The 143,434-nt window shown below is 44.8% G+C and overlaps 2 protein-coding genes and 1 pseudogene across 18 annotated transcripts; 1 reads left to right on the forward strand and 2 right to left on the reverse strand.

Moving 5' to 3' along the window:
* Window positions 1-12,231: 12,231 nt before the first annotated feature.
* Window positions 12,232-19,672, reverse strand: LOC147363550 (endogenous retrovirus group K member 113 Env polyprotein-like; annotated as a pseudogene).
* Window positions 19,673-48,637: 28,965 nt separating this feature from the next.
* On the forward strand, window positions 48,638-109,662 carry XDH (xanthine dehydrogenase). Of its 17 annotated transcripts, none has more exons than XM_086327587.1 (36): window positions 48,638-48,763; window positions 55,002-55,059; window positions 57,903-57,999; window positions 59,596-59,704; window positions 62,746-62,872; window positions 63,818-63,879; window positions 67,579-67,647; window positions 67,981-68,070; window positions 69,160-69,301; window positions 71,829-71,921; window positions 72,489-72,640; window positions 73,881-73,974; window positions 75,347-75,456; window positions 77,410-77,594; window positions 79,164-79,335; window positions 80,704-81,050; window positions 83,019-83,188; window positions 84,851-84,974; window positions 86,699-86,818; window positions 87,306-87,402; window positions 88,527-88,651; window positions 89,380-89,513; window positions 89,885-89,972; window positions 90,908-90,994; window positions 94,360-94,551; window positions 94,729-94,874; window positions 95,954-96,035; window positions 96,749-96,844; window positions 97,480-97,608; window positions 98,233-98,307; window positions 101,215-101,267; window positions 103,204-103,318; window positions 103,958-104,023; window positions 105,592-105,780; window positions 107,272-107,448; window positions 109,061-109,662. In XM_086327587.1, the coding sequence occupies exons 17-36, from the start codon at window positions 83,085-83,087 to the stop codon at window positions 109,109-109,111; spliced, it is 2,250 nt and encodes a 749-aa protein (XP_086183713.1). In that variant the 5' UTR covers window positions 48,638-48,763; window positions 55,002-55,059; window positions 57,903-57,999; window positions 59,596-59,704; window positions 62,746-62,872; window positions 63,818-63,879; window positions 67,579-67,647; window positions 67,981-68,070; window positions 69,160-69,301; window positions 71,829-71,921; window positions 72,489-72,640; window positions 73,881-73,974; window positions 75,347-75,456; window positions 77,410-77,594; window positions 79,164-79,335; window positions 80,704-81,050; window positions 83,019-83,084; the 3' UTR covers window positions 109,112-109,662. The 17 variants fall into 17 exon arrangements, with proteins under 17 accessions (XP_086183713.1, XP_086183696.1, XP_086183698.1 ...); XM_086327570.1 differs by having other exon boundaries at window positions 80,704-80,787; XM_086327572.1 differs by having other exon boundaries at window positions 80,707-80,787.
* A 9,732-nt stretch (window positions 109,663-119,394) lies between these two features.
* Window positions 119,395-123,848, reverse strand: TIMCC (TIM double twin CX3C motif chaperone). The gene is made up of 3 exons (XM_086327588.1): window positions 123,703-123,848; window positions 122,683-122,823; window positions 119,395-120,879 (listed from the first exon to the last, which is right to left on the reverse strand). Exons 1-3 carry the CDS (start codon window positions 123,826-123,828, stop codon window positions 120,691-120,693), a joined length of 456 nt encoding a protein of 151 aa, XP_086183714.1. The 5' UTR covers window positions 123,829-123,848; the 3' UTR covers window positions 119,395-120,690.
* Window positions 123,849-143,434: the final 19,586 nt, after the last annotated feature.

The raw sequence follows: 143,434 nt of genomic DNA on the forward strand, positions 1-143,434 counted from the left end.
ACCTTGCAAACTTCTTGAGATGATCACTGACATTATCACCTTCCATCATCAGGCAAGAGTAATAAAACTAAAGGAAAAATTGGGTTTAAGCAAAACAAGAATTAGTTCTATGGGTTGAATGAACTGATAAATAGAATAATAATTTTAGTGACTTTGTGATCTGAAATATTACTGGCTTTTTATCTTTCTTTTTCAGATATAAGGAAACATTTCCCCTAAGCTAATTATGAAAGTGAAAGTCGCTCAGTCGTGTCCAGCTCTTTGCGACCCCATAGACTATACAATCCATGGAATTCTCCAGGCCAGAATACTGGAGTGGGTAGCCTTTCCCTTCTCCAGGGGATCATCCCAACCCAGGGATCAAACCCAGGTCTCCCGCGTTGCAAGTAGATTCTATATGAGCTGAGCCACAAGGGAAGCCCAAGAGTAATGGAGTGGGTAGCCTCTCCCTTCTCCAGCATATCTTCCTGACTCAGGAATCAACCCCAGGTCTCCTGAATTGCAGGCAGATTCTTTACCAACTGAACTATCAGAGAAGCCCAAGCTAATTATGACTTACCAATTTGGTAAATTAAACCTTTGTAGTCAGAATGAAAACTTTTGTCTTTCCTCTCTACCTGTTTCCACCAGAATGTGGAGTATTCTTAAGTTCATGATAATAGTTACTCACACGAGTTTAACAAGAATTTTTTCTCCTTGTATTGATTGTTGTTGTTTAGTCGCCAGGTCTGACTCTCTGTGAACCCATGGATGGCACCACGTCAGCCTTCCCTGTCCTTCACTCTCTCCCGGAGTTTGCTCTAACTCATGTCCACTAGTCAGTGATGCCACCCAACTATCTCCTCCTCTGTCACCCTCTTCTCTTGCCCTCAATCTTTCCCAGCATCAGGCTCTTTACCAATGAATCGGTCTTTGCATCAGTGGCCAAAGTATTGGAGCTTCAGCTTCAGCGCCAGTCCTTCCAATGAATATTCAGGGTTGATTTCCTTTAGGATTGACTGGTTGGATCTCCTAGCAGTCCAAGGGACTCTCAAGAGTCTTCTCCAGCACCATAGTTCTAAAGCGTTAGTTTTTCGGCACTCAGCCTTCTTTATGGTCCAATTCTCACATCTGGACATGTCTACTGGAAAAACCATAGCTTTGACCTTTGTTTGTAAAGTGATGTCTCTGCTTTTAGATTTGTCTAGATTTGTCATAGCTTTCTTTCCAAGGAGAAAGCATCTTTTAATTTCATGGCTGCAGTCACCATCTGCAGTGATTTTGGAGTCCAAGAAAATAATACTTGTCATTGTTTACACTTTTTCCCCACCTATTTTCTATGAAGTGATGTGACTGGAGGCCGTGATCTTCATTTTTTGAATGTTAAGTTTTAAGCCAGTTTTTTCACTCTCTTCTTTCACCTTCATCAAGAGGCTCTTTAGCTCCTCTTTGCTTTCTGCCATTAAAGTGGTATTATCTGCATATCTGAAGTTGTTGATATTATATTAATAGCAAGACACAACTGGAAACATTGGCAATATTACTATGGCTTTGATGGAAATGTCATATTTGGGAATATACGTGAAATAAAGTATGCCTTAATTAACAAACGTCTCAAAGAGAATAACGTGTGTATATTATGCCAGCTACTCTCAAATATTAAATGTCATACAGATAACTTTTGGAAAACCTGCAAAAAAAATAAAAAATAAATCCATGCTTTAATACTGTGTTAAGAAAGCTTCCAGTTAACAAAGCTGTGAGTGAGATTGCTTGTGCTCCCTGGAGTTTTATCTTTCCATGTGGCATTAGAACTGACCCACCTTCTCAGAGATGGGCACATAATGTCTTTATGGTAAATAAAATAATTATGGTAAATAAAATAATTAGCCCATCATCTCTGTAGAAGGCAATAGATGAACCTTCTTTCTCTTTTCATTATGGAGTCAAGAGATCCATTTTAGCAGAATACCAAGATAGCTGGTGGCAAAGTCTTTGGGGAATCTTGATTCTTAGTGCAGGAGTATATGTCCACAGAGAGATGATTAGGAATCTATCAGTCACTTTTGGTCAAAGGACAAAAGGACAAAACTTGGCAGAGGACAGTGCAAACAACATTAGAGCACAACAGACATTCCTCAACCGCTTAGTCCAGGTAGTACTGGATAACAGGGCTGCCTTAGATTTTTTGCTGGATAAACGAGATGTTTGTGCCATTGCTCACATTTCTTGTTGCATTCATATCAACACCTGAGGAAAAGTAGGTTATACATTTAGAAAAAAAATTGCAAAAAAGCTAAAAGATGTATGGGAAACAGATCCTTTAAATAATCTGGTTAGAGTCCATCAGTAAAAGGCAATTTGTTTCAGCTTGCTTTACAGAGGATTATCATCGTCATAGTATGCCTTATTATTCTTTTCCTAGCTGTCAAGGTACACGTGATATGTACTGCTCTTTGCTCTAAGCTGACTGCTAAAAGCACATGTACAATGTTGGAGCAACAATTTGATATAATTGATAATATATCTTATAAAATGTTTACCCATCATCATATACCTCTGTGTTTACTTTGTTCCATTAATCAATTTAGCCTTCCCTGGTAGCTGGAGGTTAAAGCGTCTGCCTGCAATGCGGGGGACCTGGCTTTGATCCCTGGGTTGGGAAGATCCCTTGAAGAAGGGAATGACTACCCACTGCAGTATTCTGACCTGGAGAATTCCATGGACAGAGGAGCCTGGAAGGCTACAGTCCATGGAGTTGCAGATATGAATGAGAGACTTTCACTTTCAAAGAGAATAATTGGGCAACTCTTTTCCTATAAAAAATAAAAAGAGAGGAAGTCCTAGCCTTGAGAGACCTGTGGGTAGGGAGCAACCATTCTGGCATCAAGGGACAAAGATTCTGGTCATCACTGCTTTCTTTTCAAAGGTTTTGTTTGATCAGAAGAGGGAAATGATGGTGGAAATATTCACATATGGAGGCATGAGGAAGTCATTCTGGCTTATCCATGAATTAAACTTAATCCTAACTAGGACAGCCTGTTTTGTGACCTATTAAATATATGTTGTACATCTGCTTTAACAATAAAGAAAAAACGGTCTGCATTGACCAGAGTGAAACTGTCCATTTAAAAAATAAATGCCTCCCTTCCTAGGACACCAGTTCTGGTGCTCCTTGGGTGATAAGCCTCCTTTCCTGGTACCAGCGCTTTCCTGACTCCCTGTGTGTGTGCTGACCTGTCTTTTTTTGAAACTATGAAGAAATGTACTCTTATCATGGTAGATGTTTTAATTTTTTTCTGACAAGACATAAAACTTCCCCAAACTATGCTTTTCTGGAACGGTTTTTCAAAACTATCGGAGAGAATGCCTCCTGAACTGTAGGCCTCAGTTTGGCTCAGATAAAACTCTCTTTTATTATTGTTATTGTTGGAATTATTATTATAGATTGATTACTGATGATTGCTGTCACCAAGACATATCCCCAGGCATTGCCAAAAGGCTCCTGGGATGGGCATCATCTCTTCCTGGGTAAGAACTACTGTTTTATGTTGACCAGTCATCCTCGTTTGCCCTGGACTGAGATACGTCAAGGCTTTAGTGCTAAAATCAAGACATCTGGAGGCAAACTGGGAGGATCAGCCGCCCAACAAGTGGAATTTCATCTCCTGCTTAAGTGGAGGCTGTTGTGAGAGGGGCGTTGGTTGATATCGTGGTGGTTGTCCTGCCAGTCTTTGGTTTCTCTAAGTTACTTCTGTACAAGCACGTCTGCTTTTCTCCCTCCTTGTATCCTTCAAGGGGTATAGGGAAAGTGACCCACCTCAGAGAGGCTAGCGGAGTAGGAGACCAGAGAGAATGCTGGTGTGTATGTGCGTGTGTCAGAGACAGAGACAGAGAGCTGTGAGGGGCATTGGGGGGCTGGACTTTAGAGCCCATTGGTGGTGTCAGGTAGGTGATATGCATGTGTGTTTATACCAGGAGTTGATGGAAACTGGATGGGGAAGGTTTTCAGCTCTGTATTAATTTGGCCTATACTATAAGATAGGCATATTTTATTTGGTGCAGTACTTTAAAATATGTTTATGAGTTATTCTGACAGTTTAATCTATGGTGTTTCACAGAGAGAAACAAAAAGGAAACCTCAAAAATGGTTTATTATAAGGATTATTTTTATTGTGCTGTTGAGAATACATTTGCAACAGAAAAAAAAAGTTCGGTTGTTTGCCAATTTACAAAGCACTTCCCAAATACATCATCTATCCCTCAGCCTTTTGCTCTTGATGTCATTCATTTGCCCATTTACAGATGAAAATCAATGAGTTCTGAAAGTGAGAAGAGACCTGCTGGAGTCAAATGCCAGAGTTTGCATCTGAAGCACTGGACTCTGCCTCTGGTGACTCCAGACTCCTCCAGCTCTGGGAGAGTGAGCCCTCTGTTACGTGCTGAGTCTGGGCCTCTATAACTAAATGGCGAGATGGCAAGTGTGGACTTGCAGGATGTGACTCATCTCTACTGCCGACTGTGACCATGACCATGGCCCCTCTCCCTTCTCTGTCTTCAAGTAGGGGGATGAAGCAGTTGCCATGTGGGTGAGGCCTAAGACACACGGTCGTCTAGCACCAAGGCTGTATCCACTGTGTCTTCCTCTGTGCTCTTGGACACACGTGTTGGGGGTGTGATGAGCTGTGTATGGCTGTTTGGATTTTCATTGATTATGTAAACTGCTGGCTTGTGCCAAGAACTCTCTGTGTCCCAAAGCTCTGAGCTTGGTCCCTCCCCTGGGCTGACTTCATTTCCTTTTTGGGGGAGGTGTATTTGTCAAGTTGCCGGGCAGTGAGGCAACTGGCAGTGCCTCTCGGGCGTGAGGTACCTGGAGTTCAGGGACCCCCAACCTGTTGACAATGACAGCAGATGAATTGGTTTTCTTTGTGAATGGCAAAAAGGTAAGCAGAAGCTGACTTTTCCTCTGGTTTCCCTGATCCCTGGGAGGAATGTTTGTCCTCTCTATTTTGGGTTCTCACTCACTTGTTCGCCTTCTCTCTTTCTCTTCCTTCAAAGCTATTCCTGAATTTGGGGTATCACTGGGGAGAGAAGACTTTCTCGGGTCTAGAACCCAGTCAAGATCTTCATGGGGCAGAGGAGCGATGGGGAGGGAAGAGAGAAGAGGGGTATATGTGAGCACTTCCCTCCTCCAGGCTGCCAGCCTGTAGAGATGCTGGCACCAAGCTCAGAAATGTGGACAGGGTTCTCAGTGAGATTGGAGGTCACCCACCCCACCTCTATTTTGGTGTTTAATCAAATGTATCCTAAGGCTTTTGTTGCTTTCTTTACTGAGAAAAGCAACAGGAATGTGTTTTCTTGTTAATCTCAGGGTATAACGTGTACACAGCTTTGATTCTGAAATTTCATCCATATCATTGTAACAGCTAACTTGCGTGAGGACATATACTGACATCTTGTGGCAAGTCACAATTCTTGTTTCCTGAAGGGCATGGGTTCCCCCACCCCACGCTTGGTTATATGTATAAATATTGCAAACCTCTTACTTTGATAAAAATTGCCCACTTGGATCAACTTCACTGTGTGCATAGGGACCTAGGAAAAGTGGGGATGGAATGGGGCAGAGGAGGGTCTTATGACATGGGTACCAGTCCTTGCAGCACCCGAAGGGTAAGATCTTTGCAAATTTTAAGGCAGTTGGAGAGAGCTGCAAACACATCGCATTGTCTCCCTTGTCGTCCACTTGCCCTCCCTCCTCCTGTGCTGAGGTGCTTGCTTCAGCTCCCTGATTGGGAATGAAGTGGACAGTAAAAGGGTAGCTGTGGTTGCAGATTGAGAATGGCCATGTGGATTTTATGAGCGAGGACCACACCCAGGAGTCAGAGCAGTTTTGTTTCGCAATATTGGCAATTTTAAGTTGAGAAACTAGGCGACTTTGGAGGAAGTTTTCAAGAATTAAAATGCAACTAGTGCTGAAATTGTCGGGTGTGTTTGGGTGACTAGCAGGGGAATGCTGTGAGCTGCTGCAGTGTAAGGGGCTTCCAAGGTGGTCGCATTCACTTTCAGTGGTGTCAGCGGGTGGCCCTGGGGAAGGAGGTCCCCCGCGCTCTTTCGCTCTTTCGGGTGCAGAGTGGTTTCCCTGTGTTGACTTGCTTTCAGGGTTGGCCTCTGACAGCAAACCAAGAGGTAAGGCAAAGCTTCCACGTTGCTGGTTGTAAGATTTCTGCAGCCAAGAATTCCAACAATGCTGTCACACACAGCAGGTACATTGGAGAGATTAAGAAACAGTTGCTGAATAGGTCTTCTTCACGTATTACTTACACAGAGGCATCTTCCGTGGCATTTTTCTAAGTGATTTTTGTAATGGGTGAGCAGCTGGATTCAGTGACTTAACTCAAAGGTTCGATGATTTATGAAGCCATCAATTCATGTGTGACAGTGCAAGGTTCTTGCTTTAGGGATGGTTGCTGCGATGCACCAAATCTAGAAAGCAGCATTTCAAGGTCAGTCTGGTTTGTTGAAAATTGTTTCCCTGTGTATTTTGTTTTCACCTTAGGAAAGCAATTTAAAAAATTTTAGATGGTCTTATGGCATCAAACCCTATCATCTCTTGAAACTTCGACTACCTCCAGTTTCTGTGATGAATATTGGCACATTTAATTTTGTAAACACGGACTTTTGAGAACCTACTGGAAAGGTGGTGAGGCAAGGCGAGGAGAGAGGAGGTGGAAACAGTGCTGTAAACCTGGACCAACCAAGGAATTCCCAGTCAATAGAGGCGGCTGTTTCTTCGCGATTCTATTCTCAAGGTGGTCTAGATCTCTCTTTACCAGACACTGTGCAAGGAGGTTACCAAAGAAGCTGATGGAACCTGCTGACTCACTCTTAAATGTGCACTTCCTCCTCTTCCTGTTTCAGACCACTGTCTAGGACTCTTGTCTTCACTCGCTGTGATCCTGGAGAGGGTGTAAGATACAAATGATCAAATATCTCCAGAGCCTTTCTGTGGTGGTGACAGGCCTTGGTGACTATGGCTTCCACTTCCTCTGATTTGAAGTCAGAGTCAAAGGGAAAGAGTTGCCCAGTATTTTGGTATCACTGTAGTGACCATGCTTTTGGCTGGAATCCTTTTTTTTTTTTTTTATGTATTTTTAATAGGAGGATAATTGCTTTACAATGTTGTGTTGGTTTCTGCTGTATGACAACGTGAATCAGCTATAAGTATGCATATATCCCCTCCTTCTTGAGCCTCTCTCCCAACCGCCATCCCACCCCTCTAGGTCGTTACAGAGCACTGAGCTGAGCTCCCTGTGCTATACATCTGCTTCCCACCAGCTATCTACCCACACATGGTAGTGCAGACATGTCAGTGTTGCTGTCTCAATTTGTCCTGCCCACTGCTTCCTCCACTGTGTCCACACGTCTATTCTCTATGTCTGCCTCTCTGCAGTCCATTCTCTGTGTCTGCCCCTCCGCAGTGCGTTCTCTGTGTCTGCCTCTCTGCAGTCAGTTCTTTATGTCTGCCTCTCTGCAGTCCATTCTCTATGTCTTCCTCTCTGCAGTCCATTCTCTGTGTCTGCATCTCTGCTCCTGGCGGTGGGTCGGTCGGGGTGAGGTGAGGGCACTGGATTCTTGTTATTCAAACAGTCCCTCTCTGGTTAGTGAAGATGTTGACCCCTGGAGAAGTCTAGAAAATTCTGCATGGAGGGCACAGCTGAAAGTGTCCAGGAGTGACGCCCACGAGAAGCAGCAGTCAGTGATAAGTCAACATTCAGTCACCTACCCACCTACTCCCCTTGTTATCAACATTTACAAGCTCCTCCCAGGCCTGAGCCTATGGGACACACAGGCATGAGAGGAATACAGTCTCCAAGACCGGGCATTTACCATTTGGGAGCTAATGAACGGGTTGGCAGAGTAGATTGTGATCAGGTAAATTACCATATTCCAAAATGTATTTCAAAGACAAGAATCCCCACAAAATGCTCTTCTTAGATATTCTTAGACCATTTTGTTGGGACATAGTAGGTGCCCAATTAATGTGGAAAGGATGAATGGATGGATATCAAAACCCTGAGAAATCCTCTACTAAAGAAATTTATTTTTCAAACTTTGAACTTTAAAAGTTAAACTTTAAAAAAAAGTTAAACTTAGAAGGAAGTTGCAAGAAGAATACAAAGAAATCTTGCTAAATGAATGCCAACAAAATGATATATAGGTACCTAGATATATAGATCTATAAGTACATAATTTTATATATTTAAATATGTAGTTAATTGGGATGAACAGATAAAGTATAAAATTTTCTTTATGAACCATTAAGGATAAATTTCAGATATCATACTTCTTTCTCCCTTAAACTAAGAATAAGGGTATTCTTACATAACCACAATCTATTTATAAAAATCAGAAATCTAGTGTTACTATATCATTATTATCCAATCTATAGACTTTATGCAGCATGACTCCAATTTTCCTAAAAATGTAATTTATAGCTTTCTCTCCACAACCCGGGACCCAGGATCATGCCTTGTACTTAGTTCTCAAGTCCGTTTTTGTTGTTGTTATTGTTCAGTCACTAACTCATCTCTGACTCTTTGTGACCTTATGGACTGCAGCATGCCAGGCTCCTCTGTTCACCACTATGTCCCAGAGTTTGCTCAAGTTCATGTCCATTGAGTTGATGATGCCATCCAACCTCTGTCTCATCTTATGTTGCCTCCTTCTCCTCATGCCCTCAATCTTTCCCAGCATCAGGGTCTTTTCCAATGGATTGGCACTTTGTATCAGGTGGCCAAAGTATTGGGGCTTCAGCTTCAGCATCAGTCCTGCCAATGACTATTCAGGGTTGGTTTCCTTTAGACTTGACTGGTTTGATCTCCTTGCAGTCCAAGGGACTCTTAAGAGTCTTCTCCAACACCACAGTTCAAAAGCATCAATTCTTTGGCACTCAGCCTCCTTTATGATCCCACTCTCACATTTATACATGACTACTGGAAAAACCATAGCTTTGACTGTACAAACCTTTGTTGGCAAAGTGACGTCTCTGCTTTTTAATAAGCTGTCTAGGTTTATCATAGCTTTTCTTCCAAGGAGCAAACGTCATTTAATTTCATGGCTGCAGTCACCATCTGCAGTGATTTTGGAACCCAAAAATATAAAGTCTGCCACTGTTTCCACTGTTTCTCCCTCTATTTGCCATGAAGTGATGAGACTGGATGCCATGATCTTAGTTTTCTGAATGCTAAGTTTTAAGCCAACTTTTTCACTCTCCTCTTTCATTTTCATCAAGAGGCTCTTTAGTTCTTCTTCACTTTCTGCCATAAGGGTGGTGTCATTTGCATATCTCTGGTTATTGATATTTTTCTCAGCAATCCTGATTCCAGCCTGTGCTACATCTAGCCTGGCATTTCTTATGATGTACTCTGCATATAAGTTAAATAAGCAGGGTGACAATATACAGCCTTGACGTACTCCTTTTCCAATTTGGAACCAGTCTGTTGTTCCATGTCTAGTTCTAACTGTTGCTTCCTGACCTGCATAGAGATTTCTCAAGAGGCAGGTCAGGTGGTCTGGTATTCCCATCTTTTGAAGAATTTTCCACAGTTTATTGTGATCCACACAGTCAAAGGCTTTGGCATAGTCAATAAAGCAGAAATAGATGTTTTTCTGGAATTCTCTTGCTTTTTTGATGATCCAGAAGATGTTGGTAATTTGATCTCTGGTTCCTCTGCCTTAACCCTAACCCTAACACCTTGTGCCAATGCGATCTCAAAATGCATGCTGTGGGTGAGGGGCCTGATGCAACTCTCTCAGTTTTGAGGAGTTTCCTTTCTTGCCAGAGTCCAGCTCCAGCAGCCAGGGATTCAACCTGAAGGGGTGAGCGGTGTCGGTGAGAAACTGAGGCAGCCTCTCATTTTTCTTGGACTGCCTGTTTATTTCAAGCTTATGATTCTCTTTTATACTTTTACAAAAGCATTAGGTCAGAGGTTTGATATTTTTAGTTCCCATTGACCCAGATTTATTTTTCTCCAAAAATCATTGTTGCCCCTCAACAGGAGTTCCTTCCTCAGCGATCCTCTTATCTACTTTTTCACATGTGTCCTTGTGAATACACTGTAACTCATGCTAATGTCTGGGCTGCAGACCACATTCCTCAGTTTATTTCTTGTCTTTCTAAGTCCTGTTTGCCCCTAGTATCCTAAGCTCACCATTTCTTAGAAGGGGCTTCTAGCTAATAATATCTCTAAAGTCCCTAATTTCTATAAGCTATAGTAGAATATGCTAACATTACAGCAATCCTTAACTCTTTAGCTTCTAACTATTTTAATTATTCCTAAGCCCTAAATTCAGCAAACTCCTTTGCCATAAACACTTTTCTCACAAATGGGCTTCAGATAGCAATCCCTCCCATGGCCTCAAGCTGCAGCCTGCATGCTCATCCTGGAACAGTCTTTTGTAAAAGTCCTTGAACAAATGTCAATGATTAACTTTATGAATTATTCTTTGAGCACAGCTGCAGAAGGTTTATGCCTTCTCATGCTTCTCTCAAAAACAGTAAGCACCTTAATATTCTCTTCAGTCAACTCAGCTGAGGAAAGGAAAAAACAAGTCAGAATTACAAAGCCTAACTCCTTCATTCCGGGTCCATGCCTGCGGAACAAAGGGAGGGGGTATAGGGCCGTGCCTCCATTTTGTCAGTAATGCCTAACGTGGCTCCTGACATCTCCCACTTTTTTATTTTTTAGAACATAGGTATGAAACTCAGTAGATAGAGCAGAAACATTTCGGCTGAGTATTCTGAAAAGGCACGGGGCTATTACACAAATCAGAACTAACAGGCATAAGCACATGGCCTCATTAATCATTATTGTAGAAAAGGATCCATGGGAAAGATACCCCTCCAGATTTTCAAAGAGGGAATTAGAAAGCCATTGTGAGGAAAAGTCAGACTCCGCCTGCTTCATATCCTGAATATCCTGATGTAATTTAGAGATATCAGTACTAAAATCTGAATGATTCCAGATGCCTAAAATATGATTCTTAATGCATTCCCAAGAATGCATGGACTCATTCACTTGTAGAGGGGTAAGGCACATCCATTTTAAATTCAGCATGGCACCTTAAAGATAATTTAATTTTTAAGTTTGTAATTTCTTGCCCCATAAGCAGAACTGCTACTTCTAAAGCATTGACCCTATTTTCCATTTTCTTATCTATAATTTCCTGCGTAGTAAGAGCTATGGAGACATTTTTGGACAGCTGATCGACAAATGAGGCCGTATGCACTTCTTTTGACAGGGCAACAGTAGAAACTGTGACTGATGCAATTATGGCAATCAAGGCAGTTATTCCAACAACCAGAGCTGCAATGAATCCCTAAGGTCGAGAAATTAAGCCATTAAGTTCATATAAAACTTTCAATGCATAATCATCCAACCATTGTCCCTCTAATTTTACAGGAACCATCGAATATGGTGATTGCTTTATGATCATCTCAGCCTTATAATTATTATAATCATTCCCATCAACACAATTTGATATAAAACAATTCACACATATAACATTGTAAACAGTTTCTCCTTCAGAAACTTCCAAATCACTCTGATTTCTGGCCAACAAAAAGGCATAGGGAGAATGTATGCAGGCCCGTACAATGTATCTTTGTTCTTTTAAAGGTCTGTGTAAAATCACAGGTGCCATAGCAACCAATGTTTTCCGTAACTCAGGCCGCGTGGGACCCGTTCCATCGAAGCTCACTAAAGGAGGAACCCATCCATTAGCATGTCACCTGCTGCTGCTGCTGCTGCTGTGTCGCTTCAGTCATGTCCGACTCTGTGCGACCCCAGAGACGGCAGCCCAGCGGGCTTCCCTGTCCCTGTGCTTCTCCAGGCAAGAACACTGGAGTGGGTTGCCATTTCCTTCTCCAATGCATGAAAGTGAAAAGTGAAAGTGAAGGCGTTCAGTCATGTCCAACTCTAGCGACCCCATGGACTGTAGCCCACCAGGCTCCTCCGTCCATGGGGTTTTCCAGGCAAAAGTACTGGAGTGGGATGCCATTGACTAAAGGCATAGGGAGAAATGAATTATTCCATGTGGACCTATAAGGTTCTACATAAATCAAGCCCCATCATTGATTTGAAAGATAGGGGCACCCCTATTTGATCAGAAAATATCTGGTGGCAACAATGGGAATAGGTGACCTTAGGGCATACAAGCAATTTTTCCAATGAGGAAAGCCTCAAGTCCTGCCTATGCTTTCCCAGACTTGCAGTCCTTGTTCATCAGAGTCTGGAGTGGGGAGTGCACAGCTCGGATAGTCCTTTAAATGAGGGGCTGCCTTTTTTAAGGCATCAAATAGTCTTTCTTGTGCCCCCAGCATCAGCAGCTGTAAAGACCAAAAGTCTCTCTTGCCATCGCTTCTTGGAGAATCAGTAAGCATGCCTTTCAAGGAAGTGTTAACACATCCATTCAAAACTGGAGAGCTGCTCCTTGTAAAGAGGAAGGTATGGCAAACAAATAGATGGATAAATGGACACGCCTGAAAAATTGAAGGGAGTGCTGACCACTGTTTTAACATTATCAGGATAGATAGAAGCCCCACCCAAAAGAAGAGTATCATTAACAAAAATACGAATGGGCTCATTCATCCAATCAACAGACTGGAAAGAAGGTGGACTAGGCAAATAGGCCCAATGAACCTTTTCTGCGCTAGAAGGCCTCGGCTGACAAGCCAACACAGCAAGCATAGCCACAAACATTACTATAGGATGGCCTCATGTCTCCCCCTTTTTATTAATTCTTTAGCCTGCTGAGTGAGACGTTTCAGCTGGCCCCAAGTTGGTACCGTGTTGGAGGTGGTTGCTTGAGTATGATAACGGCGACAAGGTGGAGCAGAATACGTTTGAAGTCGATCAGCATGTCTCTCCTGAAGTGCCAGGTGCCTGAAGCGATGTACTAGTGGTGAAGCCTCAGGTGAAGGGTCACTTGCCCTTTGGCTTTTCCCTGGCTCCTTCAGGCCTGGACTCAACGAGCTTTTGGTCTTCCCATGTTTTTTAAGTCCCGGACTCCAGGGCCCCAGAGATCTCAGTGACCTCAGGGGTCTTTGTGATCCTGGAGGTCTCATGGGGCTGGACAGTGTGTCAGGAATCCGGACAGGAGAAGTGGAATCCTGTAGAAACACACAAGCACACCCTCTCCCACAAGTTAGCAACACATCTGGCCCTTTTCACTCTCTGGTAAGGAGGTCTTTTCACTTGACCAGGGCCGAGTCGTAGCCCCTTCAGGAATCCAGTGTCTCATCATTGTAGTCTGCCCCTGTGTGTCTATGTTTAAATGATTAATTACAAAGCATGGTGTAAAACGTGATGTGCAGAGGAATACTTAAATTCTCCCTGCTTTAGTTTAGCTATCTGATTTTTTAAAGTTTGGTGCGCCCTTTCCACTATGGCTTGACCTTGGGGATTATAAGGTATTCCTGTTGAATGTACTCTGGAAAATTGTTGACAAAATCTCTTAAAAGCAGCAGAAGTATAAGGCGGGGCGTTATCTGTTTTCATTTGTTTGGGGAGTCCTATTTGGGAAAAACATTGAAACAAGTGCTGAATTACATCTCTTGCTGCTTCACCTGATCTAGCAGAGGCTATAATAACATGAGAAAAGGTATCCACAGTAACATGCACAAAGGACAGTTTTCCAAAGGCCAGGATATGAGTTACGTCCATTTGCCAGAGAGCATTAGGCCTAAGGCCTTGAGGATTTACTCCTAATGGTGGAGATGGATTAAATGTTGGGCAGTTTGAACATAACTATTTGTCTAGCTGTTTCCCTAGGGATATGAAATTCATACCTTAAACCAGCTGCATTTTGATGGTGAATTTTGTGAGAATTTTTGGCCTTGTCAATCTTTTTATGTAAGTTTAAAGCAATTACTTTAGTTAATGCATCTGCCAAAGCATTTCCTTCATGCAAAGGGCCGGGCAAGCTGGAATGGGCTCTAATATGTCCCACAAAATATTTCTTATCTCTATGCTTAATCTCTTTCTGTAAATCAGATAACAAGGAGAAGATAGTAGTTTTATTTTCTGGAATATTAGCGGTCTCTATATGAGGAAACAACCCTACAATATATTGGGAGTCAGTCAAAAGATTGAAGGTGTGGTCTCTTAAATGTTGAAAAGCCCAAATAACTGCTGTAACTCAGCCCTCTGGGCAGATGTCTCTTCAGTTACCTGAACATGGGATTTTCTATCAGTAATTGTGACTGCTTTACTGTTAGAGGAACCATCTGTGAAAACTAATTGCCCCTTCCAAAGGTTGAATAGAAAATTTCTTCGGAAAAATCACTGGATGAGTTTTCAAAAAATGCAAAAGGGGGCTTGAGGGCAAATGAAACAAAATTTGACCCCAGGAATCTATCAGGGCAACTTGCCAATCATCACTATTTTGTAAAAGAAATTGCAATTGATCCTTATTGAATGGAATCACTATATTTGCTACTTCTTTTCCAAAAAGTTCCACACTTCTTTTTCTATGTTTTATAATTAATTGTGCCACCAAGCTGGGATAAGATAAAACTATTTTTCTTGGGGTCACTGGTAGATGGAGCCATTCCAATGGAGTTTCTTGCCACAAGCATCCTGTAGGCGTATGCTCCGTGGTGAGAATAATTAAATCCCATCCTCTGGTAATATTAACCCTAATTAACTGATCATTTAAAGCCTCATCCACTTTAACAAGAGCCAACTCTGCCTCACTAGTCAATTCTCTCTTAGAACTGGGATTAGGATCACCTTTTAAGCAATTAAACAAAGGCTTCAAATCTGCACTAGTCAGTTTTAAATGTGGGCGTATCCAATTAATATCTCCTAATAATTTTTGGAAATCATTTAAAGTTAGTAAACGATCTCTCTGCAGCTGCAAAGGGGCTGCAGTATGGGTATTTAACACCTTCCCTAAATAAGAAAAAGGAGGATTTACTTGTATCTTATCTGGAGCTATCTTTAAACCCCAGTTTTCCAAAGCCTCAATCAATTCAGATAAAATTTGTTGCAACAAGGCTCTGTCCTTTTGAGCTGCCAAAATATCATCCATACAATGTATCAAATATAAATCCTTATACTTTCTTCTAACATTTTGCACAGCTTGGTCTACAAATTTCTGACACAAGGTGGGGCTATTTTTCATTCCCTGAGGCAAAACCTTCCATTGAAACCTTCTATGCTGCTGCTGCTAAGTCACTTCAGTCCTGTCCGACTCTGTGCGACCCCATAGACGGCAGCCCACCAGGCTTCCCCGTCCCTGGGATTCTCCTGGCAAGAACACTGGAGTGGGTTGCCTTTTCCTTCTCCAATGCATCAAAGTGAAAAGTGAAAGTCAAGTCGCTCAGTCGTGTCCGACCCTCAGCGACCCCATGGACTGCAGCCTACCAGGCTCCTCCGTCCGTGGCATTTTCAAGGCAAGAGTACTGGAGTGGGGTGCCATTGCCTTCTCCAAGAAACCTTCTAGGGCTGTTTAAAATTAGCTGAAGGGAGACTGAAGGCAAACTGCTTACAATCTTGATCAGCCAGGGGAATGGTAAAGAAACAATTCTGTAGATCTATAACTATCACATTATACTGAAAAGGCACAACCACTGGGGAAGGGAGGCCTGGCTGGAGGGCCCCCATGTCTTCCATAGTTGCGTTTATAGCTCTGAAATCTTGTAACAATTCTCCATTTTCTTGATTTCTTCTTAATAACAAAAATAGGAGTATTCCAGGGGCTATTAGAAGGCTCTGTATGGCCGGCTGCCAGTTGTTCCACAACTAAATCCTCAGCTGCCTGTAGCTTTTTAGCTGTTAAGGGCCATTGTTCCACCCATACCAGATAGTCAGATTTCCAGGTAATAGGGTCGGCAGCAAGAGCAACAGCCTCTAGGATAAATCTGAACATCCTAGACCTTCTGTATTTTTGTTAGGAACCGCCTCTAACGGAGACACAATTTTCTGCTGATCTTCACCAAGCCCCTTATCAGGATTATACCTCATTTGCAGCATTTGATTAGTAACCTTTTTATCTGGGCTATATAAAAGCATTCCCATCTGAGATAATATATCTCTCGCCCATAAAGAAAAAGGTAGTGAAGGAATCACATATGGACAAAAGGTGCCTTGTGCCCCCTTCTCATCTGACCAGGTTAAAATTTGTGAGCTCTTAGCAACCGAGGGCACTGACCCTATTCCTACCAGGCCGGCATGGGTCAAGCGTGTTGGCCAAGACAAGGGCCAATCTTTTCCAGCAATGCAAGAGACATCTGCTCCAGGATCTAACAGCCCTGACATTTTATTCCCTTGAATTAAAAGATCTTTCAAAGGCCTTGAAGCTGTAATTTCCTGCACCCAAAAGGCTAGATCATTAGATCCAAATGCTCCGTGGCCCCTAGCTTGAGAAGTCAAGTTTTTTTTCTGTCTGATAATAAGGTAAAAGCAAAAGCTGTGTTACTCTTTGACCGTTATTAATTTGCACAGTTTGGATAGGTGGCGAGATCAAAACTTTAATTTCCCCAATATAATCAGAATCTACTACACCAGGCACCACCGAAATTCCTTGAAAAGAAAGCGAGCTATGCCCCAGCACAAGTCCTTCAATGCCCTCAGTTAGGGGGCCAACCGCTCCCGTTGGAATCGGAGTAACCGGCACGTCAGGGGTTAATATCGTTGCCAAGTCCCCAGATCATTCCCTTCTCTCCTAACCTGGGTGAGGCCCCCCTAAGGGGGTTTTCTCCTAGGAGCATGCTCTGCATATTGTGCAAGCGTCTGCTTTAAAAGCTCCTGTGTTCAAAAAAACTTTTAATCTTCCTCAGCCTTAGGCAACGCTTTGGGAGGCTTCGGGGGCAAAGTGGGGAACTCCTGGGCCCTGGGAGGCGCAAACGGAGGCCACGGCGACGGGCGATCGACTTAAATCAGAAAGTAGTGGATAAGTTTTTAAAGGTTTGCGTAGAGGGGGAGGGGGCTCGCCAGGGCGCCCTGCCGCAGCGTCCTGTAAGCCCTCTCCTTCCTCAGGAGGTAGAGCACAGTCTCCCTCCTTTTCTTCGTCAATGGCAGAAAATATGATCTGCAGAGAAGGTGGAGACCCACCACCCACTGCTATAGCCTCCCCCGTAGGCTGTCTAACAGCCTCGTGACGGGGGTCCAGGACATTCCTAATCATATTCCACAGAGCAAAAGCATCTATAGGAACCTTTTCTGGCCCATGCAAAGTATAAGACAAACGTAGAAATTTAGACAGTCTTCCTGTGCTTTCTTTAATGCCTCTATGGGATAACATGTGAAGTAATATTTCAATAAACATTTGTCTATTATTAGATGCAGAGAAACCCATTCTTCTAGAGAATATTCTTATTCATTCTGTACCATCCTCACCCTGCCTAAACTGCAGAAGGGTGCCGGCCACTCACAGGCACAATCCTAACCGCCCGGCGTTACAATCTCAAATTACCTACCCTTCAATGTCCCCTGTTCAGGCGCCACTTGCCGGAGCCCAGCTTCAGCAGCCAGGGATTCAACCTGAAGGGGTGAGCGGTGTCGGTGAGAAACTGAGGCAGCCTCTCATTTTTCTTGGACTGCCTGTTTATTTCAAGCTTATGATTCTCTTTTATACTTTTACAAAAGCATTAGGTCAGAGGTTTGATATTTTTAGTTCCCATTGACCCAGATTTATTTTTCTCCAAAAATCATTGTTGCCCCTCAACAGGAGTTCCTTCCTCAGCGATTCTCTTATCTACTTTTTCACATGTGTCCTTGTGAATACACTGTAACTCATGCTAATGCCTGGGCTGCATACCACATCCCTCAGTTTATTTCTTGTCTTTCTAAGTCCTGTTTGCCCCTAGTATCCTAAGCTCACCATTTCTTAGAAAGGGCTTCTAGCTAATAATATCTCTAAAGTCCCTAATTTCTATAAGCTATAGTAGAATATGCTAACATTACAGCAATCCTTAACTCTTTAGCTTCTAACTATTTTAATTATTCCTAAACCCTAAATTCAGCAAACTCCTTTGCCATAAACACTTTTCTCACAAATGGGCTTCAGATAGCAATCCCTCCCATGGCCTCAAGCTGCAGCCTGCATGCTCATCCTGGAACAGTCTTTTGTAAAAGTCCTTGAACAAATGTCAATGATTAACTTTATGAATTATTCTTTGAGCACAGCTGCAGAAGCCTTCGGAGAAGGCGATGGCACCCCACTCCAGTACTTTTGCCTGGAAAATCCCATGGACGGAGGAGCCTGGTGGGCTGCAGTCCATGGGGTCGCTAGAGTTGGACATGACTGAGCGACTTCACTTCCACTTTTCACTTTCATGCATTGGAGAAGGAAATGGCAACCCACTCCAGTGTTCTTGCCTGGAGAATCCCAGGGACGGGGGAGCCTGGTGGGCTGCCATCCATGGGGTTGCACAGAGTCGGACACGACTGAAGCGACTTAGCAGCAGCAGCAGCAGAAGGCTTTATGCCTTCTCATGCTCCTCTCAAAAACAATAAGCACCTTAATATTCTCTTCAGTCAACTCAGCCGAGGAAAGGAAAAAACAAGTCAGAATCATAAAGCCTAACTCCTTCATTCCGGGTCCATGCCTACGGAACAAAGGGAGCGGGTAAACAGGTATATCACTTCTCGCTAAAAACTAGCAAGGGGGCACTCTTTCTATCCCCTTCTGATGTCTATGTCAGAAGCTTTCACTATCTCTTTTCTACTTTAAAAAAGCTTTATTACACAAAATCTTCAAATGATCAAGACTTGTCTTGTCTCTGGACCTGGATAGAATCTCTCCTCCAGAGGCCACAAATCCTGGTGTGGCACAGGGCTCATAGCTGCAACCTTTCGCTTCTTCATATCTTTAGTTGTAGAAGGTATTTGTATTAGCCTTCTGGTTATTTGCATTCACAGCTGCTTTGTAATTAGTTGTGATTTTGGAGTGACTTTGGGAGGAGGTGAGCTCAGAGTCTTCCTACTCTGCCGGCTTAGCCAAGCTCCCCCATGTATGAACTTTTTAAGAACCCCAAAGCAGTGTATGACACAGAAGCTCTATCTGTTTCTCCCCACTGCTAAATCAAAACCCCTGGTGACATTACCGCCCAGCTTTCTTCCTCTTCTGTGCCTGAGAAGAAGTGTGACTTCCCCTCCTCTGCAAAGTGAGGTTCCCTATTACTGGTCCGGATCCCACGCTGCCCTATTTGCCTCATAAGGCTGTTGGTTCCTTTATTAGGGATTCTGCCTCTACTCTCTTCAACTCTTCACTCTCCACTGGATCCACCGAATAAATATTCAACATTTGTATACCACCCGTGGGCTTCCCTGGTAGCTCAGTCAGTAAAGAAGTTGCCTGCAGTGGATGAGACCCAGGTTCAATCCCTGGGTCAGAAAGATCCCTTGGAGGAGGAAATGGCAACCCACTTCCATATTCTTGCCTGGAAAATCCTATGGACAGAGGAGCCTGGCGGGCTACAGTCCACGGGGTGGCAAGAGTCAGACATGACTTAGCAACTAAACCACCACCATGTTACTCTAACCTCCTCCAAGTATTGGCCCAGTTTTCTGTTTCCCTGCTTAACTGCACTTCTTTCGAGAGCTGTGTGTGCCATGCCCTCACCTCTTACTAATTCTTCAGTGTTTTCAATGGCAGTTTCTGCACCCTCCACTGCATAGAAACCCATTTTGCTAGGTCACTTTATGCTGCCCGAGCCAACGCTGATTTCTTTGTCCATGTTTTGCTGGACTTTCTGTGGCGTTCTAGGCTGTTGACCACTTCTCTTTTCTTGTAATAAATGCTTCCTCTCTTGGCATGACACTACATTACCCTGGCTTTCTCCTAACTCCTTAGTCTTCTCAAACTTCTTTACCAACACCATTGTTCTTCCTCCCATCATCTGAACTCTAATGCTATATGCTCTTCAAGGAGCCATTCATAGACTCTTCTCTTCTCCCATTAAATCCACATCCCATCCATTTCCATGACTTTTGACATTGCTTCATATATGATGATCCTTAAATAAATACTGATCGTCCAGATGTTTCTTCTGGGCCTCAGATTCCTGTATGTAATGACTAGTTTGATATTTCTAACTTGGATGGTTCATAGGAATCTCAAAATTAATATATACCGAAGAAATTTTTCATTCCAATTTCATCATTCTTTTTCATCTGGGTAAATTTCATTCAGGTGGAAATAACTGTCTTTGGCCACACTGTACAGCATGAGGGATCTTAGTTCCCCAATCATGCACCAAACCCATGTGGCCTGCAGTGGAAGGGCAGAGTCCTAACTGGACCACCAGGAAATTCTCAGGCAGAAGAAGCTCTATCTTTCTTGCTACCTTTTCTTCATTCACTGCTTCCTGTCTCCCAACACATTCTAATTCATCACAAAATCCTGTTGATTCTATCTCTAAATCAGTAGTCTTGGAATATCATGGATATGTCCATATCCATTTCGAGAAGCTTACCCCAAGCCACCATCATCTTTTTGTTTGACTCCTGCCTAACCTCCAAACTGGTTTTCCTTTGTCAACTCTTTCCTCCCATCAATCTTCTCTCCAGGTAGCAGTAAAAATGATTTATAAATGAGTATAGGATAATATCTCACACTTGGACACAAATTGCACCTCTCCTCATGATGGAAAACTGTCAATGGCTTATTTCACTTAAAAATACAATAAAACCTTCACTGTGATTTCAAGACCTTGCATGATCTATCTCCTCACTAACTTACCCTTGAACTGCTTTTACACTCACTCACTACATTGATATCCCTCCTTCTGTCAGTACTTAGAGCACCCAATCTCTTTTTTTCCCTCTCAGGAAGTTTGTGCAACCGGTAAGCTCTGCCTAGAATGTTCTTTCTGACATCCTTTGCCTGGCTAACTCTGTCAGTGCTAGGTTCTCGAATCATGTCCTCAGCATGGACGTCTCTCTGCCTTCCTGTACCTGACAGCCCAGTGTGTTCCATTGTAACAGCCCAATTTGTAAATATATATTTATTTGGGTGTTTATTGGCTTAATGTCAGTTTTTTTCCCTGAATATATTTAATTTCTGTGATGGTAGAGAGCAGGCTGATTTTGTTTGTCACTGTATATTAGTTCCTGGCCCATAGTCGATACTCAGTAAGTGTTGAATGAATTTCCTGTTGAATATAACATACATAATGATAAGTTCTCCAACCTAAGGCCAGGATCAATTGTCTGTTTTTCTGTAACTGTCCCTACTCCCTTAATCCCTAATATAGGCAGAATGTACCATTTCTTCCTACAAGCTTTTAATGTCACATGAACAATAAATAAATCACTGTTCTTGTAAATTATTGAGATTTGGGGGGTTGCTCATTGCCATCGTTTAACCCAATGTAGAAATGAGATAGACGCATTTCCTTGAAGTAACTAGTTCTGCGGAGAAAATGTGAGCAAAAGTCACTTGGTCATATCTTTCCAGGCTTCAGAAATCATACTTCTGTGTCCAAATGTGGTGTGGTAGTAAGGAATCAGGAACGAAGTGTAGGGAAGATTAGATATTTATGGAATGTGAAGTCCAGTGGGTCTTAGAAAGCATCACTACGAACAAAGCTAGTGGAGGTGATGGAATTCCAGTTGAGCTACTTCAAATCCTTAAAGATGATGCTGTGAAAGTGCTGCACTCAATATGCCAGCAAATTTGGAAAACTCAGCAGTGGCCACAGGACTGGAAAAGGGCAGTTTTCATTCCAATCCCAAAGGCAATGCCGAAGAATACTCAAACTACCACACAATTGCATTCATCTCACACGCTAATAAAGTAATGTTCAAAATTCTCCAAGCCAGGCTTCAGCAATATGTGAACCATGAACTTCCAGATGTTCAAGCTGGTTTTAGAAAAGGCAGAGGAATCAGAGATCAAATTGCCAACATCCTCTGGATCATGGAAAAAGCAAGAGAGTTCCAAAAAAACATCTATTTCTGCTTTATTGACTATGCCTAAGCCTTTAACTGTGTGGATCACAATAAACTGTGGAAAATTCTGAAAGAGATGGGAATACCAGACCACTTGACCTGCGTCTTGAGAAACCTGTATGCAGGTCAGGAAGCAACAGTTAGAACTGGACATGAAACAACAGACTGGTTCCAAATAGGAAAAGGAGTAAGTCAAGGCTGTATATTGTCACCCTGCTTATTTAACTTACATGCAGAGTACATCATGAGAAATGCTGGGCTGGAGGAAGCACAAGCTGGAATCATGATTGCCAGCAGAAATATTGATAACCTCAGATATGCAGATGACACCACCCTTATGGCAGAAAGTGAAGAGGAACTCAAAAGCCTCTTGATGAAAGTGAAAGAGGAGAGTGAAAAAGTTGGCTTAAAGCTCAACATTCAGAAAACAAAGATCATGGCATCTGGTCCCATCACTTCATGGGAAATAGATGGGGAAACAGTGGAAACAGTGTCAGACTTTATGTTTTTGGACTCCAAAATCACTGCAGATGGTGACTGCAGCCATGAAATTAAAAGACTCTTACTCCTTGGAAGGAAAGTTATGACCAACCTAGATAGCATATTCCAAAGCAGAGACATTACTTTGCCAACAAAAGTTCGTCTAGTCAAGGCTATGGTTTTTCCAGTGGTCATGTATGGATGTGAGAGTTGGACTGTGAAGAAGGCTGAGCGCCGAAGAATTGATGCTTTTGAGCTGTGGTGTTGGAGAAGACTCTTGAGAGTCCCTTGGACTGCAAGGAGATCCAACCAGTCCATTCTAAAGGAGATCAGTCCTGGGTGTTCTTTGGAAGGAATGATGCTAAAGTTGAAACTCCAATACTTTGGCCACCTCATGCGAAGAGTTGACTCATTGGAAAAGACTCGGATGCTGGGAGGGATTGGAGGCAGGGGGAGAAGGGGACGATAGAGGATGAGATGGCTGGATGGCATCACTGACTCGATGGACGTGAGTCTGAGTGAACTCCGGGAGTTGGTGGTGGACAGGGAGGCCTGGTGTGCTGCGATTCATGGGGTCGCAAAGAGTTGGACACGACTGAGCAACTGAACTGAACTGAACTGAACTGAAAGAGAATAAAATTGCACAGAAGACCTTTTGCATTTAATGTAAATACGCCTTAACTCTCCCATCCAAATCCTTACACTGCTTTTGGGTCACTAAGTGTTTTCTTGGATAGGATCAGACCTAAGGATTCTGAAGTCCTGGATGTCAGAGACTCAGTCCTGTCTCTGCTTGGCTCCCCACATGTGCAGAACATTGTGCACTTACTGTAGCAGCGTGGCCTAAGGCAGGCTCTTGGGAGGGGTTCATGCTCCTCTGCCCATCTGCTTGTTGCTGATGTATCCCACTATGGGACTCAGGACCTCTCCCCTAGGAAGTGCCTATGTGACATTACCAGTGTACTGACAGATGCATTTGACTTGGGAGAGTGGCTAAATGACAGAATAAAATACTGCCAAGCTCCAACTACTGCTTCAGGAAACATTGTCTGAGTACCTTCTCTATTTCTGGCAATTAACGAACACCTTAAAACCATCAGGTAAGGAAAGTATCATCTGCATTAGACAGATGGGGACGCTGGTTTAGAGATCATAGGGATCTTATGCATGGGTGCAGAGCTAGTGAGTGGAGAACAAGAGATTTGAACACAAATATTTGAATCTCTCTTCCTCTCTGTCTAAGTATATATTAATGATGTTGCGCATACAACTAAATGTACAACTCATTGCATAGCATTCTCTTCTTTAGATCTCGTACCTGGGATCTTTCTCTTGAAATCTCTTCCTACTGGCCTGGTGTTGAAGGATATTTTTCAATGTCTTGGAAATTGTTGTTTTCTGACAAAAATCAGTTCACAGAAGTTTGATGGAAGAGCCTGGAGGGGCAAGTCTTGGGAATCAAAACAGTGAAAACTTCTTTCCCGTTGGTTACTCCAGTACAAGCTGTGCTGGGCTGATGGAAGGAGACAGAGACTCATAGAGCTCCCAGTTGAAGCCACTGGCCAAGACAGTCCTCTCAGGGTTGCTTCACACACCCGAGCCAGCACCTAGTGTCCGCTTGAATACAGTGGGATAATCCAGAGGCAGAGACCAGCTGCTAGGTCTGTCTCCCCAGGACACTGCTCAGAACTAATTGTGGGCTTCCTAAATTGGAAAGCACAGTAAATTAAGGGGACCTGCTGGGGCGGTACCAGGCACCCACAGCTCAGACAATGCCACCCACCACTTCACCTGCTGCTGTCATACCTGTCCTTAAGGTGCTCTCCTGACTCTTGAAGGTGCCTAATTATCAGGTGGTGGTTCTGTGGGGGCGTTTCAGGGCCAGTGGCCACTTGGGCCTTCAGGGAATTCCTGGTGGGAATTAGAATGGCATGTCTGTGTTATGTTAAGCTTTAAACAGAATGGTGTCTTCCTACCCTCTTTCACACATTTCCTTTCCTTTCAGTGGACTCTGGTAGGAAAGGGCTGGATCCTCCAGGTCCTTACTGAAGGAGAAGAACAGGTGTTAGGTGTGTGAAAGTGGATGCAAAGTTGGGCTGTTTAATTTAGGTCATGTCAATTACCGCTTCTTGGGGTTTGTATCTGCTTACATGCTGTATTCTTTTTTAATTTGAAACAAAATTTAGTTTTATGCTTTAAATTTATTTTTTATCGAAATATAGCTGAATTACAATGTTGTGTTAATTACTGCTGTACAGCAAAGTGACTCAGCAAAGTGACTGTATACACACACACACACACACACACACACACACACCTTCTTTTCCATATTGTTCTCCATTATGGTTTATCACAGGAATATAGTTCCCTATATTGAATATAGTTCCCTGTGCTGTACATAGGACCTTGCTGTTTATCCAGTCTCTATACACCAGTTTGCACCTGCTGATCCCAACTCACAGTCCAACCCTCTCCCACCACCTCCCTCTTCCTTGGCAACCACCAATCAATTCTCTATGTCCCTGGTTCTGTTTCTGTTTCATGGATGGGTTAATTTGTGTCATATTTTAGATTCTACATGTAAGTGATATCACATACCCTATTCCTACATGCAGGAAAACTGACCTTTACCCACAGGAACTGGTGTTCAACTTCTTCCTTACCCCGTTCTACAAAGTCTGGTATAGCACCATGCTGCTTGCTACACAACAGAAAACCAAATAAAAGCTGCCCTACCCTATGTCCAAATAGAAAGGGACTGAATGTGAAGTCTTTTGCTTTTTGAGAGGGCACAGAGGGAACCTGGCAAGACCTTCTGGAGGATAAGGGAGGCTCTGATATCACAGCTGTTCCTTTCCAGAAGGGAGGTAAGAAAAGATTGTCTGAGCTTTCTGGGGACGTTTGTTGGGTAGGGGCAGTTAGGCATGTAGTCTGCCCCTTTCAGTCAGAGCTGACTTACTTGGTTGGATGCAATTACATTTTCATCACACCCCTGGAGCCCATGAGGCCATGGGAGTTGGCAGCTTTGACTGGCTCATCTTCCCTCTGCTGGGGCTGGCTTTCTTTGAGCCACTTCCTTGTCTCCTTCCTCATCCTCTGCCCAAACCAGTTTCTCCACCTGTTCCTTTCTCACTTTCCTTATAATCTTTACGCATCCATTTCTGGTCTGCTTCCATACCTTTAGCCAACATTCTTTCCAAACCCCTTCTGAAATGTTCCTCACAAGAGAGCACTCAGTATTGCCCATGACAGATTTCCAAACCTTGAGTAACTCCCATCTGACCCGCTCTTTTCTGGGAAGTGCTATTTTACTTAAGCTAACATTTCTGCTGACTGGGATTTAAGCCAATCTCACTTCCTGATCTCTAGATTTTCAGTATTGGTTGTTGCAACTTTGTTTATAAATGTTAAGTGTGTCCTCCCTAACTTTTCGTGATATGTCCAGATTCAGAGTTGATGAGATCTCTGCCCTGGCCAGTTACCAAGGTCAACATGAGCTTCTCAGTCACGAAAACAGTGGGGGTGTTCAAGTCATAATCTCAAAGATCAAGTCTACAGGAAGGAGCATTGAATCTGGGATTAAAACCTGGGGTTCAAGTTCACTCTGCTGCTCACTCACTCTCAGACCTATTTCTATAGATGAAAATGGGGATTATAACACCATGTATTACTTGTGAGGATACCATGAGTTGATGTATATAAAAGAACTGTTGTTGTTGTTCAGTGGCTAACTAATATCTGAATCTTTTGCAGTCTCATGGATTGTAGCCTGCCAGGCTCCTTTGTCCATGGAATTTTCCAGACAAGAGTACTGGAGTGGATTGCCATTTCCTTCTCCAGGGGACCTTCGTGACCCAGGCAGGGATCAAACCTGAGTTTCCTGCATTGCAGGCAGATTCTTTACCACTGAGCCACCAGGGAAGCCCATAAAAGAGCTGTAGTGTTATACAAACCAAAGTGCATGGTGACAATTAAGGGGAAGCATCATGGTAAAAATAAACATGAGATTAAGATGACTTTCTCTTTGGGCAGGAGGGAAGCAGACTTAGGTAAGCTGCGTAAGAAGAATCAGTGCCTTTTCCTCAGCTGTCTATAGCTGAGCAGAGGTCACTAAGCACATATTTATTGAGCTGGACCATAAGGAAGACAGAGCGTCAAAGAATTGATGTCTTCAAACTGTGGCACCGGTGGAGACTCCTGAGAGTCCCTTGGACAGCAAGAAGATCAAACCAGTCAGTTTTAAGGAAAATCAACCCTTGGAAGAACTGGTGCTGACCAGATCTGGTCTCTGTGTTCTGTAATAGAGGTAGATGTAAAGTGCAATGGAAACAGATGAGAGATCAATGAATTTTCCTTTGTGTGGTTGTGTGCAGAAGTCTGAGGCTATGGGCTGATTGCATTTAAGCTGAGCTTTTAAGGTTTCATTAGGGAGAGAAATGGGGAAGAGGAGTTCTAAGCTGAGGGAGGTCCTGAGGATAGGACTTGAGACTTGGTGGTAAGTTCAGGGACTGGGAAATAGGCTTATTCCCCATATAGCTGAAAGATGGGTTGTGCGGGTGAGCAAGCTGAAAATGAGACTAGAAAGTGGGTGGGGTCTGGATGGGTCCTGATAGCACAGCCCTGTATGCAGAGGTAAAGTGATCTGTGCTGGACATAGTACCCTAGAATGTCAGGGCTGGAAGAATATGTGGAGTTTCCCAGAGAGGAAAGGGTCTTGCCATAAGTGTCAAGGAGGAACATATCCTTAGCTATCACCTGAGTCTCTTGTCCTCTAGACTGGGACTTTTTCCATGGCTTCATCTCAACTCAGTATTTGGTTGCCAAAATTCTCTAGATCAGTTGAATGAGGGCTCTGTTTCATAACAAAGAAATGGGAGGCTGGAAAAATTTGCCTTGGGAACAAGATATATGTATATATATATATATATATATAAATGTACATATATATATAAATGTACATATATATATAAATGTACATATACATATATTTGAAACAAGTTCACCAACTCTACTCATAGACCACCATTGAAGCACTCTGATTTAGCCTCCAGGCAAGGTGCCTCATGGAGTTCCTGGGAGCTGCTACTTTCCTGGCACCCAGACATGGCTACTGGGCTGTGAGATTCATTCACAAGATCCTTGTCACCCTAGTTCCTACTTCCAGATGATATTCTCAGAATAATAGTGATAATTAGATAGAGGTGATGAATAGGGGGCATTTAATGTAGAAAAAACACTGATAGTGATCAAGACTGAAAAATTATAGTTGCTGGGTCACTGAGGACTATTAATTATTCTGGTCTGGCTACTCACCTGATTCTGGAAGACACCCAAAAATCACAGGGGTAGAAAATTTGACTAAGAGGCCATGGAGTGGTCCCAGAGGTAACTTCAGTTGCCATTCATTGCTCATCATCCTTGGGAACCACTCTTTTATTGCTTCTTTTGGGTATTCCGTCTTCCTTCTTGCATGCTTATGTCCTAAATCTATCAGTACTCTGCTCAGGCCCAAAGGTGTCCTCTGTGGAGGTTAAAGCTTTTCCCATCCAGGTTCATGTTCCCTTCATGTGCCAAGAAGCTACTAATCCACCCACAGACACTGCTTTCCAGAAGATTCTTAGTTCTCCTAGGAAAACAAAAAGGACTGAGTCCAAATGTTCGGTAGACTCTGTACGAATACTCCCTCCTTTGTCCTCTGCACATCCTGGACTGGAATTCTAGAGGAGTGATGGTAATCATCACGCATTCTGCTTCATTTATTTCTCCTGGTAGAGTGAGCCTGGGACCTTGCACCTTTATGCTTGGCCCCTGGGAGTCAGTTGTTAGATGGGTGACCGCTAAGATGGCACTGACTTCCCACTGTCCGCTTTTTCTCTCTTCCTGGAACTTTTGGACACTTTACATTTCTTTTGGGAATATGGAATTCCTTAAGATTCTTGGAGTCTGACACCCAGTTTCTGTTCTCTGAGTGATCCCTATTTATGAAGTATTTTATGGGACTAAACTATTTCTGTGTGTTTTTTTCAGAAGACAGGTCTGCAGGACTTCAACCTGCTTCTGTTACACTGCACAACATTCTCCCTGCTGTTTCAGTCTGCTCTACTCCTCTGGTTCTCTCAAGATCAAAGTTTTTCACTACTGACACCTCTTCAATGTTAAGTGAGACCTTTATCAATGAAGCAGTTTCTTCTCTGTCTCTAGCCCCTATAATTGGTGGTGTTACACTAGGAAAGCCTAGTCTTTGCTCCCTATTGCTTTCAGAAGATTCTAGAATCAGAGAAACTTGGATTCAAATCCTATTTCTCCCTTACCAGCCTTGTATATTACTAAACCTCTCTGAGGGCAGACAGTTTTTTCATATAGAAAATAAGAAATAGTATCTATCTTATAGGGATATTGTAGAAAGTAAATGAGATCCACATAAAATGCCTAACTTAGGGCTTGGCACATAAGAGCAGCTTCATAAATCTGTGTCCTCTTCAAATAGTCTCCCAATCAGATCAGATCAGTTGCTTAGTCGTGTCCGACTCTTTGCAACCCCATGAATCACAGCACGCCAGGCCTCCCTGTCCATCACCAATTCCTGGAGTTCACTCAGACTCACGTCCATCGAGTCAGTGATGCCATCCAGCCATCTCATCCTCTGTCGTCCCCTTCTCCTCTTGCCCCCAATCCCTCCCAGCATCAGAGTCTTTTCCAACAAGTCAACTCTTCGCATGAGGTGGCCAAAGTACTGCAGTTTCAGCTTTAGCATCATTCCCTCCAAAGAAATCCCAGGGCTGATCTCCTTCAGAATGGACTGGTTGGATCTCCTTGCAGTCCAAGGGACTCTCAAGAGTCTTCTCCAACACCACAGTTCAAAGGCATCAATTCTTCAGCGCTCAGCCTTCTTCACAGTCCAACGCTCACATCCATACATGACCACTGGAAAAACCATAGCCTTGACTAGACGAACCTTTGTTGGCAAAGTAATGTCTCTGCTTTTGAATATGCTGTCTAGGTTGGTCATAACTTTCCTTCCAAGGAGTAAGCATCTTTTAATTTCATGGCTGCAGTCACCATCTGCAGTGATTTTGGAGTCCAAAAACATAAAGTCTGACACTGTTTCCACTGTTTCTCCATCTATTTCCGATGAAGTGATGGGACCGGAAGCCATGATCTTCATTTTGGTTATTTAACTTTGACCAGTAGACTAACCTTGGGACTAGAGGCCTGCCATTGGGGCATTTATAGCAAGAACTATAAGATGCTCCTAAACGAGCTTAAGGTTACTTTGTAGATCAGTGGGGAGATATAGATGTCTTAATTTCTCCAGTCATCACAAAATGCACTGAAACAAAGCTGACAGTATAAGAAATCTCCTTAAATCCCTCAGTGAGAATAGCCCACCATTCTGTGATGTGGATGCAGCATTATAGCTCATGAGTTTAAAATTCATGTTTCAGAAAAATGGCAAATATGTCATGAAACTCTGGGATTACTCACAAATGGCTAAAATCTCAAATGTGCATGTGTGTGCACTCCTCCATGGACTATAGTTTGCCAGAACCCTCTGTCCATTGGCTTTTCCAGGCAAGAATACTGAAATGGGCTGTCATGCCCTCCTCCAGGGGATCTTCCCTATCCAAAGATCAAACCCTCATCTCCTTCATTGGCAGGTGGATTCTTTACCACTGAACCAACCAGGAAGCTCCCAAATCTCCAATGTTATCCCACACATTCCAAGGACCAACTATCCTTCAAGACACTGGAGAGAAGGGTAGATTGTTTCCAAAAGTACAACAGAGGACAGAAGGAAAGATACACTCTGTAGATAGCATCAGCCAGGCATGAATAAGACCACCAGGAGGGACTCATGCAGAAAGGTAGACTCTGTGTAGAAAGTCCTTTCAGCTTCCTTTTCTCTCTCCTTGAGCATCAGGAAAACTGAACTTGGTCTACAGAGAGGTCTGAAATGGCCAGCTTGCTCTCTGTCTCTGATTGTTTTGGGGACTCTGTTCCCTTTTTGGGCTGTATGCTCTGGGATATAAACAGTAGTTTAATGGATTTTTTTTTAAGCAGGGGAGATGGTGTTCCTTCCTTTTTAGAAGAAAGACAGCAAATAACATCATTAACAACACTATGTTCCTGTGGACAGTTCTGGTTCAAGGACACATTTAGAATGGGAACAGCAGGTGATCTTCCTATACACTCTTGCACCCTGAATTGACTTCACAGAGGTCACTGTAATAAAACTAGGGAGGCAGCCCTGGGAGGTTTGAAGGAAACTCTTAAGTTCTCTGATGATAACATATATAAGCCTGAAATCTGCAGCTTTGCTTTGGGGAGTGGTGATAATTAGGAGGGACGGTAGTGTTATATGTTCAATTTCTGCAATGCTGGCCCAGAAATCAGAGATTGTCTATAAAATACAATGTTCTTCGAGCCTCTTTGACCCTACCAGTGCCCATCATCATGTCTGAGACAGGGCTGAGTCCTAGTAAACTTGATCAATGAATGGGTGTGTGAATGTTGCCTTATGTAGAAGTTGCTCTGAAGCCCATCCTTAAAACAGTGCGAGGGTGGGACCACTAAAGGCCGAGGATGTTGGAAGGAAACAAAATTGTCTTTGGCTCAGAAGCCCACAGTCCTTAGTGGCCATGATTTACACACGGGTCAAGCCAGCCCTCTGAGCCATGCTCCTTGCCTTTAACTAAACCTCGCACTGTGTCATTCACTCATTCAGTCATTCATTCATTCAGTATTCTAAGAAGTTTCTTTCTTTCCAATTGATTATTCCATGTATGTGAGAGAGGCAGATTTGAGCTTATTTATAGAGAATTTGATCATTCTTAAGATTAATGAAAGACTCCGTAGAGAAAAATTTAAAGTATTTCTTGAATAAATATTGCTTACCCTGCCCAGGCAGTGTTTTGCTTGAACATCTCTGTCTTTGGGGATCTTACGATATGGGGTTGACCAAAAGTTTTGCTCAAGTTTTCCTGTAAAATGGTGCGGAAAAACCCAAATGAACTTTTTAGCCAACCCAGTATTAGTGCATGTAATCCTAGGTGCTAAAACAAACAACTCAGATATCTCAGTGAGTAAATACAAGCTGATTTCCTGCTCCTAGAAAGCCAAATAAGCAAAAGGTAGAGGACAGGAATGCTCAGATCATTGTATTTATTTAAGAACTTTGGCTTGAAGTTCTGTTGTGTTCATGTGAGGTTTCCATGATTACCCTGGGCATTGACATCAGTGATCAGATAATGGAAGAAAAGATGGCAATCAGGACATTGTGGATCACTTTCACCCATATTACATTAATCAGAGCTCAATAATATAGCTTTATCCACATGTAAGGCGGCTGGGAAATGTTATTTCTGGCTGGCACCCGTTTCCCAGCAGAAACTCTCTATTAGAGAAGGAGGGCATGAATATTTAGTGAGGAGGTAGAATGCTTGCCACACTTACCTTCTATTAAGTGTGGGGAGAATCCCAGGGACGAGGGAGCCTGGTGGGCTGTGGTCTCTGGGGTCACACGGAGTTGGATACAACTGAAGCTACTTAGCAGCAGTAGCAGCAGCAGCTGTGGGGAGATAGACAACAACATGTAATTGAGTATATTACATAGTATTTCAAATGATGAAAGGAAAATAAATTAGGAGAGAGGAAAGGGGCTGCAAACAATTGTGAAAATAGTTTCCCCAGTAGTACACATTTGGCCATATTGTCTACAGAGCATATGTGAGTTGGCCCTTTAAAAGTAAGAACTCTCCTTCCTGAATTGTGCTGGAGCAGCTCAGACTGGAAAGAGAGACCCTACTTGGTATCCAGACAAACCACATTGTCATCATCACAATGGTGATGGGATTAAAGAGTTTATTGAAAGGCATTATCAAAAAAACATAGTAGATAAAGTACGTTTAAATTTGCTTCTGGATCTTTTCTATTCTTTGAGCTTTTTGTTGACAATATTGACCCAGGCTGAAGTTTAGAGGCCTTTAGTTTTGATCATGTATCCACTTTTAGATACTACCACTTTGTTGATTCTAAAAGGGATCTACTTCCCAGATGCATATTAAAAATCAAGGGTTGATTTTTCTCGATAGTAAGAGAGTAATGTGGCCCTTATGCTGAGGAATACTAGCTGGATACCTAATATGAACAACAGAAGGTTAGTTGGAAAGAAGCTGGTGAGGGACTTTAAATGGTTCTAACAATGTATGGAGTGATGGGAGAAAGTTCCATGTTTGGCAAAACGTAGAGCCTTAGACATTTCTGAAACCTCAGTTCATTCCTTGCATTGTGGATATGATGAATATATGAGCATTTATTGGTCCTTTTTATATGTCTGACCCTATGCTGGGCACAAAGAATGTAGTAGGAGATGGTTCTGCTTCTGATCTCAGGAGCTCACCATCTAGGCATGAGAAACTTCACCAATCAGGAGGCTGGATTTCAGTTGGACAGAGAGGACCCATGAGTGTTGTGCTAACAGTTTTGAGCTTTATGTTTCCTAGTTAGCGAAGAACCATCAGAGAGGATTTCTCTGCTGGGTCGTGGGTGATAGGTGTTGAAACTGGTACTTGCTTACTATGAGACAGCTGGCAACTCAACTTATCAGACTTCTATTTTCTTTGCCTGGAAAGGGAAGATAATAACTTCCCTGCTCTTCTTGGAGGACTTTTATAAGGATCTAAAGAAATCACGTTATGGGAAAGAAATGCTATTCTGGTGAACTGTTATTAGGACTGATTAATAATCTAGACATCTGGGAGAACAAGGGAGGACTTGGGTGCCGGGCAGTGAGGCTGTGAGAATATAGCAAAATCTTTCATCTAGAATGGACATATGTATGAGGGAAATCAGTCTTAGTAAAAAGAAAACAAAACAAAACAAAACAAAACACACACATAATGCACAAAAATTTAGTAAAAATAATATAAACAATGGAACCGATTTTTTTTTTTCAAGTAAAATTTGTTGTAAGTGAAGAAAGTGAATGGAGATCCTGGTTGGCACAGGGAAGATGCACATCTGGATTCAAAGAGAGGGAGTGAGCAGACCAGAGGCCCTGCTGCAGAGACAGGGTAAGGGCTGGCAGTGAGACATCTCCAGGGATCTGGGGATCTGCCAGCACACAAGCTACCAGAGAATCAACTCAGAACCAGCAAAACTCTACAACTGTCGACCCAACCAAGACCAAACCTTCAGAGAACACTGAAGCACCTGGCCCCAAGGGAGCTCATGCTTCCAGAAATAATGATTTAGCTCTTGGCAGTATTTTCTCTCTTCAGTTCATTTCAGTTCAGTTCAGTCACTCAGTCGTGTCCGACTTTTTGCGATCTCATGAACCACAGCACGCCAGGCTTCCCTGTCCATCACCAACACCTGGAGTCCACCCAAACCCATGTCCATTGAGTCGGTGATGCCATCCAACCATCTCATCCTCTGTTGTCCCCTTCTCCTCCTGCCCTCAATCTTTCCCAGCATCAAGGTCTTTTCAAATGAGTTAGCTCTTTGCATCAGGTAGCCAAAGTATTGGAGTTTCAGCTTCAACATCAGTCCTTCCAATGAACACCCAGGACTGATCTCCTTTAGGATGGACTGGTTGGATCTCCTTTCACTCTTATAATTTCCTAAAATTGTTGTTCAAGAGGAAGAGGCTTGTGTCCAGGAGGGCTCAGAGTTTATCTGACTTTTCTGTGGACTTTGGGACCTCACATGCCAATGCAATGCATATTATAAATCAAGAAGTTCTTAGAAGGGTCTTCCTTGATGGCTCAGTGATAAAGAATCTGCCTGCAGTACAGAAGATGCAGGAGACATGGGTTCAATCCCTGGGTCGGGAAGATCCTCTGGAGGAGAAAATGGCAACCCACTCCAGTGTTCTTGCCTGGAGAATCCCATGGACAGGAGGACTATAGTCCACAACGTCACAAAGAGTCAGACATGACTGAGTGCCTAAACACACAGTCCTTAGGAAAATGGAGGGAATTAATGTAATGTAAGTTATAGTTGGCCTATTTCAAGACCATGAATCCCATCATTCAGCCCAAATGTGAGAATTCATCCCAAAGTTGAAAGCATAAACAGAAGGTCTTTGGCTTGTGGAACAAATGCTTATTTTAGACTGTTTGCCCCTAATTTATAGCATCTTGAAAAGCTGCAGAGAAAGACATGGTCACAAATATATTTTTTTTTAATTAAAAGTAATCATCCTAAGTCAAAGGGTGTGAACGTTTTGTTAAATCTTGGTCTTATAGAAACGAGTTTTTATAGAAATAAAATCTGAATGACAATCTGGTAATCCTTTTTTGAAAATCATATTCAGAGTTTCATAACAGTGGAATTTTATCTCTAGATAAGAGAAGGAGGCTAATGATTGCCCGAGTGGGAAGTGACCAAGTCCTATATAAAACTGTGCTGAAAGCATGCTCCTTTGAATCAGTTTCTCACGCAGTCCTAGAAGCTGCCTGCCAGACTATAGTCCTCAGTTTGGCTTGAATAGAACTTTTCTATTTATATTGTAGGTTGACTATTGATGACTTCCTTTGACATCACTTTGTGTAGTCAGTACGCTATCAGAAAAACCCACCTGAGGTTAAATGGAGCCTGCTTTGGACTAGCACTTAGTATCAAGCACAGACCCCTTGAGCCCCCACCACCCCAACTTTACAGCATTTTTCTGATACTTTGGTGAGTTCTTCCTGATATATGGACCTCCTTATGCTAAGTTTGATGTTCCTGTGACTTTTATTCAAGTTGTCATCTTAAATATTGGACTTTTATTGTGGTATCAGTACATTTCCTAGGTAAGAAAGACCTGGGAGGAACTGCTAGGCAGGAAAAGACTAGAAGAAATTTTTGTTATATTTCCTAGGTGAAAAGAACTTGAGGGGTATTTCCAAGCAATAAGCCTAGGGACATCCCTGGTGATCTAGGGTTTGAGACTGCATACTTCTAATGCAGGGAGCATGGGTTCAATCCCTGGTCAGGGTACTAGGATCCCACATGCCATGTGTGGGATTTAATTAATTAATTATCAATTAATTTATGAAAAAATAAATAAATATAATAAAATTATTTAAAGCTTCCCTGGTGGCTCAGATGGTAAAGAATCTGCCTATAATGCAGGAGACCTTTGTTCGATCCTTGGGTCTGGAAGTTGCCCTGGAGAAGGAAATGGCAACCCACTCCTATATTCTTGCCTGAAGAATTTCATGGACACAGGAGCCTGGTGGGCTACGGTCCATGGGGTTGCAAAGAGTCAGATATGACTGAGTGACTAACAAACAAGAAGAAACTTTGAAATGCTTTCCTTGGTGGGGAACTAGAGGTGATTTCTTACTCAGGGACCTATTCCTAGGCAAGAAAACTTTAGAGTGAAATGTGTTGGCTGACCTCTTTTTTGAATTTGGCTTAAATTGGCAAGGTTGGTATGTATATATTTTTAAGAGGCTATATGAGACTGAGTCCATTTGGGCTCTCAAGAGAAAGCATACTAGTTCCTTTAAGCCCAGAGGCATACTTGCTGCTGCTGCTGCCAAGTTGCTTCAGTCGTGTCAACTCTGTGCAAACCCAGAGACAGCAGCCCACCAGGCTCCCCCGTCCCTGGGATTCTCCAGGCAAGAACACTGGAGTGGGTTGCCTTTTCCTTCTCCAATGCATGAAAGTGAAAAGTGAAAGTGAAGTCACTCAGTTGTGTCCGACTCTTAGCGACCCCATGGACTGCAGCCTACCAGGCTCCTCTGTCCATGGGATTTTCCAGGCAAGAGTACTGGAGTGGGGTGCCATTGCCTTCTCTGAGGCGTACGTAGGCAGCTGATAATCTAGAGAAAGTGTCTGAGAATTGATCATCATAACGAGTAGTGGTCCCATAGGGAATTCCATGATGACACTTCATTTAATTTATGGTTCTCCTGGGAACACGGACATAAGAATTTGTCAGTAAGTGCTTTGAGCCCCTGTAGAGGTTTTAGACAGCTGGCAGAAGAAACTGAAATTCAAAAGAGCTGAACTGACTTGAGGGTAACACCTTGATGAGCTAAGCTCACAAGCGGCACACTTCTGATTCACTACACTGTCTTTAGAAATTGTTCAAACCTTTTAAATAAAATGAGAGTAAAAGGGAGACAGTACTTCCAAAGTCTACCATCTGCTAGATGGGCAGCCACTAGAACTCTGTCTGAGCTCATGTATGGTCCTGAACCATTACTATCAAGTATTTATCTGGCCCTAAAATGACAAATATGGGAGTTCTTCTGACATTCTGAAACTGACTGGTTTTTACATATGTGGCTAGAAAATAAAGCTGGCTTCATAAAACATCTGTGCAAGATTCTGACCTGGAGGGGACAAAATTATTTCTAGGAGGAAGCTTAAAGTTATAAGTTTTACCATGCCCTTGAAATGTAAGCATAGCTTACATCTCTTGAGACTATGGCCTTGGTTTAACCAGTAGAACCTAAAACCTAAACAAAAAAAGAGAAAAGAGGCCCTTTCAAACTCCAGCAGAGAAACTATGAGATCCCTCTGTATCTGGATGTATGTTTGTCTGTGTGTGTGTTATAGACGTGATATGTCCCTACCTTCAGATGGTATTATCAAAATTAAATTGAAAAGATCTGTATTTAAATAGCTTAAACAAGTAAGTTTTTATATAAATTCTCAGAAATATAATAGAAATTTACTAAAAGGAATTTTGGGTTCATGTGATGTGGGAAATATTCAGTATTAAAGTTAGCTTAAGTTATTGGTATAATTAATACAGACATGTCTTTACAAGTCATCAACAATAGAATAATACTTTAATTGTACCTGGGTTTATGAAAGTCAATAAACTCATGTCATCTCTGTTAGAAAAATTTTCAACAAGAAAATTAACTTGCTATGATGTATTTTCATAAATAATAAAATAGATAGAGACAAATGGATATTAGGTAGATTCTTTAAGACTAATTATGTTTCATGGTTCAGTTCAGTTCAGTTTAGTCGCGGTAAGTTTGCTTAAAAATCAGATCAGATCAGTCGCTCAGTCGTGTCCGACTCTTTGCGACCCCATGAATCACAGCACGCCAGGCCTCCCTGTCCATCACCAACTCCCGGAGTTCACTCAGACTCACGTCCATCGAGTCAGTGATGCCATCCAGCCATCTCATCTGTCGTTCCCTTCTCCTCTTGCCCTCAATCCCTCCCAGCATCAAAGTCTTTTCCAATGAGTCAACTCTTCACATGAGGTGGCCAAAGTACTGGAGTTTCAGCTTTAGCATCATTCCTTCCAAAGAAATCCCAGGGCTGATCTCCTTCAGAATGGACTGGTTGGATCTCCTTGCAGTCCAAGGGACTCTCAAGAGTCTTCTCCAACACCACAGTTCAAAGGCATCAATTCTTCGGAGCTCAGCCTTCTTCACAGTCCAACCCTCACATCCATACATGACCACAGGAAAAACCATAGCCTTGACTAGACGAACCTTTGTTGGCAAAGTAATGTCTCTGCTTTTGAATATGCTGTCTAGGTTGGTCATAACTTTCCTTCCAAGGAGTAAGAGTCTTTTAATTTCATGGCTGCAGTCACCATCTGCAGTGATTTTGGAGCCCAGAAAAATAAAGCCTGACACTGTTTCCCCATCTATTTCCCATGAAGTGATGGGACCGGATGCCATGATCTTTGTTTTCTGAATGTTGAGCTTTAAGCGAACTTTTTCACTCTCCACTTTCACTTTCATCAAGAGGCTTTTGAGTTCCTTTTCACTTCTGCCATAAGATATGCAGTGTCATCTGCATATCTCTGGTTATTGATATTTCTCCCGGCAATCTTGATTCCAGCTTGTGTTTCTTCCAGTCCAGTGTTTCTCATGATGTACTCTGCATATAAGTTAAATAAGCAGGGTGACAATATACAGCCTTGACGTTCTCCTTTTCCTATTTGGAACCAGTCTGTTGTTTCATGTCCAGTTCTAACTGTTGCTTCCTGACCTGCATACAAATTTCTCAAGAGGCAGATCAGGTGGTCTGGTATTCCCATCTCTTTCAGAATTTTCCACACTTTATTGTGCTCCACACAGTCAAAGGCTTTGGCATAGTCAATAAAGCAGAAATAGATGCTTTTCTGGAACTCTCTTGCTTTTTCCATGATCCAGCGGATGTTGGCAATTTGATCTCTGGTTCCTCTGCCTTTTCTAAAACCAGCTTGAACATCTGGAAGTTCACGGTTCACATATTGCTGAAGCCTGGCTTGGAGAATTTTGAGCATTATTTACTAGCATGTGAGATGAGTGCAATTGTGCAGTAGTTTGAGCATTCTTTGGCATTGCCTTTCTTTGGGATTGGAATGAAAACTGTCCTTTTCCAGTCCTGTGGCCAGAGCTGAGTTTTCCAAATTTTCTGGCATTATCTGGGTCATGAAGATATTTTTTGTACAGTTCTTCTGTGTATTCTTGCCATCTCTTCTTAATATCTTCTGCTTCTGTTAGGTCCGTACAATTTCTGTCCTTTATCGAGCCCATCTTTGCATGAAATGTTCCTTTAGTATCTCTGATTTTCTTGAAGAGATCCCTAGTCTTTCCCATTCTGTTGTTTTCCTCTATTTCTTTGCATTGATTGCTGAAGAAGGCTTTCTTATCTCTTCTTGCTATTCTTTGGAACTCTGCATTCAGATGTTTATGTCTTTCCTTTTCTCCTTTGCTTTTCGCTTCTCTTCTTTTCACAGCTATTTGTAAGGCCTCCCCAGACAGCCATTTTGCTTTTTTGCATTTCTTTTCCATGGGGATGGTCTTGATCCCTGTCTCCTGTACAGTGTCACAAACCTCATTCCATAGTTCATCAGGCACTCTATCTATCAGATCTAGGCCCTTAAATCTATTTCTCACTTCCACTGTATAATCATAAGGGATTTGATTTAGGTCATACCTGAATGGTCTAGTGGTTTTCCCTACTGTCTTCAGTTTCAGTCTGAATTTGGCAATAAGGAGTTCATGGTCTGAGCCACCGTCAGCTCCTGGTCTTGTTTTTGCTGACTGTATAGAGCTTCTCCATCTTTGGCTGCAAAGAATATAATCAATCTGATTTCGGTGTTGACCATCTGGTGATGTCCATGTGTAGAGTCTTCTCTTGTGTTGTTGGAAGAGGGTGTTTGCTATGACCAGTGCATTTTCTTGGCAAAACTCTATTAGTCTTTGCCCTGCTTCATTCTGTATTCCAAGGTCAAATTTGCCTGTTACTCCAGGTGTTTCTTGACTTCCTACTTTTGCATTCCAGTCCCCTATAATGAAAAGGACATCCTTTTTGGGTGTTAGTTCTAAAAGGTCTTGTAGGTCTTCATAGAACCGTTCAACTTCAGCTTCTTCAGCGTTACTGGTTGGGGCATAGACTTGGATTACTGTGATATTGAATGGTTTGCCTTGGAAACGAACACAGATCATTCTGTCGTTTTTGAGATTGCATGCAAGTACTGCATTTCGGACTCTTTTGTTGACCATGATGGCCACTCCATTTCTTCTGAGGGATTCCTGCCCACAGTAGTAGATATAATGGTCATCTGAGTTAAATTCACCCATTCCAGTCCATTTCAGTTCGCTGATTCCTAGAATGTCGACATTCATTCTTGCCATCTCTTGTTTGACCACTTCCAATTTGCCTTGATTCACGGACCTGACATTCCAGGTTCCTATGCAATATTGCTCTTTACAGCATCAGACCTTGCTTCTATCACCAGTCATAGCCACAGCTGGGTATTTTTTTTTTTTTTTGCTTTGGCTCCATCCCTTCATTCTTTCTGGAGTTATTTCTCCACTGATCTCCAGTAGCATATTGGGTACCTACTGACCTAGGGAGTTTCTCTTTCAGTATCCTATCATTTTGCCTTTTCATACTGTTCATGGGGTTCTCAAGGCAAGAGTACTGAAGTGGTTTGCCATTCCCTTCTTCAGTGGACCACATTCTGTCAGATCTCTCCACTATGACTCGCCCATCTTGGGTTGCCCAACGGGCATGGCTTAGTTTCATTGAGTTAGACAAGGCTGTGATCCTAATGTGATTAGATTGACTAGTTTTCTGTGAGTATGGTTTCAGTGTCTTTGCCCTCTGATGCCCTCTTGCAACACCTATGGTCTTACTTGGGTTTCTTTTACCTTGGGCGTGGGGTATCTCTTTACGGCTGCTCCAGCAAAGTGCAGCCATTGCTCCTTACCTTGGATGAAGGGTATCTCCTCACCGCTGCCCTTCCTGACCTTCAACGTGGGATAGCTCCTCTAGGCCCTCCTGCGCCCGCGCAGCCACGGCTCCTTGGAACTGGGGTTGCTCCTCTTGGCTGCCGCCCTTGGCCTCGGGCGTGGGGGCGTGGGGTAGCTCCCCCCGCACGCCACCGCTGGCCTAAGGCTTGGGGCATGGGGTATCCCCTCCCGGCCGCCGCCCCTGACCTCAGACGCGGGATAACTCCTCTCGTCGCAGCCCCTGACCTCGGACACAGGGTATCTCCTCTCAGCCGCCCCCCCTGACCTCGGACGCAGGGTAGCTCCTCTTGGCCATTCCTGTGCCATCCCAGTCTGGTACTCTCGGCCACTGCCCCTGACCTCGGGGCACTATTTGCTTAAAAATAGTTTATCCAAAAAAAAATAGTTTCTCCAGATTTTTGTTGAAATCTTTACTTGAAACTAGGGTTTTGCTAAATTGAGGGTGGGAATTCATTTAATGTCTATATTGTTTTTAATAAATGTGGAAACATTAATTGCTAAACAAGTCTATGTTTACCTACCTTTGTCTTTTATTAGAGAAAAACTGAAGATGTTTGGTTTATTGAAAAGACATCTTATACCACATTGAGAGAAATTTTGTTGTGAAAATATGTATGTTTCTAGAAGTTATGGAATATGTATGCAAACACGCCGATCAGGAAATGCTAATAAAACAGGCAGCTTGCAATGATTGGTTCTTGATTTTTGCTAGAGATGACACTACCCTTATGGCAGAAAGTGAAGAGGAACTCAAAAGCCTCTTGATGAAAGTGAAAGAGGAGAGTGAAAAAGTTGACTTAAAGCTCAACATTAGGAGGGCTGGGCCGCGGTTACGGCGGCTGAAGGGAGACAGCCCGGGCGGGTGGGGGGGGAAAAAAAAAAAAAAAAAGCTCAACATTAAGAAAACAAAGATCATAGCATCTGGTCCCATCACTTCATGGGAAATAGATGGGGAAACAGTGGAAACAGTGTCAGACTTCATTTTTTGGGGCTCCAAAATTACTGCAGACGGTGATTGCAGCCATGAAATTAAAAGATGCTTACTCCTTGGAAAGAAAGTTATGACCAACCTAGATAGCATATTAAAAAGCACAGACATTACTTTGCCAACAAAGGTCTGTCTAGTCAAGGCTATGGTTTTTCCAGAGGTCATGTATGGATGTGAGAATTGGACTGTGAAGAAGGCTGAGTGCTGAAAAATTGATGCTTTTGAACTGAGGTGTTGGAGAAGACGCTTGAGAGTTCGTTGGACGGCAAGGAGGTCCAACCACTCCATCCTAAAGATCAGTCCTGGGATTTCTTTGGAAGGACTGATGCTAAAGCTGAAACTCCAATACTTTGGCCACCTCATGCAAAGAGTTGACTCATTGGAAAAGACCCTGATGCTGGGAGGGATTGGGGGCAGGAGGAGAAGGGGACCACAGAGGATGAGATGGCTGGATGGCATCACTGACTTGATAGACATGAGTCTGGGTGAACTCCGGGAGTTGGTGATGGACAGGGAGGCTTGCTGTGCTGCGATTCATGGGGTTACAAAGAGTCAGACACGACTGAGTGACTGAACTGAACTGAAGGTTAAGGGTTAACAATAGTAATATAATTAAACCTACTAGAAACAATAAGAAAAATATTTCAATATTCAAGGAAAGTAGGATGTGATTCCGATAAAAGAAGATATGAGGAATGTAAATGCATTTTGTTAAGGTAAAAAGAAAGTGATTTTGTCCAGAATCTGGTTATTTCTAAATGAGAAAGAAGATAGACAAATTTAGATATGGTAGGTTGTGGGAGGTTTGTGGAAGAGGTGACCTGAGAAAGGATAGTGGTCAGGACTAGAATTTGGTTTTCTCTGTTAGGAGGACAAAGTTTTCTCAGAATATTGATCTGTTTTGATAATGGATTGTGAAAGGTCTTTTTTTTTTTTTAATACATTATAGCAATCTGTTGTCTTTCTGTATTTGCCTTTGAAATATTTTGTTGTCACTTTGCTTAAATTAATGACTAAATGTTTTTCCACGGTGACTTATTTGACTAAAGGTTTTAAAAAACCTTTTTGACATTTTGAAAAAATTTCCCATGTTCAAATTATAACTGAAGTCCTTTGGTTTAGAACTAACTTTGAAATATTTTTCTCTCCTAAACTAATCCAGCATGTTGTCATGGGAAGCATTGTCAAATAAAAAGTAACATTCAGCCTTCTTTATGTTGTTACTTCTTTATGTTGTTAGTAAATATGCAAAATAAATGTCCCAGAAATTTTTATGTGAAATTCCTGGAAGTCGTATATGTCCTAACATGAAATGTTATCTGTCATCAAAATTGAGTCTATACTAAATAAGGAAATGGCAACTCACTCCAGTATTCTTTACTGGAGAATCCCACGGACAGAGGAGCCTGATGGGCTACAGTCCATGGGGTCACAAAGACCAAAGTCATGACTGAAGCCACTTTCATTTTCGTAGAGATTGAACTCGAGCATCAGGGAAGTGCCCAGTTTGCTCACATGTGAAGGCAACAGCAAAAGAATCTTGAAGATTATGTTATGTATAAAGTCCATGCTACTGCAGCGAAAATTAACTTCTCATTGTCAGACTTTTGCCATCCTGACATCCTTGTAACATGGCAAATGTCTGCTCCTAACTCAGAGGAATTAAGATGAGTGAGGAATAGCTGTAAATTAAATAGTTGGGCCTTGGGAAACTCAAGTTGACTGCTTGGCTCTTCCTGGATTCCTGGCAAACTCCACTTTTCTTTTGATGGGTTAGAGCTTCCCCTTACAGCAAGGCTGATGCCCTCACAATGACAAAGGAACTACTGGAAAATAAATGTGTTTTCTACTTGGGGTATATCGTCCACAGTCTCCCTGGGCCAATTCTATGAGCCTTAACAAAAACCTTGCAAACTTCTTGAGATGATCACTGACATTATCACCTTCCATCATCAGGCAAGAGTAATAAAACTAAAGGAAAAATTGGGTTTAAGCAAAACAAGAATTAGTTCTATGGGTTGAATGAACTGATAAATAGAATAATAATTTTAGTGACTTTGTGATCTGAAATATTACTGGCTTTTTATCTTTCTTTTTCAGATATAAGGAAACATTTCCCCTAAGCTAATTATGAAAGTGAAAGTCGCTCAGTCGTGTCCAACTCTTTGCGACCCCATGGACTATACAATCCATGGAATTCTCCAGGCCAGAATACTGGAGTGGGTAGCGTTTCCCTTCTCCAGGGGGTCATCCCAACCCAGGGATCAAACCCAGGTCTCCCGCGTTGCAAGTAGATTCTATATGAGCTGAGCCACAAGGGAAGCCCAAGAGTAATGGAGTGGGTAGCCTCTCCCTTCTCCAGCATATCTTCCTGACTCAGGAATCAACCCCAGGTCTCCTGAATTGCAGGCAGATTCTTTACCAACTGAACTATCAGAGAAGCCCAAGCTAATTATGACTTACACCAATTTGGTAAATTAAACCTTTGTAGTCAGAATGAAAACTTTTGTCTTTCCTCTCTACCTGTTTCCACCAGAATGTGGAGTATTCTTAAGTTCATGATAATAGTTACTCGCATGAGTTTAATAAGAATTTTTTCTCCTTGTATTGATTGTTGTTGTTTAGTCACCAGGTCTGACTCTCTGTGAACCCATGGATGGCACCACGTCAGCCTTCCCTGTCCTTCACTCTCTCCCAGAGTTTGCTCTAACTTATGTCCACTAGTCAGTGATGCCACCCAACTATCTCCTCTGTCACCCTCTTCTCCTCTTGCCCTCAATCTTTTCCAGCATCAGGCTCTTTACCAATGAATCGGTCTTTGCATCATGTGGCCAAAGTATTGGAGCTTCAGTTTCAGCACCAGTCCTTCCAATGAATATTCAGGGTTGATTTCCTTTAGGATTGACTGGTTAGATCTCCTTGCTGTCCAAGGGACTCTCATGAGTCTTCTCCAGCACTATAGTTCTAAAGCGCTAGTTTTTCGGCACTCAGCCTTCTTTATGGTCCAACTCTCACATCTGGACACGTCTACTGGAAAAACCATAGCTTTGACTGTATAGACCTTTGTTGGTAAACTGATGTCTCTGCTTTTTAATACACTGTCTAGATTTGTCATCAGAGACGGCAATGGCACCCCACTCCAGCACTCTTGCCTGGAAAACCCCATGAATGGAGGAGCCTGGTGGGCCGCAGTCTATGGGGTCGCTAAGAGTCGGACAGGACTCAGCGACTTCAGTTTCACTTTTCACTTTCATGCATTGGAGAAGGAAATGGTAACCCACTCCAGTGTTCTTGCCTGGAGAATCCCAGGGATGGGGGAGCCTGGTGGGCTGCCGTCTATGGGGTCGCACAGAGTTGGACATGACTGAAGTGACTTAGCAGTAGCAGCAGATTTGCCATAGCTTTCTTTCCAAGGAGAAAGCATCTTTTAATTTCATGGCTGCAGTCACCATCTGCACTGATTTTGGAGCCCAAGAAAATAATATTTGTCATTGTTTACACTTTTTCACCATCTATTTCCTATGAAGTGATGTGACTGGAGGCCATGATCTTCGTTTTTTGAATGTTAAGTTTTAAGCCAGTTTTTTTCACTCTCTTCTTTCACCTTCATCAAGAGGCTCGTTAGCTCCTCTTTGCTTTCTGCCATTAAAGTGGTGTCATCTGCATATCTGAAGTTGTTGATATTATATTAATAGCAAGACACAACTGGAAACATTGGCTATATTACCACGGCTTTGACAAAAATGTCATATTTGGGAATATACTTGAAATAAAGTATGCTTTAATTAACAAACGTCTTAAAGAGAATAACGTGTATATTATGCCAGCTACTCTCAAATATTAAATGTCATACAGATAACTTTTGGAAAACCTGCAAAAAAAAAAAATCCATGCTTTAATACTGTGTTAAGAAAGCTTCCAGTTAACAAAGCTGTCAGTGAGATTGTTTGTGCTCCCTGGAGTTTTATCTTTGCATGTGGCTTTAGAACTGACCCACCTTCTCAGAGATGGGCACATAAATGTCTTTATGGTAAATAAAATAATTATGTTGACTGGTACATAATGCTAGCCCATCGTCTCTGTAGAAGACAATAGATGAACCTTCTTTCTCTTTTCATTATGGAGTCAAGAGATCCATTTTAGCAGAATACCAAGATAGCTGGTGGCCAAGTCTTTGGGGAATCTTGATTCTTAGTGCAGGAGTATATGTACACAGAGAGATGATTAGAAATCTATCAGTCACTTTTGGTCAAAGGACAAAAGGACAAAACTTGGCAGAGGACAGTGCAAACAACATTAGAGCACAACAGACATCCCTCAACCGCTTAGTCCAAGTAGTACTGGATAACAGGGCTGCCTTAGATTTTTTGCTGGCTAAACAAAGAGATGTTTGTGCCATTGCTCACATTTCTTGTTGCACTCATATCAACACCTGAGGAAAAGTCGGTTATACATTTAGAAAAAAAATTGCAAAAAAGCTAAAAGATGTATGGGAAACAGATCCTTTAAACAATCTGGTTAGAGTCCATCAGTAATAGGCAATTTGTTTCAGCTTGCTTTACAGAGGATTATCATCGTCATAGTATGCATTGTTATTCTTTTCCTAGCTGTCAAGGTACACGTGATATGTACTGCTCTTTGCTCTAAGCTGACTGCTAAAAGCACATGTACAATGTTGGAGCAACAATTTGATATAATTGATAATATATCTTATAAAATGTTTACCCATCATCATATACCTCTGTGTTTACTTTGTTCCATTAATCAATTACCTTCCCCAGTAATGAGAATGATTGGGTTTCCCTGGTGGCTCAGACGGTAAGGAATGTACCTGCAATGTGGGAGACCTAGGCTCGATCCCTGGGTTGGGAAGATCCCTTGGAGAAGGGAGTGACTACCCACTGCAGTATTCTGGCCTGGAGAATTCCATGGACAGAGGAGCCTGGAAGGCTACAGTCCATGGAGTTGCAGACATGACTGAGAGACTTTCACTTTCAATGAGAGTAATTCGGCAACTCTTTTCCTATAAAAAATAAAAAGAGAGGAAGTCCTAGCCCTGAGAGACCTGTGGGTAGGGAGCAACTACTCTGGCATCAAGGGACAAAGAATCTGGTCATCACTGCTTTCTGTTCAAAGATTTTGTTTGATCACAAAAGGGAAATGATGGTGGAAATATTCACATATGGAGGCATGAGGAAGCCATTCTGGCTTATCCATGAATTAACTTAAACTTTATCCTAACTAGCACAGCCTGTTTTGTGACTTATTAAACATATGTTGTACATCTGCTTTAACAGTAAGAAAAACTGGGTCTGCATTGACTAGAGTGAAACTGTCTATTTTAAAGATAAATGCCTCCTTTCCTAAGACACCAGTTCTGGTGCTTCTTGGGTGATAAGTCTTCTTTCCCAGGCAGCAGGGCTTTCCTGACTCCCTATGTGTGTGCTGACCTGTCTTTTTTGAAACTATGAAGAAATGTACTCCTATCATGGTAGATGTTTTTATTTTTTTCTGACAAGATATAAAACTTCCCCAAACCATGCTTTTCTGGAACTGTTTTTCAGAACTATCGGAGAAACTGCCTCCTGAACTGTAGGCCTCAGTTTGGCTCAGATAAAACTCTCTTTTATTATTGTTATTGTTGTCATTATTATTATAGATTGATTACTGATGATTGCTGTCACCAAGACATATCTCCAGGCATTGCCAAAAGGCTCCTGGGATGGGCATCATCTCTTCCCGGGTAAGAACTACTGTTTTATGTTGACCAGTCATCCTCGTTTGCCCTGGACTGAGATATGTCAAGGCTTTAGTGCTAAAATCAAGACGTCTGGAGGCAAACTGGGAGGATCAGCCACCCAACAAGTGGAATTTCATCTCCTGCTTAAGTGGAGGCTGTTGTGAGAGGGGCGTTGGTTGATCTCATGGTGGTTGTCCTGCCAGTCTTTGGTTTCTCTAAGTTACTTCTGTACAAGCACGTCTGCTTTTCTCCCTCCTTGTATCCTTCAAGAGGTATAGGGAAAGTGACCCACCTCAGAGAGGCTAGCGGAGTAGGAGACCAGAGAGAATGCTGGTGTGTATGTGCGTGTGTCAGAGACAGAGACAGAGAGCTGTGAGGGGCATTGGGGGGCTGGACTTTAGAGCCCATTGGTGGTGTCAGGTAGGTGATATGCATGTGTGTTTATACAGGAGTTGATGGTATAATACCAGCTCTGTACTAATTTGGCCTATGACTATGAGATAGGCACATCTCATTTGGTGCAGTATTTTAAAATATGTTTATGAGTTATTCTGACAGTTTAATCTATGGTGTTTCATGGAGAGAAACAAAAGGGAAATCTCATAAATGGTTTGTTTTAAGGATTATTTTTATTGTGCTGTTGAGAATGCATTTGCAACAGAAAAAAAAAGTTCGGTTGTTTGCCAATTTACAAAGCACTTCCCAAATACATCATCTATCCCTCAGCCTTTTGCTCTTGATGTCATTCATTTGCCCATTTACAGATGAAAATCAATGAGTTCTGAAAGTGAGAAGAGACCTGCTGGAGTCAAATGCCAGAGTTTGCATCTGAAGCACTGGACTCTGCCTCTGGTGACTCCAGACTCCTCCAGCTCTGGGAGAGTGAGCCCTCTGTTACGTGCTGAGTCTGGGTCTCTATAACTAAATGGCGAGATGGCAAGTGTGGACTTGCAGGATGTGACTCATCTCTACTGCCAACTGTGACCATGACCATGGCCCCTCTCCCTTCTCTGTCTTCAAGTAGGGGGATGAAGCAGTTGCCATGTGGGTGAGTCCTAAGACTCTCGGTCGTCTAGCACCAAGGCTGTATCCACCGTGTCTTCCTCTGTGCTCTTGGACACACGTGTTGGGGGTGTGATGAGCTGTGTATGGCTGTTTGGATTTTCCTTGATTATGTAAACTGGTGGCTTGTGCCAAGAACATTCCATTCTCCAAAGCTCTGAGCTTGGTCCCTCCCCTGGGCTGACTTCATTTCCTTTTTGGGGGAGGTGTATTTGTCAAGTTGCCGGGCAGTGAGGCAACTGGCAGTGCCTCTTGGGCGTGAGGTACCTGGAGTTCAGGGACCCCCAACCTGTTGACAATGACAGCAGATGAATTGGTTTTCTTTGTGAATGGCAAAAAGGTAAGCAGAAGCTGACTTTTCCTCTGGTTTCCCTGATCCCTGGGAGGAATGTTTGTCCTCTCTATTTTGGGTTCTCACTCACTTGTTCGCCTTCTCTCTTTCTCTTCCTTCAAAGCTATTCCTGAATTTGGGGTATCACTGGGGAGAGAAGACTTTCTCGGGTCTAGAACCCAGTCAAGATCTTCATGGGGCAGAGGAGCGATGGGGAGGGAAGAGAGAAGAGGGGTATATGTGAGCACTTCCCTCCTCCAGGCTGCCAGCCTGTAGAGATGCTGGCACCAAGCTCAGAAATGTGGACAGGGTTCTCAGTGAGATTGGAGGTCACCCACCCCACCTCTATTTTGGTGTCTAATCAAATGTATCCTAAGGCTTTTGTTGCTTTCTTTACTGAGAAAAGCAACAGGAATGTGTTTTCTTGTTAATCTCAGGGTATAACGTGTACACAGCTTTGATTCTGAAATTTCATCCATATCATTGTAACAGCTAACTTGCGTGAGGACATATACTGACATCTTGTGGCAAGTCACAATTCTTGTTTCCTAAAGGGCATGGTTCCCCCACCCCACGCTTGGTTATATGTATAAATATTGCAAACCTCTTACTTTGATAAAAATTGCCCACTTGGATCAACTTCACTGTGTGCATAGGGACCTGGGAAAAGTGGGGATGGAATGGGGCAGAGGAGGGTCTTATGACATGGGTACCAGTCCTTGCAGCACCAGAAGGGTAAGAATCTTTGCAAATTTTAAGGCAGTTGGAGAGAGCTGTAAACACATCGCATTGTCTCCCTTGTCCTCCACTTGCCCTCCCTCCTCCTGTGCTGAGGTGCTTGCTTCAGCTCCCTGATTGGGAATGAAGTGGACAGTAAAAGGGTAGCTGTGGTTGTACATTGTGAATGGCCATGTGGATTTTATGAGCGAGGACCACACCCAGGAGTCAGAGCAGTTTTGTTTCGCAATATTGGCAATTTTAAGTTGAGAAACTAGGCGACTTTGGAGGAAGTTTTCAAGAATTAAAATGCAACTAGTGCTGAAATTGTCGGGTGTGTTTGGGTGACTAGCAGGGGAATGCTGTGAGCTGCTGCAGTGTAAGGGGCTTCCAAGGTGGTCGCATTCACTTTCAGTGGTGTCAGCGGGTGGCCCTGGGGAAGGAGGTCCCCCGCGCTCTTTCGCTCTTTCGGGTGCAGAGTGGTTTCCCTGTGTTGACTTGCTTTCAGGGTTGGCCTCTGACAGCAAACCAAGAGGTAAGGCAAAGCTTCCACGTTGCTGGTTGTAAGATTTCTGCAGCCAAGAATTCCAACAATGCTGTCACACACAGCAGGTACATTGGAGAGATTAAGAAACAGTTGCTGAATAGGTCTTCTTCACGTATTACTTACACAGAGGCATCTTCCGTGGCATTTTTCTAAGTGATTTTTGTAATGGGTGAGCAGCTGGATTCAGTGACTTAACTCAAAGGTTTGATGATTTATGAAGCCATCAATTCATGTGTGACAGTGCAAGGTTCTTGCTTTGGGGATGGTTGCTGCGATGCACCAAACCTAGAAAGCAGCATTTCAAGGTCAGTCTGGTTTGTTGAAAATTGTTTCCCTGTGTATTTTATTTTCACCTTAGGAAAGCAATTTAAAAATTTTAGATGGTCTTTGTAGTAGAGCCTGAAGTCAGGTAGGTTGATTCCTCCAGTTCCATTCTTCTTTCTCAAGATCGCTTTGGCTATTCGAGGTTTTTTGTATTTCCATACAAACTGTGAAATTATTTGTTCTAGCTCTGTGAAGAATACTGTTGGTAGCTTGATAGGGATTGCATTGAATCTATAAATTGCTTTGGGTAGTATACTCATTTTCACTATATTGATTCTTCCAATCCATGAACATGGTATATTTCTCCATCTATTAGTGTCCTCTTTGATTTCTTTCACCAGTGTTTTATAGTTTTCTATATATAGGTCTTTAGTTTCTTTAGGTAGATATATTCCTAAGTATTTTATTCTGTCTGTTGCAATGGTGAATGGAATTGTTTCCTTAATTTCTCTTTCTGTTTTCTCATTATTAGTGTATAGGAATGCAAGGGATTTCTGTGTGTTGATTTTATATCCTGCAACTTTACTATAGTCATTGATTATTTCTAGTAATTAGAAAGAATACATTTGAATCAGTTCTAATGAGGTGGATGAAACTGGAGCCTATTATACAGAGTGAAGTAAGCCAGAAGGAAAAACATAAATACAGTATACTAACACATATATATGGAATTTAGAAAGATGGTAACAATAACTCTGTATACGAGACAGCAAAAGAGACACTGATGTATAGAACAGTCTTATGGACTCTGTGGGAGAGGGAGAGGGTGGGAAGATTTGGGAGAATGGCATTGAAACATGTAAAATATCATGTAGGAAACGAGTTGCCAGTCCAGGTTCGATGCACGATGCTGGATGCTTGGGGCTGGTGCACTGGACGGCCCAGAGGGTTGGTATGGGGAGGGAGGAGGGAGGAGGGTTCGGGATGGGGAACACATGTATACCTGTGGCGGATTCATTTTGATATTTGGCAAAACTAATACAATTATGTAAAGATTAAAAATAAAATAAAATTAGAAAAAAAAAAAGAAAACAAAAAAAAATAAAATAAAAATAAAAATAAAAATTTTAGATGGTCTTATGGCATCAAACCCTACCATCTCTTGAAACTTTGACTAGCTCCAGTCTCTGTGATGAATATTGGCACATTTAATTTTGTAAACACGGACTTTTGAGAATCTACTGGAAAGGTGGTGAGGCAAGGCGAGGAGAGAGGAGGTGGAAACAGTGCTGTAAACCTGGACCAACCAAGGAATTCCCAGTCAATAGAGGCGGCTGTTTCTTCGCGATTCTATTCTCAAGGTGGTCTAGATCTCTCTTTACCAGACACTGTGCAAGGAGGTTACCAAAGAAGCTGATGGAACCTGCTGACTCACTCTTAAATGTGCACTTCCTCCTCTTCCTGTTTCAGACCACTGTCTAGGACTCTTGCCTTCACTCACTGTGATCCTGGAGAGGGTGTAAGATACAAATGATCAAATACCTCCAGAGCCTTCTGTGGTGGTGACAGGCCTTGGTGACTATGGCTTCCACTTTCTCTGATTTGAAGTCAGAGTCAAAGGGAAAGAGTTGCCCAGTATTTTGGTATCACTGTAGTGACCATGCTTTTGGCGGGAATCCTTTTTTTTTTTTTTTTATGTATTTTTAATAGGAGGATAATTGCTTTACAATGTTGTGTTGGTTTCTGCTGTATGACAATGTGAATCAGCTATAAGTATGCATATATCCCCTCCTTCTTGAGCTTCTCTCCCAACCGCCATCCCACCCCTCTAGGTTGTTACAGTGCACTGAGCTGAGCTCCCTGTGCTATACATCTGCTTCCCACCAGCTATCTACCCACACATGGTAGTGCAGACATGTCAGTGTTGCTGTCTCAATTTGTCCCGCCCTCTGCTTCCTCCACTGTGTCCACACATCCATTCTCTATGTCTGCCTCTCTGCAGTCCATTCTCTGTGTCTGCCTCTCTGCAGTCCATTCTCTGTGTCTGCATCTCTGTTCCTAGCTGTGGGGCGGTTGGGTTGGGCGGGGGCGGGGAGTGCTGTATTCTTGTTATTCAAACAGTCCCTCTCTGGTTAGTGAAGATGTTGACCCCTGGAGAAGTCTAGAAAATTCTGCATGGAGGGTACAGCTGAAAGTGTCCAGGAGTGACGCCCACAAGAAGCAGCAGTCAGTGATAAGTCAACATTCAGTCACCTACCCACCTACTCCCCTTGTTATCAACATTTACAAGCTCCTCCCAGGCCTGAGCCTATGGGACACACAGGCATGAGAGGAATACAGTCTCCAAGACCGGGCATTTACCATTTGGGAGCTAATGAACGGGTTGGCAGAGTAGACTGTGATCAGGTAAATTACCATATTCCAAAATGTATTTCAAAGACAAGAATCCCCACAAGATGTTCTTCTTAGATATTCTTAGACCATTTTGTTGGCACATAGTAGGTGCCCAATTAATGTGGAAAGGATGAATGGATGGATATCAAAACCCTGAGAAATCCTCTACTAAAGAAATTTATTTTTCAAACTTTGAACTTTAAAAGTTAAACTTAGGAGCCTAACTGGACTTGGGGAAGGGGTATACTCAACTCCATCCCATCCTGTCCCACCAAAGTGTGGAGAAAAATACTTGTGAAGTTCAAAGTCCAGACACACAGGCTCACCAAGAGACTGAGAAAAAAAAATAATAAAAGTTAAACTTAAAAAAAAAGTTAAACTTAGAATGAAGTTGCAAGAATACAAAGAAATCTTGCTAAATGAATGCCAACAAAATGATATATAGGTACCTAGATATATAGATCTATAAGTACATAATTTTATATATTTAAATATGTAATTAGTTGGGATGAACATATAAAGTATAAAATTTTCTTTACGAACCATTAAGGATAAATTTCAGATATCATACTTCTTTCTCCCTTAAACTAAGAATAAGGGTATTCTTACATAACCACAATCTGTTTATAAAAATCAGAAATCTAGTGTTACTATATCATTATTATCTAATCTATAGACTTTATGCAGCATGACTCCAATTTTCCTAAAAATGTAATTTATAGCTTTCTCTCCACAACCCGGGACCCAGGATCATGCCTTGTACTTAGTTCTCAAGTCCGTTTTTGTTGTTGTTATTGTTCAGTCACTAACTCATCTCTGACTCTTTGTGACCTTATGGACTGCAGCATGCCAGGCTCCTCTGTTCACCACTATGTCCCAGAGTTTGCTCAAGTTCATGTCCATTGAGTTGATGATGCCATCCAACCTCTGTCTCATCTTATTTGCCCCCTTCTCCTCATGCCCTCAATCTTTCCCAGCATCAGGGTCTTTTCCAATGGGTTGGCACTTTGTATCAGGTGGCCAAAGTATTGGGGCTTCAGCTTCAGCATCAGTCCTGCCAATGACTATTCAGGGTTGGTTTCCTTTAAACTTGACTGGTTGGATCTCCTTGCAGTCCAAGGGACTCTCAAGAGTCTTCTCCAACACCACAGTTCAAAAGCATCAATTCTTTGGCACTCAGCCTCCTTTATGGTCCCACTCTCACATTTATACACAACCACTGGAAAAGCCATAGCTTTGACTATACGGACCTTTGTCGGCAAAGTGATGTCTCTGCTTTGTAATACTCTGTCTAGGTTTATCATAGCTTTTCTTCCAAGGAGCAAGTGTCGTTTAATTTCAGATACCTTTTCCTTATAATTCAAGAACATGTAGGACCCCTAGTACAGGTTTCTCTAAAGAAACTCTTATCACACGTCTCTCTGTGTGTGTATGTATGCTAAGTGGCTTCAGTTGTGTCTGATTCTTTGTGAACCTATGAGCTGTAGCAAGCCAGACTCCTCTGTCCATGGGATTCTCCAGGCAAGAATACTGGAGTGGGTTGCCATGCTCTCCTTCAGGGGATCTTCCCGACCCAGGTATCGAACCCTCATCTCTTATGTCTCCTGCATTGGCAGGCAGGTTCTTTACCACTAGTGCCACCTGGGAAGCCCCTTATGACATGTGCTCTCCCTTTAATCACCCCAATCATCGAAACCCTATTGTGCTTGATGATGCCAGAGGAGAAGTGAAACAGGTTTTTATAAATTTCCTTCGATGATTTCCATCAGGACCTGGCACTGCACTTTGTAAGACAAGCTTTCTATCTTATTGAACATTCTGTTCATGGGCCTTTGGTTTGAGACTTTTCCTCCATTTCTAACCCGTGTTAGTGCTGTTGATTGTGATAACCCAACTCAAATATACTCTGCTATGATCACAGGCCGACCGAGTCTGGCCATCTACTGCCTAAGAGTCTACTCTCCAGGAGGCAAAGCCAGAGGTCTGTCCCTGGGGTACACAGATGTTATCCAGCAGTTGGAAATGAAATGATATACTTATCTTAAAGGGGACTTTGCCTTGATCAGCCCAGCATGGCAGGTGCCACACCTACGTGTCTGTCATGGGTCCAGAGCCCAACATGAATACAGAATTTTAGAATTTCAGGGTGTCCGTTTGCACACAATTTGGCTTGCAGATAATATGTTCATCTTATGGAATGGTCAAGAAAAGTACCTTCATTTTCATGATATGTTTAACACACCTCCATTACCTCTGCAAATTCTTGGGTGAGACAATGGCTAAGTATGTGTTTGATATAGTTTTCTTTTGTGTTTGTTTTTATAGGTGGTGGAGAAAAATGCAGATCCAGAAACAACCCTTTTGGCCTACCTGAGAAGAAAGTGTATCCTGACTTTGGAGTGAGGATGAGGGAGAGGGGCCACTGGGAACTCATTCTCTGGGCCCTAGGCCATTTGCTAGTAACTGGTCTGGAGGCCATGGAGTACAGAGAAAAGAGTGCTGGATTAGGGCTCTGGATCTCTGCATTTTAGCCACAACTCTGTCACTTGGCAGCTCTCTGACCCCGGGAAGTCATTTGAACTCTGTGGGTCTGAAATTCTCAGCTGCCAAGTAAGAATGTTGTCCTTGATATTCTTCAAGGCCTCTTGCATTTAAGACTCCAGTAACACTGAGGTTTAATCCTGGGCCTATAAAACAAACAGTTCAAAAAGGCCATCCTTAGCCCTGACCAGCTTCATGGCCTTTCTCCTCCCCACCAGGAAGAATGGGTGTGGGGCCTGGCTCAGCGGACCTTTGTTAATGCAGGAATGCGCTTCCCAGGAAGGCTTTCAAGCTCTGCGAAAGGAAAGGGAAACTCAGAGGAGGGGGTATTCTGGGGGAAAGGGATGCCTGAGGTGGGAATCATGAAGAGGCACCATCCACTGTGGGAGTGGCAGGTGCCGGGAAGCATGGGGTGGGGGACTCCTGGGGGGTGGGGTGTTGCTCCGCCCCCAGTGTGGGGAGGGCTTCTGTAAGATCCCGCATCCCTTTTGTTCTTTCGTAGTAGGAAAGGATTCTGAGACCTTGGAACAAAACCAACAGTAAAGACAATAGGAGATAACATCTATTGGGCACTGCCCATGTACAGGCAGAGTGCAGGAGATTTGTGTAGGCTGTCTCACTGACTCCACAGCGATCCCTTTGATAGAGGAGGAAGTGAGGCTGGGAGTGTTCAGGCACCTGCCTCCCCCACATCATGTTTTCTGGACACATGCTGGGAGAGCTGGACTGAAGCCCAGCGCCAAGGTCTGAACCTCCCACCCACCACTGGAAACTTTCTAGGGGTCTGCTGTAGAGTGATGCCCATCCTGACCTCTGTCAACAAACCCTTACAGCTCCCAGAGGTGGGGGTGTCTTGTGGCTCTTTCCAGTGATGTATTTTGGAACAGCAAAAAGGTGTTCGCACCCACAGGAGCAAACCTGGACTCCATGGCCTTCCCTCTTGTTCTTTCACCTCCTATCAGAGAGTGGCTGGCTCTAGTGTACTTTGTCCTGGATTTTTGACCTGGAGGGGGCAGGTCTGGAGGTTCACAGCACATGGACCTGATGGTATTTTTGTAGAGGCAGAGTCACTCAGCAGGATGAGGGAACTGCACGAAATTCCATTTCCAGCCCATCTACCTAGGCAGCCTGGAAAGAGAGGCTCATTCTTAGATTCTTGGCATCAATTTTAGTTTTCTAATAAGGTTGTAAAGACCCAGCAGGCTCAGAAGTTCCTGATCATAGCATTGGTTGGTTTAAATGCCGAATCTCAAATAAAATCCAACCCTGAAAGATAGCTTCATGTAAATATGAAGTCCTTGTGGCTTGTTGCTGCCTGTGTTAAGAGTTTATTTGTCAGAGTTCCAGGCAAGAGAGAAGACTCTAAACTTGACTTCTACCTTGGCTTCCAGAAAGATCCCCAGGCTAGCAGAAGACCTCTAGACTACTTTGGGCTGCTTCCTTTCATCCTCATGAGCCCCTAGAATGATCTCAACTGCTAATCTCATAGGTCCAGATTAGTGAAAGGAAAAACTCTAGATCTAGAAAGCCCTCTTCAGCTGTACCTTAAAAGAGGCAGCAGCATGGTGAAGGAGGAGGCCCCAAATCCAGAATCAGAGGACTGTGTTTGGGCCCTAACACTCAAAGTAACTGACTGTTACCTTGAAGGGCTCACATTACGTCTTGGGTCTCAGTCTTTCCTCCTTCTTTCCTTCCTTCCCTCCCTCCCTCCTTTCTTTCTTTCTTTCATTTCACTGTTTCTTACAGCAGTTCCTGCCCTACTCACTAACCAAATTATTGTGAACATCAAACATGGGTATGAATGCTTTCCAAGTAGAAGATGCTCTATCAGTGTTAGTTATTAACTTTATCTTAAAATTAGGGAAATAGCCAGGAGATAAGATACCCAGCTCTCTCCATCTTTAGCAGGAAGCTGAAAGGCTTGGAGGCCTGGGGGCTTGAGGGAGAAGCAGCAGTGGAGCTTGTGTGTCCCATGGGAAAGAGGCCACCATAATTACTGTTCTCCAAAGCAGCCTATTAGTTAGGCACTTTTCCAACTTCAAAAAGTATCAGAGTCTTAATTTCTCCCAGGACATAAGCGATGTCTCCAATATTGGCTTTTGACCCCAAAAATATCCTCATTTTAATTTCCTTTCACATATCTTATGGGACGGATATTCAGAAGCCCTTAATGCAGCTCTAATTTTTGTCCCCAGACTTCATCAGTCCAAGAGGTTTGGCGAGGGAATGAGGGAAGCCAAACTCAGCAAGTCCTATACTGGCCTGAGTGGCTTCACTGCATGTCCAGCTGGGGTGATGAGGGTTGCCCCACATGCTCCATCTTTGAGGCACCTGATTCACCTGCTCAGTGAGCCGACCAGTTTGGGGGCCTGTTAAGGCCACACCTAGAAGACTGTGATCCCAAGAAGATCTCCAGGTATAGAGAGCAGTGGTGCTCCAGTCCCAGGGGAATGACACGTGGGCCAGGGCCTTTCCTCCTCTGCAAGTGGAGCTGGCCCCATCCCTGCCTCCCCGGGCTGCAGGGCAGCCTCTCTGAGTGGGAGGCTGTTTGGGCCTCGGGGCTGAGGGCCCTGAGCCGTGTGCAGATGGATGGCTGTTCACTTGCAGCTCAGCCCAGGCATTTCCCAGCAGCCCAACAAAGACTTTTTTCTTTGAGTTCATATTCCTTAACCCTTGACTTTCCAGTGGGGCTGAGAGGAACCAAGCTGGGCTGTGGAGAAGGGGGCTGTGGGGCTTGTACAGTGATGCTTTCCAAGTATGATCGTCTCCAAGACAAGATCATGTATCCTTTGCTTGCTGGCTGGTTGCCTTTGGGGACTAGGATGCAGGGGTCAGCTTTTGAATGATGGTGTATCTGTGTGTATCTGTGTGCATGTGTGTGTCTGTATGTGTGTGTATGCACACATGTGGGTAAATCCCTGTGTTCCTGAATAGGCTTTGATCATGACCAGGGATATAATAGAATGATTTCTTAGGGAGCATCTTCCTGGCTTTTAAATATGGACAAGATTCTCCACTGCTGATAAAATGAGCTTTCTAAAATTCAGACTCATTTCACATCCCATGAAATCCTTCAATAGGCCTCCATTGCCCCCAATCTAAGTCCAATTTTTTTGCTCAACATGTGAGGTCTTTCAATTTGCCCCACCTTTCCTCTCCAGTTTTCTTTCTCTCCATGGGTCCAGCACTCTGCTCATGCAGAAACAGATATGAACTACCAATGCTCCATGTCCACTCATTTCTTGGTCTCTGCACAAGCTGTTTCCCATCTTGAATGTCCTTTTTTCAAGGACTTCTCTACCTGACTAACTCTTATTAACACCTTAGGACTGGGCAAAATACCACCTCCTCCAGGAAGACTTCCTTGACCTCCTAAGACTGGGTTGGGAACCCTTTGTGCTGGTTCTTTGGTGCCACGTGCACAGCCCTCCTGCAACCCTTTACCATAAGATATTTAAACTGCATCTTCACGCTGGTTTCTGCTTTCCTGAGTTGAAGGCAAGCTATTAAAGGACAGAGGTTTTGTCTGATTCACCTTAATTTCCTCAGCCCTCAGCAGGGTGCCTGGTATAAGGTTGGTCTTCAGTAACTGATGTTGGTTGCATGAGTGAGTGAGAGATGAGTAAAAGGATGGAGGTAGGGAAGCTCTAAGGGCTATTCATCTGGGGATTTTTGCCTCCCTCTTTGAATGGGAGAAATGGAGGTGAATGAAAGCAGAGAAGCAAAAGTGACAGGAGGTTCTGAAATTGAAGTGGCTAAGGGCCTCCCTAGTAGCTCAGCTGGTAAAGGATCTTCCTGCAACGCAGTTTGATTCCTGGATTGGGAAGATCTCCTGGAAAAGGGATAGGCTACCCACTCTAATATTCTTAGGCTTCCCTGGTGGCTCAGACTGTAAAGAATCTGCCTGCAATGCAGGAGACTTGGGTTAGATCCCTGGGTTGGGACGATTCCCTAGAAGAGGGCATGGCAGCTCACTCCAGTATTCTTGCCTGAAGAATCCCCGTGGACAGAGTAGCCTGGCGGGCTACAGTCCATGGGATCACATGACTGAGCAACTAAGCACATAGAGAAAAAGGGACCTCCCAGAGGCTTCCTCTTAGCTCAGCCTCCAGGATCTACCTGAGTAAGAGGCAGCTGAAAGTGCCCCTGGCTTCCATGCTCCAGCCCAGAGGCCTAGGGTGCACCAGCGTGACCCCACAGGACACTGGAGGGGCTCGGGCCCTGGCCTGGGTAGAGAGATGAGGATACCTGTGGAAAAGAGAACATAATGTAGAGTGAGGAGAAGTGACACAAGCATCACAAATCTCCCAAACCCTGCACTCGGGTCTGCTCTGATGGCCTAAATGGTCAATGGGATGACCTTAATCTGGGGTTCCAGCCACTTTTCTGCCAATGCCTGCCTGGCTCCCATCTGCACCTTGCACCACGTGGCTGTGACGACTGTGGAAGGAATTGGAAGCACCAAGACGAGGCTGCATCCTGTGCAGGTAACCAGAGGCTCTTCCCAAGGCTGCAGACTTGCTCTGGATTGCTGGGATGAGGATTGCAGCCTGAGGCAAGGATGCATTCTGGCCAGCCACCCCCCTCAATTCCTTGTGGAGGTCAGGAGCTAGCTGTGAGGTGGCAAGAGGAGACACCCGAGCCTGAAGCTCTCTCCTGTGTTTGAGTGGCTGGTGACATTGCATGGATGGCCCCGTGGGAATCAAGAGATCAACTGGATCTGGTGGCTGGAGGTCTAGCTGTACCAGAGCTGGGGGGAGGAGGGGCAGAGGACCTTCCTCTCTGTGCCCAAGTGTGCTTAGGAAGCCCCCTGCCTTCTCGGATTGAAGATTCCAAATGCTGTGTGCCTTTGATCAAAAGCCCACCTACTCCCTGCTCCCTCCCACAGGAATTCCATTGCACCTCTCACCTCCCTCCCACAGATCACCCAGACACAGGCTCATTAAAATGGCGGTTAGCAAGGGCTGAGTCAGGGACACATGGGTGTCTGACCAAGGCTTTCTCCCTGATGGTATAGAGCACCTGATGATGGGTTGGGATTGGGAACTCTTTGGGCAAGAGTGGGCAGTAGTCAGGGTTCTGTGGAGTGAGAAAGGATGTTCATAGACTAGGTGGAAGAGGGCCCACACGGGAACAGAGCACAGTGGAAGGAAAGGCCACTGTTCCCAGTGCTCATGTTAAACTGAGGTCTTTGGGAGGGTGTAATCACAGAAAGTGTCTGAGCTAGACCCTTTTCTTAATATTCCCTGTACCATATCATTCGGATCTTGTCTTCCTTGCATCCCTGACATGAATCCTGGAGCCAGGGCTGCCAGTTGAGCAAGCCAATTATACCCCGAGATGGAGCATCTTGGACCAGTCATAGTGGGGTGAGGTGGTATTACATCAGAGTGGGGCGAGGTGGTATTACGTCACCTGTGTGGCTTCGCTTCCTAGGCAGGAAAGTGGTAGGTTACTAAACTTCTCCAACTTGCAGCAGGGGTGAGAGGGTTAATGAGGGCTTGTAATTTACTTTGAAACAAATAGACGAAAGAAAGAAGGAACTATTTAAACACAGGGATCACATCCGTAGAATCAGGGGAAAGCCCTCCCTTTCCAATGGTACAGAGCCTTATTCCCGATGCACTTCTTTTGGCTCCAGATAAGCTTAGATTCCATTTTCCCTTGTCCGTTTGCATTTTCCTCTGGGATTCTATGACACCACATTTCCCCCTCCCTCCGTGGTGGAACCATGTGCAGCCCCTCCTCAGCTCAGTCCCTGACCGCTGCAGCGCCCTGGGTTCTGGCCTGGGCCCAGTCCCTTCTCCACCTTCATACTCTCCCGACATGAGTTTAAGGCCATCTCCATATCTTCAGGTTCAACCTCTCCTCAGAAATCAGACTCCGATTTCCAGCTGCCTACTTGAATCACTAGATGGATGTCTGATCTCAGACTTAACAAAAACTCTATTTCCTCTCAACTTCGTTCTCCTCTGGTCTTCCTCCGTCTGAGTCAATGGCAAAGCATCCACCCAATTGCTCACGACAAAAATCTAGGAGTCCCCTGTGATGTTTGCATTCCCTACACCCAGTCCATCCAGAAGTAATAGCTACTCTGCCTCCAGACTTTACAATGATTCTTCATTTGTTTCTCTGTCTCCCCTACTACTGTTTCATCCAAGTCACATCCCCTCCCGCCTAGGCCACGTCAGTGTCACGATCCCCTGTGTCTGCTCATGCCCCCACAGCCATTCTCTACTCAACAGCTAGAGTGATTCTTTAAAAACACAAATTCAATCATATCAAGCCCTGCTGAAATTCTCCTAAAGGCTTCCTGTCATCCCACCCAGAATCACAGTCAGGATCCCTAATCCTGGCTGTGAAGAGCTGCAGCTCTGGCTGCTTCCTATTCCCCCAGCTGACATCTCTCGTCCCAGGGTTCCACCTGTCCCGGCCTTTCAGCAGATTTTCACACTGTCTGTGCTCAGAGCCTTTTTACTCACTGTTCCTTCTGCCTGGGTAACTTACTTCCTTGTTCCAAATCAAGTTCACCTTAAAGGTCGCTTTATCAGAATGGCCCTTCTGACCACTCCAAATAGCCACTAGTCACTCTGAGTCATGTCATCTTGTACTAATTCTCTATATAGCACCAACCTGCACCTCGAATTTTCTTCTTTGTTTTTGTCAGTATTTCCCCCACAAGGATGTGAGCTTCATGAGACCAGGGACTTCATCTCTCTTCTACATGCTCCATCCCCAGGGCCTATACTATGCCTGGCACATAACAGATTCTCAGTAAATACTTCTCAAATGAATGACTATCTGTGCTAACATTCTAGCAATTTTACTTGACGTACATTCCGAGAGAGATTTCCAAGAGATTAAAAACTAATGTAGATGAGGAGAATTCCGTTGTAATAAAGATCTGGCAGGTCTGAAAACTCTGTGATATTCAATGCTTTCAGTAAATTCTATAGCACACATTCCCCAATTCTTAAATCTCCATCCATTGGACTTCAAGAATTGCCTTCACTTAAGAATACAGAGTCGTTCTAATTTGGAATAAAATGCATTCATCTGGTTGATTTTGGATTGTGGGGTAGTGTAGTTGAAAGAACCTGACACAGTTCTTGCATTCCCCACGTGCGATCTTACGCACATACGTAAATCTCTTAAATCTTCCTCCTCTGTCTTTAGTGAAGAGAGTGGTTCTAATTGCTGCTGTTCTTTGAGGGGGGTGTTCTATTTATAACTGCCACTGGTTGACTCCCTACTCTGTGCTAGGTATGATGGCTAAGCATTTTACATGAATGATCTCACTGAATTCTCAGCACAGTTCTGGAGATAAGTGCTAGGGTAGCGCTAAACAAACGGACAAGGTTTAGGGAGGCTTGGTAACCCAGCCGAGGTCACAGCTGGTAAGTGGGGACACTTGGGTTTGACTTTGGGCAGCGCAGACCGTCAACGCGGGCTGTCTTCAGTTGAGTCACGTAGGGAGCCTGGCAGGGGTTCTGTCAACACAGGTGTCTATGTCATCTGCCCCTTTTAGGAGAGAATCGCCAAAAGTCACGGCTCTCAGTGTGGGTTCTGCACCCCCGGCATCGTCATGAGCATGTACACACTGCTTCGGAATCAGCCCGAGCCCACTGTTGAAGAAATCGAGGATGCTTTCCAAGGTATGGGCCTTGTGCAGGGCCCAGGAGCCAAAGGGGCAAGTGCGTTTCTGAGGAGGGTAGGGCAGGGGCAGAGTGCAAGCCAGTAATGAACTAGAATTTCCAGGAACTTTTGAGGGAAAGGCTCAGGCTATCCCATCATGGTAGCTAAGATTTACTGGGAAATTGGCCCTATCTTAATCTGAAGAGCACTTGGTTGGTTTGAAGACTTTCTGGGTTCTCCTGCCTTGGTGTCCATCTTCCTGCACTGTCTTCCTGACCCCACTCTGTGCTGGGAAGGGTGACCTTGAGTGGCTGGCGTGGGAGGAGATCATCTGTGAAATTGCACGGAAGCCAATGACATGGCATCTGCCCTGGCAGCTTCCCCAGAGCAGGGTTCCATGGGGCAAAGGCCATGTATGAGGAAGGCGGCCCTGATTCTCAGTCTTGGGCAGGGACTGGCTCCCCACTTTGCCTTCTGCGAATGGACCCAGGTGGCTGGACCTGCTATGTCTTCCTCTGAATTGAATAGAGAAGGCTTCCCATCCATTCAATTTCTTTCAGTGCATCATTTATTCCAGTCAGTTATATGAAGTCTGGTCATATGTCAGGCACTAAACAGGGTACAAGGACACAGGAATGGAAGATAGCCCCTCTCCTCAAGGAGTCCATGTTCAGAAGGGGAAGAGAGTTTATAGTTTGATAAGCTCACTGATAAAGCTTTGACTAGGAGTCACCATGGGAGGACTTAGGGGGGGGCACTCAATTCAGTCTAAGCATTCTAAAAAGGCTTCTTGGAAGAAGTGGTAGATGTTTGGAAGTCAGGGGTACAAGTAAGAGGAGGATCATTCCAAGTAAAGAAAATAGAATATGTAAAGAGAGCATTTAACTGAGCTGGGAGCAAAGCCACAAACCCCTTAGCTGCCCTGGGGCCAGTGCTGACATTGCAGGTTTTTCCTCCGCCCACAGGAAACTTATGCCGCTGTACAGGCTACAGACCCATCCTCCAGGGCTTCCGGACCTTTGCCAAGGTGAGTGGGGGCTCTGGGACAGCAGTGGCCCAGTTCCTGAAGCAGCAACACTCAGGAATCACAGTTGGGAGCGATGCCAAGGGCATCTGGGTTACAGAGAAAAAAGATAAGTTGACCAGCTGGCAAGAACTTCTGCTGTAGGTACCTGGCAAGGACGCTGGGCTCTGCCATTCTTTTTTGGGGTGTGGGGGGAAGTGGTGGTTCTCATCAATAGACCAGAGACTTTCCTTCCAGGAAAGGCCTGGAGAGCTGGCTCCTGAAAGAGACACGCCACCTAAGGGTAAACTTCCTCCAGGGCATTCGGGCTTGGCATCCTGCCTTGGTGTCTGGCATGCTCAGCCATGGTGCAGGTGCTGAATGTGACATTTAGTAACAACCCAGCCTGACTCAGCACTCGCGTCCCTCCTCCCTTGCCATCCAGGCTGCTTTCTGCAGCTGGCACTCTCCCGGATTTACGAAACTGCTGATTAGATCTCTAGATAGTGTGTGAAGCCCTGCAGTATTCATATAACTCTGAGTGAGAAACCACAGCTGGGATGAACAGGCACCGATTACATAAATGTAGCACACACACCTGCCATATGGTAGGGAGGACCGAGAGCTGGCTTCCCCTTTCTTTGCTTAATCTCTTCAGATTTCACCTGATTCCCCAAATGGGTCAAGTTGATCCTAACTCCTATCAAACTGTCTCATCTCAGTTTGATTCTGGGTTGAGGGGAGAGTCACAGACTCCTGTGTCTTTCACTGACCTTAGAGTTGGTACAGTGCAAAAAAAGGAGTATTGTGTCCAAATAGTCCAAAAGGGTGGAGGTGGGACTTCTAAGGATGGGAAACAGCACACCCTGGTGAATGCTGTTGATATTGAGGAACCAGGAAGTATGAATTTAAATGAAAGTGATTGAAAGCTTAGATTCAGTCTGCAGACCTGGGTTCAAATCCCATTCCATCACTTAATTGATACATGATATTGGGCAAATTTCCTCATTTCTAAAATAGGGATTATAATAATACCTACCTTAAAGTGCTTGTGGAAAGAACTCCTTGTAAAGTTCTTAGAACAGTGCCTGGCAGATCCTACATTTTCAGTAAACGGCAATATAAATTATGATGCTGGTACGTTTTTTCCCGTTACCCAACATTTAATCTTCATGTGCTGCTTAGGCTTCCCTGAGAACCATGGATTGTTAATCTTGTCCATGTATTTATTTCGTAGGAGGCTTCTCAAAGAAAGATAATCTGACCAGTCCTCCTAGTTTCTCAAAAGAGAAGGACTTTTGGGTGTAGCTGGAAAGTATCCTCCTTCTGAGAGTCAGAGTTTTATCATTGTTGAGATGTCTCCTAAGCCCCCTTTATAGCCATACCTCCCTCAATCCTGCTGCCTGGCATGTAGAGCAGAGTCAAGTAGAGCTGGGTGCTTTAAGTAGCCCAGGTGACCGGCACACAGAGTGTGCTCAGAAGCTCATGCATGTTACTCACTGGAGCCCCCAAGGCCCTCTTCAGAGCCTTTTAACTCTTGTTTTACACACAGTTCTGACAAACTCAGGTATCTAGTTTACATGGCCACACTGGAAAAGAGTGAGGAAGGTATGCTATAGGAAGGCAGCCCGTTCACAGCAAGAAATGATAACAAAGAAGGAAATGAGGAATCATAAAAATAATCTTGAGCCTAATCATTTTAGCCTGGACTTCTCAGGTGGCACAGTGGTAAAGAATCTGCCTGCCAATGCAGGACATGCAAGAGATGCATGTTTGATCTCTGGGTTGGGAAGATCCCCTGGAGGAAGAAATGGCAACGTATTCCAGTATTCTTGTCTAGAAAAGTCCATGGATAGAGGAATCTGATGGGTTACAGTCCATAGGGTTGCAAAGAGTCAGACGTGACTGAGAGACTGAGCATGCACACACCCAGAAAGGGGAAATCTCTCTGGGGAAAAACCCTAATCTTATCCAACCTCAGCAGACCTTGAGGGCAGTGACACATAATCGTACATCACAACAAATTATGTCATAAAAAAAATCAGTGAATTATTAAGAAAAAATATCTAAGTAAGAATATGCTGGTACTTTAATTATTTGTGAAACATACTTTTGTGAAATACATCCTCCCCAACAGGGATCAGGCGAGAGAGGCTGTTGTCTTACTGTATGCAGGGCCTAGTATTCCCCTACATTACTCCTTCTCCAAAAAGAGAGATGAGAAGAGGCCCTCTTCTTTCTGTCCAAACACAGAGGGGAAAGGCAAAGTGTTGTTTAGTCTCGAAGTCATGTTCGATTCTTTGTGACCCCATGGACTGCAGCATACCAGGCTTCCCTGTCCTTCACTCTATCTCCTGGCTTTTGCTCAAACTCATGTCCATTGAGTCACTGATGCCATCCAACCATCTCATCCTCTGTCACTCCCTTCTCCTCTTGCCCTGAATCTTTCCCAGCATCAGGTCTTTTCCAGTGAGTCGGCTCCTCATGTCAAGTGTCCAAAGTATTGGAGCTTCAGCCTCAGTCCTTCTAATGAATGTTCAGGGTTGATTTCCTTTAGGATTGACTGGTTTGATCTCTTTGCAGGGACTCTCAAGAGTAGTGGGGGGGAGGGTAGAAAATAGACAGCTCTGAGATCCAGGGGTAAAGTAGTGACTACAGGAGGGGTCTGCCAGCAGGGTGGTTGAGGCAAGCCTGAGAATTCTTGCAGGTTTCCAAAGGACCTTCAGCCTCCTTGGCCCTCTGAGAACTTCTTCAGGGACACTGATGAGCTGCGACACATCGTTTAGTAAATGGTGGCATGAACGCTGTCTTCCATGATTCATGTAGAGAAAGGTTCCTCCCGACTACTCCCCTAGGAGCTGGCTGCTCTGGAAATGTGTCTAGGACTGAGCCTGGGAGTTTTCCCCACTCTTGTAGAACTCCACGATTCTATAGTGTCTTCTGGGGCCCTGAGCTGAGACTTCTGCCTCCTTAGGGCAGATCAGTCAGGTAAACACTCCCTTTCCCACCTTCAGTGCATTGGTTTGGGGATGTAGCAATCTGGGCCATAGTCTGTGCTCCGTCATTGGCACCTTGAGAGGTCTTGAACAAGTCCTCTGTCCATAGGTGTTGAGTCAGCAGACCTGTACATACCCTCCCGAACAGGTCCATGGTGAGGAATAAAGAGTGTGAACTTTCTGGCAAGAAGTGCCTGATAAGGAGTGAGAGGCTGTCAGGCACATCCCTGACCCAGTTCTGGTCCTAGACATCTTTGGCAGGAGCCCCACAAAGACTCCAGCCTGGGAGGTGCCCAGGACTTGATGGTTTAGAAGTAGAGGCATGAGCGCTGTGAGAACCAATGGGAATTTCTCTCGGGAGGCTTCCTCAGGAAGCAGTACTGAAGCAGGAAAGTGAGCACAAAAAGATGTTTTGATAAAATAGGACCTAGGTTTTATGGAGAAATTTTCTTAAAATTAAATTTCTCTGTTACTTCCAGGAGAGATCCTGTTTACATATCCTCAAGTTATTTAATCTATATTTATCAAATGAGAGAAAGTAGCTAAAGCAGAGGCCCTCCCTATGGGCAGAGGCAAGTGGGCTGTGGGGGTGCAGTATCTGCTGCTCCTCTAGATGCTGGGGTGGGCTTCAAACCCAGGTTTCATTTGACAGGAATAATCTAGGTTCTTTAGCTTCTGTGAAAACTCTGCAAATATCTTTGTGTGACATTTGTGATCATTTCTCTAGAATGGTGGATGCTGTGGAGGAAATGGGAACAACCCAAACTGCTGCATGAACCAGAAGAAAGACCACACGGTAAGTGGGTCTTTTTGGGCTTGGAAGCCTGAGGGCCAACCTCAGGTCAAAGGAGCCAGTGGGCTATCTCCACACTCTGGGCTGTGGCAGCTGGAAGAGGAAACCATTATGTTCAAACTGTGAAGTTGGTGAATGTACACCTTAGCCCTGGATCCTCTGGCAAAACCTCTTTGTCCCTGCTTCCTGGGAGCTACCTCTCCCCCAACCCAACCCCCACCCCAACCAGCCTGCCTGGGGGCTGTGGATGAGCTCACTTGGACAGAGGGCTGGGCCAGCCCTATGGGGCATTTTAATGCAGGGGACAGTGTATCCCTTATCTTCTCCCCTTTCTAGCAGGTTACTCTCTCACCATCTTTATTCAACCCAGAGGAGTTCATGCCCCTGGATCCCACCCAGGAACCCATCTTCCCTCCCGAGTTGCTGGTAGGTGATGCCCCCTGAGCCCCTGGAGACCTGCTGAGTCCCACTAGCACCCACTGGGGTCTTTGTGTCCTCTTTCTCCTCTGGGTTTCAGCCTGAATTTTCCTTTGTTTCTCTTACTCCAGGTCCCTGTGCCGCATGTTCCCACAGGGACCCACACTTCTCCTCTTCACACGTGTTGCTCACATGTGAGAAGTGGATCTGTCTGTCATGCCGCGTACAGTAGTAGGAGCTCCAGAAGTGTTTGCTTACATTCTGCCTAAATCTTTTGTCTAAGCCCCAAAGCAATGCATTTTCCTTTCTGTAAGCTGTCCATTTATTTACAAAACAAACAAAGGAAAAAAAAAAAAAGCCGTGTTCAAAGGACACAATCCATGATCTGCAGCCCTGTCTTAAGGACCTCTCATGCCCATTTTCTCACCTTGATGATCTTGCTCCTCCACACCAACGTTTACGGCAAACAGAAAAAACTCAAGCCACTCTCAAAGATTCTCAGGTGCAGACTTTTCTAGGGGTGGTGAACATATGAAGATGACTTTAAGAGTTCACTGGGCCAGAAAGAATGGCTTTGTAGCAGACCACCAGAATATCTTTCTCTGGATCATGAAACTTTAAAAAACCATCAGTTTGATTCGGGGATTTTCCCTCCTGACTCTGCATCGCCCCTCACGCACTAGAAGCGGCCTTCCATTATGTTCCCTTCTGATAGCCCTGCTCCTGCCACCCCGTCCCCCCCTCTCACCTCCTGGAGACAGTGTAGGACAGTTGAAGTCACCTTGTGGCGGCGACCTTCAGCAGGTCCCGTAACCTTGATCCTCAGGCTTCTCCTTTCCTGCAAAAGAAGAGACTAACAGCACCTTCTTCCCCGAGCTCTTCTAAAGACTAAATGAAATAACGTATGTGAAACAGCCGCGACCCAAGTCCTGCCTCAGTACCCAGTGTTTCCCCTCGCTTCTTCCCTGACATGCACTTTCCCTCTGAATTCAGTACGAAGCAAATCCATAGTTGATCCTCTTGCAAACTGAAAGCAATGGCCCTGGGAATCACAGCGGGGAGGAGGAGGTCACACGGTAAGAAAATGGCATTTTCCAGAGGCTGAAAGACGTTCCACCAAAGCAGCTGCGTTTTGAAGGGGAGCGTGTGACCTGGATCCAAGCCTCCACCTTGAAGGAGTTGCTGGACCTCAAAGCTCAGCATCCCGAGGCCAAGCTGGTGGTGGGGAACACAGAGATCGGTAAGGGTGTGGGGCAGCTCTGGGTCAGTCTGTCCAGTTCAGCCCCTTGTGGCTCTGTGTGTCCTACTCTGCCTTCATTTCCCCACTTCATAGGTGGAGGTGATAGTGCCTCCTCTAAGGGGCTTCCCTGGTGGCTCAGACAGGAAAGAATCTGCCTGCAGTGTGGGAGACCTGGGTTTGATCCCTGGGTCGGAAAGATCCCCTGGAGAAGGAAATGGCTTCCCACTCCAATATTCTTGCTTTTAGAATTCCATGGACAGAGGTGCCTGGTGGGCCACAGTCTGTGGGGTCACCAAGAGTTGGACACAATTGAGCGACTAACACTCACTTTTCAAGGGTTGCTCTGAGTATTAACTGAGATCCTTGCTGATTGTTCTCCATAAACATTGACAGAGACCTGGCCCTATGCCAGGTATTCTGGGGGAGCCAGGGGTACCCAGATCACCTAGACCAGACTCCTTCCCTTGAGGGTCTCCCAGTCTGAGGGTAAGGGAGCAACATGAGTCAAGCGTCTGGGCCAGTACCTGACAGACCCTAGGGGTTCCATGAATGTCACTCTCCTGCCCCCTTTTTCTGGAGGTGATGTGGTAAGGCAAGGGAGAGGAAAGGCCCAAGTGTGCTTGCTGTGTTGCCCATGTCTGTGGCCACCTGCCCTGTGGTGCCACCCCCCAGACATGAGCCTCACAGAATGTAAACAGGCCAAGGAGGCTCCAGAGGTGCCGTTCTCAGCCCTGGTGCTTGAAGACTCAGGAGCAGAGATGCCCCAGCCCCTGCTAGGCTCAGTCCATTCCTACACCTGGTGTGGCCCGTTTCCCCTTGGCTGGGTCCCCAAGCCCAGTGAGGATCCGGGGAGAGGATGGAGGCACAGGTCAGGATGGTCTCAGAGGACCCTCAGAGGCCAGGGCCGTCTCAGAGCAGCCCATTCTAGCCTGTCGGGGCTCCTATCTCTGGCTCTGGAAGAACCCCCCCACCCCAAGCCCTGGGTTCTGGTTGGTTCTGCAGCTGCAGAGAGGAGGGCCCGGCTCAGGTGTGTACTGGCGAAGTGCAGAACTGAGCCATGCTTGTGAGCACACGTGCCATATGGAGTCCCCCGCTGCAACACCGGGACTCACTGGATGGCAGGGTGAGACGTGCTTCAGGGGATAGGATCGTGACGGCCTGTGCGGCCATGACCCGAGGGCCAGGGGTCACAAGAGCTAAGGTGGAGAATGACTGGCTGGAAGAATCTTTGGGGCCCTTGGTGGTATGGCATATTCCTTACCAAGAATCACACAATGTCTTGGACTTAGTTAGATTCTAAGAGGAAATGTATTCACAAAGATACTACAAGCTCCAAATTAGAAAGAATTGCCTAAGATCACTCCACAGCTCTACTCCTCCTCCCTCCCACACCCTACCTCCCCCAGTGTAACCATCTACTGCCGTGATGTTGGGGGAAGCTGGCCATCGAGAAAACCTTATCAAGATGAACCACTTATTGCCCTCTCCCTTCTTTATTCTATGAGCTGATATTCAAACAGACCAGGCTTCTCAAAGCCTGCTCCACCCTTCAGAGACCCTTCGCAGCACGTGAGAAGATGGCGGACGATGCACAGATATTTCCTTTTTAACCTTTTCTATTTGCAACCCTGTGGGTGGGGCTGGGAGGGGTGCTGTGCTGACTGGGTCTGAGGAATAGAGGCAGGTCTGTTCAGAGAGGTTTCTTGGTTCACTGGAAGGACAGAAATCAAACACAAACATTCGGTCTCATCAAGCCATGCACCGTAAGAACTCAGACAGATATTGGGAACTAGGAGTTGATTTGAATTTTTCTCTCAGTCATTTTTCCTTTTTGTCTGAAAGTTAGACCTTCACAGTATATTACTATTATATCTCAACTCTAATAATTGCCCTGGTACTGAAATGTGCCCATTCTTAGCTGTATAATTTAGGAAAGAAACTTAACCTCCTTGTGCTCCAGTTTCCTATCTATTGTTGTTTAGTGGCTCAGTCGTGTCTGACTCTTGGCGACCCCATGGACAGTAGCCCACCAGGCTCCTCTGTCCATGGGGTTTTCCAGACAAGAATACTAGAGTGGGTTGACATTTCCTTCTCCAGGGGATGTTCCCGACCCAGGGATCAAACCCATGTCTCCTGAATTGCATGCAGATTCTTTACCGTTGAGCCACCAGGAAACCCTTCTTATCTATGAACAGAGAAAATCACAGTATTTCATAGGGTTATTATGAGGATTAAATGAGTTATGTAAAGTGTTTAGAAGGGTTTCTGACTTATTTTCATGCCCTTTTTCTAATATTGTGAATAAACACACATGCACATAGACACACATGAAGTCAAGTTCATCTTATTTGAGTTCTGATGAGAGAGAAAAAGACATAGCTTCCTGGCTGATCATGTGGAAACTGCACTTTATCCCATGTCTTGTCCATTGCACCTCCAAGTCCTGAGACACCCACCGAGCATGTGAAATCCGTGCTGTCTGCAGAGGTGGGAGCCCTGCAACTTGGGGCTTTTCATTTCTCTCGAGGCATTGAGATGAAGTTTAAGAATCAGCTATTTCCTATGATCATCTGCCCAGCCTGGATCCCTGAGCTGAATGCAGTGGAGCACGGACCTGAGGGTAAGGGGGGGCCTGCCTGAGCCCACAGAGGGGCTGGCATCCTGGGGGTGGGTTGTGCAGAGGATGGTGGCGATCCTGCTGCACCCGCTTTTTCAAGACTCACCCTGCACGGGGGAAGCGAACACCCTCACTGCTCTCCTCCACTGAGCATCCGTGGTCGGGTACCAATGGGCTCGGGGCTTGATATTTTCAGTGATCATTCTCAATCCTGGCTGCACACAGACTCATTCATGAGAATAGGGGGTAGGTGGGGAGGGGGGTTGGGGTGCTTTGTTAAAAAGAAATGCCAAGAGTTCACCCTCAGAGATCTGATTTTATTGCGAGTCACTGGTTTAGAGAGAAAAGCACTCTGGTTTTAGGCCTGGGCTTGAGTTCTGGCTCTTTTATTAACTGTGTGGCATTGGGCAGGTCACCAGACCTCTCTGGGCCTTAATTTCTTCACCCATATAAGGACGTGCATCCTGGTTCATCCTTACTCAGTTGCTATGAAGCTTCCTAGGAGCTGTATGTGGAAGTGCTTCTTGAGCTGTGAGGTAGATGGCTGTCATTCCGAGCATGTGTTCCCAGGGATCTCCTTTGGAGCTGCTTGTGCCCTGAGCTCTGTGGAAAAGACCCTGCTCGAGGCCGTTGCCAAGCTTCCCACCCAGAAAACGGAGGTGTTCAGAGGAGTCCTGGAGCAGCTGCGCTGGTTCGCTGGGAAGCAGGTCAAGTCTGTGGCGGTGAGTCCCTAGTTAGGGGCCCAGGATGGGCACTTTCCCAAAAGGCGAGGGGGCCAGTCTGGGTTCTATTACAGCCCGAATAGGCCTCAAACTTGTGTTTAGGATTTCCTGCGGGCTTGTTGAAAATGCAGACTCCTGGACCCCGCTCTCAGAGAACCTGACTGCAGATCTGGGTTGGGGCGCAGGGGTCAGGCTTTAACGAGCCCCACGGGTGCTTCTGATGTGACCCGAGGGCCACCCTGGGGGCACGCGTGCTGTGACTCCATCTTCACCCCTGAGGCTGGAGAGATGGGGCTGCCTGCCCATCTATTTCTGAACTTAGCCGAGGCTGCCAGCAGGTGGATGAGAGATAAATTAGGGAGAAGCCAAAACAGAAAGGCGGACTGCCTTTCAGAGTCAGGGGTAGAACCAGAGGTAAAGCCCCTTGAGAGGAGAGAGAGGCCCATGCGTTGACTGCAATCAGCCTTCAGACGAGCCCCCAAATCCAGGGTTTGCAGACGGCGTTCTCATACTTGGCGCCATTTGAGTCTCACAGCTGTTGATGGGGTTGGGAGGAAAGCTGACCCTTCCGTTCTACTGTTGTAGCTGTTGTTTTAAATTAGAACAAAAAACAAAGCAAAACAACCTACTCCCATTCCCCTCGCCCTACCTCCAGCACCTCTTCCAATTACAGATAAGGAGACGCAAACCCAGAAAACTCTAAGTTCCCCAGTTCAGATGAAATCTATTTGTGGGAAGGATTTTTTTTCCTCCCTGGAGCAACTGGTTTTCTTCCCTTTTTCTAATAATGGGAACTCTGTGTCTGATTCTCCTTATATTCTTTGCCAAGGAGGCTCAGCTAGAACACATTGTTCATCCTTAAGGCTTCCTATTCTCTTTCCTTGATCTTTGTCTTTTATTTCTCTTTCACTAACTCTCTACAGCCTCAGTGATAAACCGTCTCAGCCCTTTCAGAAAAAGGTTGGGTGAAATCAATCAAACAAACAAATGTAAAGGAGCTGATCCTGGTTTACATATAGGTAAACTTCAGAGCTGGGACCCAACCCCAGGCATTGGAATCTCAAGTTTTGCATGTTGCCCAAATGCCCGGGTTCTTACTGTGCTGGTCTGGTGTCTACAGTGGGTGGAGGATCTCAGAGCTCTCCCTTCAGATGTCCCCCACCTTCCGCATTTGGGAGCCAGATGTGTGAGCTGGACTTTGCTGGGGTGGGCTCTCACATGTTCTCCTTGCTTGTCCTAGTCCCTTGGAGGGAACATCATCACAGCCAGCCCCATCTCTGACCTCAACCCTGTGTTCATGGCCAGTGGGACCAAGCTGACCATCGTGTCCAGAGGTGAGCTGCCTCATGCAGAGGTCAGGAAAGAGGGCCAGGGCTGGAGTGGAGTCTCACAGGATAAGTCACTTAATGCAGAAGCAGAACCCAAAGTTCAATAATGCAGCTTTCCTAAAGCTTGGATCCCTGGAAACTCCTTTTAAGGAGATGCACCCAGGCTGGGGGCCAGGAGGGCTGGACCATCACTTTATTAAGAATTCACAATAGGACCTGTCACCCAGGTCACACCACTGAGCCATACTCAGTGGTGTGTGCTGGGGCCAGAGTATGCCACTCAGCATAGCTGATGGCTGGGTTTTCAGGGAGTCTGAGCATTTGTTAAGCATGGCTATTATTAAACAGTAAACTCTATACCCTCACAATGAAATAAATTATATTAAAAACAAAGGTAATAAATACTCAAAATTCACCATTTCCTCATTATTTTCCTTCATGTTACAGCTGTCTATATCTTTGAGGTTATTTCCATTTATTCCATTTGTAGACTAGAAATGCTATGTAATAGTTTACTCCTGTGCCTCTTTCCTTGCTCAAGGGTTTCCCCAAGACCACCTCTAGGTCTAATGACTTTCAGGAGGACAAGGAAGACTCACAGGACTCAGTGTTGAGTCCGCTCATGGCTATGACTTATTACAGAAGGAGAATAGAGAGCAAAATCAGCAAAGGGAAAAGAAGCATGGGGCAGAAGAAACCAGGCACAAGCTTCCAGGGCCTCCTCCCAGGGGAGTCACACAGGACACTCTCATTCTCCCCAGGAATAATTTGAGCTGTGACAACACACATGAAGGATTGTCTACTCGGAACGCTCATTAGAGACTCAGCACCCTGGGCTTTTAGTGGGGCTGGTCATGTAGCTCTGCCTGGCACGTACCAGAAGTCCAGACTTCCAGAAGGAAAGTCAGGTGTTGACCATAAATCATATGATTTATACAAACATTTTAGGCATTGTGAGCTGTTCTTATCAGGGAATGGTGGGAACTCTCCTGAAAGCTAAGGTCCCAGAGGACAGCCAGTGGCCAGCCTTGTAAGCAGACCTCTCAGAGGGTGGTAGGCCTGCTGTGTCAACTCTTTGCTACCCTCTTTTCAACTTCACACTGAGCTATGCTGCTCTGGTAGCTTGACATTGGCCGTTGTAGAAGTATTTATACCACAGAAGCTTGTGAATGCTGAGTCAGGGCTTTTTCTTAAAGAACTGATTGTTAAACTGTCACCAGCACATCAATGCTTAAGGGTTTCGGATGGAGCACCTGGGTCCCTGCCATGCCAGCCACTCCCTCTGACTATGGGCATCAGGGGCCAGGAAGGAGAATTCCCCTGGTGATCTGTCCCGTGCTTTCTCACACCGGTCCCTCTCTGTCTTGCCTCTGTACAGGCACCAGAAGAACAGTTCCAATGGACCACACCTTCTTCCCCAGCTACAGAAAGACCCTGCTGGGTCCAGAGGAGATACTGCTCTCCATTGAGATCCCCTACAGCAGGGAGGTGAGATGCTGTCAGAACAACCCAAATCAGCCCTGCTCCTGCCAGGCTCCAGACGAAGAGATCAGAGTCTGCCTCAAGGACCACGCTTAGCATCTCTCCACTTTAACACTGATGTTCTTGTCTCTGAGCCTGGCCTTTATTAACAAACCATATTCCTTTCTGGAAAATGAGGAGTTTCAGGGTATTGGGCACAGGGCACAGACAAGGAAACCAGACAGGTAGATGTATGGTTCTGAACAAGTCATTCATCTTTCTGAGCCCCAAATCCTCATCTGTAAAACGGGCCCATATTTACTGACTGTGCAGATTATTGCGAGGACCGGAAAGAAAGGATTCATAAGGTTCCTGGCGGGTGTCTGGGAGTCGGTGGGAATCAGCAGCTGGTGCTAACGACACAATTCCAAGAATATACCCAGCTGTGGTAAATCTCTGCCCCAGTTTTCATATGATGAGGTATGCAATGTGCGTGCCAGATGGAGTGGCACCTCCAATGTGAGTCAGGTCCTCATCTGTTAAACCTGGGCTCGACCAGGTGCTTTTTCACTGATCATGCCCTGGGTTCCCTTGGATGGGTTTCTGCTTCATGGGAGGATTTTCTGGCCTGGTGGTGCAGGTCTGGGATCCTCTGGCCACCTTGCTTGTGTTCCTTGGGGCCTGTGGTATCCTGACCTGGCGTAGTTTTGTCCTACACATTCCATGGGCATTTAGAAGAGTGATCTGGGAAAGGCCGGGCACCAGCAGTAAAGGAGAGCATTAAGGGTTTACAGAGCTGGTGCTCTAGCAAGTGTTACAAGGCATGCTTGCCCTTGCTGATTTTGACCTCCTTAATGAGAATGCTGATTAAATTAAAGCAGTTATGTCCCTGTGGTGTTTCTTAATGATTTTCCAGCTTGTCTTTATGGGCTATTTTGAACAGTGATTCCCAGAGTTTTTGTATTTCACAGATCAATATATTTTTTTAAAAAAACTTATGAGATGGGGAAAGAAGGAGGAAACGGTCCAGTTTGTATTCTCCTGGGTAGAGACATAAACAAAAAACATTTCATAAATGAAAGATTTTCACACCAAGAATTTGGAAGTCTTTCTCAAGAAAGAACAGCCGATGGCCTGACTCTGACCCTGCATGAACCCTGGGGAAAATGTTGCTTTGGGCTAGCACAGTCCTGGAAGTGGTTGGAACCTGTGTTCCAGAATCAAGTTCAGCTCTGGGCTCATAGCCCCAGTGCTATGTTAGACATCAGAAATCTCATCAGGAGGGCTCTCCTTGGCTTCTTCAGCAAAAGCCCGGGGTCATTTTGAACCTCAACAGTGTTTCTCCAATACACTTTCCCTTAAACCTCCCACCACTGATGTTCATCAGAACTTGGTGCCAGGGACAGTTCAAACCTTGTGCAGAACCTGACACAGATGGGTCTTTACCTAGAAACTACTCACACTCTCCTCCCATCTCCAAAGAAAGAGCCTGGCTTGGACCCAGGGGAAATGTATGCTCAAAACACAAAGAAAGCTACTGTTTCATAGTGTGAGTCTTCCTTTCAGGAAAAGAGAATTCTAACTGAAGCCAGTAGACTGGTGGGAGAGACAAGTCAGGGAGAGCATCTATGGAGGCCCCAAGCTGACACTGGGTTTCAACACCCTTTGGCATCTCATTGTATCTGCTTGAGAGGCAGTCATGTTGATAGAGGCTTTGGCACAGTGCCTGGCTGTGTCCCTGGACTTCCTGTTTTCCTGACCAATGGTCAGAAATCCTGACCCTTTCCCAGTTTCTGGGAATGTTACCTGGAAATCCTCTGGGAAAGGCGGTAGTTATGTCCTTATCTTTGACCCCTACCACCAGCTCCTGGCTGCTCTGTGATGGTCTTCTGACTTCACTGCACCCTTCCTGCTTCAGACTCATTGTTTGCAGCCTTTGCAAAGCAAGGTGGGAAAGAGGTATTTTTCTGTTATTTTTAGGATGAGTTTTTCTCAGCATTCAAGCAGGCAAACCGGAGAGAAGATGACATAGCCAAGGTGACCTGCGGCATGAGAGTCCTGTTCCAGCCAGGAAGCACGCAGGTAAAGGAGCTAGCCCTCTGCTATGGCGGAATGGCGGACAGAACCATCTCAGCCCTCAAGACCACGCAGAAGCAGCTGTCAAAGTAAGAGCTAAAACTGTAACAAAGCTCCTGCTGCTCCTGCTACTGTGATTACCAGTAGTGCTACCATTGCTGCAACTATTGCTATTACTACTGCTACTACCAGAGCTGCTACCACTACTATGATTACAGCTGCCACTAGTGGTATTACTATTAGTAGTATTGCTGCTGCTGTACTACTGTTAGCATTACTACTGCTGCTGCTACTATTAGTACTATTACTACTTATTTCTACAGCCACAACTACTATTACTACTGCTGCTGCTGCTTTTATTACTCCAATTACTACTGCTGGTGCTACTCATCTCATTTCTTCTACTACTGTTACTATTGTTCTACTATTATCATTACTGCTATTCCTACTGCTATCACTACTATGACTAATACTACTATTGTGGCTACTGCTACTATTACAGTTGCTACTACTGTGCTGTCTCTTCTGCTGCTAATACTATTGTTGTTGCTACTCCTAGTGTTACTGCTACTGATGTTTCTGTTACAGAAGCTATTATTAATGCTATTACTACTACTTTACAGCTACAATAACTATTACTGTTGCAGCTAGCACTGCTGCTGCCACTGTTACTGCTAATAAAAGTTTCCCTATTGCTGGTGCTGTTACTTCTCCTACTAGTAGTATTGCTTGTACTGTTGCTATTACTACTGGTGCTTCTCTTATTTCTACTATTACTTCTGCTTCTACTGCTATTACTATTGCTTCCACTACTACTATTAATGCTTCTGTCACTGCTAGCATTACTAGTACTAGTACTGCTGCTACTACTATTGCTGTTGTTACTACTACTGTTACTGCTGCTACACTATTAGTACAGCAACTGCTATTACTAAGGCTATCATATGGCAGCAGTTGTAGCAAGCACTTTGCTGGCACTGTTCTATGTAATCCTTACAATAACCATATGTCTTGATAAAGCTTAACTTTGGAGTTAGGCTCCTTGGTTCCAATTCCTGGCTTGAACACTTAACAGATGGGTAATATAAGTCAAGTTACTTAATTCTCCCATATCTCAGTTTTCTCACGGTAAAGTGAGTATAACAATTTTCCCTACTGTACCTTTTAATTTACATTAAAAGTAATGTTTCATATGAAGCACTTAGGACATTGCTCAGTGTGTGGTAGGAACTCAATAGATTTAACTATTATTTTTTTGTGTGGTCTTTTAAAATTTGTATTTAATCTTAAAGAAGAGGAAATGAAGCCTTAAGGAGGTTAAGTAACTTGTGTGAAGTGAAAGTGAAAGTTGCTCAGTCGTGTCTGACTCTTTGCAACCCCATGGACTGTAACCCCCCAGGCTCCTCTGTCCATGGAATTTTCTAGGCAAGAATATTGGAGTGGGTTGCCATTGCCTTCTCCAGGAGATCTTCCTGACCCAGGGATCAGATTCAGGTCTCTGCATTGCAGACAGATTCTTTACTATCTGAAGCACTAGGTAAAGTCACATAACTGTAAGTATCTGAGTCACATTTTTGAGCTGAGGTTCATGACTCCACTCACACAAGTGATTCTGAGAGCTGGTTGGGAACACTCTCCCATGACCTGCTCTCTGGCAGGTTCTGGAATGAGAAGCTGCTACAGGACGTGTGTGCAGGCCTGGCGGAAGAACTGTCCTTATCCCCAGACGCCCCTGGAGGCATGATTGAATTCCGACGCACCCTCACCCTCAGCTTCTTCTTCAAGTTCTACCTGACAGTACTGAAGAAACTGGGCAAGGACTCGAAAGATGTGAGTGTGGAGCCTGGCGAGGCCGAGCACTTGTGTGCTCCTGGAGCACTTGTGTTTTGGGATCTGGGAAGCTGACTGAGGTAGGAACGGGCTGTGGACAAGGTGGCAAATGCTCCTCTGGATGTCTAAGGACAGAGGAGTAGGGACCAGGGACCCAGCCTAGAAAGTCACATGGAAATGAGCCAACTTGGTGGTTGAGAGACAGAGCACTGGGCTGGGAGTCAGGGATGTGGGTTCTTGTCCTGGCTGTGTCATTACCTCAGATGAGAACTTGAATAGGTCACCACTCTTGCTAAGCATTAGCTGTAAAATCTGGGGGTGGGTAGACCTGATGAGCCTTCTGCAGCGTAGCTGATACAACTGTGATTATGTACTTTGAATGGGAGTGTAGTGTGATAAGAATGTGAGGTGGGGCTGCTGCAGCCAGGGTGGGTGGGATTGTTGTGCATTCAGAACAGGGTATTAGTTGAAGTGGAGCCCAGCTCCTGAGGTGGGTTTGCCAGCAAGCATTTATTTCGTACTTTTTATGTCATAAGATTGTACTGCACATGGTGGGTGGCTAAGTGTGGGAGAGAATAGGATCAATAAAGGCCAGCCTGGTGTGACTACTGAGGCGAGGGAGTTGGGAGGGGGGAACACCAAGGAGAAAAGGCTTCACATCTGTGGGGACAGCAGATACCTCTTTTATAAACATTTATAATAATTTTTCTGATTATGGAAGTAAAAAACTTGTGGAAAACTTTAGAAATACAAAAATGTATAAAGAAAAATTTAAAATTACTCTCAGATCTTAGATAAAACCACTGCTAGTATTTTGCTTATTCCTCTGATCTTTTCCCTATGCCTATCTGTCCAATCTGTGTGTAATCCTTTTTGTCTGCCCCGTCTCTCTGTCTCCCTTCCATCTGTCTACCTATAAACCTATCATCTTCCTGTCTTCTGATCTGGATATATTATTTTCTAAACAGATTTGGTATCATGCTGCATACAGAGTTTCACATGCCACTGAATTTTGTTGAGATTATATTATGAATAATTCCCCTATATTAAATATTTCCCACAAAATTGAGGGGGAAAATAATGACTTTTCCAGGAAGGCTGGGGGAGAAAGATATTCCCAACAGAGCAGCACACATCAGTGCAGGAAGCAGGGAAACCTTGGTTGGGTATGTCAGAGGAAATAGGGTGCAGGGATGGGAGAAGAGACGCTGACAGAGCCCACGTTAAAATGTTGAGATAGATCCAGCCAGTATCAGAAGGAGTGCAGATGAAGAGATGAGAAAGCTGTTACTTTTACCACTTGGGAGCAACCAAGGTTGGGAACAGTGATAGAAATAGTCATGATCACCTGTCACCTTGTCTCCACAGAAGTGTGGTAAACTGGACCCCACCTACACCAGCGCCACTTTACTCTTTCAGAAAGACCCTCCAGCCAACATCCAGCTCTTCCAAGTGAGTACATACTTTATGTGGCTATTATCAGGGGCCCTGTAGCTTCCCTGGTGGCTGAAATGATAAAGTGTCTGCCTGCAATGTGGGAGACCCGGGTTCAGTCCCTGGGTCGGGAAGATCCCCTGGAGAAGGAAATGGTAACCCACTCCAGTATTCTTGCCTGGAAAATTCCACGGACTGAGGAGCCTAGTAGGCTATAGTCCATGGGGTCAGAAAGAATCGGACACAACTGAGTGACTTCACTTCAGAGATGCTGACCATTGGTGAGTGGCTGATTTACATTGTATGTCAGTGCCTAAATCTCCTTACCATTGTGCATAAATGTCTAGTGAGGGAAACAGGAATTATATCAATGTGAATGAAGCTATTTCCCCTCTTGCTCACCTCATTTCTCTCTTGGGCTTACTCTCACCTTCATCTGTTTCTTAAATTTTTTTTTTTTCCATTTTGTTTTTTTTCTGGTTCCTCCATGGGCTAATGTGCAAAGCTAGGCATTCTCTTGAGCATACCAAGTAAACAAAAATTTTTTTTAAAAATTTCTATTAACAGCAATTTTTTGAGAGGCACTAGGTAAAGGATCAACTTTTCGGATTTTGTGGGCCACGTACGTTCTGCTACAATTCCTCAACTTCGTCATTGTAACACAAAAGGGGCCAGAGGCAATACATAAATGAATGTGCATGACTGTGCACCACTGAAACTTTACAAAAGCGGAGAGTGGGCCAGATTTGGCCATTGTCCACAATTTGAAGAACTCTGCTCCTGAGTGTAACAATCCAAAGCATGAACTCTGGGCCTGACTGCCAGGACTTGAATCCAAACTCTGCCATCATGTAACTGTACACCTGGACAAGTGACTTTCTCTCTGTGCCTCTTGGGCAAGATAATTATACCCAGCTGCAGATGTGGGTAAGGTGGGTCCCTGTTTCACAGCACAGTTTTGAGGATTCAATTTGTTAATAAAAGTAAATAACTCAGATAATTCCAGTATATAGTAAACTCTAAATAAATACTAGCCATCATTATTATTACTTTGAAAAAAAAACACATAAAACGGAATTTTATTTTAAACTGAATACACTTCAGAACATTTTGAAAAATATAGAAAAACATAAAGAAGAAAATAGAAATCACACCAAACCTTACCTCCAACTTAAAGTGAAAGTGAAGTCGCTCAGTCATATCCGACTCTTTGTGACCCCATGGACTTGTAGCCTGCACCAGGCTCTTCTGTCCATGGGATTTTCCAGGCAACAGTACTGGAGTGTGTTGCCATTTCCTTCTCCAGGGGATGTTCCTGACCCAGGGATGGAACCCAGGTCTTCCACCTTGCAGGCAGATAGATGCTTTACCATCTGAGCCACCAGGGAAGCTTATTACCTCCAAGAGAAAATTATTATTATGTTTGTGTGAGACAGTGAGAGAGTTAGTTGCTCAGTTGTGTCCAACGCTTTGTGACCCCATGAACTGTAGCCCACCAGGCTCCTCTGTCCATGGGATTCTCTGGGCAAGAATACTGGAGTGGGTTGCCATTCTCTAGAGGATCTTCCTGACCCAGGGATCGAATATGAGTCTCCTACATTGCAGGCAGATTCTTTACCACCTGAACTATCAGGGAAGCCCATATGTTTGTGTACTTCTCTCCATTTTTTTCCTATGTGTATATGGACATACTTGCATTTTACCATGTTTTTCCCACAGAATTTGAATCATTACATGTACACATACAATAGTGTATGTCCTGTTTTTACACTTAACATGAGCATTTCCTTCTAATTAAAATTCTTCAAAAATCTCTCTTAGCAATTGTGTATTTTCCATCCTGTGAGCATAGCCTAGTTTATTTACCCAACCTTCAACAAATGGACCTTTAGGCTCCTTGTTTTGTTTGTTCCTGTATACAGTTAGCCCTCATCTGTGTACGTGGAATCCATGGATACAGAGGGCCGACTGGACCGCACCACTTTATAGAAGGGACTTGAGCACCTGTAGATTTGCTCTCCGGGGGGTGACCTGGATCCAGTCCCCCACAGACACTGCTGATGACTGTACAGTGATACTGTGACCACTCTTCAAGTGACTTCTTACCTGCCTACTGTTTCTTTGCCCCTGTGCTCTCCTGCCTCCTCCATTCTCACTCCTCACATTTGCCTTGGCCTGAAGCTCTCCACGGTTCCCCAGGGCCTATAGAGGAACAGTGTCCTCTGAAATCTGTGACCATGTTGTTCCAGGAGGTGCCCAATGGTCAGTCCAAGGAGGACACAGTGGGCCGGCCCCTGCCCCACCTGGCTGCGGCCATGCAAGCCTCTGGGGAGGCCGTATACTGTGACGACATCCCTCACTACGAGAATGAGCTGTTCCTCCGGCTGGTCACCAGCACCCGGGCCCACGCCAAGATCAAGTGCGTGCAGTGAAAACACTTGGGGAGGAGGGCGCCGGGAGCATCCGCCAGGCACTGGAGATGCCACGACAATGAGCCTTCTCCAGGGCCTCCTGGTCCAGAGAGGAGCACAGTGACTCGTATTAAACCCAGACAGGAGAGGAGCAGGATACAAGAGGGGCTCAGTGGTGCCTGGGAGGGTGGGGTGATGATAATGGAGACATAGTCAGGGCCCAGATCAGGAAAGCCTTAGGGGTGCTGACCAGGGATGTTACACTTGGCCCAAAAAGTGATGAGGAGCTGCTGAAAGACCTTTCTTAGATCTGCACTGTGCATAATGGGCTAACTGCTGCTACTGCTAAGTTGCTTCAGTCGTGTCCGACTCTGTGTGACCCCACAGACGTCAGCCCACCAGGCTCTCCTGCCCCTGGGATTCTCCAGGCAAGAACACTGGAGTGGGCTGCCATTTCCTTCTCCAATGCATGAAAAGTGAAAAGTGAAAGTGAAGTCGCTCAGTCGTGTCCGATTCTTCGAGACCCCATGGACTGCAGCCTACCAGGCTCCTTCGTCCATGGGATTTTCCAGGCAAGAGTACTGGAGTGGGGTGCCATTGCCTTCTGCATAATAGGCTAAACTTCAGTACAAATCTTCAGAAAACTTGAGTCAGCACTAAAGGGAAGAAGGAGGCCTTAGCATAGCTGGCATTGACTTCCTGTTCCAGTGCCTAGCAAGTTGACCTTGACCTTGTGCTTAAGCTCTCATTTTCCCCATGTATAATAGCATATTTAAAATGATAGTGTCCACAAAGGACTCAGTAGAGAACAGTCACTTGTACTTGTTTATTAAATTTTGAAAGCCCAAATGGCAAGAATTGCCACCTCTAAGACGATGATGATAATAAAGAATAGATACTCATATCACACTTAATGTTTGCTGCAGCCTGGTTTAAGCATTTTATACATAATGTTTAATCTATTCCTCTCCACAGCCCTATAGGCAGGTCTTATTATTACCCCATGTTCCAGGTAAGGAAACTGAGTGGTACAGCAAGAGCCCTAACGTGCTGATTCTGGATGGTTATTAACTATGATGTGGGTGTTAGTTGGAGCTCTCCAGAGTAAATGCTGTTTGGTTCCCTTGTATGTGGAGACCAGAACAGGGCCTATGGGGACAGACTTGTCCTATTCATCTTATATCCCCCCAGCACTCAGCTCATGGCCTCCACATGGTAAGTATCTAAGCAGCATTTGCCAAATAGGATAGGATAGGAGGGAGCAAGAGGAAGAATTAGGGTGAAGGAAAGCCTGTCGAAAAGAAGATAAGGTTATCTGATTGGTTAATGGGTCATCTTTTTTTTAAGAGGAAAATGTTTTGCCATTTAACTTCATGGATCCTTGAATTCTATCAGTGGACCCTTCGAGGATATAGATCTCTCTTCTAAATGATAGTATCTGTTCTTCCTGCAAAGGGATGGATGGTATTGGATGGGGAACTACAAAGAGCAAGACTTATAAGGTATCAAAATACAGTTGAAGGTATTTCAGAGACTTTCTCTACTATACAATCTTTGGGGAAAAAATGACTGATACACAAGGTTGAGGTGTGGCATAGTTTGGCACTTGCTCAGGTGACAGGTCTTCCGCTTCAGTTTTCCTTCCTGACTCCTCACACTCCTTCTTGCAGGTCCATTGATGTTTTAGAAGCTCAGAAAGTGCCAGGGTTTGTTTGCTTTCTCTCTGCTGATGATATTCCTGGGAGTAATGAAACCGGACTTTTTAATGATGAGACAGTCTTTGCGAAGGATACGGTATATCTTGGATTTTTTTTTTTAAATATGAAGTCAGTGGAATGAGTATCTAAGCTTTAATTTGTGTTCATTTCTTCAAACCCCTAATCTTGAAAAGATTATGCATTTGCACATACTGTGGCCATCATCCAGTTGGGCAGTATTTGGGACAATCAGTAAAGGGAGAAATATGCCTGGCAGCACTGTTAACTTAAGATGTATTTACTTATTTAATTGATGGCTGCTGCTTTGAGTATCAGACATGGTAGGATGACTCCATACCAGAGTGGTATTAAAAAAAAGGTTGGTGACTGTATTTTAACTAAAAATCAGGTTCTTAGGGTACAATATTAAGCTCCTTTATTAAAAGGAAATAAAAGTACATTAAGCAGAATGTATTACATGCATTAATCTATACATTAAGCAGAAAGTAAACAGAATAAAAATTATAATTATACTACCACTACTATGTGAACTGATAATTCACTTACATGAGCGTTTATTGATTTCAACCATATATGGAGTTCTGCCAAAAAAAAAATTTAAGCATTCAAGGCAGGTGCTACAAAAACCTGTATACTTATAGGATAGTTCTCAGATAGTCATTTTATAATTCCAGTACAGATCAAATATTGCAAGTTGACGGTGAGTAGGTGTTGCTTAAGGACAAATTCAACTTATTACTGAGGTAAACATGAAGGAGAGAATTCAAAACTACAACCCTGAGTCATTAGAACTAAAGGAGAGCGTTTGATAGAAGACAAATTGCTTTACGAACTTCAAGAGCCTCTAAGACCATAATTATGGTTAGTGAGAGTTGTCCAGGTTGGAAATCCTCTATGCTAACCAGCTAAGTCAAGAGCTTAATTGAATCCTAAAGAGGTAATTATGAGACACAGACATGTTAAATATTGGTTCCTATTGTCAAGAAATATTATGTTCCAAAGTGATGAGCTGGACAATTTTTGTTGTTGGGGATGATGTTGGAAAACATCCCTGAAGGAGATACATAAAGTTTTTAAAATAGAAACTGAGTTCATTCAATGAAGAGAAAATAATAATTATTAATTAGTTTATAAGTCTAACAACCAAAAAAACTGACTTGTAGACTATTGTGACTAAGAACCAGTATTTGAGAACTACCGCTTTGGGGCATCTAGATGAACTATGGGACATGATTGCTGCCTTTGAGAAACTTTTGGTATAAATCTGAGAAAGAGAAGATAAAAAAGAGTGGAGTGGTAGAAAGAAAATAATACTACAAGTCAGAAATTAAGATTTAGTTATGGTCCAGTAACGAGCCAATTTAGATCTTTCTGTCTTGGTTTCCATCTCTTCATATGAAGAACAAGGGTGTTGTGTGGCTCTGAGTGGACAGATACACTTCACGGTGCCATGCTCTCCTTCTGCTGCTCATGGCAAAATCACTAATCAATCACCACACTTTATCCTGAGCAGCTTCTCAACAGGTTGCACTCAGAATTGGCCCTGGAGATGAATCAAGTTTGCTATTCTGAGACTAGTTATCTCCAAGTCCTACTCCAATTCTGCTAATTCGAAACACTTAGGAAGAAGCACATAAGCCCCAGTAGTAAGATAAGAACATGAAACGGTCCCAGGACATTCCTTAAATGTACCTTAGAAAACTACGGGGGCGGGACTTCCTTTGTTGTTTTGAACAATCCAAAATAATTTGCTTCATGAGGAATGTGTTATGTTCTTTAACGGTCTGACTCTGCTCCTAGGTGACTTGTGTTGGTCACATCATTGGTGCTGTGGTCGCTGACACCCCAGAACATGCAGAGAGAGCTGCCCATGCAGTGAAAGTCACCTATGAGGATCTTCCTGCCATTATCACAATTGAGGTAACTGGGGGATGATGGGCTGGCTGGAGAGGGGAACGCTTTCTGTTCCTGGAGGCACCTTTATTAAGATACTCTAGAGGAAATGTGAGGTGCAGGTGGGATTTTCCCAGATAGGCTTTTAAATCTCCTCCAGTCCTATGATTATGCGATCCTGTGAATTCTCCCCCATCGTGATCCTAGACTCAGTCCACTAATGGCCAAACTGAGTTCTTCCTTTCCAATTTCAATTTCAACTGGTTTCTTGAGAGGTTCTTTGCTTTCCCCCAAGAACCAGGGTTGTGTGTCTATATCTGAGGAAACAGAGAAACAAGACACCCTGGGTTACAACTGAGCTTACTTTTAGTCTGCTTAAAATACTGATAGAGATGCCTGTGTGATTTATGCGAGGAGAAAGAAGTAATCATTCAGGAGCTTCTTTTCCCTAGCCCCTTAAACTCACCTTCCATCCTTTAAAGTCAAGTCATTGAAACTTCTTTTTAATCCTCAGGATGCTATAAAAAATAATTCCTTTTATGGATCTGAGCTGAAGATTGAGAAAGGAGACCTCAAGAAGGGGTTTTCAGAAGCAGATAATGTGGTTTCAGGTATGGCTGCACCATGCAACGGTAGGAATGGGGTGGCCCTGGTTTCTGAGTGAAATTTAAGAGATGTACCTGAGCCCTGCAGCAAGGAAGTGATTTCCTGACATTTCTTAACAAAAGAGTCTCTCTGATGTTTGTAAAAAATACTAGACAGGTGGCTAGGAAAGATGGAACGTTAGCATCTAGGTCTCCACTCTCCTGTCTCTAGACCAGACATACCTAAGTGATTCTAGGCATGTTGGATTTGGAAGACTGCCTAGAGAAGATAAGAATCACAGATGTCTAGCCAGCCTTGGGTCCACCAGGCTCCAAGCTGCACAGAATCCTTGTCCTCCCCATCTGCATGAAGGCAGTCCTCACCCATTGACAGCTAGTGCTCTCTCCTCTCCCCACCTCCTCCTCCTCCCACTGTGCAATTAGGTCTAGAGCTCACATCCTAGGGCAAGGCTACTGATCAGACCCCTTTGGGGTTTGTTTTTTACATCAGTTTCTGTGCATTGCTGTAGCTAATAAGCCAACTCTCCAATTGGCCTGACAACCTCAGCTCTGGAAGATGCAGTTTATTTTCTTCTCAGTCACATTCATTAACTCTTTTTCTATTTTTTTAAAAGGTTTACAATGGTTTAAAAGGTTTACAAAAGGACTTCCCTGGTGGCTCAGATGGTAAAGCATCTGCCTACAGTGCGGGAGACCTGGATTCGATCCCTGGGTCAGGAAGATCCTCTGGAGAAGGAAATGGCAACCCACTCCAGTACTCTTGCCTGGAAAATCCCATGGACAGGAGCATAGTAGGCTACAGTCCATGGAGTCAAAAAGAGTCGGACATGACTGAGTGACTTCACTTCACTTCACAATGGTAGTTTAAAAATCTTTGATTTCCATTGGCTGCAATGAGAAGAAAGCTTCACATCTGACGTATTTCAGTGTTGTCCTGGTTTCTTTGTTGGGGTTTGGCTGCCAGATGGATTAGACTTTGAGACTCTTGCCCACCCTGGTTAGGGAACTGAAAGGTTCCTTGTGGACCGTTGGTACTGCCCAGGGCCCTGGACAAGTACATTCTCTCCTTAAGCAAACTCACAACCTCTGCAGCATTGGGTTCACTGTGGGCAGTGTTGTTGCTTCCCCAGGTGAGCTGTACATTGGTGGCCAAGACCACTTCTACCTGGAGACTCACTGCACCATTGCTATCCCGAAAGGCGAGGAAGGGGAGATGGAGCTCTTTGTGTCCACACAGAATGCCATGAAAACCCAGGTAGGAATCCAGCAGGTCAACAAGGGGCCAGGGGAGAGGGAGATGTGGGCTGGCCCAGGAGGGGACGTGAGGGTTGTAGTCTGAAGCCAGGCCCTGTCTCCAACAAGTTGGTATGACTGAACTTGTTATATAACCTTTTTCATCTATAAAATAGGGCCTGGCATGGATGTTGTAATGGTTAGATGAGTTTTAAAACTTGGATAGAGCCTAGAAAGTGTTAGCTGTTGTCATTCCAATGCTGTATTGCTTTGGTCAGATCATATCTGACCTCAGTTTCCTCATCTGTTAAATGAAGGAGTTGAGCTTAATGAGAGCCACGGGGACCACGAGATGATCTGCAGTGGCTCAGCTAGTCCTCATTTCTCTATTGTGTGTAACATGACAGTGGTTGCCAGTGTTTTTGGCAACTGGTCTTACCCTCATGACCCACCAGTTCTTGGCTAAATGGAATGGGTTTTGACCCTGATAGTATGCTGTGAACAGCTGCTTACCCCTCTGAATAAAACAACTAAACAAGTATGTGAACTCAGTGTGCAGTAATTGATGTGTGCCGGACCCTGGCACCACTACCCAAGGGGTGCCCTGGGACAGGAAGGGGATTCTTGAATCAAGGAATTTCAGAATTCACAGCAATAATTAGGCTTCTGTGTGTCAGGTAGGCTCTGGGTCAAGCATGAAGAAAGTCCTGTGATGCATTCACTGGGAGTATTTTGTTCTTTTGCCCACAGTCCTTTGTTGCAAAAATGTTGGGGGTTCCAGTAAACCGGATTTTGGTCCGAGTGAAGAGAATGGGAGGAGGCTTTGGAGGGAAGGAGACCCGGAGCACCCTGGTGTCTGTGGCTGTGGCCCTGGCTGCATACAAGTGAGTTCCAATGGGCTCTGGGGAGAAAAATAAGGCTGCCTCTGCTGGGAAGACTTCCTGGGTTTCCTTTGTTGGAAAGTAGATACCTTTTGCTTGGAATTTGCACAGCCCTCTGTTTATAGAACTCTTGAATATAGGGGTGAAGGCAATATCCCCTGGCTCATTGTGTCCATGTCTTATCTCCTCTATCTGGCTGTGAGTACCTTGATGGCAAGGACACAGCCCACATCCCATAACCCACACCTGTATATCTCTAACTTGTCCAGCATAGTGTTCTGGTGGAGAAAGAAGGCTTCCTTGCAGTTTTTATCCCTGAGACTCACCAGGCTCGGTTGTTGTAGAGATTTCTCACCCTCTTGTGTCTCCCTCAGGACCGGACACCCAGTGCGCTGCATGCTGGATCGTAATGAGGATATGCTGATAACTGGCGGCAGACACCCCTTCTTGGCCAGATACAAGGTTATAGATGTCAGGGGTTGTGCCGGGTGGGCAGTGTCATCTGCTTAGGAAACTGGGGATGAAGATTCAGGGATCCTGGGATACACTCTGACTTTTGTCATGATAACCGATAAAGTTCAAAGAAGAAATAGCAAAGAGAGAAATTCAAATAAGCCAACAGCAACATAGGAGGGTAATGCAGGCCAGCTCCCAGGAGATGCCCCGGGTTGTTATGCACAACTTCTGTGAAATTGCTGTGGTCCAAATCTGGTCTTTGTCCACTCAGGCTCAAACACAATTTATCAGCAGACCTGGGGTAAATCCATTCTGCAAAGTGGTCTAATGTTAATGTGCTATAATCCTGGGAGCCCTCCTCTTTGGCCTCTTCTGACTTCATTCCATGACTTAACTTACCAAAAGAAACTGTTTTGCTCATTCCCAAATTCTTATGGGCTCCAAGCAAGTAACTTGGTCTTTGGAGGTTTCAGGCTCCTTGCTCAAGAAATGGCCTGTCAGGGTTTGTGTGTCTAGTTCACAAGAGGTTGGGGAAGTGAAAGCATGTTCATGCTTGTGCAAAGTGTAACTTCTGCTATCTGTTGCCCAAAAGCTATGGGGGGGGTGGTCTCTGGTTCCTCTCCTAGTTTCTCTTCCCAACATTTCCCTCCCTGACCTGTCATGACCAATGGTCTCTTTTCTACCTCCTCACTTCTGCTGGTAGAACAGAAGCCAGGAGCAGAGAGGAAAAAGGACGAGTACAGAGAGAAGGGTCCATCAATGGGAGATGTTAGTTCCTTTCTTCTTTGCCTGTGAAGTCTGCGGATCTCTTAAGTTCTCCTTTATTTCATGGTGTGGTGTCTTATTCTTTCTGTTTTTTTCCAGGTAGCTTAAGTGGGAGGAGATGATTAGAGACAGACAAAGGAAGGGAATTATTGAGAGCTCACTCTCCTTTTTACCAGGTTGGCTTCATGAAGTCAGGGAAGATTGTGGCTCTGGAGGTGGATCACTACAGCAATGCCGGGAACAGCCGGGACCTCTCTCACAGTGTATGTCAGACCTGCCCCTGCATCCTGGGGTGACTGGGAGGTCCATGTTATAGCATGGATCATTCCTTTATTCCTTTTTATTGATGAAGAATATTCCATTGTATGAAAGGACCATATTTTGTTTCCCATTCACCACTAGATGGACAATTGGGCTGTTTCAACTCTTTAGTTTTTATGGACAATGCTGCTTTGAATCTTCTCATATGACACAGATTTTTGTCATTTTGAAAACTAACAAAGTTACCTTGATGGTACTATCTTTAAGATTTTTAAATCTTAGCTTTATGACTATATTAGTTATATATGTATGCTGCTGCTGCTGCTAAGCTGCTTCAGTTGTGTCCGACTCTGTACGACACCATAGATGGCAGCCCACCAGGCGTCCCTGTCCCTGGGATTCTCCAGGCAAGAACACTGGAGTGGGTTGCCATTTCTTTCTCCAATGCATGAAAGTGAAAAGTGAAAAGTGAAAAGTGAAAGTGAAGTCGCTCAGTCATGTCCGACTCTTCATGACCCCATGGACTGCAGCCTACCAGGCTCCTCCGTCCATGGGATTTTATAGATTCCTGTAAAAAAGAAATTTCAGAAAAACAGAAGTTCTCTATTATTCCCACTTTGGACATGCTAAGGGCTTCTCTAATTGGCTCAATTTGGAAGCTTTATACTTCAGATCTAGGGTAAGAAACTGTTCAGAAAAGAAAACATTTCTAGTAGTCTTACTAACTATAAAGCTTGCTTCTTGATGTTATAGGAAAATCAGGTTGAGAAAGATACAGGGCTTATTCCCAAAGATTTTACAAGTGTTAAAATTCAATCCAGCAAATATTTATTGAACCCCTAGGGTGGTGACATAAAGAATATGACATTGTTTCCACCCTCAAGAAGGTTACAATATGGTGGAGACAGATAATAAAAGACAAAATGAAATAGAAGTACAATTGAAAGTACTAAGGAAAGCAAAAAATGGAATTGAGACACATGAAAATCATCTAAGATGACTAAGACTGAAAAGTAACCTGTGGGAAAGAGACTACAAATGGGGAAGTAAACTAAAGTCAAAATGAAACAAACAAATAAAAGCTATCACTTAGCTCATCAAAGAGATGAGACATTACACTTTAAAGAAAGAACAGAATGCTATTAAAATTGAGCAGTCCAAGAATAAAAATGAAGTCTTGTGAATTAAAACTGTGAAGGTGAAAGGGTTGAAAGAAACTGAAGACACACTCTTAAAAAGGAGGAAACAATGCAGAAAATAGTAGAGAAAATACAAGAAAATCTGAGGACCCATCCAGGAGAGCCAAATAATAGAAGCTTCAGAAAGAAAGAATAGAAAGAAGAGCGAGGAGGAAAACTGTTAAGAAGGAATTCAAGAAATTTCCCCAAACTGGTGGGCATACATTTTGAGATTAAAAGAGCCCATCCAGGAACCAGCACAATAAAGGAAAATAGACTTATGGTAGTTCTTTTCCTAGTTTTTTAAGGAATCTTCATACTGTTCTCCATAGTGGTTGCATCAGTTTAACCGATGCATGTTGATGTATGGCAAAAGCCTTCACAATATGGTAAAGTAATTATCCTCCAATAGAGTAAATAAATAAAATTTTTAAATATTTTTAAAAATTAAAAAAAAGAAAATAGACTTATGCTAATTTACATTATTGTGAAATTTCAAAAACCTGGGGACAAAGGAGATTTCACAATTTTCAGAGAGGACAAAACCAGGACTCATTCCAAGAATTGAAAAGGTATTGATTAGATTTCTCAGTACTGGCGAGCTAATGATTTCAAAATGCTGAGGGTAAATGAGAAATTTATTTCCAACCTGGAATTCTATATACAGCCAAATCATGAATTAAAACTGAAAGCAGAATAAAGACATTTCAGACATGCAAGTTCTCAAAAAGGCACCTCTCTATATACTCTTTTTGGAAAGATTGAAGGTTGTACTCCAATAATATGAAGGTGTAAAACTAAGAAAGGGGAAGACATGGAATCTAGAAAGAGGAAATGCAATGTGGAGAGAGGCAGAAGGAATCATTGGGATGAATTTGAGGGGAAAACCCGTGAGTGACAGCTGAACAGACGCGTCAGACTGTAGCATGCCAGGCTCTTGTCCATGGAGTTCTCGAGGCAAGAATACTGGAAAAATACCATTTCCTTCTCCAGGGGATCTTCCCAACCCAGGGATCAAACCCGGGTCTCCTGCACTGCAGGAAGACTCTTTACCATCTGAGCCACCAGGGAAGCACCACCACAGAAGCCTGGGGCAGCCAATTTAAGTGAAAGTTGGTCAGAAGGCTCCAGAAACAATGTCTTAAAAAAGATGAGACTTGATAGAAAATCAAATATGTTTGAACATATTGTAAACAGTTTTTTAGAAATATGTGCATAGAAAACAAAGCCAAGGTAAAAAGTAAAGATAATTATTAGCTCCAAGTGGGAAATATTATCAATAAAGAGAGAAGTAATTCTAGCATAACTCCAGGGTTCAACTGTAAGTGATGTTTACAGAATTATTACATGGACGGTTAATCAGATCAATATATAACTATATAGGGATGGTGGGAGACAGGAGGCCGGTGTGTACAAAGAGAAAGAGGGTTGGGGCGGGGGTGGGGGAGAGAGGACTAAATCCTCCTTTCCCATGATGGGAAAACAGTATAAAAGTCTAAAACTGAACAAGAAATGGAAATGTAAACACATTATTTAGAGACGTGGAAGACAATGTAAACGACTGGCAGAGTAAGTGGTTGCTTCTGGGGAGTGGAAGGAGGGGCTGCTGGTTTGCATTACATGACTTACGGAAGTATTAGATTCTTAGAACTATTTGTAGTACAAGTTTAATGGGAATAAAATCACCAACTTTTTTAAAAGAGGCAAATGATCAATTCCAACTAGAGGATCTGGGAGGGGCTTCCTCATGTGGGAGCCGTAATGGGGATTTTAGCAGGTGGATATGGTGGGGAGGGGCGTTAAGGTGAGAGTAACAGGCTATCAGAAAAGACGATAAGAGATATACTGGGGAAAGGTCAGAAAGTGTCCTGAATTCCACACTTAAAGATATACAGACTTTATTCTGGTGTTAACAAGTGGCACTCTGAAGCAAGTGCTTGACTTGCTATGATCTTACCTTTTACTATGAAGCATAGATTAGAGGGAAGAGACGCAGGCCAGGAGTGCACTAAGGAAAGTGTTGTGATATCCCAGGAAAACAATACTGTGGGCCCAAAGAAGAGCGGTTGACTGTGGGGCTGGCAAAGGCAGGGGTGGCTGCAGACGTTGAAAGCTCGCCTCCTTTTTTGAGGAGCCAATGAGATACATGCACTGTTCTCTCCCAATCTGGTTTCTTGTGTGTGCTTCAGATAATGGAACGAGCTCTATTCCACATGGACAACTGCTATAAAATCCCCAACATCCGGGGCACTGGGCGGCTGTGCAAGACCAACCTGTCCTCCAACACGGCCTTCCGGGGCTTTGGGGGGCCCCAGGCTCTGTTCATTGCCGAGAACTGGATGAGCGAAGTTGCAGTGACCTGTGGGCTGCCTGCAGAGGAAGTAAGCTGGGAATTTGAAGGAACAAGTCAGAGGGGCTTAGCCTACTTTGGATTTTGGACATCTCCGTTGGGGTAGACGATGGGCAGGCGCCTGGGAGGGGCGGGAAACTCCACTTCCGGTTACGCCCCGCTGGTCTCTTGCCACGGCCATGGCCTCAGCGTCTCTCTGCTTGGGAAGGTGCGGTGGAAGAACATGTACAAAGAAGGGGACCTGACCCACTTCAACCAGAAGCTTGAGGGGTTCAGCGTGCCCAGGTGCTGGGATGAGTGCCTGAAGAGCTCTCAGTATTACGCTCGGAAGAGTGAGGTCGACAAGTTCAACAAGTAAGCGCCGTGGGGGAGGAGCCTGACGTTCTGGGGTTCTCTAGGGTTTCAGATTTTATAGCCCTTTCGCTGAACTCAAAATAAGAATAATAACGTAGTAGATAACTGAGACGGAGAAGGCAATGGCACCCCACTCCAGTACTCTTGCCTGGAAAATCCCATGGATAGAGGAGCCTGGTAGGCTGCAGTCCACGGGGTCGCTAGGAGTCGGACACGACTGAGCAACTTCACTTTCACTTTTCACTTTCATGCATTGGAGAAGGAAATGGCAACCCACTCCAGTGTTCTTGCCTGGAGAATCCCAGGGACGGGGGAGCCTGGTGGGCTGCAGTCTCTGGGGTCGCACAGAGTCGGGCACGACTGAAGCGACTTAGCAGCAGCAGCAACAGATAACGGAGAAGGCTGCTGTGTTTGCTGACTCATCCATGGCCATCTCTTTGAGATCCTGATATGTTCTGCAGCCCAGGGGACCCCGGGTCACAGCACTCAGGATCATAGCAGTGTGGTACATTTTCGCACTTTTGTCTGCCTTCTGGGCAGACGATGCTTTGGCCCAGGACTAAGAACACCATAATTATGTGCCTGCCTCTGACACCAATCTATAAATGTGACCTTGGTAGTCACTCCATCTCCTTGGGTCTCAGCTTCATTATCTGGAGAGTAGGGATAATTGTGCTGGCCTCTCTCTCACAGAGTTACTTGGATAAGCAAATATACAGCACAGAGGAAGTATTATCAGCAACAAGCCACAGTTCTTTCCTGGCGTCATCACAGTCCAAGACCACCAGAGCGCTCTGACCCAATCCTGATCCCTCTCAGGGAAGCAGAGTGATGACTCTTTAAGGTCGAGACTTTCAAGGGTGGACCTTGTTCCAGCTCCACTGGAGGATCCAGAACCCAAATGCCCACTGTTCTCACTTTGTCTGCCCAATCGAAGCACAATTCGGTTATGACCAAGACTGAGTGGGCACTTCCAAGGATGCCTTGTTCCAATTTTACAAAGATATTGCATGAAACATGTCCAATCTGACATGAATATGGTGGAGAAGTTACTATGAGATTTTTTTTCTTTCCTCTAGGGAGAATTGTTGGAAAAAGAGAGGATTGTGCATAATTCCTACCAAATTTGGAATAAGCTTCACAGTTCCTTTTCTAAATCAGGTAATTGCTTTGCATAATTTTGTCCATCTTCACTGCCCTGGGGTCCCATTCCCCTTGTTTGCACTGTTGCAAGACTTCCCAAGTGGCACAGTGGTAATAATGATCTGCCTGCCAATGCAGGAGACACAAGTGATGCAGATTTGATCCCTGGATCAGGGAAGATCCCCTGTAGTAGGAAATGGCAACCCACTCCAGTGTTCTTGTCTGGAAGATTCCATGGACAGAGGAGCCTGGCAGGCTACAGTCCATGGGGTTGCAAAGAGTCAGATATGACTGAGCACGACACAACAAGAACATATTGTCATGGGAGCAGGGCTGACCAGAGGAACTCTCTGCTGTTTAATCTGTACCTCCCTATTGGACCTGGGGTCAATGCCTAGTTATTATTTTCCTGACTATTGGACTATGGACAGCTGCTCTGCCTTTCTAATCCCATCTGTTTGTCTAGAGAAGCGGGACAAACATATATGACTGCCCTCCCTCTGAGGATGGGTGACAGAGAGAGAGATTTTTTTTTAAAGTTTTGCAAACTACTGAAGGTCTATATTATTAAATCATGAGATGTATACTACTTTGATATTTTTGTCTGAGGTTTCTATTCAAAATGCTACTGCTGATTTTCTTTTTCCTGGGCTCCAGTACTTTTGGTCCCGGGCCTTAAACTGAGTTAGGATTTGCTGAATTTTGTGTTTGGCATTCTTCTCTTCCCTTAGGCAGGAGCCCTGATCCACGTATACACAGATGGCTCCGTGCTGGTGAGCCACGGGGGCACAGAGATGGGCCAAGGCCTTCACACCAAGATGGTGCAGGTGAGCAGTCTGGAGACAGTGTCCATCCTCCCCAGCACCGTGATGTCTGGGGGAAGTATGATGCTGTGAAAAAGTGAGCATTGCCACATCCCAGAAGCAGAGGCAGGCCCAGGTTCTGGCCCTTGCCCAGCTGCTTATTTACATGTGACCTTGGGCAAGCCTGCTCCTCCTCTTGGCCTCAGTTTCCCCATCTATGCAAAGGTGTTGGTGATGATTCGGGCCACTTCCATCACCAGCACTTAAGGGCTCTGTGCCCGTGTGTAAGGTGTGTGTTAAAGGTAACTGGCTTCCCTCACACATATGAGACTCCTCTCAGTGGAGCTGGATTAGAGTTGTCACACCTGCTTGGCTTGTGGGCACTGGCCAAGCTGAATCTTTTTTAAAGCCAGGGTTAGTTTTAAAAAGGCGTTGTTCATCACCATCAGGTTTCTGAATATTTTGAATCCAACCAAACCACTCCATAAAGTGTTACTTCAGATTCAGACTGATGTGAGAACATCCCAGCCTCAGTAGAATTGTGGTTTATGAAATTATTTTCTTGCCTGTTAAGAGTGAATCTGAATCCCACCTTGGGGAGAAGGCAGCCAAGCCCTGCCAGGGCCTTCCCTAGAAGGTAGTGTCCTCTTTGTTCGCAGGTGGCCAGCAAAGCTCTGAAGATCCCCATCTCTAAGATCTATATCAGCGAGACGAGCACTAACACGGTGCCCAACTCCTCTCCCACGGCCGCCTCCGTCAGTACCGACATCTATGGACAGGCCGTCTATGTAAGGAGCCTCGGGGGCTGCCGAGCTGAGGGCCAGCCCAAGGCAGGGGTTCGGGAGAGTCCCCGGATAGGAGCTGCAATGGCTCCCTTGCGGGCTTGTGGCGATAGCCGTGCCTCTGGTTCTCTTCACCAGGAGGACACCAGGCTAAAAGAGGGGCCCAGGAACCATTACCACTTCCATCAAGGCCTGGAAGGATGAGCGTAGAGGGGGAGGGGAGTTGGAGGAATGCAGGGGATTCTGGGAGGACACACACCCTGGTGGTAGAACTGAGCAGGAGACAATGGATCGAAATTGAACCTTGATTGGGGGTCAGCCAGGTCATCCCCGTGCTTCCCCCACCTCAAGGTGGGTAATGTCATCAGACAAAGGAGTTTGAAGGGAGAAGGCACCTCCTTAGGGATCCTTCAGCATTTCCTCCTCGTGTCAACTTCAGGACTGAGTCGTGAAGTGCTCTCTGCACAAGGGCCAGTGGCTCCTGCCCAGGGCCTGGAACATTCCTGAGAGGGTGGCATGGCTGTCTGAGTGGCACTCTGGGCACAGCACTGCTTGGAGAACCTCAGGATTTTGCTTGAGTTGGGGAATGCAGAGGACTGATGTGTCTGCCATGTGGGCTGTCTTCTTTAGGAAGCTTGCCAGACCATCCTGAAAAGGTTGGAACCCTTCAAAAAAAAGAATCCTGATGGCTCCTGGGAAGACTGGGTAAGTTTGCAGACAAAAGAGAAATTAAGAGCAGGGTTGTGTCCCCGACCCTGGGCAGGAAGAGGAGGTCAGAATCTAGTCACAAAGGCAAAGAGAAGTTGAGGTGTCTGTATGCTTTCACAGGAGAAGCAAATGTTCAGCCTTGCTGGCCCCCTTCTCTACAGCGTTCATAGTTGAGGGAAGTCACTTGAGAATTTTTGATCCAAGATCTTGACAGCCCTGAGGGAATTGGGGGTTCACCTGCCCTGAGCATCATAAGATGGGGGTGACTGCTACTCCTGCCTTACTGAGAATTCTCTCAGAGGTCATCCCATGTCCCATTCATCTGCAGTCTTAAAGAGTCTCAATTTCTTCAAACCTCCATTTCTGAGAGGGCTGCCCCAGGAGCCTCCTGCATTACCCAGCTATGGAGTCTGGGTCCACAGAGACTCTTGTCTGTGAGGGAACAGGGAAAAAGACATTGTGTCCGTGCTCAGTCACTTCAGTTGTGTCCGACTCTTGGGGACCCGGTGGACTATAGCCCGCCAGGCGCCTCTGTGTGGGATTTCCCAGGCAAGACTACTGGAGTGTGTTGCCACGCCCTCCTCCAGGGGATCTTCTTGACCCAGGGATTGAACCCGTGTTTCCTGCTTGGGAGGAAGATTCTTTACCACTGAGCCACCTGGGAAACTCCAAAAGATGTTCCCCACAAATTTATATCATGCCTGTGATTTTAGGAGTGATACGCGCACTCATGAGAGGAATGAGCCCAGTTCTCTGATTTCTGGTTTAGAAGCCTGCATGTCAGAAACCCTCAGAGGGAAGCTGCCAGGAAGTGTCTCTCCGATGGGAGACTCAGCTCCGCCCACAAGCAAACATGCGATGGTGGCCCCACTTGACCTTCCCCTCATGTTCCAATGAAAGGACTGGATACAATAGTAACCCATAAAATGTGACCACACATGAACCAACTCAGATTGTGCAAGTCTCCCTCAAAACAGTCAAAGAAAATAAGCTGTTTCTCCTAGACCTACTCATCTTACTGTGCCTCGCACAACCTGTCCTTCCCTGTCCACACTCACAGATACCACGTGAATGTGGGTTGATTTTGGTAGTGTGGGTTTTAGCATGGATTTGTAAGACAATGTCAGCGTTTTCAACGACAGTCTCTACAATCTGTTGACCTGGGCATTGTCTTCATCTACTGGCCATGTAGTCCAGTGTTCCTTATAAGCAGGTAACCCTCCAAAAGGGTTTTATCAGAAGAGTGTGATTGGGACATGACAGGCATCAAAGCTTTTTAGTGTCTGTACTGTATTGAAAAAGGCAAGCTATTACTGCCACCACTACTATCTATGTATATATCTGATGTCATATAGCAAAGACCCTAGAGAAATTCTTTCTGTAAACTTTAGTTTTCTCATCTGTAAAATGAATGTAATAATAGTACTGATCTTATAGGGTTGTACTGAACACTAAGTGAGGCAGTGTCTGCAAAGGACTCAATAGCATCTTTTATATAGTAAAGTTCTTGGAAGTTGACAATGATCATGATGCAAGCTACATCAACAACAAATTAAATTTAGAACTGTGAATATTGAAAGAGAGAGAAGGAAGAAAGAAAGGAAGGAAGGAATAAAATAAAAATTTATTATGTAGTTGTTGTTCAGTTGCTAAGTCATGTCCGACTCTTTGCAACCCCATGAACTGCAGCACATCAGGCTTCCCTGGCCTTCACCGTCTCCTGGAGTTCGCTCAAACTCATGTCCATTGAGTCAGTGATGCCATCCAATTATCTCATCCTCTATTATCCCCTTCTCCTTCTGCCCTCAATCTTTCCCAGCATCAGGGTCTTTTCCAGTGAGTCAGCTCTTTACATCAAGTGGCCAAAGTATTGAAGTTCAGTTTCAGCATCAGTCCTTCCAGTGAATGTTCAGGATTGATTTCCTTTAGAAGTGACTGGTTTGAGCTCCTTGCAGTCCAAGGGACTCTCGGTGAGAGTCTTCTCCAGCACCCAGTTCAGAAGCATCAATTCTTCAATGCTCAGCCTTCTTTATGGCCTCTCACATCTGTACACAACTACTGGAAAAACCATAGCTTTGACTATACACACCTTTGTCGGCAGAGTAATGTCTCTGCCTTTTGATACACTGTCTAGGTTTGTCATAGCTTTCTTCCAAGGGGCAAGCATCTTTTAATTTCATGGCTGAAGTCACTGTCTGCAGTGACTAAAGAGATAGAATGGATGGAGAGGTGGACAACTTTATTAATAGAACACAAGTCTAATATGTTAAGTAAGGAATGAGCATTGTACAGAGTTGCTGTTGTAATGGCCAGAGTAGGGAGTCATCACAGGAGAGGTGAATGAAGAGGCAAGCTTGAGCTGATTGTTGATGAAGCAAAGGATTTTGACAGATACAGCAGAGGAACCACATAAATGAAGGTGCAGAAGTGTAGGGATGAGAAGGATTGGGAGTTTAACGCTGGAGTTTTGATTTGAGTAGCAATGCTGTGTGGATTACTGGAAGCCATAGAGAAGACTGGAATCCTTACTGTCAGGCATTTGCTCAGTGGCTCTGTACACAATGCAGAATCATGGAAAGCTCTAGAGTAGGTAAGTGACAAGGACTGTGTGGTGTGTTAAGATGATCCCTCTGACTGGACTGGGCTACATGGCAGGGCGGGAGGCGACTTGAGGCTGGAAGACCAGTTAAGAGGCTACTGTGGTGCTCCAGGCTTCAGATGACCAGGGCCTAGTGCAGGGGGTGGTGGTGAAGAGCAGGAGGTGCCATGTGGAAGCGAGAGTCACTACTGAAAAAAAGCTGATCAGCTTCCAGGTGAGGAGGAGGAGCTCATGAAAGCTTGGTGCCGGGCCAGGGTTTCTGGAAGCCATGCTTCCCCCTTCCTGATGCCATTCCCTCTCCTCAGGTCATGGCTGCCTACCAGGATAGAGTGAGCTTATCTACCACTGGGTTTTACAGGTAAGTAAGGTGCTGACCTTGCCCCTCTCACAATGAGTTGTCATCCTAACCTCTGCAGGCCCCTCCAGCGCTGCACTCTATCAGCCTTTGGTCAGGAGAGAGCAGGTCCACCAAAATGCTTCTCTCTCCAATGGACTGCCACTAACTTCAGTGTATTGAAGGGGCCCTGAAATACGTGAGCTTACCAAACTATGTGCCAAAAGCATGAGCCATCGTATCGAAAGACCTCTGTTCTAGTTCTGGTCTTAAAGTGTACCATTCCATTGGGGGGTCACTGGTCCCTCTCTGAACCTGTCTCCTCTTTTATGACATAATGGGTCGGTCACCAGCCATGCCCCTCAGCATTCTCCTGTAAGAACCAGGGGCGTCTGGTGTTCTGAGGGTCACCCGTGTGTATTATTTGTGCTTTGCGTCAGATTGCTTTAAGCAGGCTCTCCTGCAAAAGAATGAGAGGAGGATCTAGAGCACGTGGTCTTGTTACAAAATGTAGAGTGGAACATAAAATGGGATTTAGAAAAAAGCATCTTCTGAAACTTGAAAATTCAGTGAGACCCTGTTTCAGCAGAGGCCTTGCCTGTCTGATCTAGAAGCTGTGAAAAGAAATGATCATATTTACTGTTAGCCATAATGTTTTAGCTTTCTCTGGGAAATCTAACTAAGACCTTTTCTTCCACGGATCAGTGGATGTGCAAAATAGTTGCAAGTTTACTTTAAAAGGTCTTGTGTGAAAATTTATAAATATATACACTATATATGTAAAATAAATATACATATGTATTTTTTAGGGCAAAGCAATGTTTTGCCAGTGCTCCCTGGTTATGTAATATTTGACTTACACAAACACAAACTAATGAAGATTTTCTTATAAGTTCCTATTTCATTGTTAGAGTTGATAGAACTGGAGTTTTATCAGGGAACACCCAGATGAACTTGATAAGGTTAGAGGTCAAAGAACATGGCCATCTCTTGGGAAAAGACTTTTCCCTCAGCCCTGTATTGGTTTTGTTTTCATGCAAATTCTTATCACATCAGCTCACATTATTCTTTCTGTGTAAGGTATAGAATAGCTCAGGTACAGAGTGCTATAAACAGAGAACACACACACACAACCAATGTAGCTCATGCAAAATTGGAATCATAATATAAGATAGTCAGGATTGAAAAAAAAAAAAGTCATTTGATATTTGGCAGAAAACAAAATTCTGTAAAGCAATTATCCTTCAATCAAATAAAGAAATTTAAAAAAAAAGAAATGAACCAAGTCTAAAACCTAACACCAAATGCTAGAATAAACTTGCTAATAAATTTTTAAAAAGGAATAGAAAAAAAAGAAAAAATGTAAAAAAGAACATCTGCTTTTTTTTAACAGCGCTTTGCTCAAATCATCTCTTGAAACTTAGGAGGGGTCCGTAGATGAAGAGTAATACCAGGTGGCTGCACCCATGTTGGTACGGGTTACTGATCTTGTTACCTTTCACCTTGAGAAAGGTGAGCAGCCCCGGGTGAGCTTGTATGAACAGCCCAGGAGCCAGCCCAGAAGGAACCTTTGGTTCTGAGCTCTTGAATTCTAATTCAGTAGATCCTTTGGAGCATGACTTGCACGTCCTCCATGAGCTCAGGCAAACTTGTCACCTCTGTTTCTACCACATAGAGGCCGGCGTGCTGGGACCCTGCACCGCTCAGCTCTGCAGAATGATTCATATGAAGGCCATTGGCAAAATGGAGCAGAGACAAGGGGCAAGATGCTCAGCCGTGCAGGGGTTTCACGGACAGGTTCAAAGTGCTCAGTACTCACAGACTTTTTAAAGAATAGCTGAATAAAAAATAAAGCCTTTAGGGCCTTAAGATTTTATGGGACGAACTCTTTGTATGTGTATGAGTTGGGAGGAGGGACATGTCCATCTTATTCATATGCGATATTTTCTCTTCTCCCCAGGACACCCAACCTTGGCTACAGCTTTGAGACCAACTCAGGGAATGCCTTCCACTATTTCACCTACGGGGTGGCTTGCTCAGAAGTGGAAATTGACTGCTTGACAGGGGATCATAAGGTGAGAAGTTTGCAAAACGTCAGTATGAAAGGGGAAAAGAGAAACTCTAAAACTGTAATACAAAGAGCGAAGGAATGAGCTTCCTGGTTGGGAAAATAGTGTGCCAAGTTGTGGCTTGGCAAACTTCCTGAAAAGAACCAAAAGCTAAATATTTTAGATTTTCTGAGACTCTGCCTCAGTTATTCCACTCTATCTTGTAGTAGGTAAATAGATATGAATGTATGCAAGGAGATGAGCGTGAATGTGTTCCCACAAAATGTAATTTATGCACCTGGAATGTGATTTTCATATTGTTTTCATGTCATGACATATTCTTTTTATTTTTGTCAGTCATTTAAAACCATGAAAACCATTATTAGCTCACAAGTTCCACAAAAGCAGAGGACGGGCTGCGTTCAGCCCATAGAATGTATTTGTCACTGCCTTTCTTACATGACTGACCTGGACTCAGGTTCAAAGCCCCAGGAAGCTGGGTGCCTGCCCCTCCTACTCACACTGCTGTCTGAGGGTGCCTGGAGCTCTCTGCTTGGGAAAGAACTATTCCTATTGCTCTTAATAACCTAAGGGTTGCCCTGACCCATCTATTATTCCATACATCCCTTTCTTCTCAAACTGCTTTTGTTGTGCTATCCACTCTAGAACCTCCGCACAGACATTGTCATGGATGTTGGCTCCAGTCTGAACCCTGCCATCGATATTGGACAGGTAAGGCTCCTGGGGGATTAGGGTGGTGGGGGACTTGGCCACCGATGTGCCCCACTGCCTCCTAGGATCCCTGGCCACAGTGTCTCCCCCGCTGTTATTTTTAAGGAGGTCTGAGCATGGTGCCAAGTGAGTCCCCCTGAGAGTGGGATTTAGTGGATGAGAGTCCACCCAATTCCTGAGGCAGAAGACAGATCCACATGGATAAACTTGAAAAGGGCATTCACACGGCAGAAAGCAAGATGATGGGCAGTGGGAACACTGAATATTCAGACACACACGTGGCACCGAGGGGAGTGAAGATCGAGTTTGAGTTCAGTGTGCAGGCAGTGGGGTCTCAGGACAGAGGCATCTTCTCCCTCTTTATTCCTCTTCCACTGATGATGGCTGTTGTACTCTAGCAAGTAAATGCTACCAAGCCTGAGGTTGTGGAGAGTCCACCCCAGGTTCCAGCAAGAGGAATAAAGGGATGGCTGGAAGAAAGTCACTTTGGGAAAATATGAGAATATTGAGCAGAGCAGGTAGAACAGAGTCAGGGGGAGAAATCAAGAACCGACGTATCGAACATGCGGTAGAAAAGGTTCATTGTATTTCCCAAAACTGGACAATCACTGAGTATATAGAAACTTAGTCATAAAACTGTTTCTTAAGTCATTGAACAGCGGTGTGGGGAGCCCCTCCTATGGGCAGGCACTGAGCTTGGCATAGCAGATGCAGAGATGCTCAGCGTCTGGTCTCCCTCTGAACACACTTGTTTAGCCGTGATGGTGCCACATACCATGATTCTGAGCAGTGAGGCTGGGAGAGCAGACACGTGGGCCAGCAGAGCGTGGCGTGTGCCCTTCAAGAGATCTGTGAGCTGCAGCAGGGGCCGTCTTCTCCCAGAGGGCAGGCAGGACTGGGAGTTCAAAAAGCCTGGAATCTACTAACCACGAAAGTCCTGTCTTGTGCTGCGTGCTTAGTCGCTCATTTGTGTCCCCCTCTGTGCAGCCCTGTGGACTGTAGCCCGCCAGGCTCCTCTGTCCATGGGGATTCTCTAGACAAGAACACTGGAATGAGTTGCCATGGCCTCCCCCAGGGGATCTTCGCAACCCAGAGATCGAGCCTGTCTTGTGGGACTGCCCCAAAGTGCATGGTCCCTCTCAGTACACGGGGGGTAGTGGTCCCCTGAGGGACACCCTCAGCCACCATCACCCCACGAGCTCACTTCTCAGCTCGGGGGTGCCGTTTCTCCTGTGGCATCATGGAAGGAACATCTGCATCGGCCCTGAAGTAGGTTTCATAGGAAATTACGCCTACCACTGCCTGTCCCGCTCCTGGAACCGCTGACAAGTTCTGAAACCGATTTCAGTGTCCCTGCCTTTGCTCTGCCTACACCAATGCTGGCAAAGGCCCAGATGGGTTATCCCAGGCTGGGGCAGGAGCCGGGGAAGGAAGCAGTAGGGGGCTGTTTCCAGCTTCTCTCTGGTTCGCCTGGGCAGGTGGGGCTTGGTGCCTGCTGTGGAAAGCAGCACCTGTCTTTGGATGGGGGGTGGGAGGCAGGGTAGCCATGGTTTCTGTCTGTCCTGCAGGTGGAAGGGGCGTTTGTCCAGGGCCTGGGCCTCTTCACCCTGGAGGAGCTACACTATTCCCCTGAGGGGAGCCTGTACACCCGCGGCCCCAGCACCTACAAGATCCCCGCGTTTGGCAGCATCCCCACAGAGTTCAGGGTGTCCCTGCTTCGCGACTGCCCCAACAAGAAGGCCATCTATGCCTCCAAGGTACTATTGCCCTGGGTCTGTGCTGCCTTCCGGTCTGCATTGTGGGAAACCACCCGCCATGGGGGTCTGCAGGGAGCTCGCATGGAAGAGAGAGAGAAGGGCCTGGGGCAGATGATGGGCGGGCAGGGCTGGAGGTGGGGTGAGGGGGGCGGTGAGCAGACCTGCCTGGGAGCACAGGGCACTGGGTTGAGGATGACACCACCTCCCTGTCATTTAAGCCAGCTTTCGGGGTGTACTCAGAGGGATTCCTTAGGTCAGTCTTGTAGGTCAAGTCCTGACCTACACCCACGTCTCAGGTGTGCATCCTTGAGGCTTGGTCCCAGAGATGCTCTCGCAGGTCCTGCACCCCTGTCGTCTCTTGAGAATCAGCCCATTCCCCTGTGCACACACTTTCACCTCCTTCAATGACCGCCACTAGACCTTGAGGCTTGATCAGCATGCCTGGATGGTTATAACTACCCTCGGTTTCCTCCGTGTCCCCAATAAGTATGAAAAACAGTTAATAAAATTCATTAAACTGATTGACACAGTTGTTGGTCTAAGAAGGAAGACAGATAATTACTTGTCATCAATGAAACACATCTCAGTTTACTTTCCAGTTGGGAGGGCCTGGAACACTGTGGTCCTTGCCGTCGGCTCTCACACTTTAGCGTGCGTCGGGTCACTGGGGGCTCAGGGTAAAAAGGTAGCTCCATGGGACTCACCCTTAGAAATTTTGATTCAGTAGGTGTGGGGTAGGGTCCTTAAACCTGCATTTAAAAAAAATATATTTATTTATATTTGGCTTCCCTGGGTCTTCGTTTCTGCGTGGGCTTTCTCTCTTTGCGGAGAATGAGGGCTGCTCTCTACCTGCAGTGCCCGGGCTCTAGAGGACAGGCTCAGTGACTGTGTTGCATGGGCTTAGTTGCCCCACAGCATATGTGATCTTCCCAGATCAGGGATGGAACCCATGTCCCCTGCATTGGTGGGTGGATTCTTAACCACTGGACCACGAGGGAAGCCCAGGCCTGCATTTTTAACAAGTCTCCCTGCTGACTCTGTTATGGGCAGTCTCTGATCTATGCTTTGGGGGATGAAACGGCCTTTGCTAGAAAATAGTTTCCATCCTGTTGGTCATGATACCTCTGTTTCAGCAACTTGTAAGTATAATTATGGTGACTGTAAATATTGGTGACAGAATTGCAGGTAGATTATTCCCTGAGGTTTATTGCTATGAGGAAAGGATCAGATTTTTTTTTTTTGTCTGTAAAATATAATGCTTTATACAACTTTTAATGGTCCATTATATTCGCATGGTGTCATCAGAGAAAATCACACAGTGAAATTTAAAAGACATGTGCCCACAAGTCTTTTATTAGACTGCTTGTTCTCGGCCCCTGTTTAGTTTTGAGCTCCTGCCTTGCTCTGGGGTCCCTGGGGTCTCCAGCCCTGCAGCTGTGGAGGTTGGCCCTCCCCTGATTCCCTGTCTGTGCTCTGCTCTTGTCCACTCAGGCGGTCGGGGAGCCTCCCCTCTTCCTGGGCGCCTCCGTCTTCTTTGCCATCAAGGATGCCATCCGCGCAGCTCGAGCTCAGCACACAAATAATAACACGAAGGAGCTCTTCCGGCTAGATAGCCCTGCCACCCCGGAGAAGATCCGCAATGCCTGTGTGGACAAGTTCACCACTCTGGTACGAGGGCCCCGCAGTCCAGGGAGGTGGGGCCACAGGCTGGGGAAAGTTCTGCTGCAGAGGGAGGGCTGAGATGTTAGGCTGTCTCTCAGCCTTCCTGTATTTTTGGCTGGGAAGCCATGGGTCCACACCGCCTTCTGCCATGAGGCACCGCCTCCAACGTGCAGGAAGATAACAAGAATCCCCTTAAAGCTGCAGCTTGGGCTGGGTCTCCTGAGAGGAAGGAGGGCTGTGTGATGCCCTTATCACCCACTGATTCCATTATTTGCATAAAGATGAGGGTAATGGATAAAACTCCAGAAGAGCCTGATCTTTAGTGTCCAGCAGTGGCATTTTTGAGACCCTTCTTTGTTAAAGACACTGTGTGCGGTACTAAGGAGACAGGGAAAAAAATGAATCTGTGAGACAGAGCACATTTGTCCTGTGGTCACCCTGTGCCATGCTGATTCCGGGGATGTGTAGGTGCCCTGGAAGGCATCGCAACCTTTTCAGACACCAGTTGATTGCCCTGTGTGGTGACTGGTTACTGCCTTGGAGGTGTGTGTAGCAGAGAACTCCATGGTCTCTGGAATCATTTGGGGAAGTCCCTGTGTGATACTTGTGGGGAACAATGCCTGGTGAAAGGAGACCATGCCAGGACAGATTCGTCCACTGTCGGAGCCTCAGAAGCAGCCCAGTCTCTGAGTTGGGCCGAGTGGGCCTTGCACTCACTCTCCAAAGGCTGTTGCAGCCTCTTTTGAGTTAGCAGAACCAGATTCTTCCTGATACCGAAGTCATATCTCCTCCTGGGTATTTGATAGGAAATTTGATAGACATTTTGGGTTTCAGAGGGGGAAGGTACAGGAGAGGCCCTGGAGACAGGCAGATCTGCAGTCAGCACAGAGGGTGAGGGAGGCAGATGGGTCTCCAGTCAGGCGGCCCTTCAAGTTTTGCAATAGCTTTAGCCTCAGGGTGAAACACACACAGACCATGTGCAGGGCTCCCAGGCAGCAAGGATGCCTACAAATGTACAGCAACCTCGCTGTAGCCCAGAACCTTCCCACCATGGCCTCAGGGCTGACAGTAATCCAAACCCACCTTCTCTGAGAGCAGAGCTGCTGCCTGGCTCCCAGTAAGCTCACAGAGATTGTAAAATTAGCTCCGTGCAAACCGTCTGATGCAGAAGTCAGTGATCTAATGCAGAAGTCAGTCATCTGATGAGCCCCTCCCTCTGAGGCCCCGGACTCAAGCAGAGATTCTAACCCAAGTGCCTTGGCTATGCTGCAACACAGAAGTGATTTAAAAATCCCTGCTATGGATTTTCATGAGCAGCTGATCCATGAGCCAGCTGGGCTTTTGAAAAGCTGTGAGCGCCATGTGAGAAAGGACCACTTCTGTATCTGGTCATCCCAGTATCTCCAGAGTCTGCCGCAGTGCTTGACACATGGGGCATGCACAGTGAAAATTAACGAATGGCCAGGATGGGATGGGGTCCTGCCCCGGAGGCATCCCCCCAGCTGGGACTGCAGAGTGGTGTTTGGTCTGGGGGTGGTGGTTGGCGGTGCGGGGATGTGGCGCAGCGTCCTGAGCTGGAGGAAGACCCTTCAACCAGTTCTCTGTCGTTCCTTCCTAGTGTGTCACTGGTGCACCAGGAAACTGTAAACCCTGGTCTCTGAGGGTCTGAAGAAGAAGCCCCATAGGAGTCTTCTTATGCTACCCTGGGGATTCCGTGGAAGATGGAACTTGCCCTGCAGAACATGAATCTCTGAAAGTTTCAGGATGACAGAGGTGTTATTCTTCAGGATGATGGTTGGAAGAACATTGAATGGATTGGAAGATTTTGATAAAAATATGATTTATAATCATGATGATAAGCAAATTCAAAACTACTAGGCCTGAATGGCTAATAGGCAATTAGTATCATTTCATGTCTGTTTTAATCACGTATTTGAAATAGGTGTAGGAAGTATTCGTGCTATGTCCTAACTCCCTAAACAGCTTGTATCCGCTCAAGTGCTAACAGCGTCTCTCCTTCAAAGAAGATTCTAACATGCCTCCAGAAGTTTAAAACAGAGTTACTCTAAGCCTGGGTGTCTTCCTCAAAAAGCCTTTCCTTTGATTCAATAAACATCATATTATAACCTCAGATCCACACTTAGATTTGCAATGGGACAGTGGGGTACAATTCAAACCTCTGATCACCTCATTGGAGAGAATAAAGAGAGAAATTCATTACTTGAATTGTCTTCTTTAAAAAAAAAATTTTTTTTTTAATTTACTTATTTGGCTGCGCTGAGTCTTAGTTGTGATACACAGGATCTTTTAGTTGCTGTGTGTGGGCTCTAGTTCCCTGACCGGGGATCGAACCCAGGTTCCCTGCATTGAGAGTGCAGTCTTAGCCACTGGACCACCAGGGAAGCCCATGAGTTTAACCTTCTTAAGTTGCATGAAGTAAGATTAATCCATAAAAGCAAAAGCCAACGAACCCAATTACTCAGTACCTACAATGTGCCAGTTTCTTCCTCTTCCTCTGTGCATTAAGAAAAGATCGGGCTTAAAAATCTTCAATTGAAGCCAGTAATTCCCATCTAGAAATGAGGCTACTCGAATTAAGGTCAGCTGGAGAAAAAAACAGCCAAGGACCCTGAGTTCTCATCCCAGCTGTTTCTCTGTGACCTTAGACTGTCACTTCCCTATTCTGTGCTTCATTTTAGTGCAAAATGAAAGGATTGGACTGGAATACTCTCTTAAGGTCTTCTTTGGATCTGAAAGTCTATAAATATATGACCTGAAAACTCCAGTTATTTAAGAGATCTTCAGGGCTCAAAGACATGACTCCTTTACTATGAGGAGTGCTGTCTGGGTTTAGATTCCCCCCAGTTGAAAAGAGAACTGGAGAAAGGCAGGTATTCCCTCTGCTGGCTCTGACGGGAGATCTCATCACTATCTGGTGCTGGTGGACAGTGTCGCCAGGTCATGTGCCTTCACTGTGTAAATATCCAAATTCTATTGGATGGGGTCCACGGTTCTGGCCCGGAAGGACTGTGGAAACCATGCATTTGACCCCGGTTCTTGATGTTACTAATAAATGAAACTGTCAGCTGGTTGGCACGTGAGAAATGCTTATTAATCATCATAATCATGACAAATGCTGACATCTGCTATATGTTAACCAGTCTGCATTGCTAGGGAATCCACACACCAAACTCACAGGTGCACACACATACACAGATGCATTTCCTCAGAATATTCTGGATTGTTTACAGCATGGTTAAAACTGAAGCGCTTTAGAAATAACACCAGTATTTGCATTGAGATCTGCACAGGTCTGTTTCATTGATTTTCTGGAATATTCTATTAGGGTATGGTTAGGGTATAGGACATGGCCTGAAGCTGAGACAGGTCAGCTGTTAATAGTGAGGCTATCAGGGCTGAACAATGACTGTGAATTCCCTTCTGAGCTTAGGAACAGAGGCAAGGCAGGGTGGTCGTGAAAATCAAACAGGCAAGTGCTCTGTGAGCCATAAGTCACTGTGCAGTTCCAAGCTGTTGCCCTCCTCAGACACCTGGCCTTGGCTTGCTGTCTTCCTCTGTAGACTGCTTCAACTTGAGGGTCCTTGGGCTTGGGATGCCAGCATTGCCTGCAGTATCACACTGCAGCCGGCAGGGGGCGGTGGAAGCACAGACGTGAGACCGTCCTCTGCAGCGGGCCCAGCAGCATGGCCATCTGCTATGGGTTAGATTCTAGGCAGCTTATTTAGTGTCTCGGAGTTTGTAGACCCGACACCTTCAAAGTTCTCTTTAAGAGCCGGATTTGAAGCTGACTTAGGGTTTAAGACTGACAAAAAAATCTCAAAGGAGCTCAGAAGACGGGGATCAGCTGTGGGAGTCTGAGCTTCAGATAAACAGCTGGCGGGGGAAGGCAGGTCTTACTTTCTTAGTATCTGCAGCTTGTGCGGTGCCGGTTTTCATGTTTTACTTGTATGTGTGTGCTCAGTTTTGTCTGATTCTTTGTGACCTCGTGGACTGCAGCCCACCAGGCTCCTCTCTGCGGTGGGATTTTCCAGGCAAGAGTACTGGAGTGGGTTGCCATTTCCTGCAACAGGGGATCATCTGGACCCAGGATTGAACCTGAGTCTCCTGCATCTTCTGAATTGGTAGGTGGATTCTTTACCTCTGAACCACCTGGGAAGCCCTTTTACTAATGAAATCTCATTTAATCATCCCAGTGGCCTTAGGAGGTAGCACTTTAATCTCTGTAACAACATGAGAAAGAAATCCTACCCATAGCTGTGCAGAGGGATTACTCATGGGCATTGACTCCTGGAAAACAGGCTGCGACTGGGCCGTGCGGGTGGGGAAACCTGGTGTATGCTGGGCGTCAGTCTGCTTGTCGGAGTGGACCCATGCTACCCAGGCTCCCAGAGGTTGGTGGAGGCCCCTGAATGCCTATCTATTCGCCTGTGCTTTGGGCGGCTTAGGATTCTCACAATGACTTGGCCAAGTTGTGGACTGTTGTCAGAGGCAGCTGAAAACTTCCTTCTACTCCAGTTAAGGTGGCTGGGAAGCCAGGACAGGAGGATAGGATGGATGGAGGTTGTAGGAGGAACCCTGGGCAAGGGATAAGGGCAGAAATTGTCCTAGCTGATTGATTTACAACTGGGAACATCCGTGAGCCCATGGTGTTTTTAGCGGAGGGGGAGCTTAGACCATTCCTACCGCTGCCTGTTTTAGGTCCTGGGACAAAGCTCTTTGGAACACACAGCTTCCTTGATCTGCTGAGGCTTGAAGTCACCCTGGGGCCCCCCAGGCTCAGGGACTTGCCCTTGTCTCTGTTCTGGACTGTGGGAGAGCATGATCCCAAGGCAGGAGACGGATCCCGGGACAATCGTGTCACCTGATAACAAAGCAGCCCACCAGAGGGAATGGAAATGTCAGGAACTACCCAGAGGGTTTGGGCCTCATCTCTGTCCTAGAACAGGCCTGGCCTTGACCCTGCGTAGTCCTCTAGACTGATTTGCATCCTAGAACTGGAAAGGCCCTGGGAACCATCAGACTCAAACTTTTTGTTTAAGAGCCGAGAATCATAAACCCTGAGAGGGTAACTAACTTGTCTAGGGCCCCACAGCCCTTTAGTGAGAGAGACAGGCTTATGACAAGACTGCCTGAATCCTGGTCCAGGTGCTTTAAACTAAATTGACACCCACTGGTGGAGCAAGCCTTCTCTTAGGCAACCTCAGATTGTGGGGGACATGCTAGAAATCTAGTCATGTGGTTGGGAAGAAGATAGGGCGAGCTTGGAGCCCAGGAATACCTCACTCATCTGTGCTCTAGGATAGGATGCTGCAATGGGAATCCTTCTGAAGCCCTCCAGGTGAGACCAAACAGTAACTGTGGAACATCCCCTTGTTCCAAATGAGGGCTATGTCACCTATCCGAGCCTTGCAGGAGGGACGGCTGAAACTGACTTTGCCGCTTTTAGCTCATGACCTACCTCAGGGAATAAAGAAATAGAGAGTTTGAGAGACTGGAGGGAGAGGATGTCTGAAGATCTTTGAAGAGGGCAAGATGTATGTCCTCTCTGTTGAAGAGAAGGGAAGGAGGGAAGAAGGAGGAAAGAGAGGAAGATTGTGTATGAGGCAGGGTTTCCCCTCACTCGGCCAGGAGAGGGGAACTTCACGGGGTACACTCAGAGACCCAATCCTAAGAGCTGCTTGAGTGGCTGTGGTTGGATCAGCCCGAAGCACGGAGCAGCAAGAAGAAGGGGGTGAGAGCAAGTTACACATCCTCCAGTGTTTGGGCAAGGATACCAGTTGTGGCCACACTGGAGGGAGCCACCCGTGAGGACTGCCTGGATGGGGAGATGTAATCCCAACAGAGGGAGGGACCATTTTATGCCCAGAATCAACTTGCTCCAGTGGCTATGAGAAATGCTCACACATCCCTGCCTGCCTCCTCTGTTCCAGCCTGACCTCCACTACCACAGTCCTCACTCCCAACACAGATCTTCACCAGGGAGAACATGGCAGGGCTCTCCACTGTGCCTCTGTGATGGCTGGCGCCCGATACCTGGAATCTCTCATGCAGAAATCTTCCCTGAGAGTGAGCCCTGAATGTTGGGGGAGGAGGCTTAGGGGCAGCAGTGCGCAGGCTTCTCCGCTTACTCTGATGTGCTCAGAACATCAGCCTAGGAGCACAGAGTGTGTTTCTGAAAATCCGGGCAGCCTGTGGCTTGCTGCCCTCTCCCCCTGCCTCCCCCAATCAGAGCCTAGCTGGAGTGGAGACCAGGGCCCTTCCTCTGTGCAGCCAGTTGTCTTAGTCATCAACAGTGTTGAACTGACCCATGCGTGTGCCCTGTGTTCTTCCCATGAGATGTGTATTCCCTGGGGTCCTCCTAGCTGTGTGCTGTGCTGGGGGGAGGCTGGACTGAGCACCTGGGCACTGTCCTGGGCAGTGGCACCAACATGCCTGAGGCAGCACTTGGCTGTTTAGGAACTGAGGGTGGGCAGGCCAGTTAGCTCCTCTGAACCTTCATCTTTTCATCTGTAAAATAAGCTTGGATAATCATACCACTCCTGCAAGAAATTATTGTTTCCAAATGGACACCCATGAGGTATCTATCTCAGCATGGGAAATTGCCCTTCCTGCAACAAAATTATAAATGAAGGTACTCAACTTTAATACCTGCTTCCAGTCCTTTATCAAACCAATATAATTATCTCATGCTATAGTTTCTTAAAGCATTTCTATGTATTGAGACAATTACACAGAAGTGTATCTGATTAAAAACACAGCCCTCGAAACATGACTAATAGCCCAGACCAAGGTATCGTCCTATGATTCTGTGAGAAAAACACAGATATATCCAAAACACTTTTCATGAAATAGCTCTTCTTTTCCATGACTACAACCAGAACTAAATACTGTGTATAGAAATTACTTGTGGTGATTAAAGCATTTGAGAATCTAGATTGATCATTAACATCTTACCAAGACAAACTCTATATGTAAACTCTGTGAAAATAAGTTCCTGTGATGGGCTGATGGAAACCTCAAGGAGGGCTTTGTCTGTTACTCATCCACCCCGCTTCATCCACTCATTTAGCCATTCATTTGTTCCTTTATTCAAGAAGAATAAAATGGTTTCTATTTAAAATAAGTGTTTGGTTATCTATCTGCCTGTGAAACTCTTTTCCTATAACAGATATTTGAAATTTAAGATGGTTCTCTTATTTTATTTAAATATAGATATTCCCATTACTTTATATTTGTTCCAGTTATTAAGCAATTCCTTCGGCTCCACAATATCTCTTCTATCTGCTCAATAAAGCTGGGGCAAAACCGTGTAAGGCATTCTTGCTCTGTCTGCTCCCTCTGCTACAGTCTGCCAGTAGAGGGCAGTAGAGGGCGACTGTGGGGCTGGAGGAGGAGATGGACGTGTGCTCCATTCTATTACTATTTGCCTCTTTTTTAAAAATTAAATTTATTTTTAAATGAGGCAAAGATGAATATTTTTAATGATAAAAGGTACAATTCACAAAGAATATAGAAATCATAAAACCATTTGACACCTAACAACAAAGAAACAGATACATAAAGCAAAAATCAGAAGAAATAGAAAAAAATACAATCATAGTGAGACATATTAACATTTCTGTGAGAATATTTTATCAAGTGTATAAAAAATAATATGAGCATATTGAATGATGCATTAATAATTTAAATTAATATATTTCTACTTAGATTAATTTATATTAATCTTACATCCTGCATAAATATACTTAAAGTTTTGTATCTCATATGTTGTTATCAAATGTCCATAGGACATTTAGAAAAACTGGAAATAATATAAACATTCAGTTCAGTTCAGTCGCTCAGTCGTGTCTGACTTTTTGCGACCCCATGAATCGCAGCATGCCAGGCCTCCCTGTCTATCACCATCTCCCGGAGTTCACTCAAACTCACGTCCATCGAGTCAGTGATGCCATCCAGCCATCTCATCCTCTGTCATCCCCTTATTCTCCTGCCCCCAATCCCTCCCAGCATCAGTGTCTTTTCCAATGAGTCAACTCTTTGCATGAGGTGGCCAAAGTACTGAAGTTTCAGCTTTGGCATCATTCCTTCCAAAGAAATCCCAGTGCTGATCTCCTTCAGAATGGACTGGTTGGATCTCCTTGCAGTCCAAGGGACTCTCACTAAATTTCAAAAAGTATAATTTTTTTTGTGATTCAGTTATACATACACTGTATGTTATTTTTGAAATTATTTTTAAATTAGAAATCTTGCATCCTATTCACATTAAGTCAAACAAGTGGAATCAAAATGTCATAAATTTTTTAGTTAGGCAAAAAGTCATGTTTTCTAAAATATATATATTATACATATAATTTACATATGTATACAAGAGCTTTTCTACTATGCTTGATAAAGACATGAGAAAACATCAAAAAAAAAAGAAGAGATGAAGAAATTGGAAAACGTGAAATAGGAGCACTGAATGTGAGATAGAAGAAGTGATGCAAAGTAGATAAAAGTAAACAACCCTCACATGGGCCAGTTGTTTTTAAACAGAGCTGCTCGTTAGAAACATCTCTGGAGCTCCGGAGGAAAAAAGCAACACCTGGGCATCAGTATTTTTCAAAAAATTCCAAGATAATTCTGATTTGCATTTGGGTTTTAAAAAGTGATTACAGGTTTTTCTGTTAAATGGTAGTTTTGGTGATATAGAATTCTATTATTTTTCTGTTGACCAATCGTGATACAATGGTTTTAAGTGAGTAATAGCTATATAATCACAATAGTAAAAGATGTTTATCGGTTTTCACAATCAATAGCCAGACAAAAAGTAAAAGATAATTATAGTTTCACGCCATAGTGGGAACATGATTATCCTAACAATATAAAATAATTACATACAGTTTGGGGGGTCAAGCAGACTGATGTGACAAGTGGAAGTACATACATGCACACGTTTTCACCTGCTCAGCCGGTCTATGTCCTTTGGTTGGTGCATTTAACCATTTACATTTAAGGTGATTACAGATATATATGATCTTATTACTGTTTCCTTAATTGTTCTGGATTTTCTGTAGGTAGCTCTTTTCCTTCTCGTTTCCTGCCTAGAGAAGTTCCTTTAGCATTTGTTGTAAAGCTGGTTTGGTGGTGCTGAATTCTCTTAACTTTAGCTTGTCTGGAAAGCTTTTGATTGCTCCATCAAATCTGAATGAGTCTTGTTGGGTAGGGTATTCTTGGTTGTAGGTTATTCCCTTTCATCACTTTAAATATATCATGCCATTCGGCTTGTAGAGTTTCTGTTGAGAAATCAGCTGATAGCCTGATGGGAGTTCCCTTGAATATTGTCATTTTTCCCTTGTTGCTTTTAAATATTTTATTTCTGTCTTTAATTTTTGTCAGTTTACTTACTATGTGTTTCAGTGTGTTCCTCCTTGGGTTTACCCTGCCTGGGACTCTCTGTGCTTCCTGGACTTGGTTGACTATTTCCTTTCCCAGTTAGGGAAGTTTACAGCTATTATCTCTTCGAATATGTCCTCAGGTCCTTTCTCTCTTCTCCTTCTGGGACCCCTATGATGCAGATGTTGATGCATTTAATGTCCCAGAGGCTCTTAGGTTGTCTTCCATTTCTGCTCCTTTTTTTTTCTATGTTCGGTTCTGTGGCAGTGATGTCCACCATTCTGTTCTCCATGTCATTTGTCCATTCTTCTGCCTCAGTTATTCTGCTATTGATTCCTTCTAGCGTATCTCTGTTCTTTAGTTCTTCTAGGTCTTTGGTAAATATTTCTTGCATCTTCTCAATCTTTGCCTCCGTTCTTTTTCCAAGATACTGAATCATCTTCACTATCAGTATTCTGAGTTCTTTTTCTAGAAGGCTGCCTATCTCCACTTCAGTTGTTTTTCTGGGGCTTTATCTTGTCCTTCATCAGTGACATAACTTTCTGCTTGTTCATGCTGATTCAGTTCAGTTCAGTCACTTAGTCGTGTCTGACTCTTTGCGACCCCATGGAATGCAGCATGCCAGGCCTCCCTGTCCATCACCAACTCCTGGAATTTACTCAAACTCATGTCCATTGACTTGGTGATGCCATCTAACCATCTCCTTCTCTGTCGTCCCCATCCCCAGATTCGTCTACCTGACTGTTGTCCCTTCTAATTTTCTTATGCTGTCAGTCTCCATCATCAATCAGCCCTTCCTTTATATAGTCACAAATATTTCTAGGTCCATTTTTCAATTCTTCATTGTCACAGCAATTCATCTTATTAAACAATAACCAGCCATACAAGCTGTGAAACATCCTTCCAAGAAAAATTTAGCAGTCTACATATATGTGCTACGCCGTGCAAGGAAAATAAAAGATGAATAAGGCTCAGATGCTGCCCTGAGTGGGCTTCGCAGGTGGCACTGGTGGTAAAGAACCCACCTGTCAATGCCAGAGACGTAAAAGATGTGGGTTCAATCCCTGGGTTGGGAAGATCCCCTGGAGGAAGGCATGGCAACCCACTCCAGTATTCTTGCCTGGAGAATCCCATGGGCAGAACCTGGCGGGGTCATCCATAGAGTCACAAGGAGTCGGACAGGACTGAAGTGACTGCCCTGAGTATCACATCATCTAGTAGGAGAAATATGATGTATGTCAATAACTGTAATTATATAACCCAGGTGGACCATGGCAATGGCTGAAGAGGCTTGGGGGCAGAATGCTTTGAGACTTAACAGGGGACACACCAATAGATGGAGAAACCAGAGGCTTCATGGGGTGGCATTTGTACTGAATGATGGTGCTAAAGGATGGTATGTTAGTTTCCTACTGCTTCCATAACAAATTACCACAAATTTAGTGTGTTAAAACTATACTTGGTAATTTACAGCGTGGTGACAATAGTTAATCATACTGTACCACATACTGGAGTTGCCAAGAGCACTGTGATCACACAGCTCTGTAAGTCTGTGGCGCTGCAGGGTCCTTTGCTTATTTGCACGGGGTCACAGTTAAGGTGTTGGTGGGGCTGTGTTCCTTTCTGGAGGCTCTTTAAATGCATCTGCTTCCAAGTTTATTCAAGTTGTCAGCTGGATTCAGTTCCTTGTTGTGGCAGGACTGAGGTCCTGATTCCTTGCCAGCTGGAAGCTGGGGGTTTTTGCTCCTAGCAGCCACTCCCATCCCTCCTCACACTTTCCATGTGCCCCATATCCACCCCCCAGCAGTGGGGGTTGAATCCTCTCATGCTTTGGAACTTCTTCTGCCTCATCTCTTCTGACCTCAGCTAGGGAAACTGATTGGATCAGTTTTGGATTACCCACTTAGGTAATCCAGGCTCATCAACCCATTTTCAGGTCTGTAACCTAATTAACATCTGTAACCTTGTGCCTTGCAAGGGAGTGTATTTACAGGATCCAGGGATTAGGACGAGCACATCTTTGGAGAGCTCTTATCCTGCCTGCCTCTGATGGGTAGAAGTTACATATGCTGGGCCTGGCCAGAGGGCTCTTCAGGCAGAGGAAATGGAAAGGATGAACCCTGGAGGCCAGAGACGACCTGCAAGGAGCACTGAGAACAGCCAGCCTTTCTCCTGGGGCGTAACCATGTCTTATGATATGCGTGCGAGCTCTTGGGTCAAGTAACAGCCTCTGAATGAGAACAAGGCAAACACAGACAACTGACGGAGGGGTGTGGGAAGCGCAGGGCCACCTGCCTAGTTCCACGGTGGAAGCTAGAGACCTGATGTGGATACTGAATTCTTCAGCATTCCAGTTTGTCTTTTTACATTAACAGACTAACATTCACAGTGCTCTAGTTATGTCCTCAAAGTTCTCATTTATAAGCACCCGGACTAAAACACGTAACTACTTTTCACTCCCTGGGACATCTTAAATTTATTTCACACATTACAAAGAGAAGTATCCTGACAAAGTTATATATTCACTGTCCAGATATAAGGGAAAAAACACAATAGTGGAAGAAAATTAAGTCTTATTTATTTCAAAAACCAAACCACTAGGAAAATATATCACAGTCTTCAAACAGCAGACAATATTTCAAGTAAGTTGGTAAAAAGACAAGGTCCTTATCAAAATGATAAGGGGCCAGAACTGGGGCAAGAACGCATGTAGCCAAGGCCCTGGCAAAAGTGGTATTTGGTGATGGAGGGCGGTCCCTTTATCGCTCTAAAGGGGCCACAGTTCATCCCTGAGTTGCTTACTTTTCCTCCCTCGACTTTTTTTGTTGCCAGGGGATTGTCTCAACAAAGCTCTGTTATTTCAGGAGGCAAAGTAAGCAACACTGGGCTTAGGCTTTCATCCTGTTTCATGACAGATTTTTCCAAAGCCCGTCCTTCACAGCCCTCTTAATTAAGCAGCCGATAGTTCCTCTTTCACTGTTCATTCCTGAATATGAGCATATTATACTGTCAAAATCCCGTTCCCCTCAAGGCTGTGTGTCACTGTAAGATTGTCTGGCTGCTTGGCTGACTCTGCCGCAGGCAGCCTCAGGGCCCGCCACGGCTGCCAGGGAGAGGGAGCACACCTGCTTCCCTTACCAGTGTGAGGTCTCTTACATTTTTGCAGGGTCTCCCGGCTGAATGATGTAATGTGTGAGAATTTTAAGAAACACACATCCACATCTTGATGGTCAGAAATGAGTACCTGCAGGGACCCTTTCAAAGTTTTTATCCAAACTGCCTCTCCCAACTTTACATTTTAATGTCATGCCCTTGTCTATAAAAGAAAAACAAGCAAAACCAACCCCCGGAAGCCCCCTGCCCCCTTCTGCATTAGTGACTGCATGGATTTTATTAGTTTGTGGAAAATGTTGTAGTGATCCTTCTGGTAAACAGCAGGTGGACACCAAACAGAACACCTTTCATACTCCATTAGACCATAAGCTGGTTACGTGAACCTGCCAGCCTCTTGGTATCTGTGCAGTAAGAGGATCTGGTACCTTGGAGGGCCCTGGTTTGGTACAAGGGAGACTCCCTATTGGTAGGAGAAGTACTTGCCACATGAAATTCAGGCTCACAACAAACCTCCTGTGCTATCTGTGACCCAAATTTTAGCACCGCTCTTTCTCCATTTCACTTTCTAGGATTGAAACACAAAGGAACCAGCGTCCAGAGGAAAGAAACACAGGCCTTAGACTTGCTGCCATTCTTAATTTCCTCATTCATCAACTCTCCTTATTAAGGAGACCCAAATCCCCATTCGGCTTTTTAAATTGATTCCTGCCCTCAGCCCTGATGGCCACTAGCAGACAGCTACTTCCCAATGGAAGAGAGAGACTCCTTCATCTTCCTGGTCATGGTTGGGATGAGGTTCATGTGGTCATCCACACACTTGGTCACGCAGGTCTCCAGCTGCCGCTTCACGTGAAGCTCCTTACTCCCTGCGTCTATTGAATCTTTGGCCTTGTCATTGCAGTACATGGTGCACCGGGCCAGGCGGTCCTGCGGCAAGAAGGGAAAGGGTAGAGAAGCGGAAAGGCTGACCTTCATTTACCAAGTGCTGATCCTGTGCCACGTTCTATACTACGTGTTTTGGCTTGACGTGTATTATCTTGATCAATTAAAGGGACACTATAGTGGAACTGACCAAGACTGTCCTGATTAAAACAGACGGTGGCACCATGAGGGCCCAGACAAAGCATTCCTAGAAAGCAGCTGAATGACCGAATAAGTTGTAAGAAGTGCCTTCCAGGACGTAAGAAGGAACTAGAGGCTACTGTCACTCAACTACAGACTTTCAAACACCCTGATTTTATAAGGTCTGGCATCACTACAGAAAAATACTCAATTCAGCAAATATTTATTGAGCTTCTACTAGATGCTAGGGACCCTATTGTTGGGGAATACAGCGATGAGTAAAACAGATAAAGCTCTTTCTTTCACTGAACTGATACTCCAGTGGAGGGAGATGGACAAACAAGTAAGTGAAGACATTGGGGAAACAGCTGGATATATGAATCTGGATAAGGAGTGAAGCTGGTCTAAAGATATGAATGCAGGAGTTGTCAGTATATAGATATTTGCTATGAGACTACAGAACTAGATTGAGGTCCAAGCATAACCCTGGGCACTCCAATGCTCTTCAGAGATTGGAGAGAGTAAAAAAGACAGTAAATGAGAACAAGAAAGGAGCAGGGGCGGGGCAGGGAGTGACCAGGACAGTGAGCTATCCTATCCTGGTGGCCAAATGAATAAAGATTTTTAAACAAGGGGGAGAGTGATCCACTGTGTCAATGATGCAGGCAGACTGAGTAAGATGAGGAATGAGAAATGACCATTGGATTTAGCCCCATGGAAGGGAGTGGAAAGAGTGGTTCTGGTGCAATGGAAAAGTAAGTCTGATTGCAGGACTGAACAGTGAATGGAAGAGAACGTTGTACAGTAATTCAAGAAGCAAACTTGGAAAGACTTGTAAAATAAAGTGTCAAACACAGAGAAACCCTTTGGAGTTTCATGACCTTGGAGAAGTTATCCTTTTACAGTGCCAGTCATTGTGAAGAATTTTACATAGAATATAAAAATGTTTCACATTGGATATAAATTTGTCCACATGAAAAGAATCCCAGGCTATGAAATACTGATTCAGAAGTGGGCCCTCTTCCACCCAAGTTTCAGGAAAGTACACCCAGAGGAAGGGAGTAAAAGGAAGCTGGGGACACCCTTTGCTGCTCCAGAAAGAAATATGGGGCAGGGCAGGGGGAGAGGAGGCTCTTAGTGACCTCAGAGAGGCTTATGAGTCAGGCATCAATAAGTCAACCAAAATAATGCTTCATGTAAATGACTGCTCTTTAGTGACACAGGAGCTGCCCTCTGGGTACAGTAAGTAGGGGCATCCTGGGTGGGAAAACCCACAAAATGATGGTAGGATCTTGCTCTAATCTGTACCTTTTAAAGACTGGCTTATTCCACTTTCCTGGGGATTCTGCTATTGTAAGAATGAACTAACATATTTTACAAAGCTTCATACAGTACAGTAGACATATATTTGATGTCTATGAAAAAAAAAGCATAAGGCTCTTGGTCATGAACTCCCTTTTGCATTGTTTCTATGGGAAATTCTTACAGCACTCAACCTCTAGGACCTTTTCCAGAATTTTAAACCCTGTAAAGACTAGCCGGACATAGGACTGTCACAGATGTTAACACAAAAACAAGACACTAAAGCCAAGAATTCTGAACCAACGCTTGTCATCTGCAAAAGAGCAACATCTAGAGCTGGAGTGGTCTGGCTGGGGTATTCCTCACCTGGAACTTCTCCAACTCGCTGGTCACCAGGGCCTGAGCTTGAGCCAGAGGTGCATGGCAGCGCTCAATGCACTGGTGCACTTGCTGCATGGACGCCTGGCTTTCCTCACAACAGGCAGCGCTGCACCGGAACATAAGGCCCTGTGGGGGGAGGGCAGAGACGGGTGAGGCAGGAAAGCCTTCGTGCAGAGATGACCACCACCGAGTGCAGCAGAGGCTAGGGGGCACGTCGCACCTGCACCTCTCCTTAGAATAGACACCAAGAGCTTAAAACCACGAATGGAAATATTATCCTCGGTGCCTAGCAGAGTGTTTCATTGCCGCTAGCTCACTGACAGTTGTTGAACCGAAGGCTGGATGGACGGGGAGGGTGGTGGAGGATGAGACTGGGCCAAGTTCTGAAAACCAGGTGCCTAAACCACAGGGTTCAGAGGTCAGCGATCTAGTAACCATCCACCAAGGGGCAACTGGTCCACTGACTCCAGGGACACCTTGACAAGCGTGGGATCAACAGCCGCACAACATTCAGGGGATCAAAGCGGAACAGCATATGAGACATCGCTGCGTGAGCCGAGTATGAGCAGGCCATTGAGGAGGCCGAGCACCGTCGGCTTTCCGGTCTTTCACCTTGGCGGTGCTCTTTGGGCGGGCTCTGGCTGCTCACTTGCGAAGCGGCCGCACAAGACGGGAAGGTGGGGGAGGCTGAAACCTTACTCCAGGGAGCTTCTCAACCCTGGCGAGGGGACACCCCCTACCCCGCCTGGCCTGGGGGGTGGGGGGCGGGCAAACGGCCTTGCGCGTGCCGAGGGCGCACAGATTTCATTCGCTCAGCCGAAGCCCCAGTTCTAAGAGTGAACAGTGCTTCCAAGGACGCAGCGACGACCCCAGGGACACCCCGACCCGGGTCTGCAGGCTGGGAGGCAGTAGTGCGTAAGGATCCTGAGGCGGCTGCGGCAAGGGGAAGAAAATTCCGGACCGTACTCGCTCCCCCCAACCCCGGGTCGGCTCCCGCCCCGCTACCTGCATCTTCCGGATATTCTCCCTCTCCAGACTCTTCACCATGGAGTCCACCGCCTCCTGCACCCGGAGCTGCTGCAGCTCCGCCATGGCGACCCGCGCGGTTCCCTGCTGCGCCGGCGCCCACATGGCCTCCCGCGCACGGGCCCGCCCCCTCGCCGCCACTTCCCGGGTCACCGCGGCGCGCCCTTCCCCTGCCCACGCCGCCCCCTAGCGTCCGAGAGGAGTAACTGCACTCCTGGCGGCCCGCTCCCGCGGCGCTCCGGGGTCCCGCCCCTGGCGTCCCCGCCCACCCCCCGGGATTCTTTACCAGGTCTGCGCACCTCTGCTAGAGCCAAACAGTTCTTTTTCTCCTTACCTGTCTGGGTCCCTGCTCCCCTCTCTTACTTAAAGTTCTTTAAATTCATTTTTGTTTATTTTTAAGAAACTGAAGTAAGTAATGCTCAAAATTCTCCAAGCCAGGCTTCAACAGTACGTGAACCGTGAACTTCCAGATGTTGAAGCCGGATTTAGAAAAGGCAGGGGAACCAGAGATCAAATTGCCAACATACGCTGGATCATAGAAAAAGCAAGAGAATTTCAGAAAAACATCTATTTCTGCTTTATTGACTTTGCCAAAGCCTTTGACTGTGTGGATCAAAACAAACTGTGGAAAATTCTTAAAGAGATGGGAAATACCAGACCACCTGACCTGCCTCCTGAGAAATCTGTATGCAGGTCAAGAAGCAAGAGTTATAACTGTACATGGAACAACAGACTGGTTCCGAGTCAGGAAAGGAGTACATCAAGGCTGTATATTGTCACTCTGCTTATTTAAATTACATGCAGAGTACATCATAAGGAATGCTGGGCTGGAAGAAGCACAAGCTGGAATCAAAATTGCTGGGAAAAAATATCAATAACCTCAGATATGCAGATGACACCACCCTTATGGCAGAAAGCAAAGAAGAAATAAAGAGCCTCTTGATGAAAGTAAAAGAGGAGAGTGAAAAAGTTGGCTTAAAACTCAACGTTCAGAAAACGAAGATCATGGTATCCAGTCCCATCCCTTCATGGCAAATAGATGGGAAACAATGGAAACAGTGACAGACTTTATTTTCTTGGGCTCCAAAATCACTGCTGATAGTGACTGTAGCCATGAAATTAAAAGACACTTGCTCCTTGGAAGAAAAGCTATGACCAATCTAGACAGCATATTAAAAAAACAGAGACATTACTTTGCCAACAAAGGTCTGTCTGGTCAAAGCTATGGTTTTCCAGTAGTCATGTATGGATGTGAGAGTTGGACTATAAAGAAAGCTGACCACCAAAGAATTGATGCTTTTGAACTGTGGAGTTGGAGAAGACTCTTGAGAGTCCCTTGGACTGCAAAGAGATCCAACCAGTCCATCCTAAAGGAAATCAGTCCTGAATATTCATTGGAAGGACTGATGCTGAAGCTGAAACTCCAGTATTTTGGTCATCTGATGCGAAGAACTGACTCATTTGAAAAGACCCTGATGCTGGGAAAGATTGAAGGTGGGAGGAGAAGGGGACGGCAGAGGATGAGATGGTTGGATGGCATCACCAACTCAATGGACAGTTTGAGTAAGCTCTGGGAGTTGGTGATGGACAGGGAGGCATGGCATGCTGCAAAGAGTTGGACACAACTTAACTGATACTTGATTTACAGTGTGCCAATCTCTGCTGTACAGCAAAGTGAAAAAAAAATTTAATATGATTCATGTAAAAGATAGGTGTGCAGATCTTAGATGTAAACAGCTTGATGAGTTTTAACAGGCCTTGACCTTTCCCTTTCAACCTCTGCCCTTTTTCCCCCTATTGCTCCTGACCCCAAGCAACCACTGATCTGCTCTTTCACTACAGATTTCCTTTTCTTTTCTAGAATATAATATATGTATTTATATATAAATCATTCATTCCTATGTACTTTTGGGGGGGGTCTGGTTCCCTTCACCTAACATAACACTTTTGAGGCTGAGCCTTATCTTCAGTTCTTTTTGCTGTATTATTCTGTAGTATTCTATTTAATGGAAGTACAGCAATTTATTTTTCCATTCCCCTGTTGATGGGCATTTGGGCCCTTCCCAGTTATTCTGAATAAAGTGGTGACTGTGAACATCACTGAGCAAATCTTTTGTAGACATAAATTTCAATTTCTCTTGGGCAAATAAATATCCAGAAGTGGAATCATTGGATTGTTGGTAGATATATTTATGCATTCATTTCTAATAAGAAATTGTTAGCTTCACAGGCACAATGTGGGAGCTATAGATATTCAGTTGACAAGGAAGCATTTATGTGTCAGCAGCAGTGAGCTGTTTCGGAGCTTCTGGAACAGTTCTGTCTGGAAAACCCCTTCCCCCACCTCCTATGCATTCATTTATTAGGACTTCCCTGGTGGCTCAGCAGTAAAGAATCCACCCGCCAATGCAGGAGCCTCAGGAGATATGGTTCAGTCCCTGGGTTGGAAAGATCCCCTGGCAGAGGAAATGGCAACATACTCCAGTATTCTTGCCTGGGAAATCCCATGGCTAGAGGAACCTGGACAGCTACAGTCCGTGGGGTTGCACAGAGTGGGACAGGACTGAGTGACCATGCGTGCAGGCATGCATGCTTCCAACCCTTCCTGTTACAGGCTACTTCCAAACTTTAGTGAGTTATCTATCTTATTAATCTGGAATTATTTCTAGTTCTCCCAATCCAATGTCTGCTCAAGGTCTGCAGGTCTACAGAGGAAAGATCTAATGCCTTAGAGATGGACTACCAGGCCTTTCAGAATCTGCTGGAACCTACCTTTCCAACACCAATCTCTCCACTCACTACCATATGTCAGCTATGCCCAACCACTGCTGCTGCTGCTGCTAAGTCGCTTCAGTCATGTCCAAGTCTGTGCGACCCCACAGATGGCAGCCCACCAGGCTCCCCCGTCCCTGGGATTCTCCAGGCAAGAACACTGGAGTGGGTTGCCATTTCCTTCTCCAATGCATAAAGTGAAAAGGGAAAGTGAAGTCACTCGGTCATGTCCGACTCTTAGCGACCCCATGGACTGCAGCCTACCAGGCTCCTCCATCCATGGGATTTTCCAGGCAAGTCCTGGAGTGGGGTGTCATTGCCATCTCCAGCCCAACCACTGACAGTCCCCAAACATGTCAGCACCCCTTCCCAGGTCCCCAGACCACCAGCTGTGCCCCTTGTCCGAGGTGCCCTTCCCCACCTCTCTTCTTCAGCTTGTGGGCTCCTACTGAAGACTTAGTTTAGATGCTACACAATTGGTGTCTTATCCTGAATGCTCCTGTAGTGCTTTATGTTTTCTGCCTTTTTCCTATCACAGTGTCTTTTTTACAAAGCAGGGGTCTCAAACTCACCAGCATTTTTGGGTCCTAGAGAGAGGCAGCACCAGTGAGTGAAGCTGGTCTGGGGTCAGTACCAGTGTGGGCAGAGTGATGGGGACTGTGGTAGACCAAAGAACATTTTCAGTGTTTCCCCTTAAACAACATGGCCATACAACACAAGGTAAACCTGATTCTTCAGGTGCTTTCATCAAGTGATTAAACTGCTTCCTTTCCTTTTCATTACCCTTGCTAGCTGGTGAGCCTTTTGAGAACGTTGTGTTGTTCTTTCCATTTTCCTTAGCACTAATAACAGTACAATACACACACATAATCAGGGAAATTTTGCTGAAGACAGTAACGAGTGAGAAGGTGATAGCTTATCTTTCTGTAAATTTTCTCCACTTTCAAGTTTGCCTGATAGGTGGTGTGGCCTCTGGCCCACTCTGTGTACTTGGAAAGATTCTGGGCGACTTGGTGAGGGGCTTTTGGATAAGATGGAGCAAAACCAAGCCCCTTTGGGAGAAATAACTCTAAAACCCTAGGGGGTGTGGACACTGGGCAAGGGATGGGAGAAATCTGGTTGGGACCTGGCTAGAGGTTGTCCCTAGTCCTACCAACCCCCTAGTCCCTCAGCCTACATCTATCTGAGCCTCAGTTTCCTAATATGATGAAAAGAAAAAAAAATAAAAAAAGAGGGAAGCAAATTTATATTCATTGGCTGGTTTCAGGAAAGTACATAGAATAGAGTACTTTTAGGTTTGCAGAGGAAAATCTCTTTTTAATACAAAGAATTATTATGGAGAAATTTAAAGAATATTACTAAGAATTATTATTAAGAATCAAATCATTGAACAATGAGCTTACTGGTCACTGGAGAGAACAAGATGAGATGTGGGATGTTTTATGGTGAGTTTATGACAAGACTGAGGAGATTTGAGGTGTTTTCACCTAAAGCAGCGACTTCTCTCACCCTTACCTGCCTGCAACCCTCGTGGGTCAGAGGCTCACCTTCCTTGGAGACGTTTAAAGCCCAGTTCCAGGGAGATAATGCAGATTGGCAAGCACGTGGTTCTGGAAGCATCCGTCTTATATATTTTCTCTGTTAAACAATATAGCCGTGAGTGCTGTGGTCAGTAGGAAGTCAGCCCAGTGTTTGACAACTTGACAGATCTGGATTTGATTTCTACTTTGCCTCTTACCAGTGATGTCATCTTAGACAAGTTATTTGTTTATTGGGGGCTGTGCTGGGTCTTTGTTGCTGTGAGGGCTTTTCTCTAGATCCTGTGAGCAGGGCTGCTCTCTAGTTGCGGTGCGCAGGCTGCTCGCTGCAATGGCTTCTCTTGTTGAGGAGCATGGGCTCTAAGGCATTCGGGCTTCTGTGGTTTGGCTTCCGGGCTCTAGAGCACAGGCTCAATAGCTGTGGTGCATGGGCTTAGTTGTGCTGAGACATGTATGATCTTCCTAGACCAGGGATCGAACTCGTGTCTCCTGCATTGGCAGGCAGATTCTTCACCACTGAGCCACCAGGAAAGCCCTAGACAAGTTATTTAATACTTGACTACCTCACCATGTGGTTGCTCTGTGACTTTTGCCCCTGGATAATGTCTGCCTCCACTCAGGCCAGGCAAAACTAGTATAGTCCTTTCTTCATGTAATTATAGACATCTTTATACTTACAGAGCAAAGTATCCCAGGAGGAGTCTCTTCTGTGGGTGAAATATAGCCGAACCTGGGACCCTCTTACTGAAGTGCTTGCACCTGGACAAATGTCTCCTTGAGCCAAAGAAAACAAAGGAACTGTAGGTGATTGGAAATAACTGCATGCATTGTGAACAATAGGATACAAAAAGGACATAAACCAACGGATATTTCTGTGGTGCCTGGGGCAAAAGTGAGGTACTGCGAAAGGTCCTGCACTCAGTATTACCAAGGGGGCGGGCAGACCACCTAGCAATGCCCCCTGCCCAGCCCATGGATCCTCACTACCCTCCCCCCAACCCCACTGTTAACCTCATTTAATGACCCAAGCAGCTCTCCTCGGGGACCCAGTTCTTGTCTTCTCTCCCTCTTGCTGCAGCACAAACTGCAATAAAGTCTTGCCTGAAATTCTTGTCTGGTCTCTTATCAATTTCTATTGATTAAAGAGTCCTAGGGCCCAGGTCGATAACAATCTGTGTCTCTGGTCAAGAATCATAGAGTTTAAAGGGTTCCTAGAGATCTGTTTGCTTTTGCAAAATTTTTAGAAGAATCATTTGTTTTCAAATGTGACAACTGGGGAAAACTCCAGTATGAAGAACAGATGAAGATGTTATTTTAACAGTCTAAATTAACTTTCCAAGTTCAAATGTCAAAGAATTGTTTAAAGACTATCCAGATAGCCACTGGCCAAGTTATTAGTTATTTGAATTCAAATTAAATGTAAATAAAAACAATTCAGCTCCTTAATCTGATGAGCCACAGTTCAAGTGTTCACTAGGCAAACTTGACTACAGTATATAGACACAGAGCATTTCCTCCATCGCAGAAAGTTCTATTGAACAGCACAGCTTTAGAACAATGAGGCTGTTTTGCTCAGGGTTGTGAATGATGTTCCTATATCCCTATAGCAGTCTCAGATCCAGTGAACATCTTGGTTTGACTTTACTTGCACGGACTCTAGACAACCTTGATTTCACTGGATGAGTAGTTACACACTGTGGTCCTTTCCAACAGCTCTTTTTTTTCAGTCTCAGGATGGCCTTCCATTAAGCAAAGGTGGCAGAAGAAGCTTTAGTTGGAGCCCAGACCAGAGTTAGTTAACCCAATGGCAAAATAACTAATGATGTCTTGTGGGTTAAAATAGGGCAAAGAACTTATTTGAGCAGGTGTTTTTTGAAGGATAGCTCAGAAAGTATTTAAATATATTTTACAAATTAGAATTTTGAGATGTGTGAAATACTCGGGCCTCTCTTGTGGAGCCCTAGGCTACTGCGGGGCACAGTTTGAAAACTCTTGATCCAAATCAAAGTTCTCATGAAACTGGGTCCTAAAAAGACAAAGGGATTCCACATGGTCACACAGTAGGTGATTATCAAAAGGGGAGTAGAAATAGATTTTTCTGACTCAGTTCAGTGTTTTTCATACACTGTTGAAACGATAGGGTCCAAACATGGCTTCCCCCATCATCCGGGCCCTGGTCTTTGGGGCCTTGGTGGCAGAAAAGGTAGGCTCTGGAGCTGGACCTGAGCTGGGAACTGAGCTTGGCCTCACCCTTTCTGACTTGGGATGTTATCTTTGGTGATAACAATGGCAGCTTCCATTTATTGAGCACATATTGTGTGCCAGATATACTATTATCCTCATTCAACATGATCAGATCAGATCAGTTGCTCAGTCGTATCTGACTCTTTTCGACCCCATGAATCGCAGCACGCCAGGCCTCCCTGTCCATCACCAGCTCCCGGAGTTCACTCAGACTCATATCCATCGAGTCAGTGATGCCATCCAGCCATCTCTTCCTCTGTCGTCCCCTTCTCCTCCTGCCCACAATCCCTCCCAGCATCAGCGTCTTTTCCAACGAGTCAACTCTTCGCATGAGGTAGCCAAAGTACTGGAGTTTCAGCTTTAGCATCATTCCTTCCAAAGAAATCCCAGGGCTGATCTCCTTCAGAATGGCCTGGTTGGATCTCCTTGCAGTCCAAGGGACTCTCAAGAGTCTTCTCCAACACCACAGTTCAAAAGCATCAATTCTTCGGCACTCAGCCTTCTTCACAGTCCAACCCTCTCATCCATACATGAGCACAGGAAAAACCATAGCCTTGACTAGACAAACCTTTGTTGGCAAAGTAATGTCTCTGCTTTTGAATATGCTATCTAGGTTGGTCATAACTTTCCTTCCAAGGAGCAAGCGTCTTTTAATTTCATGGCTGCAGTCACCATCTGCAGTGATTTTGGAGCCCAGAAAAATAAAGTCTGACACTGTTTCCACTGTTTCCCCATCTATTTTCCATGAAGTGATGGGACCAGATGCCATGATCTTCGTTTTCTGAATGTTGAGCTTTAAGCCAACTTTTTCACTCTCCACTTTCACGTTCATCAAGAGGCTTTTTAGTTCCTCTTCACTTTCTGCCATAAGGGTGGTGTCATCTGCATATCTGAGGTTATTGATATTTCTCCTGGCAATCTTGATTCCAGCTTGTGTTTCTTCCAGTCCAGCGTTTCTCATGATGTATTCTGCATATAAGTTAAATAAACAGGGTGACAGTATACAGCCTTGACGAACTCCTTTTCCTATTTGGAACCAGTCTGTTGTTCCATGTCCAGTTCTAACTGTTGCTTCCTGACCTGCATACAAATTTCTCAAGAGGCAGATCAGGTGGTCTGGTATTCCCATCTCTTTCAGAATTTTCCACAGTTTATTGTGATCCACACAGTCAAAGGCTTTGGCATAGTCAATAAAGCAGAAATAGATGTTTTTCTGGAACTCTCTTGCTTTTTCCATGATCCAGCGGATATTGGCAATTTGATCTCTGGTTCCTCTGCTTTTTCTAAAATCAGCTTGAACATCAGGAAGTTCACAGTTCACATATTGCTGAAGCCTGGCTTGGAGAATTTTCAGCATTACTTTACTAGCATGTGAGATGAGTGCAATTGTGCAGTAGTTTGAGCATTCTTTGGCATTGCCTTTCTTTGGGATTGGAATGAAAACTGCCCTTTTCCAGTCCTGTGGCCACTGCTGAGTTTTCCAAATTTGCTGGCATATTGAGAGCAGCACTTTCACAGCATCATCTTTCAGGATTTGGAATAGCTCAACTGGAATTCTATCACCTCCACTAGCTTTGTTTGTAGTGATGCTTTCTAAGGCCCACTTGACTTCACATTCCAGGATGTCTGGCTCTAGGTCAGTGATCACACCGTCGTGATTCTCTGGGTCGTGAAGATCTTTTTTGTACAGTTCTTCTGTGTATTCTTGCCACCTCTTCTTAATATCTTCTGCTTCTGTTAGGTCCATATCATTTCTGTCCTTTATCGAGCCCATCTTTGCATGAAATGTTCCTTTGGTATCTCTGATTTTCTTGAAGAGATCTCTAGTCTTTCCCATTCTGTTGTTTTCCTCTATTTCTTTGCATTGATTGCTGAAGAAGGCTTTCTTATCTCTTCTTGCTATTCTTTGGAACTCTGCATTCAGATGTTTATATCTTTCCTTTTCTCCTTTGCTTTTCGCTTCTCTTCTTTTCACAGCTATTTGTAAGGACTCCCCAGACAGCCATTTTGCTTTTTTGCATTTCTTTTCCATGGGGATGGTCTTGATCCCTGTCTCCTGTACAATGTCACGAACCTCATTCCATAGCTCATCAGGCACTCTATCTGTCAGATCTAGGCCTTTAAATCTATTTCTCACTTCCACTGTATAATCATAAGAGATTTGATTAAGTCATACCTGAATGGTCTAGTGGTTTTCCCTACTTTCTTCAATTTCAGTCTGAATTTGGCAATAAGCAGTTCATGGTTTGAGCCACAGTCAGCTCCTGGTCTTGTTTTTGCTGACTGTATAGAGCTTCTCCATCTTTGGCTGCAAAGAATATAATCAATCTGATTTCGGTGTTGACCATCTGGTGATTTCCATGTATAGAGTCTTCTCTTGTGTTGTTGGAAGAGGGTGTTTGCTATGACCAGTGCTTTTTCTTGACAAAATTCTATTAGCCTTTGCCCTGCTTCATTCCGTATTCCAAGGCCAAATTTGCCTGTTACTCCAGGTGTTTCTTGACTTCCTACTTTTGCATTCCAGTCCCCTATAATGAAAAGGACATCTTGTTTGGGTGTTAGTTCTAAAAGGTCTTGTAGGTCTTCATAGAACCATTCAACTTCAGCTTCTCCCAGCGCTACTGGTTGGGGCATAGACTTGGATTACTGTGATATTGAATGGTTTGCCTTGGAAAGGAACAAAGGTCATTCTGTTGTTTTTGAGATTGCATCCAAGTACTGCATTTCAGACTCTTTTGTTGAGTATGATGGCTACTCCATTTCTTCCGAGGGATTCCTGCCCACAGTAGTAGATATAATGGTCATCTGAATTAAATTCACCCATTCCAGTCCATTTGAGTTTGCTGATTCCTAGAATCAGCATTCCTAGACATTCCTAGAATGTCGACATTCACTCTTGCCAACTCTTGTTTGACCACTTCCAATTTGCCTTGATTCATGGACCTGACATTCCAGGTTCCTATGCAATGTTGCTCTTTACAGCATCAGATCTTGCTTGTATCACCAGTCACATCCACAGCTGGGTATTCTTTTTGCTTTGGCTCCATCCCTTCATTCTTTCTGGAGTTATTTCTCCACTGATCTCCAGTAGCATATTGGGCACCTACTGACCTGGGGAGTTTCTCTTTCAGTATCCTATCATTTTGCCTTTTCGTACTGTTCATGGGGTTCTCAAGGCAAGAATACTGAAGTGGTTTGCCATTCCCTTCTCCAACGGACCACATTCTGTCAAATATCTCCACCATGACCCTCATTCAGCAAAGGAGTGTCAAATAAAGAATGAATACAGACTTGTTGCAGGAAGGGGGACCCCTTCTAGGGCCTTAAACTGGGCTCTTGTCTAACACTCGGAAATGAATTGTCTGAGGAGACACATGTGCTGACAAAGCAAGAGATTTTGTTGGGAAAGGGCACCAGGTGGAGAGCAGTAGAGTAAGGGAACCCAGGAGAACAGCTCTGCCACGTGGCTCAGTCTGGGATCAGTTTCTGGGCTGTCTTTAGCTAATCATTCTGACTCAGAGTCCTTCCTGGTGGTGCACGCCGTGTTCAGCCAAGATGGATGCCAGAGAGAAGGATTCTGGGAGGTGGTCGGACATGTGTTGTGTCCTTTTGACCTTTCCTGAACTCTTCTGGTTGGTAGTGGCTTATTAGTTCCGTTTTCCTTACCAGGACCTCCTGTCGTAAAACAACTCATGCAAATGGTTACTGTGGTGCCTGGTCTGGGTGGGCGGTTTCAGTCAGTGTGCTTCCCCTAACAGACTTAATAAGGAGAAATTTTAGTTCAAAACACTTATTGTAATGGGGGAGGAAGACTGCTTTAAAGAGGCAGGTAACTATTGCAATAGGGAGCACGAGTTGACTGAAAGACCTGCAAATTTCTTCAGAGTTAGGCACAAAGGGTTTTCCTTTCACAGAGCAGTAAACAAAGCTAGAGAGACCCGGGTGCAAGGAAGCGGGACGAAAGGATGGTGAGATTAGATAGTGGATCAGAGATTGTTTTACCCTGAGGTTAGTTTATTTTTCTGAGAAGGATCCTTTAAGGGGCTATATGCTGATTCAGGCTGAGGGTGGACAGGAGTTCAGGGCTCTGGAGAGGGGAGAAAAGCTTAACAAAATTTGGTTAACAATAACAAGTCTTATTCTGATTGAACAATAAGGACAAGCAGTTCAGCTATGTATTTGTAAAACAACAAATAAGAATTTGGAGACTGTGTGACCTCCAAATAAGTAAACAAGGAAGGCATCTGCACCCTTACAAAGTCTTGTGGGGAGGGGTGGGTCCTTGCAGTGAGGTATTTTTGGAACACAAAGGGTGTGAGGATTTCTTAATATTCACTGGCCTCAGGTTAAATTCCATATTGTCCAGGAAGTGGGTTTAGAAGTCAAGCAAATTGGTTAAGGTCACAGAGCTAAAACACTGCCTAAATGAGACTCAGATAAGATCTGATGGACTCCAAAACCACATTGTACTCTGTCAACTAAGGGCTTCCCTCATAGCTCAGTTGGTAAAGAATCTGCATGCAATGCAGGAGACTGGGGTTCAGTTCCTGGGTCGGGAAGATTCTCCTGGAGAAGGAAATGGCAATCTAGTCCAGTTTTCTTGCCTTAAAAATCCCATGGACAGAGGAGCCTGGCGGGCTACAATCCATGGGGTCCCAAGAGTTGGATATGACTTAGCGACTAAAACACTACCACTGTCAACTTAAAAAGGATGCACGATGTGAGAGTTGTGAGTTAACTTTCATCTGGGCAAAATGAGGACTGCAGGCTGGGAGACAGTGCCTCAGAGTTCTGAGAAACTGCTCCAAAAAAGTAGTGGAGGAATGTCAATATATGTGATTTTGGTGAAGGGGGAGTTCAATGCAATCAAGCACTTATTTGACATAAGGTTTTCTGCTAGTCACAAGGAGCTGATGTCATCATGAAGGGATTTAGTGCTCTTAGACATGAAGAGCTTCTCCATCTTTGGCTGCAAAGAATATAATCAATCTGATTTCGGTGTTGACCATCTGGTGATGTCCATGTATAGAATCTTCTCTTGTGTTGTTGGAAGAGGGTGTTTGCTATGACCAGTGCTTTTTCTTGGCAAAACTCTATTAGCCTTTGCCCTGCTTCATTCCGTATTCCAAGGCCAAATTTGCCTGTTACTCCAGGTGTTTCTTGACTTCCTACTTTTGTATTCCAGTCCCCTATAATGAAAAGGACATCTTGTTTGGGTGTTAGTTCTAAAAGGTCTTGTAGGTCTTCATAGAACTGTTCAAATTCAGCTTCTCCAGTGTTACTGGTTGGGGCATAGACTTGGATTACTGTGATATTGAATCGTTTGCCTTGGAAATGAACAGAGATCATTCTGTCATTTTGGAGATTGCATCCAAGTACTGCATTTCAGACTCTTTTGTTGACTATGATGGCTACTCCATTTCTTCCAATGGATTCCTGCCCACAGTAGTAGATATAATGGTCATCTGAGTTAAATTCACCCATTCCAGTCCATTTCAGTTTGCTGACTCCTAGAATGTCGACATTCACTCTTGCCATCTCTTGTTTGACCACTTCCAATTTGCCTTGATTCATGGACCTGACATTCCAGGTTCCTATGCAATATTGCTCTTTACAGCATCAGACCTTGCTTCTATCACCAGTCACATCCACAGCTGGGTATTCTTTTTGCTTTGGCTCCATCCCTTCATTCTTTCTGGAGTTATTTCTCCACTCTTTTCCAGTAGCATATTGGGCACCTACTGACCTGGGGAGTTTCTCTTTCAGTATCCTATCATTTTGCCTTTTCATACTGTTCATGGGGTTCTCAAGGCAAGAATACTGAAGTGGTTTGCCATTCCCTTCTCCAGTGGACCACAGTCTGTCAGATCTCTCCACCATGACCCCCCCATCTTGGGTTGCCCCACGGGCATGGCTTAGTTTCCTTGAGTTGGACAAGGCTGTGGTCCTAGTGTGATTATACTGACTAGTTTTCTGTGAGTATGGTTTCAGTGTCTTTGCCCTCTGATTCCCTCTTGCAACACCTACCGTCTTACTTGGGTTTCTCTTACCTTGGGCATGGGGTATCTCTTCATGGCTGCTCCAGCAAAGCGCAGCTGCTGCTCCTTACCTTGGACAATGGGTATCTCCTCACCACCGCCCTTCCTGACCTTCAACGTGGGATAGCTTCTCTAGGCCCTCCTGCACCCGCGCAGCCACCGCTTCTTGGACGTGGGGCTGGTCCTCCCAGCCGCTGCCCCTGGCCTCAGGCATGGGGCGTGGGCTAGCTCCTCTCAGCCACTGCCCCTGACCACAGACGCGGGGTAGCTCCTCTCAGCTGCTGCTCCTAACCTCGGACGTGGGATAGCTACTCCCGGCCGCCGCCCCTGACCTCAGACTTGGGTAGTTCTTCTCGGCCGTTCCTGTGCCGTCGCAGCCTGGCACTCTCGGCCGCTGCCCCTGACCTCGGACGTGCGGTAACTCCTCTTGGCTGCCGCCCTTCGGGCATGGGGTCCTCTCAGCTTCTGCCCCTGACCTCGGACGTGGGGTAGCTCCTCTTCCACCATGCTTAGTGTGCCAGTCGCAGCAGCCGCCAGGAGCTGACTGTGGCTCAGATCATGAACTCCTGATTACCAAATTCAGACTTAAATTGAAGAAGGTACGGAAAACCACTAGACCATTCAGGTATGACCTAAATCAAATCCCTTATGATTATACAGTGGAAGTGAGAAATAGATTTAAGGGCCTAGATCTGATAGATAAGAGTGCCTGATGAGCTATGGAATGAAGTTCGTGATATTGTACAGGAGACAGGGATCAAGACCATCCCCATGGAAAAGAAATGCAAAAAAGCAAAATGGCTGTCTGGGGAGGCCTTACAAACAGCTGTGAAAGAAGAGAAGTGAAAAGCAAAGTAGAAAAGGAAAGATATAAGCATCTGAATGCAGAGTTCCAAAGAATAGCAAGAAGAGATAAGAAAGCCTTCCTCAAGGATCAATGCAAAGATATAGAGGAAAACAACCGAATGGGAAAGACTAGAGATCTCTTCAAGAAATTAGAGATACCAAGGGAACATTTCATGCAAAGATGGGCTCGATAAAGGACAGAAATGATATGGACCTAACAGAAGCAGAAGATACTAAGAAGAGGTGGCAAGAATACACAGAAGACCTGTACAAAGAAGATCTTCATGACCCAGATAATCATGACGATGTGATCACTGACCTAGAGCCAGACATCCTGGAATGTGGAGTCAAGTGGGCCTTAGAAAGCATCACTACGAACAAAGCTAGTGGAGGTGATGGAATTCCAGTGGAGCTATTCCAAATCCTGAAAGATGATGCTGTGAAAGTGCTGCACTCAATATGCCAGCAAATTTGGAAAACTCAGCAGTGGCCACAGGACTGGAAAAGGGCAGTTTTCATTCCAATCCCAAAGAAAGGCAATGCCAAAGAATGCTCAAACTACCACACAATTGCACTCATCTCACATGCTAGTAAAGTAATGCTCAAAATTCTCCAAGCCAGGCTTCAGCAATATGTGAACCGTGAACTTCCTATGTTCAAGCTGGTTTTAGAAAAGGCAGAGGAACCAGATATCAAATTGCCAACATCTGATGGATCATGGAAAAAGCAAGAGAGTTATGCTTTATTTCTGCTTTATTAGCTATGCCAAAGCCTTTGACCATGTGGACCACAATAAACTGTAGAAAACTCTGAAAGAGATGGGAATACCAGACCACCTGACCTGCCTCTTGAGAAATCTGTATGCAGATCAGGAAGCAACAGTTAGAACTGGACATGGAACAACAGACTGGTTCCAAATAGGAAAAGGAGTACCCAAGGCTGTATATTGTCACCCTGCTTATTTAATTTCTATGCAGAGTACATCATGAGAAATGCTAGATTGGAAGAAGCACAAGCTGGAATCAAGATTGCTGGGAGAAATATCAATAACCTCAGATATGCAGATGACACCACCCTTATGGCAGAAAGTGAAGAGGAACTAAAAAGCCTCTTGATGACAGTGGAAGTGGAGAGCGAAAAAGTTGGCTTAAAGCTCAACATTCAGAAAACGAAGATCATGGTCCCATCACCTCATGGGAAATAGATGGGGAAACAGTGGAAACAGTGGCTGACTTTATTTTTTTAGGCTCCAAAATCACTGCAGAAGGTGACTGCAGCCATGAGATTAAAAGACGCTTACTCCTTGAAAGGAAAGTTATGACCAACCTAGATAGCATATTCAAAAGCAGAGACATTACTTTGCCAACAAAAGTCCGTTGATTCAAGGCTATGGTTTTTCCTGTGGTCATGTATGGATGTGAGGGTTGGACTGTGAAGAAGACTGAGTGCCGAAGAATTGATGCTTTTGAAGTGTGGTGTTGGAGAAGACTCTTGAGAGTCCCTTGGACTGCAAGGAGATCCAACCAGTCCATTCTGAAGGAGATCAGCCCTGGGATTTCTTTGGAAGGAATGATGCTGAAGCTGAAACTCCAGTACTTTGGCCACCTCATGCAAAGAGTTGACTCATTGGAAAAGACTCTGATGCTGGGAGGGATTGTGGGCAGGAGGAGAAGGGGACGACAGAGGATGACATGGCTGGATGGCATCACTGACTTGATGGACGTGTCTGAGTGAACTCCGGGAGTTGGTGCTGGACAGGGAGGCCTGATGTGCTGCGATTCATGGGGTCGCAAAGAGTCGGACACGACTGAGCGGCTGAACTGAACTGAACTGAACTGAGACATGGAGAGATGCAAGGATTGGGATCTTGAAATCAGTTTCTGAAAATATCTATCTATAGATCTGTTCCACCAGTTTCCCTGGAGCACAAGGTGCCTCACTCTCCAACTGAACTTCCTTTAGGGCATGTTGAAGGTCAACAACTCAACATCATAGGATTCAGATGGCAGATGGCAAATGCCCTTTTTTTTGTTGTTCAGTCACTGACAAGTGCCCATTTGTAGTTGTCAACTCCTATGGGCCTTTCTAGTCTAAAATTGTATAAATGGGTTTATCAATTGGAGCATTTCTCATATCACTAGGTGGTGTCCTGGTCAGGTGTACCTGATAGATTCTTATTGCACAGAACTGTCCCATTTTCCAGTGATGATGGTGAAACTGTGCAACTCAAATTGAGACTTCAACCCAAGGTCTTTTAATTGGGGTCACACACCTGATCTCAGAACCGAACGAAACTCAAGTTCTTTATGTATCATCACAGAGAGAATTCAGGAGAGAAGAGTGTGAGGAGTGGATTTCTGTAGAGTGAAACACTCCACAGAGTGTGGGTCCTTTCAGAAGGCAAGAGGCATTTGGGTATGGAGGTTGTCAGTTTTTATAGGGATGGGTAATGTCGTAGGCTAATGAGTGGCCAATCTGGTCACATGGACCACAGCCTTGTCTAACTCAATGAAACCACGAGCCATGCCATGTAGACAGACGGGTCATGGTGAAGAGTTATGACAAAACATAGTTCACAGGAGAAGGGAATGGCAAACCACTTCAGTATTCTTCCCTTAAGAACCCCATGAACAGTATGAAAAGGCAAAAAGATAGGACACTGAAAGATGAATTCACCAGGTTGGTAGGTGCCCAATATGCTACTGGAAAAGAGTGGAGAAATAACTTCAGAGAGAATGAAGAGACGGAGCCAAAGCAAAAACACCACCCAGTTGTGGATGTGACTGGTGATGGAAGTAAAGTCCGATGCTGTAAAGAGCAATATTGCATAGGAACCGGGAATGTTATGTCCATGAATCAGGGCAAACAGGAAGTGGTCAAACAGGAGATGGCAAGAGTGAACATCAACATTTCAGGAATCAGTGAACAAATGTGAGCACCAAAGAATTGATGCTTTTGAACTGTGGTGTTGGAGAAGACTCCTGAGAGTCCCTTGGACTGCAAGGAGATCCAACCAGTCCATTCTAAAGGAGATCAGCCCTGGGTGTTCTTTGGAAGGAATGATGCTAAAGCTGAAACTCCAGTACTTTGGCCACCTCATGTGAAGAGTTGATTCATTGGAAAAGACTCTGATGCTGGGAGGGATTGGGCGCAGGAGGAAAAGTGGACGACAGAGGATGAGATGGCTGGATGGCATCACTGACTTGATGGACGTGAGTTTGAGTGAACTCCGGCAGTTGGTGATGGACAGGGAGGCCTGGCGTGCTGCGATTCATGGGGTCGCAAAGAGTCAGACATGACTGAGCGACTGAACTGAACTAAAATGGACTGGAATGGGTGAATTTAACTCAGATCACCATTATATCTACTACTGTGGGCAAGAATCCCTTAGAAGAAATGGAGTAGCCATCATAGTCAACAAAAGAGTCTGAAATGCAGTACTTGGATGCAATCTCAAAAATGACAGAATGATCTCTGTTTACAAGGCAAACCATTCAATATCACGGTAATCCAAGTCGATGCCCTGACCAGTAATGCTGAAGAAGCTGAAGTTGAATGGTTTTATGAAGACCTACAAGACCTTCTAGAACTAACACCCAAAAAGATGTCCTTTTCATTATAGGGGACTGGAATGCAAAAGTAGGAAGTCAAGAAACACCTGGAGTATTAGGCAAATATGGCCTTGGAGTACAGAATGAAGCAGGGCAAAGGCTAATAGAGTTTTGCCAAGAAAAAGCACTGGTCATAGCAAACACCCTCTTCCAATAACACAAGAGACTACTCTACACATGGACATCACTAGATGGAGAACACCGAAATCAGATTGATTATATTCTTTGCAGCCAAAAATGGAGAAGCGCTATACAGTCAGCAAAAACAAGACAGGGAGCTGACTGTGGCTCATATCATGAACTCCTTATTGTCACATTCAGACTTAAATTGAAGAAAGTCGGGAAAACCACTAGACCATTCAGGTATGACCTAAACCCTTATGTTTATACAGCGGAAGTGACAAATAGATTCAAGGACTTAGATCTGATAGAGTGCCTGATGAATTATGGATGGAGGTTCGTGACATTGTACAGGAGGCAGTGATCAAGATCATCCCCAAGAAAAAGAAATGCAAAAAGGCAAAATGGTTGTCTGAAGAGGCCTTACAAATAGCTGTGAAAAGAAGAGAAGTGAAAGGCAAAGGAGAAAAGCAAAGATATACCCATTTGTATGCAGAGTTCCAAAGAATAGTAAGGAGAGATAAGAAAGCCTTCCTCAGTGATCACTGCAAAGAAATAGAGGGCAACAATAGAATGGGAAAGACTAGAGATCTCTTGAAGAAAATTAGAGATACCAAGGGAACATTTCGTACAAAGATGGGCACAATGGCACGGACCTAACAGAAGCAGAAGATATTAAGAAGAGGTGGCAAGAATACACAGAAGAACTATACAAAAAAGATCTTCATGACCCAGATAATCATGATGGTGTGATCACTCACCTAGAGCCAGATATCCGGGAATTTGAAGTCAAGTGGGCCTTAGGAAGCATCACTACAAACAAAGCTACTGGAGGTGATGGAATTCCAGTTGAGATATTTCTTTCTTTCTTTCTTTCTTTTTTTTTTTTGAGATATTTCAAATTCTAAAATATGATGCTGTGAAAGTGTTGCACTCAATATGCCAGCAGTTCAGTTCCATTTAGTTCAGTTCAGTCACTCAGTCGTGTCCGACTCTTTGCGACCCCATGAATCGCAGCACACCAGGCCTCCCTGTCCATCACCAACTCCTGGAGTTCACTCAAACTCATGTTCATCGAGTCAGTGATGCCATCCAGCCATCTCATGCTCTGTTGTCCCCTTCTCCTGCCCCCAATCCCTCCCAGCATCAGAGTCTTTTCCAATGAGTCAGCTCTTTGCATGACGTGGCCAAAGTATTGAAGTTCCAGCGTTAGCATCAGTCCTTCCAATGAACACCCAGGACTGATCTCCTTTAGGATAGACTGGTTGGATCTCCTTGCAGTCCAAGGGACTCTCAAGAGTCTTCTCCAACACCACACTTCAAAAGCATCAATTCTTCAGCACTCAGCTTTCTTCACAATCCAACTCTCACATCCATACATAACCACTGGAAAAACCATAGCCTTGACTAGACGGACCTTTGTTGGCAAAGTAATATCTCTGCTTTTTAATATGCTGGTCATAACTTTCCTTCCAAGGAGTAAGCCTCTTTTAATTTCATGGCTGAAGTCACCATCTGCAGTGATTTTGAAGCCCTAAAAAATAAAGTCTGACACTGTTTCCACTGTTTCCCCATCTATTTCCCATGAAGTGATGGGACCAGATGCCATGATCTTAGTTTTCTGGAAAAGGTCAGTTTCATTCCAATCCCAAAGAAAGGCAATGCCAAAGAATGCTCAAACTACTGCACAATTGCACTCATCTCACACACTAGTAAAGTAATGCTCAAGATTCTCCAGGCCAGGCTTCAACAGTACGTGAACTGTGAACTTCCAGACATTCAAGCTGGATTTAGAAAACGCAGAGGAACCAGAGATTAAATTGCCAACATCCATTGGATCATCAAAAAACTGAGAGAATTCCAGAAAAACATTTACTTCTGCTTTATTGAGAATGCTAAAGCCTTTGACTGTGTAGGTCACACCAAATTGTGGAAAATTCTTAAAGAGGTGGGAATACCAGACCACCTGACCTCCCTCCTGAGAAATCTATATGCAGGTCAGGAAGCAACAGTTATAACTGTACATGGAACAACAGACTGGTTCCAAATCGGGAAAGGAGTTCATCAAGGCTTATTTGATGAACTTATTTAACTTATATGCACTCTGCTTATTTAACTTATGTGCAGAGTACATCATGAGAAATGCTGGACTGGATGAAGCACAAGCTGGAATCAAGATTGCTGGGAGAAATATCAATAATCTGATATGCAAATGACACCACCCTTATGGCAGAAAACAAAGAAGAACTAAAGAGCCTCTTGATGAAAGTGAAGGAGGAGAGTGAAAAAGTTGGCTTAAAACTCAACATTCAGTAAACTAAGATCATGGCATCCAGTCCCATCCCTTCAAGGCAAATAGAAGGGGAAACGATGGAAACACTGAAAGACTTTATTTTGGGGGGGCTCCAAAATCACTGCAGATGATGACTGTAGCCATGAAATTAAAAGATGCTTGCTCCTTGGAAGAAAAGTTATGACCAACCTAGACAGCATATTAAAAAGCAGAGATATTGCCAACAAAGATTTGTCTATTCAAAGCTAC

Source organism: Bos grunniens, chromosome 11 (assembly GCF_055505025.1).
Source record: "Bos grunniens cultivar Pamir isolate PY7600 chromosome 11, Bosgru_T2T1.0, whole genome shotgun sequence".
NCBI lineage: Eukaryota > Metazoa > Chordata > Mammalia > Artiodactyla > Bovidae > Bos > Bos grunniens.

Excerpts from the sequence above, each read along its gene's own strand:
- XDH (XM_086327570.1), top strand. The coding sequence starts at position 48,722 with ATGACAGCAGATGAATTGGTTTTCTTTGTGAATGGCAAAAAG. Across the intron at positions 59,705-62,745 it reads CGAGGCTGCATCCTGTGCAG|GAGAGAATCGCCAAAAGTCA; the intron begins GTAACCAGAGGC and ends TGCCCCTTTTAG. Across the intron at positions 80,788-83,018 it reads CCAACATCCAGCTCTTCCAA|GAGGTGCCCAATGGTCAGTC; the intron begins GTGAGTACATAC and ends ATGTTGTTCCAG.
- TIMCC (XM_086327588.1), bottom strand. The coding sequence starts at position 123,828 with ATGTGGGCGCCGGCGCAGCAGGGAACCGCGCGGGTCGCCATGGCGGAG. Across the intron at positions 122,824-123,702 it reads AGAATATCCGGAAGATGCAG|GGCCTTATGTTCCGGTGCAG; the intron begins GTAGCGGGGCGG and ends CTCCCCCCACAG. Across the intron at positions 120,880-122,682 it reads GCGAGTTGGAGAAGTTCCAG|GACCGCCTGGCCCGGTGCAC; the intron begins GTGAGGAATACC and ends TTCTTGCCGCAG.